The 144,179-nt window shown below is 37.2% G+C and overlaps 3 long non-coding RNA genes across 7 annotated transcripts; all 3 read right to left on the bottom strand.

Annotated features, from left to right (window-relative positions):
- Positions 1-5,789: 5,789 nt before the first annotated feature.
- On the bottom strand, positions 5,790-11,974 carry LOC118162361. Of its 2 annotated transcripts, none has more exons than XR_004748417.1 (2): positions 11,835-11,974; positions 5,790-7,525 (listed from the first exon to the last, which is right to left on the bottom strand). It is a non-coding gene; the product is annotated as an uncharacterized LOC118162361 (long non-coding RNA). The 2 variants fall into 2 exon arrangements; XR_004748418.1 differs by having other exon boundaries at positions 5,790-7,538.
- Positions 11,975-12,005: 31 nt separating this feature from the next.
- LOC118162363 lies at positions 12,006-34,241 on the bottom strand. The gene is made up of 2 exons (XR_004748420.1): positions 34,177-34,241; positions 12,006-12,161 (listed from the first exon to the last, which is right to left on the bottom strand). It is a non-coding gene; the product is annotated as an uncharacterized LOC118162363 (long non-coding RNA).
- A 5,445-nt stretch (positions 34,242-39,686) lies between these two features.
- On the bottom strand, positions 39,687-93,868 carry LOC118162359. 4 transcript variants are annotated; one of them, XR_004748414.1, is made up of 6 exons: positions 93,763-93,868; positions 89,037-89,155; positions 84,187-84,401; positions 80,926-81,037; positions 47,507-47,624; positions 42,232-42,270 (listed from the first exon to the last, which is right to left on the bottom strand). It is a non-coding gene; the product is annotated as an uncharacterized LOC118162359 (long non-coding RNA). The 4 variants fall into 4 exon arrangements; XR_004748416.1 differs by lacking the exons at positions 42,232-42,270; positions 47,507-47,624 and adding an exon at positions 39,687-39,724 and having other exon boundaries at positions 93,763-93,867; XR_004748413.1 differs by lacking the exons at positions 42,232-42,270; positions 47,507-47,624 and having other exon boundaries at positions 79,058-81,037.
- Positions 93,869-144,179: the final 50,311 nt, after the last annotated feature.

Below are 144,179 nucleotides of genomic sequence, written 5' to 3' on the forward strand. Positions count from 1 at the left end.
GTAAACAATTTGTTTACAGTCAGATTGTGAAAGCCAGAATAACCTTATGACATGAGTTAGAAAAGCTGATACAATTCCCATCTGTACTAAACATTATACTCCAAACTAAGTTTCATTTTGTTTTGCTAGGTAGCTGCACAGACTGTATATTTGGTGGAAAATAAAATACAAATTCTTTCGACAGAATATTGTTAATCATAACCTTATGATAAATAGAATTTTATTGAAATGGGTATCTAGAATAATACATATTCAGTTTTCATCATTTGTACAGGGACAGTTACATCAATGCAGTTCCCCACAGCATTCTCCTCAGGAAACTGGCTGTTCATGGCTTGGACTGGCACACACTTCACTTGGTTAAGAGCTGGATGGATGGCTGGGCCCAGAGAGTTGTGGTGAATGGAGTCTCTTTAAGAGTCTCTTTAAGTCCTCTTTAACATCTTCATCGATGATCTGGATGAGGGGATCGAGCGCACCCTCAGCAAGTTTGCAGACAACACCAAGCTAGGTGCGTGTGTCGATCTGCTCAAGGGTAGGAAGGCTCTGCAGGAGGATCTGGATAGGCTGGACCAATGGGCCGAGGCCAACGGTATGAAGTTCAACGAGGCCAAGTGCCGGGTCCTGCACCTGGGGCACAACAACCCCAAACAGCGCTACAGGCTGGGAGATGTGTGGTTAGAAAGCTGCCTGGCAGAGAAGGACCTGGGAGTAGTGGTTGACAGTCAGCTGAATATGAGCCAGTAGTGTGCTCAGATGGCCAAGAAGGCCAGCAGCATCCTGGCTTGCATAAGAAACAACGTGGCCAGCAGGTCCAGGGAAGTGATTGTCCCCCTGTACTCGGCTCTGGTGAGGCCGCACCTTGAGTACTGTGTTCAGTTTTAGGCCCCACGCTACAGGAAGGACATGGAGGTGCTTGAGCAAGTCCAGAGAAGGGCTACGAAGCTGGTGAAGGGTCTGGAGAACAAGGCTTACGAGGAGCGGCTGAGGGAGCTGGGACTATTTAGCCTGGAGAAGAGGAGGCTCAGGGGCGACCTTATTGCACTCTACAGGTACCCGAAGGGAGGCTGTAGCAAGCTGGGGGTTGGTCTATTCTCCCACGTGCCTGGTGACAGGATGAGGGGGAATGGGCTAAAATTGCACCAGGGGAGGTTTGGGTTGGATATTAGGAAGAACTTCTTTACTGAAAGGGTTGTTAATCACTGGAATAGGCTGCCCAGGGAAGTGGTTGAGTCACCATCCCTGGAGGTCTTTAAAAGATGTTTAGATGTAGAGCTTAGGGATATGGTTTAGTGGAAGATTTGTTAGCGTTAGGTCAGAGGTTGGTCTCGGTGATCTTGGAGGTCTCTTCCAACCTAGACTATTCTGTGATTCTGTGATCAATGTAATGATCTAGTTCAAATGTAGAATAACATTGGCCTACTATGATTATGGTTATAACCTGTTTTTCAATAAATAAGTAAATAAATTTACACTTTTTTATTGTTAAGTAAAATATAGTGAAAAGTATGTGATCGTAATAAAATCATTACCCTGAGAAAAACATTTATGTGAAGTATTATTTTATTTCTTAATACAATTATCATGAATAAAGTTCCTGAAATCATCTTGGTGTAAAACATCATTTAAAACTTTGTTATAACTTATAGCTGATAACTGCATTATCAGCTGCCTCTACAATAATTTCCATGATGAAAAAATTCCAGTAAGCTTTCTCTGAGATACACATTAGAATACTTTAAAATTAGCCCAGCTTGTCAGCTGCTATCCACAGGAAGAGCATTCTCATTAAACAAAGTAGAATATTAGTTTTAGGGAAATAAATTGACTTCTGACATAGACATATAGATAAATCTCAATTTATGTCAATATGGACTTTCATTAAAACATAATAAATAGCTCATGTTATTCAAAAAAAAATCTATCCAATAAATGTTTCATGTTAAGAGATGAAAGTTTTTTCTTTCTTTTCTCCTTTAATATATTTATTTTTCCAATATCTCATCTGGGACAGAAAAGCAGAGATATTCACATGGTTTTCACACCCTAAGAAAGAAAAGAGTTTTAAATATTTCAGTAAGAGATATGTCTTGTAATGTCCCTGATTTCTGGCACTGCTCTACTGCAATATTTTTGTGTAATTTATATATGAATGAAGTCAGATAGAGACTTTTATTTATATTTATTCTGGGATCCAGAGATTAAAGCTAGACATAAAGGAGAAAAACAAACAAACAAACAAACAAACAAAACTATGATTTTCACGAATTCTTGTTATATGACATTGTAAGAAACTTTATAAAGGAGCACATTAAAAAAAAAAAAAAAGTGATTTTTTTTTAAAAAAAAATATTGTGTGTGTGTGTGTGTTAAGAAGAATGTATGGTGTGCATTTACAGCACATTGATGCCTTCCACTGTGGCTTCTACATCATGAAAAAAATAAAACCATTTCTTAAACCAAAATAACTAAAACTATAAAATTCATCTGAAAAAAGGCCTCCTTTTACTGTTTATTATTTTAGCCCAGTTCTTATGGAAACAGATATTTTAGGATTGTTTTAACTTTTAATGATAATAGATGCAAAATGGAGATAAATTACATAATTTACCTGCTAAAAACAGAAATGCCAACTGTGTGATGAAGGATTAAGAAGAATGTAGCCATTCCAAAGTGTGTTACTTCAAGCACAGCCAAAGCTTGGTAATCTGTTCTCACCACTTTCAACCCAGTGAGCGATGTTATTGTAGAAAGTAACACATTCAACCCACAGTTCTCCAGTTCATCAGCAATATTTCTACTGCCCTGTAATAGCTGAAAAGACTAAAAAAGGCCACAGAAACAAGTAAGGCCACACTAGTAATAAAACAGGCATCATAAATTGCCTGAAACTTCTGTTTATTTTAATGTGATAAACCCACCAGGAAATTAAACATAGTCTGGGGAAATGTTTTAACTAATATTAGTGTCCTACAATTAAAAAAAAAAAAAAAAAAAATCAATAAAGATGTTGACTGGGTGGTTTCAAGAATCTAAATGTTCTTTATTTGAGACTCAAATAAAGTCTCAAAGGTATGACTACCTGATATGATGTTATTGACTCACAACAGAATCCTAAAGAATGTGAATGAGAGTTTGGGCATGCAGATTTAAACTCATTTATTTAATCTTTGAAAGTTGGGTTACTTTCTTTTGCCAAAGGTCAGTCATAGAAATCCTTGACAGTTTTCTTAAATCCCTCTTATATGGTCAGTATCTTGGTGAAGTAAGCATCTGCAGACCATTTTAGTCTATCTGTGTGGTGACACATAATCAAGATGAGCATCACAAAAAAAAGGTGAGACCTGCTTCTGCCCAAAGAGCTGACAATATAATTAAGATAGATCAGACAATGTGTTCTTGACGTCATAGCTTTTTTTACTTATTGGCTTGATATCCCATGGTGTAAATTTGATTCATGCTCCCAACTTTGAAAATACAATTTTGTATGTCAATACTAGCAGGACAGTAAGGTGGATAAAAGAGACAGAAATATGAGAGTTTCATTACCAATGGATCTACAGTGCAGAGAAGCCAACACAGAAAAATTGGGGAAGTTTTACTAGAGGGAATGCTACAGAACAATACATTTAGCTGCAGATTTTTATCAAGCCTAACAGATACAGCTTAGCTTGAAGAAGACTGATATTTTCATCTGCAGCTGCAAGCAACTATTTGCAGCATGAACAAAGTTTTCTTATGAAGCTATTCTTACTAAGAGAATTTTACTCAGCCTCTCATAACACTGACTCTTTCAGCAGAAAAGCTATACTTAAGGGTCATTGCACTAGCTTCTGGGCATCTGACAAACTTCACCATCACAATGAAAAGAAGAAATGAAAACTCAGATCACCAAGTGTCAGGTTCTGAAGTACAAGTCCTTGGGAAAATCAACTTTTAGAGTCAAAATTAACTGCTGTAACCCATCTTTTATTAGAGTTCTCTATAGTTCCAACACCACTGTAGCATTCTTTGCATTAATCACCACAGCTATCCTAAGGGGTTAAGCAACAGTTTCTGGGAGAGGGCTTTTGACCCTATTAAATTGGGCATAGTACTACACAGGATACTAAAATGATGTATTGCAGTAAAGTCTCTATATATTTTCATCTCTTTTTGAAAGGAATAGCTCACCAAGTGAAACTGTCCTTTGAACCTCTACTAGCTTTTTTAATATGAGTGTAGCAGGAGTATGCTCTTCAGCTGAATGGAACCCTATGCGATTCAACTCTACTTGCACAAATGGTCATATACAAAATTATGAGTCTTGTTTGCATTTTCACAAACACTTACAGAGATGTTTACACTTCTTATTTCTTCTTTTTTTTTTTTTTAAATATATACATCTTAGCTATGCTACCAACAAATAGCTTACTAAAACTATAGCTAAGATGAAACTAACTGACAATATTTTGAACTCTCTATTTTTACATATTCCTGTTTCCTAACAAGATGTTTTGGAAAATTTTGTGCAAATAAGATGGAAATGAGCAATAAAAGTCTTCTTGTTCTTGTGAAGAAATATCTCCTATGAAACATGCATCTTCTAAATTGTGAAAACATTTGCTTACTGAGAACAGTTCACATTTGCCAGCTTCTGTAAGATTATAGGCTACCCACAGCAAGCCAAACACACTGTCTTTCATTCACTGGACCATATTTGTTATTTGCAACAATGAAAATCTAGACAAATTCCTTTAAAGAAATTTACTCCAGTGACAGCTTTATTCTGGTTTACTGTGAAAAAGATTTTTAAACCTTTCAAGTCTGTCTTCTAATCCCATTGCCAAAGCATTGACAAGATACTGTTGCCCTTGGAGAGGAAGGAGTATAAAATTATGACAAATTGTAAGCATTCTGCATAAAGATACTAAACACATTTATCCCAAAAGGTTATGGGGAACAAACAGTTATAATGACTTTCCTTCAAGATCCATTTATTGACTAATTTACTTTACTATTATTTTCAATAATATGAAATGCTTCATTTTATTGATTTGTCTTTCTTTTCTTTTCTTTTCTTTTCTTTTCTTTTCTTTTCTTTTCTTTTCTTTTCTTTTCTTTTCTTTTCTTTTCTTTCTTTTCTTTTTTCTTTTCTTTTCTTTTCTTTTCTTTTTTCTTTTCTTTACAGAAGGCAAGCTAGCAGTTTTGACCAGTAGCTCTTCTTAAGTGCAACTTCAAGTGATTTTCCTAAGTAAACACATTAAAATACTTGTATCTTACAGGGAGGAATTAGAAAGATGTTGAGCTGCTGGGATGAGGTGCTTCTCCTCTACACTCACATACTTACATAATTTGAGCAAGACATTATTGGATTTTACTGCATAGTATAATATGTTACTGGAAAGAGAATTGCTAGGGCTACAATTTTGGGGATAGAGGCCGTTGAATCTCTTCAAATGTTCCTTTCAGGCAATCGTAAAATAGAACATAAACTGTAGGACATACATATTACATACATATTACTGAGCACCTAAGACCACTGGTTGAGGATCATGGGATTATTTTAGCTTGTTTCCATGTTGTTGAGCTTTTGAAGCAAGAACTAGGAGGAGTTAGGTGAAAAAAACTCTTCCCAAGTACAATGATTTATATTTACACTTTCTAGATTGAGGTATAAAATTTGTAGATGTAAGCTTTTGAGAAATTCAGACAGGGAGTAAAATGATTAAATATGAGGTGGTAGAGACAGAAAGCAACTCCATAATAAGGAGTACTCTTTTACTAGTTACAGAAGTTAATTATTAGCAGATATACTCAGAGGGTAAATTATGTTATCTTACAGGCATGAGTCTTGGGTTTTGCCCCACAGGATATAATTTTCAGTGCAATACTCTCATATATTAGTTTGATCTTCCATATAGAACACATCTAAATGAGTAACATTTTCCTCCATTCATTCTGCTAATATTAAGCAGAGGATTGAAACTTCCATTCTAAAATTCTCACTGTTCAATCATCAAGAGCCAGGCTATGGAACACTGGACCCCCAAGATTTTCCTAGTATGACAACAAAGTGAGTTTAAGCCAAGATTCAGTCCCAAGATTCACATAAAATTTAAGTATGAGTTTAGAAGGTTCCATTTCTCCAAGGTGAAAGAAAACAAAGGCAAGATTGTAATCTCACTAGATCTAGGTCTGATTTTTTTGGTTAGATCTGCTAACATACTTGGAAAAAATTGAGTAGTTTTTAGACCCACAAGGCGTTCATCAGGTCTGAAATAGAAGCTGCTGCTGTCAAAGTTAACAAGTTTTTTTTTGAAAACAGATTATCATAATTACATCTACATTGGTTAGACCATCTCAAAAAGAATGACTTTTGAGAGCTGTGGAGTCATCACTGCCAGGTATGAAAGGTGCAATGATACTTCAATGATAATCAAGAAATAGCTGAAGCAGGCTTTTTACATCCTCTTGTGAATTTGCTTTAATGAAAAATGGCGTCTCGGAAGAGAATCAAAAAGAACTCTTATGGATGATCACAAGGCTGGGAGCTCGTGAAGATAATAAAAATGTGGATAAATCAGGAATAAAAGATAAGTTGTTCTTCACAAGGGTGGTCTTCTAGTCCAGGGTTGTGTCTGAACATCACTTGCATTATGTGGGAGGAACTAGCATTTCTCCTAGATATCAAGAGCAAAGTTTGAAGGATGTCTCAGAAGTAATTAAACAACAGGCCTAAATAAAAGGGCGAGTTTTAAGCAGAGATTGGGCCCATTGTCTACATCAACTGTATTTGCAATTATAGTTACTATGAAAAATAGGCTGAATCATCTCTCTTTCCAATCATCTATAGCCATTTATACATTTTGATAACTGCAAAAGCATTATCATGGAATGGAAATTAGAATTTTTACTTACAGGGAAGCCAATTGTTTGGATTAGTTGGAATAAGCCAGATCACTCCATCCTGATTATAAGTGGCATTGTTGTCCCTCCTTACATTCCCTATGATCCTGAAGCTGCTCTTCCATTCGCAACTGCTGAAAAGAGTTCATTAGGACTGGGGCAGTATCTGAATACACCATGGTCCATTCATTATACAAGTAACAAACAGCATGAGAGAGACCGTCATGGCTAAACTCTCCATTTTGAGGAATAACTGTAGTCAACAGATTCTGAAGACAACTTGAATATTTCCTTACTTGTCTCTAAGGTTATGACTGTAGTTTTAAGGCTCAGGTCTGTGGCTGCATTGAAGGTAGCAGTGTTAGGATTGTTTATATCTTCTGGAGATCTAGATTGCAGAGGATGCCAGCCCACAGGTGTCAAAGACATTCCTCTGCTGCCAAAGAAGCAAAGCAAAAGAACAGTGTGATGGAGAACTCCAGGTGTTTATTGTCACTGTGAGTTTCCAGGAAAGCTCAGAGGAGTTGAAATGTCAGCACACATCCGTACTCCATATTCTCCTTCTTTCTAAATTCTTAGAGTTCTTAAATACCAAGTTCTTGCAACAGAAGGGAAGGTCAGTGATGCAATTTGAACACTGAAGGCATTTGCTGTTTAAAGGGAAAAATACAAATCAGAACATGATAGAAGCAGAGACAGAGAAAAAGTCAGACAATCACAAACAAAGGGCAATAACATCAAAAGGATAACAGCTGTAGACAGAAACTGTCACCCATGTAAATATGAGCAAAGAAAAGGCGGAAAAGATTGGCAGGGTAGTGAGAAATTAAAGGAAATTTGAGGCAGAACCAGAATTTTTTTTTAAAAAAAAAAAAAGGAAAGAAAGAAAGAAAACTGACAGATTCTTACTACCGTCCTTTAGTTCAGTCAAAAAAGGTGCTGTGAAAGAGGATGTTATAACATTTATATGTATGTTTTTGTTTGTTTTTAAACAAACAAGTATAGCAGAGACCCTGCAGTCAGGAAACTCTGCACAGTCAAGTCCTGATCTGTACTACCACAAATGGCCACAATTTTATCATGAATTTAGTACTCTTCTCTACGCAATTCCTAATAACAGGCACACTTTTTCCTGTGACAGTGAATTGCTATTATCATAATTATAGCCATTATTACTACAGATCCATGAATCCTGCACTAACTTTGTCCTTCAGTATTAATAGCTTTCTTTCTTTCATTATTTCTTTCACTCCTTCCTTCATCTATTTCTGTATATCCATGTATATGTACACAGGTAAAGCTCCTGCATTGTCTTTCTTTTAGCTAGCTAAACAGGGCTATCTCTTTTTAGTCTTTTCTCATAAGATTGACCTTATTCACCCAGATCATCTCCTTCTATTCCCATTTGCACTCATCTTTTCTGAACATAAATGGCCTTCAGATAAAGGGCTTTGTTAGAGCACTGTTACAGAACAGAGTGTTTCTTTGACATTACTCCTATGTGATTAGCTCAAGGTGAGAGGGAAAACTTTATATTAAACTGAGGCTATAACATTTACCTCTTTGGTCTCAGTCCAGTGCTTTAACCAGGTAGTTTTCGCCCAAATGCACTGCTGTGATCTTACTGTGCCCAGGAAGTACCCAGAGGTACTTATGGTAAGCCACGAGCACAAAAAAAAAAAAAAAAAAAAAAAAAAAGTGAGAATGGTGAGAATGTAATCAGACAAGCAGTAAGTGTTTTAACAGTGAGGAACAGTCTCATACTGTCTATAATCTACCCTTTCTGAGTGAGATCAACATTTGTCTGTAAGCAATTTAGTGGAAGCTTGGCATGTAACACAAGACCTCTTTTAGGTTACATTTTGAGATATTTTATTGTGAGTCATCAGCTGAGAAGTTGACACTGAGCAAGTATATTTTATTATCATTTCCACATATTTCCAGTCTCTTGAAGGTTTAAAATTATGTCCTTTTCCCAAAAGAAAAAAGAGAGTTTATTAGCCAATGAATGAGGTGTGTGAATCAGGGGTCAAATCCATACATTACAACTAGTAGTTGTCTAATGAGGTGTGAATGATTCTCATTGGAAGAGGTGACTCAGAGCAGGTTTCTGGTTTACTTGACACTAAAACTAGTGAAGTTTCTTAACAAATTTTCCTTTGTTCTACAGAGCTAGAAAAGAGAAAATTATCAGTTCAAACATAGCTTGTGAAAAGAATGTCTGGGCTTGATTTTAACTTTACAGAAGTGTATATGGATTAATGTAAATTGAGTTATATGAGTAGAGACCTGTTATAAACTAGTTCACAAAGATTACAGAATATAGGAATTATGAACAATTCCAAGAAATTTAAAGAGAGAGAAAAAGATGTTTCAGGCAATGACTTTGTTGGAGCCTGTGTTCATGGTTGAGTGGACAGTGTAGAGTGGGCAAGATACAGATTTTCCTTCTTACTCTCTTTTGTTTTGTCTCATTTTTCTAAATGTTTTAATTTCCTTATGTTACATTAATCCTGACTTGCAGCTAGATGAAATAAAACAAGGCCCAGAAAAAGCTTCCTAAATTTTTGAAGTTATTCTGTTAGAAAGATTCAAGCAAATGTTATGCATATTTGAGCTGAAAGAAAGATGATAGGAATTAGGGAGATGCAGGGTGACTTTTGTTATTTATTGCTGTTATTTTGAAACTAGAAATGTATTTAAGGTAATGCATAAAATTATAAATGATTTTTCTTACTATTAGAAAACAGGAGACAAGCCAAAAGAGAATTTTATGCCTTTACTTGCCTGGACTTTGGTGACTTTCAGAGAGGGACAGGTAGAAAACACTTGGTGTATTCCAATGAAAACTATCCAGTTTCATTGCACAGATTTCCCTGAGTATTTAAAAGTTTTAAATTTTAATAATTTAATTTTAAATATTTTATGACTTGGAGGGCTGCTCCCACGGCACTGCTAATGTTACATCACTGAAAGGCTGTCCTCATAGGGAAATTGGACAGAAGAACTCTGCTGGGAAAAGTATACCATGCAGCTATGGTGATGTAAATCCCTGTGCAGGCACTCTGCAAGAGAACAAGTGTCTTTTTCAGTATAGTTTGTCACTTTACCAAGTTATATAGAAACTCTGACGGCCGTGTGGTTGCAATACGTTGATACTTCAAATTGTCACTGCCAATTTCTCTTAAAAAAAATAAGATGAGAATAATTATACATGTTTTTGATGCATTTAAACCTGTGAACCCTGATTGTAGTATCAATTACCTTAATCTACCACAAGAGTCAGTGTAATAATACTAATGTGGCTAATCCAGCTACATGATCCCAACAACTCTTCTGATTTTTTATTTATTTTTTTATACAAGTCATTTTTGCTATTTATCTTTAAATATAGGTGCTTGGAAAGCTAAAATATACTCAAAGGAATTAGCATTTTCATGGACAAAAATAACTCAGCAACAGAATAGACCATAATTCAATCAAATGAATTGCTTCAACATGTGTCATTAAGCAACAAAGCAAGATGAGAGATAAAAAACTATACATTAACCAGGCAATCATCAAAAATATACGATTTTTCAAACAAAAAATGGATTTTGTGAAGGTACTGTGGAGGCTAGTAACAGGAAATAATGAAATGCCTAAAAGAAAAGAAAAGAAAAGAAAACAGTTGAGAGCAGAGTTTGAGAATGTCTGAAAGAAGAAATAGAGGTTCATAAGATGAATGGCATGAGAAAAAAAAAAAACATCTGATCTAGTGAGCAAAGCAGAAGGAGAAATGATAGTTCCAGGATAAAAGAAACAGAGCTGCACCTTTCTGCTCTAAAAAGCATGAGTAGGAACTTAATGCAAAAATAAATGGAATGTATGAAATGCCTTTATGCAGAAAGAAATGAGTTTGTGGTTTGAAAGCATAAAACTGGATAAATTTGAAGAAATTTGAAGAAAAAATACAACTGTTAGAACAAACAGGAAAAAAAAAAAAAAAAAAAAATGTTCATTCCTTATTCCTGACTAACTCCAGAAAACCAATGAAGTTAAACTTGCTTCTTCATTAAAATTGATAGAATTGTGATATTACTTCCCAGAACTGAAGAGACAAAAGGAAAAACAAGTTGTCCCTCACTGACAGATTCTGATTGTCCTGAAGAGCTTAGCTGCCATGTAAATTAGCAAAAAGTTGGGCAGTCATAGTAACATTCTTTGTCTGCTAATTATTTGTGCTGTTTATGGCAAGTGTGCTCCATTGGGTGCAATTATGATTGTTTATTGAATAATTGCTGTCCTTGTCAAATGTTTGCTTGAATATTTGCCTGCACTGTATAATATTTTTACTGAGTAATTGTCTGCTGTGGATAATATCTTCACTCGGTAATTGCCTACTCTGAATAATGTTTTCACTGAATCATTTCCCATTCAATGTAATGTTTTGCCGCATGATTTTCTCTTCTGAGTCATGTTATTGTAAGTTAGTTGCTGAATTACATATAAAGTTACTGTAAGATCAAATCTAAGTTTGTCTAAGTGCACTGCATTTCAATAATTTCTCTTTAAAGCCTGTGGTGGTGGTAGTGTTATTTCCCTTTTAAATAAAGTAGAAAGGGATAGCAGTTGGAATTCAGTATTAGAGAGGCTGGATAGTGAGTTAATGTACTATTAGAAGAACGATGTTTTCAAAGTGAAGGATACTGAGGAGTGAAAAAAAAATGAGCAAAAGTGTGCAGAAGTAGTAAGAACTATATGTGAAAAAACTGAAATCTGAAAGAAGAATATTCCAAAAGGGAAGGAGCAGACAAAAGGAAGAAGAAAATTGGGAAAATAAAAAAAAAAAAAAAAGAAGAAGAAGAAGAAGAAAGAAAGAAAAGAAAAAGAAACTGTAAATGAGTAGGCAAAGAATCAACCCCAGGGAACAGTAAAAAGGAGAATTAAAGGAAAGTAATACATACCAATGATGTAGATGTAATAGTCAGCCTGATGTCCTCTCACTTTGTCTCTACATGAGAGCAACTTTATAAAAATAATTGTTAATATGTTGCAGTGATGAAAGAAGTTGTTAAACACATCATCAGGTAAAAATGCTGAAATCTCCACTGCAGGTTTCATTTCTTTTCCTTTTTCTTTATTCATCTTTGGGCTCCTCTTTTGCAGCATATGGAGACTGGACTGGAAAGTGGTTGGACTGTTGAGGAAATGGCTATCCAGCAGAACAAATTTCCTCTTGGCTTAGGATTACCATGGACTCTGTCTTGCCTCTGATTATGTTTGTGGCCAGGCTGGAGTTGGACAAGAACAGAAGTTATCATCCAAAGATACTGCAATTCTGAGCTAATGCATATATGCGAGAAACTTTAGTAAATTCTACTAGTTTGTTACCATTCCCACATATGAGCATTAATTTTATTCTTTCCCCCAAAAAAATCCAGGAGATCACAAAAATCTGATTCAACTTCCATAAAATATTTAATTCTTCCTTTCTCTTTTTACAGAGTGGAAGAATATTTCATTCTTGTATGTAAATATGTATTATTAAAGTTCTTCATAGTTGAGATTTATTCCTATAGGTCAATTGAGCTTATGTGACTTTCACAGTTGAAGATGAATTTGATCATTTCTTATTCTGAATTTCTCTTTCAGATATGTTTCTGTAAATGAAGGCTGCTTGTTTCCTTGCATCCTGTCAGGGATGATATTGCTCAATTTAGTTTTCTGATGTCTCAGAGCTGTACTGGAAGACCACATGAAGAAACAGCTAATATCTAAATGTCACTTTGAGAAACAGTCTAATAATTATTTTCTTTAGTTTCCATGTCTACACACCTTTATTATGGATATTCTGTAAACACATTTGCACAAGAGAGTACTTGAATTGGATTGCAGAATTTAGAGATGATGACTATATAAAACAATAAGGATTGGAAGTATCCAAGATGTACAGTTCTTCTTCCATAGTTATTTTATTGCTTTATAAATCATTTCTATATCCCATATGAGAAGCAAACATTGGCAGTGTGTCTGATGACAAAGGAAATGCATTGGTATTTGAACTTATGCCTGCTTCTATTTTATTCACATTTTATAATATAAATTCAATCTGCTCATTATTTTTGAATGACATTAATGAGTTGTGAAAGCAAGTCTAACAAGACTGGTTGTGAGAGCTTTGAAACAGTAAAATTTAAAACAGAATATTCTGTATGTATTACAATATTTCCCACTTAATTATGTGAGAACACCTGGGGCTGGATTCAATAAAAAAGTGACGTTGGGCTTCTATACACTGGACATTTATGCCAAGACGCACAAGAAACCTTCCAAAATATACATTATGAGGTTTATTACAATTTCAGTCTTGCTCTATAGCTCTTGTGTAGGCATCAGTAAATATAAGAAAAAAAAATGTTGTACTTTTGTTTGGCTTTTCATCTCTTCTATCTCTTTGGGATAATTCACTGGAAGTCAACCAGGTTTATATTCAGAGGTTTCAGCTGAATGTATTTTCTATTATTTGGCTTTCTGAAGAAACCGTGATAGCCTTACATTACTTCATAAGCCATGACTTAAGACAATAGACAATAACTAAAATGATATTTAAAAAACTCATCACTTCAAATCATGACAGAACTTTCCCTTTCTCATGAACTTTAAAAGAGAGCCTATGAAGAATCTGATCTAACAGAGGCTCAACATACATAGAAATCCAATTTAACTTCAGATTAAAAGCTCTATTGAAAAGTCTCTTGTATGATTTAAACTACAAGTTTGAATTGGTATCCAAGGTCAGTGAAATAGGGAAAAGAGAGAAAAAGAAAAGCTAAATAAGAGTGAACCAGTTATTGACAAAAAAAGTAGTTGTGATTAGTAGCTGTGTCAAGCAATGTGTCCATGGTTTGGTCAGACAAGATAATTATACTTGAAAGGTCCATCAATACTAAAATTAAGAGAACTTGTGTTCTTGTAGAGCAAAAGAAGCAGCACAAGGTTCCTTCTGCTGTCATAGGTTCAATAGAATGTTGAAAACTTATGAATAACACTCCCCTAAGAAGGCTTGCTCGTATCCTCTACAGAGAAGTAATATTAAAAGAAAATTTTGCAATGCTGAAAGGCATTAGATGTAAAAAAATCCAGAATTCTCCTTCATATCTTTAGAATCATTAGAATCTGCTACAGATCTCCATCCCTCATCCCATTCCTGAGTAATGCAGCATAATGGAGTCTTTCAGTGTCTTTCAGTGCATTATTTATGTTTTTTTCTCCCAGAAAAAAATTGCTTTACTCAGATTACAAAACAGGCCCTTTAGTGGATAGCTGCCACCTCAGCCTTCAATTAGGAAAAGCAAGGACATTTTCTAAATTTGTGTGTGTTTTGTTTGTTTGTTTGTTTGTTTGTTTTTCAGAACACCAAACAGCCTCAAATCTTATGTTTTGGAGGACATGGACTCAAAATAATACATTAAGGTGAAGACCACTTACCAAACATGTAGGACAGAAGAGGCATTACCTTTACCTGGGACACAAAGATTTTGCCTCGCTCATTAAGTCTTTAATACACAAGACACTGAAGATTAGGAAAGTAAGCCCATGTGAAAGAAAAAAAAAAAAGAAAGAAAAGAAAGAAAAAAAAGAGAGAAAAAAAAAAGAAAAAAGAAGGAAAAAAAGAAAAAAAAGAAGAAAAAAAAAACTCGTTTGGGCTGCACAGAGTCTGTGTTCTGTAATCCTCTTTAGGAGTACACATCAGCCAATTATGGACAGAGGAAGGCAACCTAAATGGAGTTTGGTATGGCAAAATCATTCTGTCTGAATAAGTTTCCTACCTTCTTGTAGAATCAGAAAAGGATCACAAACCTTGGCCAGTTCACAAAATCACAGAATCATCTAGGCTGGAAGAGACCTCCAAGATCACCTAGTCCAACCTCTGACCTAACAGTAACAGATCCTCCACTAAACCATAATTCTTGCCACAGGAACTGATTTCTACATATATTTATTTCCCAATACAAGTAATTAGGGCCAGGACAAGAAGCCTGAATCTCCAGGATAACTCTATGTATATGCAAAACAACTATTCTATTAGTAGGCCTCTTTCTCTGATTTTTTATTATTATTTTTTTTAACCTAGATTAATACTCTTTGGATACCTGGGACATCTCTTGGACAAGAAACTGTCATTTAAAATAACCCACATAACACTGCTAAATATTTTCCTTTCTTCTTTGGTAGTACATCTTTCAGCACCTGCTTAGCAATTAAGACCTTCCCAAAAGTGTTGATACCAAAGACTCTCGAATCACTCAAGTCTCTGGAGTCTACAGACTTGGAGCCAAAGTCCTGCACATAGACTTTTCTTTTTTTCCTCTCTATAGAGCCTTCTCTGTTTCCCTGGATGTGCAGACATGGTGCAATCAGCCTTTCTCACAAAAGATTTCAACATGCTAATGGTTCTAGTCAGAATCTGGATGTCAGCAAACAACATAATAAACCTTGGGAAATAACTTTGGAACTTTGTTCTTTGAACCTGTTGATTCCGCTACATAGTTAAGTTAAAAGATTCAGTTTAAGATCTAGCATATGTCCTGTGATACAGGTGATTGTATGGATCATTAATGCACGATATGACGATGACACTTTTAGCGAATTGCTTGCAAAATACATGCTTGTTGACAGACAGTGTTAACTGAAGTGTTCAATGCGCTTATTTAAAATCATTCTATAGTGGACCCTCTAGGATAGGTAAAGAATTAGCATGAGTGCAAGGAGATCACACAGCTATAACACTGGAAAGCATGGCATCACTTCCAGTCTTACAGCCACTTGTCCAGACCACAGCTGGATTAAACTTTACATAGTCCTATGATAAGGAAAGAATATTTTGGTGTCCTTGACCTCCATTTCTTCTCTGATACCTTGATGACAGGAGTTACATTCACAGGTCATTGGAAACACCTTTCTAAAATTTTCTGGTCTTCACATGTTTCTTTCTGACAAAAATAAATGACATTTGTCAAGGAGCAAAGACTGACTTTCAGCATTATCTGCTAAAACAATTTTCTGGAGAGAAAAAATCCCTGCTTTTTCACTTGGAAATTCAAGGCCAGTTTCTCACCAGTCTTAGAGGCCTGCTGTGCCACTGTAATAGTACAAGAAGGCCACAGACCTGGTGAATCCAGCTGGCACGGGATTTTTCTACCTAAGGAAATCTCTTGTTGGCTGACAGCCAGGGTACGTAGAACTGAAAGCAGTATTGGACTGCTTCGATGGTAGAGTCACTGAGCCTTTCAATATATTGTGGCATTTCCTTTCCAATTTGTAAAAGAAAACAGTTTGAAATTCTCTGCCAAAAGGAAGAGTGTCCAGGTCCTACAGCAGCCCATCAGGACTGCTGAAAAGGATCTGGGCCAGGTGCTTGCCCAGGTTTGATTGGAACAGCATCAAGATTGCACCATTTGATTTCAAGTCTGATAAATACAGAAATTCTGAGAGCAATTTGCATCCTAATCTGGCCAATTACATCAAACTTGGAGCTTCCATTTCCTTCAGCAGAGGTGTAGTGGGGATCATAGAATCATAGAATCACAGAATCATATAATATCCTGAGTTGGAAGGGACCCATAAGGATCAAGTCCAACTCCTGGCACCGCACAGGTCTACCCAAAAGTTTAGACCATGTGACTAAATGCACAGTTCAATCACTTCTTAATGAGAGAGTAATTTGGTCTCTGAAGCAACCTTTACACACAGTTATCTGGAATCTTCCTGTGAAACCTTACCTGAAATGCTCACTGTCCAGTCATATTATCTTATTTAAAAGTCTATTTAAGCTTAAGTCTTTTCATGAGCTTTTATCTTTGTTTCAGTCAAGACCTTCTCCTTTTATCATCATCTTGGACTCACACATAGCATCTGTTAGTTTTATATCCCCCTCTACTATTTGTCCTCAAGGGACATGTTTCTACTTCAGAAGAGCCCAGATTCAGCAGCAGGTTAAATGTTACTGTCATGGAGCAAAGGCACAGCCATGCCACCACCCTGAGAACTGACTGCTAAATCCAGGTTACTTCCCTGGATAAAAATGACCTCTGTATCCATATGTCTCTGTGACACTAAAAATCTTTCCCATGTGCTCATATAATCCCTAGCATGATGAGCTCCCAGTGTTGACTGGAACATCTGTGCAGTACCATTAGTAATATATAATGGGAATCATTTGAAAAAAATACAAATTAAAAGAGGGAAAACGTATAGATGTCTCAGTCCACTCATCTACCTAATTTTCAAGTTACAAACTTAATATTAGTTTCTCCCACAAAACTTTAGTCTCAATCAAATTAAAATTTCTTGTACAGCTCTTTGTTGCTCATTGGTAAGAAAATTGTGCTGTTACTGATACTTGTGCTGATGCTTGAGGATAAAACACGTTGGAAATGGCTATCAATGCTTTATTATAAGTGACAACAATGATGTTTCCTTGGCAAAGAAGACCTGCATCTAAATGTGCAAAAGCTTGTGGCTCCTGAGGACATATTTAAATCTGAGCAGGCTTCAACAACTGGAATAGTTATCAAACTGACAATATGTCAATTTTTCTTAGAGATTAAAATGGCATATTGATGGTGATTACTTTAATCTAATTTTAAGTACCTCATAAAATGCATGAGAGGTTTGAAACAATCTTGAGCTCAGAAGTTTTCTTCTAATTACAAGCCCTGTATACAGTCTGCCAAAGATGATCTACTGTCATTTCACTCTTCCTGGAGAAGGACGGTGTAGAGTAGAAAGTTTATAAGGGGAGCCTTCACAGACTGACCTAGTTTCAGAAACAGAGTACCCACATTCATCTTCCACAGAGGTTGAATCTAAAAAAGGATAATATACTTCACTTTTCTAAGATGTGTACACCTGCTTTAAGACCTAAAGTCTCTGTCTCATTTCTAAATATATCTGGGGTTCAGTGGAAGGATTATGGGGTAGAATTCACTGGCCAGTTATGCAGGTCACACATGGTGATCGCCATTCTCCTTCCTTAAACTGAGTTAGCAACTGCTAACTGGCATGCCATTATATTGCAAGTGCTTTTCTCATATCCTGTAATTTCTATATGTTTCCCATGATGAAAGGGGACTCTTTCAGCTTTCCTTGATGGGTACAAATTCTGTGAATGGGCATGGTCTGAAGAATGTAACCTGGCAAATACTGAGCAGCACAGCTAAGGATTCACCGTGGTCTTTGTACAATGACACTGTATGAGTAAACAGGTTATACCAGGGAATTGTTCTTAAGTGATTCAGCCCAGAGAAGTAGGGCCAAATTGCCCATTCTCTCATATCTTCTTCACCACCAAACTCCCCACAATTTTTATCTCTTTTGGATTCAGTGAAGTAGAGTATATGATAAGGCATCAGATGTCATTCCCTAGGCAAGAAAATAACGTTGACTTAGGATGGTATAGCTGTTAAATTCCTTTAAATCAATGAGTCTGAGTTCATTTTGCCAACTCTCATTTCCAATGCTTTTTAGAAAAGCAATATCCAGTTTTTGCTGTCAGTATCCAAATCAATTTTTCTACATCTGCTAAACCATCTTTTTTTTTTTTTTTCATGGTTTTGTTGGTTTTTTTCTTTTTTTGGTTGGTTGGTGTGTTTTTTTTTTTGTTTTGTTTTGTTTTGTTTTTGGCGGGGTGGGTGGGAAGGAGGTAGAATCTTATCTCATCATTTAATCTTTTAAGGCCCGGGTTATGCCTTATTTCTGTTTTGGAAATATTTGGAAACTTCATATACTGCAGAGTGTTACAAATAAATGATAACAGGGCTACTGCTCTGATAAAAATATTAAATCTGGGCATGTTAGACCTTACCTTTTATTGTTCTCAACTTAATCCTTTTCTTTTTCATTCAGCTGTTAAACTGAACCCTTTTAAAATTAAAGCTTACCTTCAAATTCAAGAGTAAAGTTTTTTGGTTTATTTTCAGTGGTCACAGTGTGTATGATTTATTTGTGCTTTTTCTGAAACAGACGTTTTTAGACAGACAGCAGATTTACAGTCAGCAGGTCAGATGAACAGAGTCCAGATCTGGATAGCATAGTTTCCAAACCCACAAGATTTATGATGAAAATCTAGCACAATTTTTTCCTCAGATTTTCAGACTGCCATGTGCCAAGATGAACTATAACTATATCACATCACGGATACCTCGATTCAGCTAATTAAAATATTGCAATTTTGATTATCTTGACTTTATTCATATTGATGACAACTGGCCTTCCTAAAAGACTTGACCAAATTTAATTAAGTATAAAGAGAACCAAACAGAATTATGACAGTCATTAAAAATGGCATCAAGAGTATCCCTATCAAACAATGGCAGCAGCAGATGTTTAGTCTTCAAAATAGCATAGTTCCTCCAAGGATATTGAAACTGAAAATTTCAGAAATTCAACTTGAAAAATAGAATAGGAACAATTTTAATGAAGCTGAAATCCTTAGGGTTTGATGAAGACAAAGAAGTCAAGATTTTCTTTTTTATGCCTCCTAATGGAAGAATTAGTGACCAATTGAAAGCAAAATTATTTCAGTATACATGGAGGGTTTATTAAGCTATCTGATAGCCTGACCATTATTAATTCAAGTCTGAAAAACTTACAGGTTCAAATTTATATTCTGCATGTTCATAGGTACCTTGCTGAATTGGAGCCTAAATCAAGGAAAACTTTCCATTGGTTTTATTGATAATGGCATCAAACCAGTAGATGCTAATCAAAAAAATACAGAAAGGAATTGAATGCAGACAGGTTCAAATGGAATCATATGATTACAGAATGACTGAGGCTGAAATGAACCTCAGAAGTTCTTTAATCTGATCTCCTGCTCCAAGCAGACTGTGCTGTGAGACCAGACGAAGTTGCTCAGGGCTTTGTCCCATGTGGTCTTGAGAAGCTCCACAGAAAAAGATAGTATAGCCTTCTTGGGCAATAAGATCCAGGGCTTGGCTGCCCTCAAGGTGTAAAAGCTTTTCCTTTTATAGAGTTGGTCACCTAGTGTGTTCATCTAGATGAAACCTCTCTTGTTTCAACTCATGCCTGTTGTCTTTCATCATCCCACCATGCACTATTGTGAAAATAAATCCCTGCTCTGACTTCTTCACAGCTCCCCTGCAGGTACCAAGGACTGCCATTGGGTGCCCCCAAAACCATTTCATCTCCACGCTGAGCCAGTCCTGATCCCACAGGTTCACCTCACAAAACAAGTGCTCAAGCCATGACTGAACTGGAGTCCCTGTGCTGAACTCTTTGTAGTTTATTGTTGGAGTAACTTTACTCCTGTACTTGAGAGCCCAAAGCTGGGTGCAGTTGTCCAGCTATGGTTTAACAAGTGTCAAGTAAAGGGAAAAATCACTCCATTTTATATGGCCATGGCTGTGTCCATGTTAATGCAGCCCAGGAAATTGTAATCACCTGTCATGCTTCCAGGGCACACTGTTGGCTCTTATTCAGCTCCCTGTCCTCCTCTTTCTGCAGAGCAGCTCCCTGGTCAGCTAGTCCCCAGCCTGTCCCATCACCAGGGTTTTTTCTTTCCCATATGCAGGACTTTGCATATGGGAAAACTAATTTAATTTATTTCATAAGGTTTCTGTTAGTCCATTCCTCTTTCCTGGTTAAGTCCCCCAGGATAGTAGCCCTGCCTTTGACTGTAGCAACAGACCTGCCCCCAGTATATTGTCATATGGAAGTCTGACAGAACACTCTGTCACCTCTTTCGGGACACTGATAAAGATGTTAAGTACGACAAGTCCCTTGTGGTACTCCTCTTGTTACCTACTGCCTGACTGAATATGACCCATTAAGCACTACCCTCTACAGCTGATAATCCAACCAGTATTTTCCACCCACAATAGTGACCATAATGTCACAACTTTGGTACAAGTATATTGTGAGGGACAGCGTCCAAGACCTCGATAATGTCAAAGTAAATGACATCCACTATTCTTCCATTGTCCACAAGTCACAGAAGGCAATTGTGTTGGTCAAGCATGACTTACCATTAGCAAATCCATTCTGACTGTTCCCAGTAGCTTCCTTCTTGTGACCAAAATTATGTTTCAAGAGGACTCATTCCATGCTGTTCTCAGGAACCAAACTCAGACTGACCAGCCTGTAGTTCTCTGCATCATCGTATTGGACATTTTTGAAGGTGAGGGTAATATTTGCATTTGTCACGGAATTCCACTGATTTATAAAATACAGTGTCTTTGCTACATCAGCTGATTTTATCAGTGGCTTGAATGTAGCCTAAGTTTCATGGGCTCTATTAAGTTAAGTTCTTTGAAGTAATCCCTCACTTGACCATCACCCACTGCTGGAAGCTCTCTCCTTGAACTCAGACTGTAAGCACAGATTCTTGGGAGACTTTTCTGGTGAAGACTTAGAAAAAAACTACATTGAGTACCTCATCCTTATCTTGTCTCCAGTCACAAAATCATCCACACCATTCAGCAGTGGGTTCACATATACATTATTCAGCTTTTTGCTACTAATATATCAGTAGAAGCTCTGTTTCTTGTCTTTCAGGCACCTGTCAAGTCTTAACTGCAAATGAGCTTTGGTTATCTTGACATCATCCCTTTGTGGTCAGGCAGCATTTTTAAATTCCTAATTTGTAGCCTGTCTTTTACCTCCACCTCCAATATACTGCCTTGCTGCATTGGAGCTCCACTAGGAATTCTCTGTTTAGTCATTCTGGCTTCCTGATACCTCTGTTGCTTTTCCTAAACATTGGGATAACTGTTCTTGCATCTGGGGAAAGCTGTCCTTAAATTTCTTGTAGCTTTCCTGAGTAAACCACAACCCTGCCTTTCAGAGCTGCCTTCCAGGGACATACTTACCACTTTCCTGAATAACCATAATCTGCTCTTTTGTAATTCAGGTTCAGATCTCTTGAAGTTGGCAGGACCTAATTGTAGTTGACAACTGCATGTAAATACATAGAGGATTATCTTTGTTTGTTACATTCCAAGCTAAGCTATGACTGATTTCCCAGCAGAAGCAAAGATCTTCCTTGGCATCACATTGCTCCTGTTTCCTACTGCTTCTTATGTATTTGTCAAAAACATCCTTCAGGAAATGGAACAAGAGAGCTCATCTGGAGTAAAGGTATATCTCAGAGATGAGGCAGTAGGTGTCAAAGGCAATGAAGAGATTACAAACATGGCCTCCAGGGGGAGGAAAGGAGCCAGGGGGAAAAAAGGACAGCTCAAAGAGAGCCAGTGCCAACAGGAAGACAAGATTAACCTGCCAAGTCATATCAAAGACCCTTAACTTGTTTCTGACACTGGTCACAAATGGATGTCTAGGGAACAGGAACTTCCTAGGCTCAAACAATATATAACTCACAAAATTTAAGACAGATGTATTGTTTTTATATCAAATAACCCTTAATGTTTTGGGGTGTTTCGTTGTTGTTGTTGTTGTTGTTGTTGTTGTTTTCCTACTTGTTTGTTGAATCCATGCAAACTTTGATATCTGCAACATGTTGTAGAAAGCAATCCCATAACCTAATTACATGCAGGGATATATAGACAACTTCCTTTGGTTATTTTGAGCAACATTTCTCACCATATTCATTAAAAACTCAGAGAAGTGTATAAATCTCTGGTATCTTCCCTCAGTCTTCTCTCATCTGCATTGAAGAGTCCCATTCCATGTAAAAGTTCCCTGTAATTATATCCTTACATATCTGTGATCATCTTTTGGATCATTATCCTTTAGCAAAGCAAAGTTTTTTTAGAGTAGGGGGGAAAGGTCGAGATAAGGGAGGTCCTGAAGAAGACTTGGGAGAGCAAACATTTAGAAAAATATGTGAATCTTCAAGTTTCAAGAACAAAAAAAGCAGAAGTGAATGAAGAAGGCTTGGGCTCTTTCCTTATTTGACTACAATACCATTTTGTAGAATTATTTCCCAAAGCAGCTCCTACTACAATTACAATCAATTACTACATTTATCTTAGAATACTGCTTTGATCATGAAGCTACTGGAGGAGGATCAAAGACAAAGTAGAAAGTTGAGAAAGCATATAAAGGAAAAAAAAAAAAAAAAAAAAAAAACCTTCAAAAGATTGCCCAAGAGTTAACAAAAGTTCCAGAAGTGTTATGATTTGAAATTTTGACCTTTTTTGTCTCTATCTTTTTTCATATTTTTCCCAGATGACTTTTTAGAGGTCATCTCTGCAATAAATAGCAGTCTTTGCAGTTAGTTGGGTTGTTTTGATCTCTCTCTAGAGCATCGCATGCTATCCAGATGATGTCAAATCTCTGGACTTTTTGAACTGTTACTTTAATGAAAATGACTATTATTTTGCTTATTAGTTGGAACTCCAGATTCAGGTTATTTATTTAAACTCTGAATAAAATGACTTCTTTTCTGACATTGCTGCATTGGAATAAATTGAGTTTGCTGTACATTTTCTTTGACTGATGATTTGTGTAAACCTTTTTGGCATCTTAAGTTCTTTGCTCTTTTATACATATAGTTCTATCACTCAACACAACAACAAGAACAAGGAACATTACTCTCTTCCTAAGATCAATAAGACCAAAAATAATGAATAATTCTGGATCTTCATTCATGCTAACTTGATTCAATTTACTAAAGAAAAAAAGTTTATTTTTCTTTTATTAGAATCCTGGCATAAAAGCTGCAACATCATGGGTAATATCAATAGCACAGAAAATCTAAGCTGTAAACTGCATGATACTTTTTCAGTATTTGGAATTATTGTTCACTCAGAACCCAGTTTAAGAGTATTAACACCTGATGGGAAACCCTTCTGAATGCAAGCAGTACCCTTGACTTTGCTAATATCCTGCTTACAAAGCTAACTTTTTAATGTCCTTGAATGGAGGTTCCTCCATTACTTCAACTCTTCAAATATAGATAGATAGATAGATAGATAGATAGATAGATAGATAGATAGATAGATAGATAGAAGCAACATCTCAGGAACATTATATCATGAAAAACAAAACTAATTTATTACATTTAGCACATAAACAGTCAACCCCATTGCTATATTAAAAACCATGTAATGAATCGATGACATAGTTCACATGGATTTCATTCCAAGCTGCTGGACTCTTGGGCAGACATATAGAGTGATGACTTTTGTCTTCTTAAGTAGACATTGCATATGGTGGAGCCCTGCTTTCCTGGAAATGGCTGAACATCTGCTTTCCCATAGGAAGTAGTGAATTAATTCCTTATTTTGCTTTCCTTGTGTGAAGTTTTTCCTTTACCTAGAATATTAAACTGTTTTTATCTCAGCCCATGAGTTTTCTCACTTTTACCTCTCCAGTTCTCCCATCCCATTGAGGGGCAGTGAGAGAGCAGCTGTGTGGGCCTTAGCTGCCTGCCAGGTTAACCCACAACGTAGTTCTACAAAAAAAAACAGGGAGTTAAAAATTTCTGCACCAGTGCTAAGCAAAGCTAAGATTATTCACATTACACAAATATGTTATCAAAAGCCTAACTGGATAAGGTTCACTGCTATCTAGCTTGAATTATCTTAAAGAGATGCATTAGCATAGAGCTAAAATATACTGAAGTGCAAATCTTCTCACCACTCTAAGTCTTGAGAATGGAATTGAGTACAATAGAGAATGTAAAGTCACTTGCAGAATTAATATTCTAAACCCATGTCTCTGAGAAGACATCAAGACGCGGTATATTATTCTTCTCTCAACTACTTAACTTTCATATTTATCTCTATTTCTAACATCAGCAAAGGGGATTTACCAGTCCTCACTGTTGGAAGAGGTTTCTGTAAACCAAATGTTACACTGGTAACTACTGAAAATGCCCACAAGAAAGAAAACAATAGCCTTATTCTCAAATCACTATTTTTTTGTTCATCTGTGTGCATCTTTCCAAATTCAGCATAAATTTCAAAGTCAGTAGAGGTTGTCCTGTATAAATATGAACATTTTTGAATGGGGAAGCATTCGTGTTTTTCTGAGGACAAGATCTTACAGTCTGAAGAAAGACCACATAAAAGATAAGGACTTTCAAGGACAGACAAGGACAGACAAGAAAACTGAAGGTAAAGTTAGACTGACTTCAAATTTGATCAGTGAAAAGCAAGGTGGATTTAACAATAATAATTGTTTTCATGAGGAAAAAGGACTGAATGATGTATAAATGTATAACCCAAGCTTCTGTGAGTATAAAATTTAAGAAAACATTTCTGTGACAAAGTTCATCATCAGTCCGTTAGTCTGATATACTAGATAGCCTCCTCATAAATCCATCTCAATAAGCTAATCCAATTGCACCTTGAAAATTAATTGGGTTTTTAATTCCTACTAATCATACTAGAGAGGCAGTGGAGAGTATAGTTTTGAAGGTGATAAGAGAGAGAAAACAGCTCAAATCACCTTCCAGTATTCAAAACTCACAGAGAAGCCAATATCCCAGATTTCTGGGGTCATGGGAGGGTTCAGTGTTGCATCAGTGAAGTGAGAGGGGAAAAGAAGTAGAAGAAGGAGAAATGGCTTTTTTTTTCTTTTTTTTTTTCTTTTTTTTTTTTCCCAGTAAATCTGCACCTGAAGAGTTATTTTGGAAATGTAGCCATAATTAATTGCTTGTGTGGGTGGGGCAACTTGAATGGAGAGAGAAAAAATATTAGTCAATAAGACTGGAGGAGCTGTGAGGAAGGTTTCTAAGAGAGGCTGGATACACAGAGCACTTCCTTAATAGCAGGAGATGATATAATGAAGTGTCCTAAGAAGACAAGAAGGACGGCAAATCTGTGAAATGCTAGGGGTTTTGCCCGTAGCATTTCATCTTTCAAATGTGGAATGGTTTTTGACATGCTATATGATATCCATAGTCTCTGAATCATTCAGGATATACTGGGAGAGGAAGTGAGAAAGAACTTGATGGGACAGAGAAATTGTAAACAAAAAAGTCATTTTTTATATTATTTGCATTATGTTGGTACCCACTGCTGGCATTTTATATCTTTGCTAAAATATATAGATTAGTTCTTGTGAGGAATGCCAATAGATTGATCAATTATATGATGAATGACAGACTGATTTATATCTGTACTGTCTCCAGTCATGAGTTAGGAAGGCACTGTTGCTAGGAAGCCAAGAGCAGTGAGAATTTCAGCTGCAGTAGGAAAAAACTGAATTCATTGTGCTGCACTCTCTAAATCCCTTTAAACTCCTTAGAGAAAGCACATTTGTTTTCCCAGTCTGTATATATGTCTTCTTCTTCTGACAGATATGCAGAAAACTGCCTAGGTGAATGCATGACCTTACAATATAATCACTCACATTAAATCTTTTAAAAAATATTTAAACTCCCCCTGACAATAGCACTTTTCCTCTTAGTCTAAAAGTGTAATATGCCTTTTCAGGCATATGCCTTTTCATTGCCCAACAATTAATACAACCACAGAGATAATCTGATAACAGAAAGAGAAGAATAATTTGAAGTCTTAAACCTATCTTTAGGATAGGTTTTTTTAAAATAAAATAAAATAAAAAAAAAGGATGAGAAATAAGCAGTGTCATTGTGTCATTGTGAGTCAAAGAAAGAGCTCTGAAAATCAGACCATTAACTCTAGTACATAAATATGGATCTGAAAGTCAATGAAATGTTAGCAAGAATATTTTAAGTTCATTTAGCTTTAATAATCTAACCTTAACCTCCAGTCTATGCAAAAGTTTTGCTACAGGTCATATCTGGAAGAACTTGTTTTTTCAGAACTTCTCAACACCTGGTGGTCCAGCTGGAGATAGCATAATTCATGGGCACTCAGTTTTCCTCAGAAGAAGGCCAAAGGTGTCTCAAATTATTTTTGCAGAAGGACATTCTGATTCTGAGTTTTAAGAGTCATTTATTTTGAATGGATTTTTTTTTTTTTTCTTTTGACCATAACTCCAGTGCAGCATTGCTGTGGTGATGGATGGGACCTGGTGATACCTGAAGAAGATTTGAAGTCTGGCAGAGGAGTCTGGTTGAGGCTGGAAAGCCACAGCGCATAACCCACAAGGCAAATTCAGAATTTCCCAACGTAAGCACAAATTCAGGTAATTTCCAAACCCCATTTTCCTCTGCAAAGCAATTTTGCCATAAAAACATTGACCAGGCATTGTTACACATATTTTTGCAAAAAGATCTTCAAAAACATTTTGATTATAAGTACTGTAAGGTCAAAAATTCCTGCATATCATTATTCTATTAACTGGAAAGCCTCTGTAAGCAATAGGGTTCGGCAGACAATTTTGGAAAGGACTAGTCTATAACTTTATAAGAGTTTCTTAATTTGGTCACAGGCTTTAAATATCACCATTGAAAGAAAAAAGGAGAGAATGGTAGAGAAAAATCATTTTTTTTTCTTATTGTGTATGTTGTAAGACACTGGAAGGAGTAAGGGAAAGAAAGAAGGAAGGGTTTGGATTAAAATGCACTTTCAAGGATATATTGAATATTGGAGAAATTTTTTAAATATATAAAATACATGCCCAAACATTCAAGCCATCCCCCCAAATTAACACAATGTGTCTAGATAGCTGTTTAAAAAGTTTGTGAAAGCTTGAATGTTGTTGTTACACTATTTTTAGAGTAAAATTATGAGAAAATAAAGCTAAGTCAAAACAAATTACATGTGACCTCCACAGAAGCTAAATTGGAATTTGTACCTTTATTTTTAAATGATTTTTGTTGGCTCCTATGATCTAGATGGGCGGTAGGCCAAGCTAAATCCCTCAACCTTAACTGAAACCCAATTAAGTAAGATAAATTGTCAAATCACTCTGGAGAGGTGATCAGCATTATTTAATCTTCAAAGTTGAGTCTGCTGGCCAAAATACATATTCAAATACATATTCCACTAAGTATCACAGAGCATTTGCTTTCAGATCCACCATTTCTGTAGATAAAACATTTCAGGTTATAGACACATTCCTTCTAGACACATTCCTTCAATGTGGGAAACTGAAAATCTAGTTCCAGTGTTTGTACAGTTTCAGACCAAGGCAGACAGACAGTGATTGCTCCTAAACAACATGACCATTTTTTTTTCTCTTTGAAGGAGCTACTCCTTCCAGCCACCTTTTCAGTCTTCCTCAAATGCAATTAACAAAAGCCCTGGTCCTTCAGCCTTTCTATTCCACTCACCACTTCAACTGCATCAGTGGAACCACACAGAGTCTGGGAAGTAGGGTTTATTTACCTTTCCATGCAAAGATTTTGATATTACCAGATTAAAGTGTTAAACACAGGTTTTCACTATCTTACCAACATGAACCTCTATCCCCTCTGACTGCCCCTCCAGACTACTTCTGAACCCAGTTTTCTTGCTCATCCTGGAGGCTCGATTCTGTGATGAGCTAAAGGGAGCTGTGGGGCTCCCTTAAGATTTTCCATTCAAGCCTGGGAGTACTCAATGGGAATTTGGGCACAGGCATTACCTAACTCTTATCATATGTTAGGATATTGCTAACGAAGGGGAATGCAAGTTTTTGTTTCAGTATCCCCATCTCTTGCATCCCAGCTTCTAAGTATTAAATCCTCCTAGCCAGGATGAATGGAAGTACAACATTCTCTGTGTAATTTCTAGTAATCAAAGAGTTAAATGCCAGTATAACTCCTCAAAATACTGAGGGTCTTTAAAGGTTGTTTATATTTTGTATCTTTAAAAATTGTTAAATTGCAAAATTTAAATATTTTGCCTTGTGTCTATATTACCTCCTTTTTTATTTTAGTTCTAATATTGTATTTCCATGATAAACCCACAATGTTATGAGCAAAATCCAACAGGTATTGTCATTGTTGTTTGATTTTTTTGTTTGTTTGTTTCTTTGTTTGTTTATTTTAGATAAAAAGAAGTTTCTGTGATCCAAAACTACCATGTTAGCTTCTTATTCGGTTTATCTATTTTATCTGCTAGGGAGAGGAACCTGTTTATTAGGACTAGCTATAGTACAGGAGCTATTACAGCTGTCTCTTGTGCATTTCAAATGCAGCCTTCTCAGCAGGAAAGCCATAATCTTAGAAGGGTCACATGTGGAAAACAATATAAGATAATCTTGAATTTAACCCTTGAAATTCAGTTTCACTAACATTTCCTCACCCTCAAATTACTGGCAGTATAGTGACTCTCATTTAAATTCCCTTCAGTCATGTATAACAGAACAGCCAATGAGTGCTTTTCTCTTTGTAAATTTGAGGGGAAAAAAAATAAATTACTCTTCTATCTACATGAAATAAACTGGGCCCACTTCCATGTACACATGTTGTTTTGCAAAGTCTCTCATGGATTTGTATTGCAGAAGATATGGTTGTGATTATTCAGGATCACTCAGGCAAAAGAGATACTACAGAACATGAGGTAGAGGGGAACTTATATACTTATATACTGACTGTATATAAGATTCATGGAGCATAAGAAAAAAAAAATAAAGATATGTGTTTTAAAATAGTTCTATTCATTTAGCAAAAATATTGGCTTTGATGTGATTTATGCTACCTGAAGTATTGACATTAATATTGATTTAGATTAATTTCCTTCAGAGAAATGTTTCATTTTTTTCTACTTCTGCAATCAAATTTTTTTAATGTAGTTTTGTGAATGAGTAAATAGCTTATTTCAAGGAAATGCCCTTGTCTTCTGATTGGTCTCACCAGACAAAAGAAGGTGGCAAAAAACAGCAGATCATCCTCAATTTCTATCTGTCAACACTTATTTTAAGATGAAGTTATTATCTTCTCTCTTTAGATGATGGAGTTTTGATGACTGTCTTAATCTGGACTCATGACTTTTAGCTGAATGTTGTTGAGATGAACCTTGTCTTTGGTATAAGAACACCAAAGCCCAATATCTGAATGGAGTACTGTCAGTAAGACTAGAGTAAGTTTCACATGACAGCATTTTTGAATATGAGACTCTGTACTTAGGTACATAGTCTTCTGATGAGTAGGCATTTAGGCACCAATTTGTAGAGTTTATTTCATCATATATAATATAATCATCATATATACATTCATCATATGTAAATATAATGGCCAAACACAACAATAAAATTGTACAAAATTAAAAAAAATAATAAAAAATAAATAAAAAATAAAAAATGAACATTGAGAAGAAAGCTAAAACTTAAATTACAGAATGGGAAAGAGAAATGCTGTCTTTAAAGAGTAGGATTTGACAGACTGCAGGGTCATAAAGTCAATGTGAAACAGAAGGATGCTCAAGGCCACAGGATACAAAAAAAAAAAAAAAAAAAAAAAAAAAGATTAGGGTTTGAAAGGCTTTAGAAGAATAAGTCCACATGGAAATGAGAATGTCGTATGTAACACAAAGAAAATGCAGTAAAGTATTATAGATGTCGTTATTCAATTTTGGATAATGCTAAAACTCAGGGTTTCTTTTTAATTACTGTTTTATTAATAAGTAAAAACACATCTTAAGCTGATATATGATGTGGTAAGGGAAGGGGCAGCTTCATTTAGCACGACTTGTTCTCTGCAGAGAACAAAAGTCTTTTGCTTTTATGATTAAGTATTCTTCTTTTGACAAAAGTAACTAATTAATTGCACATATGTTGTATTCTGCCCACAAAACCCAAATGGTAAATGCTCTCTGGGCAGATACTTGATGTAATAGGAAGGAAGGGACTTCTATATTTGTAAAGACAGATGACTTCAGTGTCAACTTCAATTCAAAAAATTTTTTCCAGAGATTGAAGGCAATCATGACTCAGGGAATGAAAAGATCTAAATCATCTAAAAGAATGTTACTTCTCAAATGGGATACATTATGCAAGTATCTTGAAACAAAAGAATTCTCTTGTCTTTTAAAATGTGTCTTTTTAAAAGTCGGTATCATTAAAAGCATGAAAATAACATGTATTATATTTTTATTTTGTCCAGACTTAAGGTTAACAATGTATGCTAATTCCCTGTCAGAAATATGAATGTCCACCCTTTTCTTTTAATAAAAAGATATGACTTTATTGAAAACTACTTTTTACTCCCTGAGCAAACAATTAAATCGTTATTATATTTATTAGCTTCCCAATTTTCCTCTAAGATGTTAATTAATCATATTTATAAGATTTGCCTGTTACCATTAAAAGAGGCACAGTTAAGACTTAAGTATTAAGTCTAAGTATTAAGACTTAGTAGATCTGATGATGCATTGTGCAAATGAGAGATGCCCCGAATAATTTCAAAAATTTTAGGGCTAAAAGCCAGGTTTGTTACCACACATAAGTGTGGAAGGTAAGCTTCCACCTATAGGTGGAACTTCCTAAGTGTGGGTGGTGAGCAATTGCATTGTACAATACTTGCTTTGTGAATGTATTTATTTATATTATTATTATTATTGTTGTTATTATTATCCCTTTCTTTTCTGTTCTATTAAACTCTTTATCTCAACCCATGAGTTTTATCTTTTTTTTCCAATTCTCTCCCCCCTCCCACTGCAGGGGGAGTGAGCAAACAGCTACGTGGTGCTTAGCTGCCTGCTGGGTTAAACCACAACATCAGCTCAGTTACTTTCTTCTGAACCTTACATGGGTAAGCACTGACTTGTCTACTAAGAACAGCAAAAAGACTGTATTAATTACCTATTATGTTCACCTGTTCAGGACAAAAATCTTATTAAATATATGCACACTCTCTATTATCTATTGAAGAAAAAAAAAGTCCAAAACCAGACTGAAATGTGAAGGAAAAGAAGGGTATTTTTCTGCACCAGGTTTGAATGATATGTAAGGCAATGCTATTCAAAGTGCCAGCAGCATATGCCAGCTTCATTTAGAACACAAAAGGAAAATCTGTTGCTAAATTATAACAGCACACTTTGAGGATCTTATATGTGTTTATTCTGAATGTAGAGGGATGAACATCCTTACAAAATTCTAAGTTTTGACATTTCATTGAAGCTGTTGTTAAGTATTGATCTTATTGTAGGATTCTCTAATGAAATACTGTGGTCCATGCTTTACAGAAGTTCAGAATAGATTATCATAATGATCATTTCTGGCCTAAGAACCTTTCTGTCTAAGAAAGTATTCATTAAAGTTATTACATCTTGTCCTTCTGTGTCACCTTTCACAGCTAACTGCCTACAGCAAGAATGAGATGGCTGCATTTTAAGTGAATATCCAAGTGGGCTACAGCGCTCCCTGCCACCCTGCCATGCTGGAAAGACAGTGAAGTGCAAAGATCTTTGCTCCAGAGAGTCTGAGGTTGGTCCATATGACATAGCCTGAACCACACCAGGAAAATAAGGTTTCTGCTGCTCTTTCCAGTGTTGTTAATCAGCTCCCATACTCCTCCTAAAGCACTCACACAACACTGTGTGATCTACAGGATAAACTGATGTATGACAGTCTCATGTGAAACCTTTGAGCTGCTTTTTCAGCCAAGGACAGCTCAGAAGCCTTTATTCCATGAGTCCATCATTTTCTTTGTTATTTTTTTTTTTTCCTTTTTGCTGCAATTGGTCATGAACCACAACGCACACCTTTGAAGATTTAACCTTTCACAGCCCCGATGTACTGAGCAGAGTAGGCTTGGAATAAGCTCAAAGTTCTTATTTAGGATCAGTACCTACTACTCATGATACTTTCTAGGAAAAAGTTTGGCTGGTCTCCATAGCCTCTGTGAAGTTACAGTGACTGACAGCTGTCATGGACTGCAGCTATATTTGAACAGCTCAATCCATTATGGAGTCTATAATACAAGTCCATCTTAAACATAGATCTCTTATTTTCCAAGCACATGGAGGATAAAGTCATCAGGAATACTCTGCATCGGTTCACCAAGGGGAAGTCATGCTTGACCAACCTGATAGCTTTCTATGATGGAATGACTAGCCGAATCATTCGATGGGAGAATAGTGGATGTTGTCTACCGTGACTTCATTAAGGCTATTGACACTCTCTCCCATAACATATGCATAAGCAAGCTCAGGAAGTGTGAGGTGGATGAGTGGACACTGAGGTGGTTTGCAAAATGGCTAGATGGTATTGCTCAGAGGGTTGTAACAGCAGCAGGAAGTGTGTAGCTAGTAGTGTCCCCCAGAGGTCAGTACTGGATCTGGTCCTGTTCATTTTATTCATCAATGACCCGGATGATGGAACAGAGTGCACCCTCAGCATGTTAGTTGATGATACAAAATGGGGAGGAGTGGCTGATACTGCAGAGGACTGTGCTGCTGTTCAGAGAGACCTGGACAGGCTGGAGAGTTGGGCGGTGAGGAATCCCATGAATTTCAACAAGGGCAAGTGAAAGATCCTGCACCTAGGGAGGAATAATCCCAGTACAGGCTGGGGGCTGACCTGCTGGAGAGCAACTCTGCAGAGAGGGACCTGGGGTCCCCATGGGTCAGCAATGTGCTCTTGTGTCCAAGAAGGCCACTGGTGTCCCAGAGTGCATTAGGCAGAGTGTTGCCATCAGGTTGAGAGAGGTGACCTTCCCCCTCTACTCAGCCTGGTGAGGCCACACCTGGAGTACTGGGTCCAGTTCTGGCTCCCCAGTACAAGAGGGATGTGGAGCTCCTAGAGCAAGTCCAGTGAAGGGGCAAAGGGCTACAAAGATGATTAGGGGACTGGAGCACCTGCCATACAAGGAGAGGCTGAGTGAGCTGGGCCTGTTTAGCCTAGAGAAGACAAAGTATATGTATATCAACATATACAAATATCTGAGGGGAGGGTGTCAAGAGGATGGGGCTGGACTCTTCAGTGGTGTCCAATGACAGGACAAGAGGCAACAGGCACAAACTAAAACACAGGAAGTACACACTGAATAAGAGAAAACATTTATTTACTGTAAGGGAGACAGAGAACTGGAACAGATTGCCCAGAGATGTTATGGAGTCTCCTTCTTTGGAGATATTCAAAACCCAACTGGATGCCATCCTATGCAACATACTCTAGGTGACCCTGCTTGTCAATGGTGTTGGACCAGATGATCTCCAGAAGTCCCTTCTAATCTCAACCCTTCTGTGATGCTGTGATTCTGTGATTCTGTCATTTCATGTAAAATACACACTAGCCAATTAAAGCTTTCTCTAAGGTACAGTTAAATTATGTGTTGGCTTTATGGTTATTCAAAGGTTATGATTCTGTTCCAGAATTTCAGCATCTTTTTCACTTAACTCTGGTCAGCCACAGTCAGAAGTAGCTACAAATGCACAGAAGAACCAGATCCTGGTTCTAACATCACTGTCAACTTCTGAGACCAAATTTCTACTTCACTAACTACTCAGGTTTTCACCTTCTCACCTTTATCTTGCCGTCCATACTGCTGCTTTCCTGACAGATCTCATGTCAGAAATAGACCAAAGTGTCCTCTTTGCTCTCTACAACTTCCTGAGGTGGTGAAATAGAGAGGGATGTACTGGTCTCTTCTCCCTGGTAACTAATAAGATGTGTGGGAAAGGCAAAAATACTAGTTATTAGGAAAAAATTATTTACCATGAGAGAGGTCAAACACTGGAACAGGCTTCTTAGCAAGGTCGTTGATGTCCCATGCCTGTCAGTGTTCAAGGTGTTTGAATAATACCCTCACTAATATACTTTAAATTCTGGTTAGCCCTGAAGAGGTAAGGCAGTTGAACTCAATGATCTTCGTAGGTCCCTTCCAACTGATTTATTCTAGTCTAGTTTAGTCTAATCTTGTCCCTTCTGACTTCTCCACCCAAACTATTCACTCCACGCTGTAGTATTTCCTGATCTTCATCATACTGTCCCAGACATTCTATTCTTTTCTTCCTCTTTTTATCCTCTTCTCCTCAGCATCATTCCTCTCTTTTCCCACTCAAAATAATCATATTTTAGTCATTCACATCTCTATAAACAGCATTTTCCCATAACAATCTTCAGTTGTTGATCCTTTCCATCACTAACTCATTAATTTCCTTACTGTCCTACCTTAGGTCATCTTCAATATGCCTTCTCTCTCTTGAGCTCTACAGAAACGTGAGCTCTTACTAACCCCTCCTGGTCAAATCCCAGGACTCCATCTTTCCATTCTGACATAGGTGATCATATTCTGACCCTTGTCCTTCCTTGTCTTCTGTTGCTTTCACCTCTCCAGTTTCTCCTTTTACCTCTCCAAAAGTTTCTGGACAGTTAGCCTTTGCTGACTCTTATTTTCCCACCATCTTTCCATGGATTCATAAAGTAATAAAATTCAAAAAAATATTTTTCTTATATTAAGCATTTATTTGTCAATTTGACCAGAATAATACCACATCTTTTTTCTTGAGCTAAAACCATTAAGTTCTTGTCAAAATGCATGAAATCCCCCCTCCTTTTTTTTTTTTTTTTCAGTTCTGTGATATACTTTTTCTATCTTTACACTTTTCTGTGTACATTTAGAATGCTTCTGTTAACAACTGGTAAATCTTAATAACACTTCTCTGTGTCTTGGTTAATACAAAAGTATTTTTTTTAACAGTTGAATTGTTCCAGTGCAGTCTGCTGTCATGAGACAGTGCAACTTAGAAACTATGGTCATTAAGACGAAGCAAAAACAACTTCTTCATCTTTGACATGATTCAAAATACACCCTCCCTCTTACAGCAGGAATGCTCCCTTGATAGCCAGCTCTGTCCTTTTATAACGAAAGAATACAGAAAAACAAGGCAAAATGCCTTTTTTTTTTTTTTTTTTTTAAAAAAAAAAAAAGGTCCCAGAGTAATAAAAGTTGTCTTTGTTATCACCTTCCTGTAGATTCTAGGGAAATTTTCAGAAAGTTACCACCATTTATTTTTAATAATCTAAACATTTACAAGATAAAAGTCAGTTTTTTTAGTAATTTGTTATATTTTTTCTCCTGAAAAAGCTTTAAATATTTCAAGTGGCTGAACTTTTGTTTCTAAGACTTTGTTTTAGCATGAAATTGCTGTTACCATTCTGATCCTGATAAGCAGAGCCTCATACTTACCTGCTAACCTTCCAAGCACAGTCTAATGATCTACTGAGCATTATGTATGAGGAAAATGTTAGTGGGACTGAAAACAGAACCTAGATATTCCTGACTGAATATACACCTGAATATCTTTAGCTAGAATTCACTTAAAATGCTCAGTAAAATATGATTTATAGTCAAAAATGAGATATGAAGCAATTCACTCCCAGATCTATGACAGAAATAGCAGACAAAGCTTTTAGGATTATTTGCTTTTCCACACACAGCCATAACATCTATTGAGCAGAAGCTGCATTACCTGGTCTATGGAAAAATAGTTGTGGTCTTTGTTTATCTTCTTTCTCTCTGTGACAGTAGTTATAGTACTTTTCCACCTTTCACCCATGCAGAAGTTAGACAGTAAACAAAGGCACAAAAATAAAAAGACAGAGAGGATAAGGGAAAATAATTTAAATATAACCAAGTCTAATTAACATCCATTATAAAACTATTCAGCACATCCACAATCTTTGGGCTCAGCCCAGGTTGCAGAAGGAAAGAGAGGATCATGAAACGGCAACATGAGAAGGGTGTCTCCTTCACCAGCCACAGATCCCTCACCAAGGGAGTGCCCCTCCAGCCCTTCAGTATCTTCTCTCCAGCTGCAGGGCTTTTGCCCTAGGAAGGCAGAATAGAGGTTGCAACAGAGGGAGGAATTGCCCAGGTAGCACTATACCAAACCACACATTAAAATATCAGTCATCAGTCATCTGAAAGGTATAAAATTTTGAATTTTGAATAATTAAGAAAACCTATCTGTTTTGGACCAGGATAAGTTGGTCCATTTGTAAGTTAGGAAAGCACTTAACTCTATGATTTAAAGCATTTTTTAAATATATATATATTTTTATTAGAGCTAACTTTTTAAGAAGTGCACAGATAATTTTATGTACCTTTAGATGCTGGGTGCCCCAAGCAGTGTAGCATCAAAGAGGACTCCCACCCACATGCAGAATGCTGTGCAGATCCCACCCATAACAGAGATTCTCTTTTTACATGGCACTGAATTAGACTTTTAGAATATTACTCTAGAAAGATTACAGAATTCTACAAAATCAAACAAGTGTCACAGGAAATCATGCTGTGGCACCAGGGTGATTCTTGGGGTTTGGGATGATTATTTTTATTCACATTCTGATAGGCTGCTCTGCAGCAAAGAGACAGTATGTTAGAAAATGATGAAGATGGACATAAATAAGCCAACAGATTGCACATGTGTGTCACGCTATGTCCTAATACCACAAAAAAATTATGCCTGTATTAGACACAATTAGAACAGAAATTCTGTTAGGACAAAAGACAGCACAGTGAAGCAGTGTTGTTAAAGTTAGCAGATATCCTTCTAGTATTTATTTCATGTGAAGTAAAGCTGTTAATCCTTCCCTTTCAGGAACATCCAATTTTCCCAGAAAAAAAAAAAAAAAACCAACAACGGGGGGGGGGGGGGTGCGGGGGGAACAACATGGACGAGAAACAGACAGTCAGTTGTCTAAGTCCTTTAATAAAGGGTACTGAGCTACATTGTCAAAAGACTCTAATGACTTACTCTCTTCCAGAAGAAAATATGTAGGATGAATTAAGATACTGCCTTGCTGAAGTGACTTCAAGGACAGAACATTTTTTGTGCCATTCATACTGAATACTCAGTGGAATAGTTAATTTATTCCTTTTTTCTTTAAATTTGTAAGCAAATTTTCATCATGTTTCTGGGTACAAGAAATAAAAGAAGCAATTTGGAGATGCTCAGTGAAGTTTACCCCAGAATATCAGAATTCTCTGCACATTTGCTCTACATTGCTATGAGAAGGGAGTGAAACAGTTATGAGAGAGGAGTGGGCAGTTTGTTTTAAAAACAAATGAAATTAACATGATTCAGCCATAAACTGTTTTTTTTTGTTTGTTTGTTTGTTTGTTTGTTTTTATCAGATTGAAATGCATTCTATATCGTGAAGATGAGGTCCAGAAAGATTCCAGTGGAATATTTTTGTATAAATAAAATTATTTCAATAGATGACACACTGAAATAGAAATAGAAAAAGATCCTTTGAAAAGGCCAGAGGGCTCTGAAGGCTATTAGATCTTCTCTGAAGATGACTTTCAGTAAAACAAGAAGAACTATGTCAAAAGCTGCAGGAGAGACCCTGCCATTTGGCATAATTTTGCTATAGTCCATTTCCAATGACAACTCTGTAGTATAAAATTTATTATAAACCTACCATAATGTACAAGCTGAATCACAGAAATACTTAAACACCACATAAAAGAACCACCTGTATTAATTAAAAGAGGAAAATGAAAAAGGACAGAATACGTATACAGCACAATGGTCATTGATTTTAGTGATCAAAGGAAAAATCGATGAATTAATGCTTTTCAGCCTCAAAGAAAAAAACATTTTGTGAGTCTTTCATTTAATAATAGTGCTCTAAAATCCAAGGGCCACCAATCTAAATGACCCTTTCTTTCCATAGGAATTGTTAAAAATGTGTTTGTGGACTGTAAAGAGCATCCATCTGAACTTCAGTTCATCTGCTATCATGCTGTCATATCATATCCTACACAGGAAGTATGGTATGAAAAAAAAATATGAAAAAATAAAAACCATTTAGTTCTGTCTGTGTTCTGCCTTGCATGTACAGAGTTAGGATGACATATTCCTGAGGACTGTGGACTATTTTACATGAGCTAAGTGAAGAAGTCTTCTAGATATAGCATAGTATTCCCATCATTTGTCTGAATCATGAAAGTGATACTTTCATACATATATCCTGTTTTTCTAACCCTATTTCCTTTTATAAGCCTGTAATTCATATAAATAAGGAGATGAAAAAGAAAATGTTATTTTTGAGCGATGCTAAATATATTCATCAACAACTCTCATTTCTCTTTTTCTGTACATCCCTGGTAGATCACAAGTAGCACACAGAGAAAGTGATATGGAAGCTTGCTTAAAAAAAAAAAAAAAAAAAAAAAAAAAAAAAAAAAAAGTGTCATTTTAGCTCTTATAACTGTTAAAATATTATCACATTGCTAATGTATACATCTAACTTCACACTTTTTAGAGTGCTTTAGGATATACATGAAGGCAACATTTGGAGTAGGAAATGAAATGCAAGCATAAATATTAGGATATCCAAAATGAATATAGATTTTGGAGGTAAATATTTTCCTTCCTCTTCCAATCAAATGATGAATCTTTCCAACTAACATCCGGTGAGATTAATTATATTTCTGGTGAAACAATAACATATGGGTCCCTCACTACAAGAAGGACATGGAGGTGCTTGTAGCAAGTCCAGAGAAGGGCTACGAAGCTTGTGAAGGGTCTGGATAACAAGTCTTACGAGGAGCGGCTGAGGGAGCTGGGACTATTTAGCCTGGAGAAGAGGAGGCTCAGGGGCGACCTTATTGCACTCTACAGGTACCTGAAAGGAGGCTGTAGCGAGGTGGCGGTTGGTCTGTTCTCCCACGTGCCTGGTGACAGGATGAGTGGGAATGGGCTAAAGTTGCGCCAGGGGAGGTTTAGGTTGGATATTAGGAAGAACTTCTTTACTGAAAGGGTTGTTAGTCTCTGGAATAGGCTGCCCAGGGAAGTGGTTGAGTCACCATCCCTGGAGGTCTTTAAAAGACGTTTAGATGTAGAGCTTAGGGATATGGTTTAGTGGAGGACTTGTTAGCGTTAGGTCAGAGGTTGGTCTCGGTGATCTTGGAGGTCTCTTCCAACCTAGACTATTCTGTGATTCTGTGATATATATTACAGGTAAATTCACAAAATAACAGAAGACTCTCATGTACTGACCTGGGTTCTCTGTGAAGTGCTCTGTGAGCTAGCTGATCCATTCTACATTATCTTCTCAACTAAACATTGGAAGAAAAAAAAATGAGCTTACTAGAACCTTGAGTCAATACTGCCTGACTAGGAAAGAAATGGAAACTGTAAAAAAGAATGTAGAAGGACTGAACCAATAATATTTAAAGAGTACAATGGATACATCTGCTTAGAGTAGAAGCTTTTAAGTGAAAATTATGATGTCATCCCAGACTAGAATCAAATAAATATTTTTTGATGTGTAATATTTCAGAGGTAGGGAGATTTTAAAAAACATTAGTACTGAAAAACGGGGGTCAGGTGTAACAATGCACAGAAGGATTTGTGAAAGAGCATGCAATGAAAACCAATTTAATTCTGGGCTGCTACCACCATGATTCCTGCATGAAGGTAGTTCATACTGACTACAGAGCACCACAAAAGCACTAGGAAACCCATACCAGTACAGACAGCAGGCACAATAGAACTGTGAGTAAAAAATGAGAGAAAACATTAAGTCCATGTATCATACTGAATTGAATAGTGCAACAGAGGCTTGGAAGAGGATATATGTGAGGAAAAAAAAAAAAAAGGAATCCCTTGTAGCAGGTACTCCAGCTACTTCTTAACATCCCTGGACAGGGTTGTCCTTTCGGTGTGTAGCTTTGTAATTATATTTTCTCCTGATTTTGATTCTTAAAGTCAGCCTCCCTAACAGTAAAATGGTTTGTTCAATGAAGAAAAAATATCCCTCATTCCACTATTATTTCCATATTTATCACCTTTTTTAAAAATGTTCATACTGTTATTTTCAAATTTTTCCTCTTACACATAATATTACTTTAAAATCTACTTGAAAGGATGTATGCTATGTGTGCTTTCACTCCGATGACGGATGAAAGTAAAAGAGAACTACATTGGCTTTAGTCACTAAGCTGTATTAGGATCTGAAAAAACTGTCTGACCAAGTGATCCATAGTTTCAACCACTGAAAACAAGGGTGAACAAATCAATAGAAGCTGGAGTTCTCAAAAATAAATAAATAAATAATAAATCACAGAGGGAGACTGTTGCAATCATAATCTTTTTTTTATTTCTTTCTTTGATTTCACTGGTGTTTTTCATAAGCCATTGCATTCAGATTCAGAAAGCAAATATTCAGTATCGATGAGAAAATAATCTCTTTTCTTTTGACCAGTTCTCATTGGATGACTTCACAAATTTTATCACAAGTGGAGCTGTGTGAAAGATAAAGGACTTCAATTTGCCAATAATTTATAGATTTGGAAATATGGCTTAATTCCATATGGAAAGGAAACTAAACTTTTCAAAATTTGATCTGAAAAAAAGTCTGGAAGAGGCAGGACAGAAAAAGATATGTTTTTCTAGTCATTACAATAATTTCATTTCAGTGTTCAACTTTCATATTTAAAATTGCTATAAAATGAAACAGAATATTAAAATGAAAACAGTCTCGTAAAACAATAGCTGTAAATGTTTCATGAAAAAAAAAAAATCAAAAATGATCTATTCTGACGCTGTTGAAACTTTGTCCCTTCTCTTTTTAAAGTGTAAGCCCAACCAAAAATACCTTATTTCATTATGTAACTGGATTTCAACAGAATGACATAAGATGAAGGAATAAAGTTCTGTTGAAGTCTCTCCCAGCTTGTATAATAAGTCTTGACTAATAGGATTCTCAAAGCAAACATAGATAAACCTCCTACAAATGCCCTATATAATTATCTGATGGCCACTTTGAAATTTACCTTCCCCTTCCCTGCATATTAATTTTTTTATTTTTTTATTTTTTAATTTGGGGTTTACAAAGTGCAGAGTTGGAAATTTGATATCTCTATCAGTCGGTGATTTGAAATGAATATATTGAAGTCTATCTGATTGCACTGTAGCAAGCTCTAGTGGTAATAATGTGAAAAATCTATAAAGGAAAAACATAAATGCAAGATCTAAACAGTAATCTGTGCTGTAGCATAATCCAGCATTCATTTAACCCTCCTTATCACTATAATATAGAAATGTAGTATTTTTCAAGAGTAGCATTCAAACCCTAAAATTTGTGGTAGCTCATTTAAAACCAGTATATGACACTGAACCTAAGTCTATGGTAACATCTGCAATTAAAAAACACCTGTTATATATTTAAAGTATTAAATATAGCCCTAAATTTGGCCCAGCATATCAAGAAAAATTCTGTTCATAAATATGCGTAACATCTCTAAAATACTAGTTTACAATTACCTGTGCAGTGAAGTCTTTCCAAATTTCTGGGTTTATTGTGTTTTGCTTTATGAATTTCATTTACCTTGTTCCAGCTAAATGAGCAGTCACCCTCCTATAAAAAGCGTGCTGTGTTTTCTTACCCATACTCCTTCTGTATGTGCCCATAACAAACAATTCCCCGTCACTGTGGCAATTTTAAAAAGTATATTGCATTTCAACATAGAAGCCCAAAGTAAGCCGTTTTCCTCCAGCTATGACTTTTATTCCCTTTCCACACAGACCCTGCTCCACAGGCAGTCATCAACAAAGAGGTTCTCTTCATAACAAAATTCCTCCTGGTGTGTTGTATCCATTGCTGCAATAAAACAAGCTTTTTCTATGACTTCATGGATTTAGGGAAAATGTGCTGGTAGTGTGGATGCACTGCAGATAAATTTGTGACTGGACATAGCTGTCCTCTCAACATATGCCATGGCAGTCCCATAACTAAGCTGCAGGGAACTTCAGTACATCTCTGGACTGCTAACATTCAGGGTTTTTGTTACATTACACATGGAAGGAACTAACAGAGGAAAACAGGCACAGTACTGACATGGGCTTGATGCAGAGTGTGAATGTAGTTCCTTGTGGTACCTTATACCCCAGTGAAGTGTGATAAAGGGAATGTTCCACCTCTGTATTGCAGTGCTCCATGGGAGGGGACTCGCAAGCCTGAGTATTAGCAGGGCACCCAACAACAGTTTCTAAGAATTTAATTCTTATGCTGGGGGGGGGGGGGGGGGGGGGTGCTATGTGACCCTGGCTAGGCTAGGTTGGGATTCAGAAGGAAGTTCAAGAATCAGCATTTTGAACTTAGGTGCCCCTTACAAAAACCTAGCCTATGCATAAGTCTGTATATCTGGGTTTGTATCCTGATATAAAGTGGGCATTTTCCTCAGTAAATCTGCTGCCATCCTACTGAGGACAACATGAAGGTGACAGGCCTTAATACATATCAAGAGTACCTAGCTTCTGAAAGCAAGTAGGTCTGAGAAGGCTGAAGTAGGGATGAACATACAGAAGAAAGGACATGGTAGACTTAGCAGATAGAAGACATGGAGATTTCACACAGCAGGGATGTTTAGGAAGACTTTATCTACAATTTAGCTCTATTCAGTGTTCCTTTGTGTCTATTTATTGTCTGTGGCTGTCTATATAATATGTTAAGATCCCACTTTTGGTATCAGTAAACCTTATGAAAAGCTTTTCAGTAGAAAACAGTAGCGTTTTAGGGAGTTGACTTGTGTTCCACTCTCTACCTCCATGTCTGTAAAATATTTAATGAAATTGTTTTGTGGTGTGTCTTAAAATTAAAATTTCATAAGAGCTCCATCAATACCACCTCCTGGAAATTATGGTTCAAATACTTTTGTGCTCACCAGTGTTCACCAAAGGCTCACCAAAGCCTTCAACTGCACTTTACTTCCCTAGACAGCTTGCACTGGTTCCCATCATAATTTTTCACACATACACACAAACACACACAACACAAACACAAAGCAGAAGTCATGCTAGAAATTTCAAACAATATATTTCTGATAGCTTTTTAGGATGTTGATCCCCTATTTCTTTTTCTTTTCTTTGCACAGATATGCTGTGGACAAAAATATTGGCATCAAAAGAGAATCTACAACAGAATTTGTTGTAGGTATTGGTTTATAATGGAGAACAGAATAAGATAAGTTAAATTATTCTACTGAGATGCATATTACATTAACTGTTGAATTACTCAAGTTTAAATGTTTATTTTGAGAAGAAATATGAATGGATGGTGGTCTTTTCAAATTTAAAGTTCAAAAAGACCAACTGTAAGTTTTAGTGAAAAAACATATCAAAGATAACATACATTAATTTTCAAAAGGGTTAGGAAAAGTTAGCAAGGAACATCTTAAATTGAAGAATAGGCACAACAGAACTGTGAAAAAACATTTACTGTGCCTTAGTGCAAGAAATGTTTTTTAACACTTCATACAGTTTCTGACTGCCTTTTGTAAAATACTTCTGAGAAAACAATTAACTAGTATAATTTCACCTTCTGTATGTCTTATCATAAAATATCTTAAATGTATTGAAAATGATTCATGGTGATGAGTTGGACTTCATTATAAGTAAATGATCAACATCTTCATCTTGCTTGCATGAAAAATCTTGTTTCACTGGCATGAAGGCAATTGTGTTCTGTACTTGCTATTGTTGCAAGCAATTTATTTTATTAAACTAGACTATAATACTCACAAATAAGGAAAAAATAAATAAAGTCATCAGTAGGTCTTATGAAACATGAAATTAGGACTAGACCCTTGAAGTAACATTTGGCCATGTAATTCATATTCAGTTAGCTCCCTTCAGTTGGCTAGCTTCAGTTGGCCTCCTTAGTTCAAAAAGAGTGAATTCATACTATAGTGAGGAGAAAAGACATTTTGTAAATGTTTAGGATATCTTTTTGCTTTATAGTCCACTTGGGTTAACAGACTTAATAGTCAGATTGCCCCTTTTCCTGATACAGCTACTCTTTTGGGAATCCAGTTAAGCAAATAGTAGGGCTAAGATATGGGAATAGTCTTTCCTTCTCTCTAGCAGATTTCAAGATTATTATTTTTTTTCATTTAAAAACCATGAATATTTAAAGAAAATGCAGTACCAGAAGTCGCTGAACTGATCAACAATGTTTTTTTTTTTACTCTTTCTGTTCATCAGTAGCTGCGCTTTGTGAATGTATTGTTTTCGAAAAAAAAAAAAATAGTACAGAATTTGGTTTTTTTTTTTTTGATAAACAAACCTGTCAAAGACTTCTGTCATGTTTTCTTTTTCTTTCAATAAATTGTCAGCTGTAACAGACCCCCAACAAAACACTGCAGAGCAAAAGATATCAGACTGGTATCTTGCTATGAAAAATAATGTCTTCTAGTTATCAGTGATTTTCCTCGCTCTCTGTAATAACCTATTTTAAGCCAATTCAAATTAATTTTTTTTCAATTACTGTCTCTATACAATGTTTATTATTATTACTTACATGTAGAAAATGTGTGTTATTTTCAATGTTTAGAAAAGTTAATTTCCTCCCATCTATGGGAGGAATTCTTTGGTGGAATTTTGGTATCTTTGACAGTCTCAAATGATTTCAAATTCACAAGTTTTATTATACCTGTAGACAATAGAGCTTCACCAGTTCCATCAAGGGAACAATCCTTGCAGCAAGTCCACTTTCTGAAGAGAGCATCCTGGGGAGCAGGAGCCACCAAGCATGAGGGATCTGTCAGGTTTTTGTCCAGAGAATGATGCCCTCATTACTGAGGAACAGACTCAACCTTTCTGCTGACCTTGGTCACCATGAAGAAAATGTTCTCTGGACTAATGACAATGAAGTACAAAAAAGACAAATGAAGTTAAGTATGTTTGCATCAATATTGTCTCATATTTAGGGAAACTGAGCAATGAGTTATGTGAGGTATGTAGGGAATAGGAGACACCAGATTTACCTTTCCAAAGTCCCTCAGGGTGTTTGCTTATGATCATGCAAGAGAGGATCCTAGATGAGCACTGCTCCTCACAAATCTGAGATAAGCTGATACAATGACATATAATTCCACGTTTTATCTCTGTCATTATTACCTGGAAAATCTTCACTGCCTTAAGTTAAATTCTTTAAACACACTAAGAAGAAAAGAAAAAATATATTGTTCCATAAACTATATCTCCATCTGTTATTGTCTACTGGAAATACCTTTGTGTATTGCCAGATTATGTTGCCAGAAAAGAAAATCTTTTAAGCCTTTTTTACCTGGCTTAATTTTCTCCTCAGTTATTGTCTTATAAATCAGGATTTATTATTAGACATCTCATATACAGAAATGATAAAAATATGAGCCAGGCTTTAAAAAAGATGGTCTGTGACAAAAGGATTTCTTACAGAGTCTTAAGAAGACAGACTGGAACAGATATTCAAGTCAGAGGCTATTTGTTCATCCCTTCTTCTCCTTTGCCACAGCAGAGGTATGGGGTACAGCACACCTACACCCACATCAGCCACCTTGACTGTTCTCAACAGAAGATTTCCAGTGTTTTCCAGACAGGTTTACTCCTCCTGTGACCATGCAGATGTTTTCCTCTCTTCCATGACTCATTCTCCTGCTTGTTTGCTTTTTTCTCTTTGCTATCTTTGCTCTTTTTTTACCTGAGTTAGCTATAAGGTTTTTCGTTTATGCTTTAAATACCAGCACACATATATACATACTCCTTCATTGCATGTACACTGTGTGTGAATAGGTATAGCTGAAAGACAGAAATGGCATGGAGAGGAGAGCAGAGTGCCAGTGCCATCTGTAAATGCAAATATCCCTGCCTGGCCTATGCAGTCAATATATAATACTTAGATGAGCAAATACAATTTATAAGTTAAACCCCAGTTTTGTTGTAGGAATCTAAAATATGCATAAATCTGGTAGTAAAAAACATCTATAAAAACAGGAAAGAAGGTTTCAATATTATTATTTGTTTGATATAATTTATTTTATTTGAATATTGTAATCTCATAGAAACCTACTGAAATTAGTAAATCTACTGCTGTGACCTATCTTTCTCCACCATGGACCCTGGGAATTAATAGACATAGACCATATCAGCTCACTTATTCACATTATTCAGTATAAGGTCTACATAAATAAATTAAAGAATGGTTAATTCATTGTCAATGATTAATGAAATTCTAATTATAATTACTATTTAGTTCTGGCCTGATTTATTGTGATGTTTTCAAGATTTCTAACCATGCAAAACCTATTCTAACTTTAGGTTCCTTTCAAATGCAATCAAATAAAATTAAAGAAAGGAAAAAGGAAAAAAAATCCCACCCAAGCCATTCTATGATTCTATGAAAATAGAAATCCAGCAGCTGCTCTACACTGAACAGTAATAAGCACATTAAAAATTAAGTTAAGCAATACTCCAATCCTGATATAAATATTGGTCATCTTCATTTCACTTCCTCTCCCCAAATCCCACTAAACAAGAATGCCTTGCTGTAAACAGTGAAACAAAATCCCATCAGATTGAAATGCAGAGAAAAATTCAAACTTGTAATTTCTAATTAACAAAAAGGCAACGTGAAAACATGCTTTTCTTTTCAAATGACAACAAGACAATGAAGCTGTGAGGGACAATGGCACTGAACACTGTCCCTTGTCTTAATCAATCTACCTAAAAGACAAGCCATTTTTTGCCTTCCCCAAAGACTGGGTGATAGGAGAGGGAGGGGGAGAGAACCCTAACTGTCCCTGTCCAAGCACGGATGACTGAGGGACCTGTCTGTGCCAAACCTCCTCCTCCATGCTCCACGTTCACTATCCCCTCTGAACTCATGTATGGCACCATGTCACAGTCCTGTCATCATTTCTCTCTCCTGGTGCCCCAGTCAGCGTGAAAAGTCCCACCTGGAGTTGTTGTACATTATTTCTATTGAGATATTAATTATTTTTCCTGAAACCTTGTGAAATATTTCCTTCAGTTTAGCTATTTCATTATTGTGGCTGTAACACTCTGGCCTTTATACTTACAGCCTGTCATTCTTCAAAATAGGGAAAAGACCTTATGTTCTTCATTTGACATTTGATTTTCTTGACAGTACATATTCCTTCTTTTTCACAGCTGCCTCCAGTGTCCTGTCCTAGATGTCTGTTATACACTATTTATCTCAATTAATCACTTTATATAGACCAAACATGTTCAAATGCCATCTTTAAAGATTCTGTTGATGCTAATTGTATGCAAATTGCACTCAGGTATCTGCCAGGAGATAATTACTTTTGGGGGACTTGCTTATCACAGAATCACAGAATAGTCTAGGTTGGAAGAGATCTCCAAGATCATTGAGTCCAACCTCCGACCTAACGCTAACAAATCTTCCACTAAACCATATCCCTAAGCTCTACATCTAAACGTCTTTAAAACTGAACACAGATCTACATCTAAACGTCTCTAAACTGAACACATTACTCAAGGTGCGGCCTCACCAGAGCCGAGTACAGGGGGACAATCACTTCCCTGGACCTGCTGGCCACGCTGTTTCTTATGCAAGCCAGGATGCTGCTGGCCTTCTTGGCCATCTGAGCACACTACTGGCTCATATTCAGCTGACTGTCAACCACTACTCCCAGGTCCTTCTCTGCCAGGCAGCTTTCTAACCACACATCTCCCAGCCTGTAGCGCTGTTTGGGGTTGTTGTGTCCCAGGTGCAGGACCCGGCACTTGGCCTTGTTGAACTTCATACCGTTGGCCTCGGCCCATTGGTCCAGCCTATCCAGATCCTCCTGCAGAGCCTTCCTACCCTCGAGCAGATCGACACACGTACCTACCTTGGTGTCATCTGCAAACTTACTGAGGGTGCACTCAATGAAGATCATCAATGAAGATATTGAAGAGGACCGGCCCCAGCACCGAGCCCTGGGGAACGCCACTAGTGACCGGCATCCAACTGGATTTGACTCCATTCACCACAACTCTTTGGGCCCGGCCATCCAGCCAGCTCTTAACCCAACGAAGCGTACGCCAGTCCAAGCCATGAGCAGCCAGTTTCCTGAGGAGAATGCTGTGGGGGACAGTGTCAAATGCCTTACTGAAGTCAAGGTAGACCACGTCCACAGCCTTTCCCTCATCCACTAAGCGTGTCACCTTGTCATAGAAGGAGATCAGGTTTGTCAAGCAGGACCTGCCCTTCATAAACCCATGCTGACTAGGCCTGATCACCTGCTTGCCCTGCAACTGCCTCATGATGACACCCAAGATAATCTGCTCCATGAGCTTCCCTGGCACTGATGTTAAACTAACAGGCCTATAGTTCCCCGGGTCTACCCTCCGGCCCTTCTTGTAGATGGGTGTCACATTTGCTAGCCGCCAGTCAGCTGGGACCTCCCCCGATAGCCAGGACTGCCAATAAATGATGGAAAGCGGCTTGGCCAGCTCCTCCGCCAGTTCTCTCAGTACCCTCGGGTGGATCCCATCCAGCCCCATCGACTTGCGTACATCCAAATGCTGTAGCAGGTCGCTAACCATTTCCTCATGGATTGTGGGGGCCAGGTTCTGCTCCCCATCCCCTTCCACCAGCTCAGGGTACTGGGCGTCCAGAGAACAACTGGTTTTGCTGTTAAAGACTGAGGCAAAGAAGGCATTAAGCACCTCAGCTTTTTCCTCATCTCTGATTACTAAGTTTCCCCCCACATCCAGTAAAGGGTGGAGATTCTCCTTAGTCTTCCTTTTTGTGTTGATGTATTTATAAAAACATTTTTTGTTGTCTTTAACAGCAGTGGCCAGATTGAGCTCCAGATGAGCTTTGGCCTTTCTGATTTTGTCCCTGCACCGCCTCGCAGCATCCTTGTAGTCCCCCTGAGTGGCCCACCCTCCAAAGATTATAATTATAATTTATAATCTTTTCCAAAGATTATAAACCCTCTTTTTTCTCCTAAGCTCGAGCCACAGCTCTCTGCTCAGCCAGGCCAGTCTTCTTCCACGCTGGCTCGTCTTTGGGCATGTGGGGACAGACCGCTCCTGAGCCAATTGTTGTTCTTCCTGGGATAGGAGGGTTTATGGTAAGCACAAGGAGATTTTATTGATATCCTAAAAAACACTCTGTCAAAAAGAGGATGTAACAGGCATATAGCATTTTTTTTTTTTGCTATATTCAATAGCAAAAAAATATATATAAAAAAAAAAATGTGTCAATGAAATCAAATTTTCTTGTGTAATTTTCCTTACAAGTCATTTCATCCAGTATTATTCTTTCTAAAATTTACAGCATCATTACTAATAATGTTTTTAGGAGTTGCATCATGTCTATTTCAAATACAGAGCCAAGGTTCTGCCACACTCAAAACAAATTAATTATAAAAGCTTTCTTTCAATTTACTTCTTAAATCTTCATGGATCATATCATAAAGATGATGTATAACGTATCTTGTTCTGTAGTGGTTTTTGTGGAGTATTTAGAAGATTAGGAACCTTCTGAAATTTATATCTTTAGAGGTCCTAATTTCTGGATTTGTTGGGGAAGAATTAGCAGGCAGAGCTACACATGCTCATTTTTTGTTTATCAATATGAATCTGAGTAAGATTCCCAAATGGAGCTAAGGATTTGTCTTCATTATGCAAGTCTAGTCTTCCCAGCAATTGCCCCTTGTGAAAGTTTCCTGCTATAATACAAGCAAGGAAAGCAAACAGTTATTTCAAATATTTCTTCTATTACATATGTGTACTAACCATATCTTCCCTTGACTGTGCATGTAATATGCAGATGCAATTCTGACCACTCAAAAGTCAGTATATGATTGTTCCAGTAATGTATTTTCTATAAAATAATCAGCAGGTAAAGTACAGAATTTTTCTTGTCAGCAGGTTTTCATATTCTTTTTTTTTTCTGGCTGAGTGCCAATCTGGAGTCATATTCCCTCTTTTTTTAGCCTCAGAGTAAGTTACATATAAGCACGAATAGTACAGAGAACGGCCACAAGAATGGTGAAAGAAATGCAGATTAGTTTAGGTACAAGATTAAACAGACAGTGGTTCTTCAGGCATGATATGAAGGCTATGATAAACACCTTTGCAATTACAAGTTACATAGTGGAAGTGAGGACAGAATGGATGTTTATCATGTCCCATAACATCTTAAAACCACAGAAATTGATAGATCTGGAGAGGGCTGAAGGAAATACTCAGGAGTTAGCTTCAAGACAAAATGAGATGTTTATCAACATATCATGCTGTAATGTTATTGAACTAACTGTTGCCAGGCATTCTGGAGGTCCATGCAAATCAAATAGCAACTGTACAAAATCACGGAAGAAAAATCTTTGAAGGACCAATAAACTGAAATGTGTAACTTCTTTTTCAGAAAGTCCTCCAAACAGTTTTCTTGGCACTGAACCAATATCCTGGGGGATGAACAGCTGGATTGCATACAAGTCCTTTGGGTTAATCCACATAGCTATTCTAAATGAGCAACACCACTGTTGTCCCCAAGGCAGTCAGAATTTGAGAACATACATGAAGCGAGAACCAGCTTTCATGTTCATAGGCTTGATCTATTCCTTGTGACACTTGTGACACTGCCTCAGACGCAATCAGACCACAATCAGATGCAAAACATCAAAGTCCCAGAACAAATTCCAGTCACAACAAAGAATGAAATTAACTCTTCTTCCCATTGTAGTACTGATGCCTAATCAGGAAGGATTTGGGGCTAGCCTGTCACGTCAGTTGTAAGACTCATAAACTGGAGTTGAGCAATGGGCTTTCTGTGACCAGCTGTACACAGCCTTTGAGAAAAGGTTCCAGGATAATGGTTTTCTTCGACCAGAAAAGGTTGATGATATTTCAGGATGTAAGAAAAAAGTTGCTGGATAAAGGTGGATGAGCTCTATCTCCCCATGCACAATGGAGTTAAAACGTGATGAAATTGGCTTTTCTTTTCAACAGAATGGGTGTATGTCATGCATCAGGAAAAGCTGCCATCCAGAAGGGTTATAGGACACAGAAATGAGCTCCACCAGGTAACAGAAATTTCTTTACCCAGAAATTCATAAACTGGGCAAGATTAATTTCTGGTATGACATATAAATCTATTATTCAATCCAGAAATAAGATGGAGAGATGGTCATTTTATTTATTTATTTTATTTTGTTAAGATCCCATTTATGTTTTCAATAGGTATTTTGTAGGAATTCCCTGTTCTTCTGCATTTCAGTATCTGTGTCTGTGTTTGGTGGGACTGAAGACTCTACTGCTCATAAAATTCTCCATTGTCATTTTACACTTGAAAAATTAAAGGATTTGTAATTTATTGTGTTTTACTGATGTGTTTCACCACGTTCTTATCTCCTTACTAGATGAAATAGTTGTGTTTGGTTTGTCATTATCCTCCTTATTTAGAAAAGAAAGAATAACGGGCTGGATAGATAATCATTCTTATCTGTTATAGAGGTTTTATTATGCTCTTTTCAAGACAGTCATATGAGTTCCTTGGCTAGTTAATGGAATAAGAGCAGCACTGTTACAGCATCCCGGAATAGATTGTCTACTTTATGCCTTTAACTTGATATTCATCAAGTTAACATCATAAGCTGTTTTTTTAAGGTGCTCATTTCCAAAAGTAACAGAGAGCTGAGGACAAGTTTGATTACAGACTTTTGTGTTACAAAAAGGTTAGGTGAGCGAAAATTGTCCAGAGTCACAATGTGCCATCTGTTTTCTAAACTATCATTAACCTCTCCTCTTTTACCAGTGCAGTGCTAACACTCTCTGTGTTACAGTCAGTATTGATGAATTCGGGCTCTGTAGGGAGGACCACTGCATAACTAAAGTGGAACTTAATCTGTATTTCACTGAATCGCACAGTATTGGAAGGGCTGGTTGCAGGAGAGTAATTTCTGTTACTTTGAGAAGGATTTCTGTAACTAGGAGGGAAATAGGAAGTATTTAATACTCTTCCAGTTTCTTTCTGTTCTACTTCATGTAAGAAAGTACCCTTGGAAGTCTGTGGATACAAGGCAGCTGCAATCACTTGTGCAAAACAGTCCATACGATGGAATGATCTTTGCAAACTCAGCACAATTGCATATACATTCAGTCTGTATTCCCTGGTGTAGTCCTCCATGTGTATTTGAGCCAGGAGCATTCCAATGAAGACAGTAAATTAGCTGGCACTCTAGGTCTGTATATTGAGATTACATCTGATTGTAATCTGCAGAAGGCAGACAAATAATTCCTTTACAGGCAAAGCCAGGGAAAGCCATACTGTCTATATTTGGTCCTTATATACATAATCATAGCAATTCTTGTTTATCTTAAAGACCTATGAGAAAACAGGTTTCTGTAATCTGCGTGGACAAGATCCATTCTTCTGTTGACAGCTATTTTGTCTGATTAACAGAATAGAATCCTCTGGTTTTGCTTGATAATCTATGAAATAATTATGATTTTTTTTTGAATCAGTAGACATTGAGTGCCACATAAAATCATAATATTCACTACAATAATATGGGTTTTTTTGTTTGTTTGTTTTGGTTTGTTTTTTTTTTGTTTGTTTGTTTGTTTTTTGTTTTTTATTTTAGGAAAATATTCCAGATTTTGTGTGACTAATATCTGATTTTCCAGAGGGAAGTCAATATTCTTCTCAAGAAAGATGAACTCAGAATGGAAGATGTGAATGAAGGGTTACAACCATGGACAAAGAGAAGAGAATCTGCCTTCAGATATAGAAACTTTGCTTATAAAATTAAAGACTAAAAGGCAACATGACTGCATACCACAGTGTATTAGTATGATGAATAGGAAGGATAGGAACTCTTTGCATAAGTAATACAAATTACGTAAGTCTGACAGTGAGGTTTCTCAAAATCAGACTGAGATTTTAGAACAGCCTTATAAACTAATTAGTGCAAAACCAGCAAGACTGAGAAGCCTTAAACCATGTCAAATGAAGCTTGACATAATAATGCAATAAAATAATCTAGCATGATTTTATTTTAGAGCCATGTAGAGAAGACTGAACTATGTGACACTGGAGTGTTCAGTGTAAATCCCAACCCACAAAACAAATGAGGCACCTCTTCACACAGAGGAACTGTGCTCTGTGTTGACTACTTCAGTTACAAGTTATTAACATTTCAGTTGTTTTACTATTAACTTTGGCATTTTTATGATACTTTAAAAAAAAATATGCAAGTAACACTAATGAAATACCAAAAAAGTGTTGTCCATAAAGGGAGGAGAAAAAAAAAATAATAATAACAGTTTTTTCTATTGAAGGGACTTAAGCTTATCTGTAGAAACAATTATAAAGGAGATATATCTATTATGGTTTTTTTTTTGGAAATGAAATAAATGCTTTATGGGGTTCTGTTCTTAAGGGACCTAACAGGTGGGAAAGGACCTTATACACAGGAAAAAATGTATTCTGAGAGAGTATGTTTGATAGCTGTGAGGTATTTGCATCAGCAGTGCCAAGGACTACATCTGAACTTGTTTCCCAGGGAGACAGGATGTTTTCCAAGAAGAATATCATCACACCTTGAAATAGCAATAGGCTCCCCTTGCAGAGTAAGAGAGAACAGCCAAGAACAGCTTGACCTTTATGGGGGCTGTTAGGTGTTAGGGCATTATCTGTTTGCTTACTTACTTGCTCTTAGTTGTGTAACTGAAAATGTGGCCCCTCGTTTGCAGAAGTTTGCATAGCCCCCATATCACGGATATATAATATCTGTTTGTTTTCAGACTTCAGCTATAAAATCCAACAAACAATTCTCTTCTGGTAACAAAAGTGATTAGGCATTTGCAGTGCTTCTTTAAGGGGACCAAACCTCCCTGTCTGAAAGCAGACAGAAATTACCAAGTGCTGGTTTGTGAGATTGCTGAGGGCAGAACTCTCTCCTACTGGGGTACGTATGATGCAAGGGACCCCCCAAAAGCAGGTAGCTTTCATGATAAGATGAAAGGAGCAGAGTGTAATGTGATGCTTCTTTACTTACCCTTGGCAAAAAAACATTTCTGGAATTCCAAGGAGTTATATCTAAATCTAACTGAATTGATTGTCTTCTATTAAGTAATTGTTTATCAAATAAGAGGACAATAATGTGTTGAAATGTAACAACAGGATACAGTGAACTGTATTCCCCTTAAACTGCTTAAGTATAAAATGGGGCAGGATAGAAGCTATGAATTACAGTGTCTTCAGCCTCATTCAGCCTTACCAATAGCACTGAGTACAAAAAATGAGGGGGCAGGGATATCCTAAAAAAATGTGAACTTAAAAAGAAACAGGGACTCTGGGACAAAGCAAACAGTGAAATGGAGGATGCTACTCAGTGCCTCTGTTCCAGGACAAAATGTGCTCAGTTCCTCCCTGAAAGAATTTTTTCTGACCTGGTTTAAAAATTCCCAGGGCAGGAGGTTTGGCATCTTCTGCAGGGAACCTGTTTCAAGGTTTCACCTCCTTAACAGATAAAAAGCTTTTTCTAGTCTATAACTCACTTCACAGCTGAAACAGTGACCCAGAGGCAACAAAAGAGGATGGATTCAGTGATACAATCTGAGCTTCTGTATGGACAGGATTAGAGATATGAGACCTCTGAAAAGGGTATATTTTTCAGAGCGAGAGCAAAGTGAACTGATTTCTTCTTGTTCTGTCCCTCTTGTATGTACCCCAAACTCTATATTTACTTCATGAAGTACACACAGTCCTTTTAAGAATATGAAAGCCACCACATGGGGTCATACCAATGCTCCTTCCAGAATCTATCCTCTCCCAAACTCTAGTAGCACATGACTTATAAATACTATAAGACCACAACAAGCACATACTGATGTTTTCCCCACGGTATTATTTCATTTTCCTCTAATCTGTGTTTTAGCAAACAAGGATTTGAATTTGTGTTTTTATATTCACTGATGCATTTTTCTTCCATTAATTTGTCTAACATCTTTCAGATTTTGGACTATTTTGGTCTGCAAAGCATCCTTGTGACAGCAAGTTTCATGGTTTCACTGCCCAGTGAGTATCTCCTTTTTTTTGGTTCTGATCATGCTACCTGCTTCTTTCTTTCCTCTTCCTCTTTCCTACAGAGAAGCAGCAGCCACAGAAGGGTGGCAGAAGAGAACTGAAATTTGAAGAGATTTGAAATTAGATGATTCTTGACTGTTTTCTTATCCTGAGTTATCCTACATAGAAAAAGTTGTGGGTTTTTTTGGTGGTGGTGGTGGTGGTGGTTTTTTTTTGGGGGGGTTGTGCCTCGCTCTTATCAAAATATCCTTCTTTCCAAATAGTATTTCTAGCATGGTAAGATATGGGTTTTGGAAATATAGCTCAGGAATTTGCATTCTATGTCTCAAAAAAAAATGAAAGAAAAACATCAATGATACAGCGCTGATGGCTGTGTAAGTCATGATATGAAAAGGGAAAAGTGTGTCTGAGAGTCTCAAGGCCTTGGACCAAGGTTTTTAAGCCTATTTAGTTATGACATTGCTGCAATCCATACTCATACTTTGAGGGAGCTGGACTTTGAAGCTGGACTTCCAAACCTGAAAAAGGAGATCTAAGACCTCTGCTGCTCTAATTAATGAAACGACAATGTTGTGACTGTTCCCTCACAGCTTGGCTCTGGTCTCCAGAAGCTATGGTTTTACATGGCATCAGGGCACATTGCCTAGGAGGTCAATAAGTACTTTACCTACAAGTACTTTATCTAATATTTTATCTACGACAAAGTATTAAGTTTTTCCTATAAAAGTGTCAGATCATGGTGGAAAACTGGCTGCACATCTGACTTCACCACTGACTCCATCACTGAAAATGTTCAGTGAGACATCCAGATATCTTGCTTTTGGCTATGACTGTAGCTGAATGGTATCATCCTTAAGAGATCAACATATTTTTTTTCTCAAAAGACAGAACTTGGGTGTGCAGCTAAAACAGTGAGAAATTTGTTTTTTTCTATTTACAGAAAAAATTAAGATTTTTGCATTCTTTTTCTTTTGCTTTGTTTTGGTTTTGGCTGCAAACTCATTGTAAGCCTGAACTCATAAGTAATTTAAAAATTAAAACTCCATCTCCTTTACTACAAGTATTTCTCTTATTGTACTTATAACCCCACCCAGGATTAAGCTTGCTATGTGTACAGAATAAAGTTCTTAGCCTTACTTTGTGGAGACATTGTGCTATACTATACAAGCTACACTATACAAAATATTTAAGTTAAATTACAGCTTTATCAGATTAAAGCTATACAATACAATATGTTTAAGTGTATCAGTCTTCTGTAACATCGGGGGAAAAAAAAAAAAAAAAAAGGAAAAAAAAGTTTCTGGACTATAAAAGAGTTTCTTAAAATGCATCACACAAATCCCATTAATTTTGAAGGGAATTAAGCACCTATTTTTTTGGAAATCCAGCTATGAGTCAGTGCTTTGTGAAAGTCATTGCTGAATACTTTCTGCAAATTGAAGTTGTTCTCAGATTGTACACTCAGCCCATTTGCTCCTCATGGCCTCTGAGGGCTCATTTAAATCACAAGAAGCTAAGTGAACAGCACACTCCTAGTACAAATTATAAGAGAAATCATTACAAGATTTTCAAGATTTACAGACAAGAAAGTGGCCTTTTACTACTACAGTCAATGTGACCACAAATTTATCATCAAAACAACTTATTTCAAGAGTGACTTGGTTTTCTCTGTTTTAAATCAATAAGTACAGACACATAAATACATATTTACCAAAGATATATAAATACTAATCTAAATTAATAGTATCATAGAATATCCCAAGCTGGAAGGATCATTGAATCCAACTCCTGGATCCACACAGATCTACACAAAAATTCAGACCATATTACTAAGTCCAAACGCTTCTTAAACTACAACAGGCTTGGTGCTGTGACTACATCTCTGGGGATTAAAAATAACACAAAGTTTACTTTCAATTTGAATTCACATATAGATTAGTGAAGTTCTACTTTTTTGTAAGGAAAAATCCACTGCTGTAAAAATGGTATTGAATATCTGTATTTGCTCTTGGGATACCAATAGAATACAAAGCCAGTGCTTCAGAATAATGGCTGGGGAGTCTTTTCTGAAAATATCTTTCATTTTTTCAATTAAAGATGTCTTTTTTTCCCACTGCCATTGACACAAGCCAATATAAAAGAAAATAATTTTGACCACTGCAGACACAAAACATTTCAGGAGAGTCTTGGCTGAGTAAGAAGGGCAAGAAAGACTGAAAATATATATGATAGATAAACCCTGTTCAGAGAATTTTTATTCTGATGGACTGTATATCCATGGCATGCACATTTCCATCACAAATGAGGTATGTTTTTTTGCTGTGTTTGAAGTATCAATGGACTTCTGTTTCTCCGGATGCCCTGGTCATTTAATAGACTGAACATTTTAGGACATCATTAAGCTTAGCACTCCTGAGAGAATGTCTTCTTGACAATTCAAAGTTATTAAAAAAATGCAAATGTTGGCTCTCTTAATGTCATGTTCTGAGAAACTAGAGAAAGTTAGTTCTGAGAAACTGCCAAATCCAGTGGCATCCTTCACTTTAATTGCAGAAGATACGACAGACTAGAGCATTCTCAAAGGGAAGATTTTAAAGAATAACCACTGTGCAGTGGAGGAGGTGGAAATACACATTCTGTAACACTTTCTTATTGTAAATATTAAGAATATTTAATGTAACCACAATGGGCATTCCCATTTTCAGAAGCTGTCACCCACACACATTGTACATTACTTGCAAAGCCTGGCAGATCATTTGCTTTCATGTGGGAAGCAGGAAGGGATTGTTCTACAGGAGAAGCACAGGAATTAAAGTTGTGTTCATACAAAGTCATATTAGGGTGACTGCTGATTCTTGTTTGAGGCGTCCTGGGCACAGGAGAAAGCTGTAGATACTTCTGTAAGTACACTCAGCCCATTTGCTCCTCATGGCCTCTGAATGCTCATTTAAATATATGTATATTACTGTTACCATCAACATCCAGGGGAAGAGGGTAGAGAATAATGAAAATGATTTAAAACAACAGACTTTTCTCTCTCTTTCTCTCTCTCTCTCTCCCTCTCTCTCTCTCTCTCAAAAAAAAAAAAAAAAAAAAAGGGGGGGGAGTTGTAGGGAAGGAGATTTGAATGAAATGAGCATCAGCCCTCTTTGCCCCTTCCTCTGTTACAAGTAAACCCTCAGATCCTGGGACCCTGACATTTCTGAAGTCACAGCTGGCCTCAGATCTGTGAAGGGTGAAAATGCATTCTGTCCCCAGGAATTCACTGTCATACAGAGCAATTTCTCCATGCACGATAACACCAGTGCTTTTTAACACAGGTTGTAATTCTGCATTCTCGATGTGATATATTTTGAGCCTCTAAAGTAGTAAGAACAAATTTCATGTAAGGAATATACCACTACGGGTGAGGAGGCTGGTTATCTGTACTGAGATGTTCTGCATTCTCCTGATGACTGCTATTCCCTGAACACTCATAAATCAGGGGTCTTCCCCTCCCTGTTGGGTTCAGAGTTACAAAGGGAGGATTCACAAAATAGTCTGGTGCCCCCAGTGTGTGTGTGCGTGCATGCGTGTGGAGGGGGTGGTTTCCTCTGCTGTCCCTTGAGAGGGCACAATTCTGCCAGCAGTGTGTTATGACATCTGTTTTTACAAACTCAATAATGTTCAGCATGCTGAGAAGCTGGGGCAGTTTTGATGGATGAACCCACTACAACAGCACGATAACATTCTGTGAGCATGCACAAGGGATTAAGCAAGACACCAGCCCACTTCGGCGAGGTCAGGCTGTGCTCAGAATCTGAAAGGATGTAATATTAATGTCTATCTAATTGGTGAATTTGTCAATGCAGTGTTGCCATTAAACAGCCAGCCATCTGGACCCTGAGGTTTATGTGATCACAGCTGATTGTCAAAACAATGGCATTTCACTGACCTTAAGAAATTTAATTAAAATGTTGTATTGCTCTCCATGCAGTATAGGTACACAAACTGTTAGCTAAGAATGAGGTTGCTGCAAGGGCTGCTTCTTCTCTTTTCCAAATCTACAGTGTAAAATCTTTTTTGCATAGAGATATATTCCTGGTAAATCTAAAATAACATGTGTAACTGCACTGACACTTTCAGTAGGTCACATTTCCTTGGAATGTGTTGTAATGATTTGGCAATAGCAGCAACAATCAGAAAAGACTTTTCCAGAAAACATTGCTTTGTAATTCCATCCATATCTTTTTAATTTAGTAGCTTTTTTAGTATATTCATTGTTCAATTTACAACTCAGGAGCTGTTGTAGTAGTCCTCTGTTTTGGAAGTAACCATTTCTAAAGGAAAAAGTCATTCTGAATACTAATATTGATTTGATTTATCCTCAGTTAATTAGGAAGAACACTGACTAGTTGGTGGCACAGTCTCAGAAGAACCCCTTTACCCACAAGATGCACTGGTAGTAGGGTGGGGGTTTAGCATTTGCTATGCTAATATTTCTTTCTATGTTTCTGGCACAACTTTACGCCAGTCCCTAAATGGAGGAAGAATTAAAAAATAAAAATTTGCTCAGGACCTGCCATAATTTCAGTCATTGAGCTCAGAAAAGCCCCACTCTTTTGTACAAAACCGTACTCATAATATGGAAAAAAGAAGCAATAGGAGATGCAGCAATGGTCTGCTCCTCTCCTGGGTGCAAAGGGAAGGCTGTACCAGCAACATTTCTGTTCACACCTAAAACCACTGATATCTGCTTCTTGTCAGCCCTGGTGATGTGCATCTTGAGCTTTTCAGCTCCATGCCATGCTCTGTCTGCTCTGCTGTTATTTAACCAGTGTTATAGAGACCATGGTAAGAGATGGGAGAAAAAGAGCTCTCCTTTTGCAGTTGCAGGACCATAGGAACATAGAAATTTGGGACATAAGGGATTTCTTGGGTGACAGTGGTTCCCTCTCCATACTGTATTGCTTTTTATATGAATGTGTCAAACATCACCTTAAAATGAGTTTGTGTTTCTCCTAGCCAGATTGGGAGTTTGTTCCAGAACTTCAGTTTTCTCATGCTTATGAACCTTTTTCTAATTTCCATCTTAAATTTATTCATGGACGGCTCATACCCATTTGTTCTTGTGCCAACATTGCCTTTCAGTTTAAACAGCTCTTCCCTAGTGTTTGCCCTCCCCATGAATTTACAGAAAGCAATCCCTTTCTCACTCAGTTTTCTTTTTGCTAGAATGAAATCCAGTTTTTCTAATCTCTTATAAAATGCACTCACTGTTCCCCTGAACACGATTTCTTGTCTGCTGCTTTTACACAGTGAATTCTCTGTTCTTGAATGAGGGTAACCAGGGACTTGAGCAGTATTCCAGATGATGTCTAGCAGATCCCCTAAATAATGACAATGACACTGCCTTTCTTTGCTAGACATCTTACACATAAGATGTTGTTTTCCTTTCTCTCAGTGGTTTCACACAGTCATTTCCTCATCATGCTGTGGCCAGCTAGATCACAAACACATCTTTTTTGGTCCAGTTTGCTCCTACGGAGGAGTGTGCAGCTCTTAGCAGATCTCCCGTGCTTCACATTGCTCTTCTTATAGTCACATTTCCTTTATTGCAATCTTCAAAGCCACCTGGTTCTTTTATATATATATATATATATATATATATATATACTGGTTTTACTGTTTTTCCTTTTTTTATTATTATTTTTGTTGTTGTTGTTAATGAGTGTGGTGCCCACAAATTATATCAGCACATTTTGTGTCAAGGCCAGTAATGGATATGAGATGCTCCTGCATTTCTGTTATATTTTATCTCCATGCTACCTGTTGCCTCTTCCACTTGAGACCTCTTGTTACACAATTTATGTCTTCACTAATGATTTTTCACACAACACCACAGCAGCTGATTTACTGAATTTCAGATAAATAAGATGTACTACATACACTACATCTAGAAGGACCTTTTTTTAGTAGAAGATGATTTTGGATTAATTTAGAATTACAATTTACTTCTGTTAAACTTTTTTATGCCATTTTATCTCAATTTCCACTCAATTTCTTCCATAATTATGTATTTCAAAATATGTTTAAAGGGTTATATGATGTTGAAGTCAAAGAGGCAGATTCACAATATCTCAGGTCTTGCTTTATTTTGGCGTGTTTTTTTTGTTTTGTTTTGTTTTGTTTTTTTGTTTGTTTTTGAATAAAAATGATGCAGTTACTCTTCTGTGCCCATGTGTTTCTACTTCAGACCTTGTATATATATATATGTATATTAATATTGCATTAGTTGGAATTCACTTCCTTCACATTGCTCTCCAATCTTTCAGAATGCTTGCCAAATATTTGTTTTGGACTTAAGATATGCAGTGTGTGCATATCAACAGGAAATGTTTTTCTTATACAAGAAAAAATGTTGTATTATTTCATTTTCTATTGGGCCAAAATGAGCTTTAAAATAGGTATAAGCAAGAATTTTCTAAATTAACACCACTGTAGACTGCATCAAGATTAAATACAATGACACTTCAGAATATGGATGTGATTTGAGATATCTGTAAAATGTCATAAATGTAACTTGCTCTAATGTGTCTCTTTCACCATACTGTGTAAGAAGAGAGATGCTCTCAAACACTTGTTGGGCATAAACTGCATAACATACTTATTGTTCTCTCCCTTGTGAATAAATCACCAGCTTCAACTTCCGGTGGCATGTTTGTTTCGCCAAGAGCTCATCTTTTAGCAGTAAAAGTTGTTTCTGAAACATGAAAATCTCTTCCAGCTACTAATACTACTGTATTAACAAAATATAAGTACATGAATCTACTGCAAGTACATGAAAGTATTTTTCTTTAAACTACTTAAACTATATTTCCACATTAACAAGTTGTTAACCATATCTACCTTGTTTGATGTTATTAGATACTCTGCTAATTGCAGAGGACTGGCACTGTTCCAGTCCAGTAGATCAGTCCTGCATATTTGTAATGCGTCATTGGTAGAGTGTGACAAAGCAATTTGAAATCAGACACTGATTAAAATGCCTGATCTCATACTGGGAATATTGTTAGTTAGAACAAAGTTTGTTCTACTATGAACCCTTTCACAAAACTGACTACCTTGAAGGTTAGTGGTAGCACTTTTTTTTTTTTTTTTTTTTAATCCCAGCCCACCAAAAATGAACTGCAGACACATTTTTCATATGTGAATTAATTAGCTTGTGGAGCCCAGTCTGCTAGAACATCCTATTTAACAACCTTTGGGGAATTTGATCCTTTTTCAAATTCACATCAGCTCTTTATTAACATGGAGTTTGGGGGCGGGGAGGGGGGTCGATAAAGGTCAGAGCTGCTCATTAGAAACCTAAATGAAATGTGGTAACACAGTTGATTCTTATGGGATTACAGCTTATGAAAGTGGAAACAAATATAAACATATATCTACATGGTAGATATCTACATGGTAGTGAAAAAGGAAGGCAGTTTCAGAGTGTCGTGACTTTGTGTTTCTCTCTTAAGAGAGCATTTATCAAAACACTTGGGAACCAAAGTGCTAGTAATACCTGATTAATTCATACCAAAGGTGAGATCTGGCCCATAGACTGGTTTAACTAACCAAAAGAAAGTTTTCATTTCCCACCCAGCCCCCCAAGAAAGAGGGTTCAGATGAGGTGCTTGAGGTAGCATAAATAGATAGGAAGATATATTTTCTGCTCTCAGTATCAGAAGCAGGAAGCCATTTGCTCCACAACTTAAGAACAGGGCAAGAACAGGGTTGCAGAGTGCTGATAGAGAGCTAAGTCATATAAACACCGAATTTCTTAGACTTGGGACTGTTGCAGCCCTGCAGGAAAGGCAGCTGACAGCTGCCAATATCTTTAGTGTTCACAGAAATGAATATTCCTCAGTACTAAGTCAGTAGTCCATGAGGACCCATGGCTAAGCTGCTCTGTTTGCTTTCTGTCTGCCGATCAAGTTATGAGTATCATGTCTCTAATAAGGGCTTGACATGCAAAGTGGAGCCTGGACCACTGACACAACAGGGGCTCAGATGCTGCTCAGAAAAAAAAAAAAAAAAAAAAAAAAAAGGGCATAGTTTTTGACACTAAATCTAGTCTTCTGCTGCTTACATCAGTTTATCTGTTGTGAAGAACACTTTTCAAAACAGGAGCCTTTATGGAGCACGGTTCAAATGCTGCTGGGGAGTAGCCACCACCGTGTTATCTTCCTAGCCACACCTGTGTCAGAAGCACAAATATTCTCAGTAAAAATGTGAACAAATAAATAGTAAAACATTACAGATGTAGAAGATGGGCACAGAAAATTAAGGGATTTTCAAATTCATACTAGGCCAAATGCCTAGTCGTGTGAATAGATCGTACCTGGAGGACTGACATGAGTGACTGCAGCAGAATTACTCCCCGAGGAAGAAATATTCATATGCATGTGAGCTTTGAGAAAGAGTCCATTTTGCAGTGCTGATTCTAGTTCTATATACCAACCCTTCAATGTCTACCCCCTCTAATTTGTATCAGCATTTGACAGCTTGTTGACAGCTCATTAAGAAAAAGACCCACATGTGACCACAGCACTCAGTGCAAGCAGAGATCTGCTCTCTAATTGTGAACTATATTGAAATCTGATTCAGATGTGGAACTGCAGGTCAGAAACCAACCCAATTAGCATGTTTATTAAAATATTTTAAAACATTTAAATTATTAACTAGTATAAAACATAATAGATATAACAGCTATTGTGGGAGACTACTCTATCTTAAGCAGCAAAGAGGAGGAAACAGCATGCTTTTGGATGTACTGTTTCCTGAAATAAGATATAGTGCAATATGAATGGCTTTAAAACATGTCAGCTCAGTCATTGAGCAGGAGCCATTTGGGGGCAGGGGTCTCTGTTCAGGGTCTTCTCATTCCGTTTCTGTCAGCGCTGAATGTGAACATAAATGACTCATTACACCTTCGTGATGACATAGGTGCTTTGGAAAGCACTGTAACGTTCAGCCCCAATTGGTTCTTTGGATATATATTTTTTTTTACATTGGTTAAATTTAAATTAACAGTTTGAATTTATATTTCTGAGTTAGGATTGGCAATTCTGTTCATTAATCCCCGTTTTTGAAAGGCTTCTTAAATTAAGGGTATAATAGGTCTTCCTGATATAATGCAGAGACTACAAATCAAATATGTAGATTTGACACTTCCCTGAGGCATTTCTGCATCCTTAGTCTGAAGGCTTGCTGTGTGTGTTTTTTTTTTTTTTTTTTCTTAATTTCTTTGCAATATCTGATAACTGGGAATCCAAGCAACTCTTTATGCAGAGAAAATTTCTTTCTTGTTACTTCACATTCTTTTTGAACTCTCAACACACTTAATGAACTATAAAAGCAATCATTCAGGCTTGGAGAAATTCAATATAGCCATGAAAATAAAGGTACATAGTTAGACCCATTTTGAAACATTTGTCACTTGTGTGTAAAGATGAGCTGACTGAATGTTTTATGGACCCTTCTAGATGGTGTGTCTATGTCATGGATATCTGTTACAGGGGTTAAGCTCTATGTCGTCTTCTCCAGTCCTGTACTCAACAGAGAAAAGTATGCATGGGTCTGAACTAAATCATAACCTGTGCAGACCATGGGATAGATGCAACTGTGTTTTTCCCTGACAAGCTTTCTGCAGAGTCCCAGTAATTGGTTGACCATGTATTTTTTAAAGTCTTTAATTACCAATTCAAACCCTTGGTAGAAGCCACCAAGGAACCAGAATTTTCTCTTTGAATAAATTTAGAAGAAAATACCTCCGAGCATAAAAGTTAACGCTTCACCTGAGGATACAGAGTAAGGCCTTTAGGGCAGTTAACTGTGGAAATCACACTATGTAGAACATGTAGAGAATAAAAGAACAGATTTCACTCTTAAGTTCACAAGAGTGATAACATGAATAAGGTCACTCAGAGCATGTTACCTCCATTTAAGTAAGACGCCATCAGAAGAAACTCCTCACACTAAATTATGATATTTTAACAAAGCAGTTAACAGCTCTGTGCATATCCTATCAGTTTACTGAATCCAGTATATTAAGTTTGAAACTGCTATTCATGTCCTCTGCATCACATTCCTTTAATCATTTTACTAGCTCCTGAGCATTATTTTCTTCTGGTTTATAGAATGACTGAACATAGTCTTATTCTGGGTTATAGATATATATGTGCATATATATATATATATATTCCAAAGCCAATAATTTAGGTACAACTCAGTTTTCTGTAGTCAACAGGGTTTTTTAGTCTCTTGGTAAGCTTTGCAGATATCAAGTTAAAAGTTTAACAGCTCACTATCACTTTATTTCAGGATTGTCTGAGGTTCTGCTAGGTGTTAGTAGTTTCTTTTTATTATTATTATTTTATTTTCTGTCAGGTATGAGCTGCTTCCATTTCTTTACATTCTCAGCACTACCATGTTGTACATAAGATGATGCTCCAGTATCATTGACTTGCATTTGCATGATGTAAATGCAAATATAGAGATATGCTTAGTGCCCACACACAATGTGTGGTATCTGTAAGTAGAGGAGGCCACATCAGAAAAGTGATGCATTGATAAAATATTATCTAACTCAATTTAAAAAAATCTGGTAAAATACAGTTTTGTACTCTGTAAGGAGGAAGGCTGAGGGAGGAATGTGGTTGTTTTTCTTGTTCTCGAGTGTTCTTGGTTGCAAACAAGCTGTGGTTATTACCAGTCAGCCTTTTAAGAAGAGATCTTCATAATTTTATTTCATCCATTGTAATAGCAGCCTCGCTGTTGCTACAATATTACATACTGTCACTCTGACACTATAATATAATATAATATAATAATATAATATAATATGATATGATATGATATGATATGATATGATATGATATGATATGATATGATAAATATAATGGCACCCTTCAGATGTGCTAAAATCATACTTTTATGCAGATAGGTCTTCTAGGTATCAGGCATTTTCAGGAAGTTGACATAATCTCCAAAGTGAGTTGAGTGCTTATGAAAATGTGTTAAATGAAGTTCACACAATTTCATTAATTCCCACCATTGAAACTGTTTTTGCTTTTTAACTGGTTTCTGTTCATTTCACTATATCTTAAATGTCTTTTCACTCTCTTTTGAATCTAAGACTTCTAGAGTTTGTTTTAGTATTTCTTACACACACTGAGACCTCAAAATCAATGAGACAACAAAATCTTCTAAGCAGTTTACTCTCCTATACAGATATATGAAGATGAGAAGCACTAGTATGTAGTGGAATTCTTCTTGGCACCATAACATGACCGTCCTTTTAGACTGTGAGTAACACTCATGAGGTGATGTCATAGCCCTGTGTAGTTGTTATTTCTTTTTTACATCCATAGAATTTTATAAATGCACAAGTACACAGAAGCAATATCACAACAATATTACAAAATACTGATGTTTTCATTCACATGTACTGCATTCTGTATGCATTGTTTTTAATGAGGAATAGATGTAAGAATGACCTAAATCAACATGCCAAAAGCCACTTAATATCCCCAAACACATTGAATTAGAGGCTTGAATTCTTCCCTGTACAAAATCTCTGCAACGCTTGGGAGAAAAGGCAAGTTCCCAAAGGCTTTGTCTGTGTACCCTCAGCACAAGGTAGAGCTGCCAAGAAGGTGCTTAAATTTGCATCACATGTATTGCATAGCATCCTCAAAATGTGCCATCCTTCCTGAAAGGTGCCTGCCTCCCAGTCAGACTGATCAGCTTTGCCCCTTTGAAGGTCCCTACTCCAACAGTTTTTCAGGATTGTTTTCATTTTGGTTTTGTTTGTTTGCTTTTTAGTGTTCAATAGATTTTACCTAAACTGTTGATGGTTGTTTTTGTTCTTTTTTCATATCAGCAATGTTAAGCCAAAGCTCTACATTTGAATTTTACCTAGGTGAAAAAAATAAATAAATAAAATTAAAAGGCAGGGGCCCTCCCAAAACCTCTAATGTTGGACCAGAGGGAGGAGGTGGAGCCACTTGCAACCAGCATCTTCTCTTTGAAATTTTCATGCCCATGAACTACATTCCAGACCATTTTAGTGACAGTGGGGGTGCTTCATGTTTCAGTATGTTCAAAAGTTCAATCAAGAACAGCTTTGACATTTTAATTGAAACTGAAAATAGAAAGGAGACCAACTGCCCTCTGTTGATCACAGCAACAGGGAGGATAAAAGGGAAGAACTGATGCTATGAAACAAAAACAAGTGCTGAAGAGATTTTGATTAAGCATCTTGCTGTAGCTGCTGCTAAGTAATTCTTCTCTGATCTGCTGATAGGGGAGTTTTAAACTGAAATTTCCCACTATTTCTTGTGTTTCCCCATCACCTTCAGATTGTAGGTGCAGATTTTTATTTAGTAAATAATTCTGAAGTAAATTAATTCTGGAGCTGATCTTGCCCTTGTCACCAGTATAAACACAGTATTGGTGGAGCCAGGGGGCTTGAAAACTTCAAAGCTATATCCCTTGGAGTCATAAAGTGGTATAGTACTGCCAAGCTTCAGGGGCCTAGGGGAAGGTGAATGCCACTTTATGAATGCAACCAGCCTTTGAGCTCAAAAAGGACATTCTCAGCCCTCATTACTCTTTACATGTTTTAGCTTTTCCTTTTCAAAGTGACCTTGAAGCTGGTGTTACCCAGTCACCAAGATTAAAAGACCTCTTTACTGGATTCCACGTTTGCACCAGGACACCCTTGCATCAAACCAGACCTGCTACAAGCATACATTTTTACATAAAGAGTCCATTAAGTGGTATTTGCACAATAAAATCTGCTTCACTACCCCTGAAATCTTCAAGACATCTCTGTGCTAGATGTGATATTTTTCTCTCCTGTAAACATATTACTAAGATATGCCAATAATAAATCATTCACAATGAAGAGTCTTGATTATATCAGAATTTGTTAATTGAATGTTGTGATTAAGAACATATTAAGGTTAATAAGAAATGTGTCAGAATATCATGTATCATAGATAAGACAAAATGAGTGCTGATTGACAACAGTAAGTTATATATTTGGTATAAGCACATTCACTAACAGAAATAAGCACCTTATTTGAGACTGAGGCTAATTTTAAATACAACACAGTCATCTCAATGCTCTCATCCCATCTGTTGCCAAAAGCAAAATATAAATTATGAATGGCATTTTTTCCCTCTTAATCACTGCTTTAAAAACCCAGCAGAAGTTTCATTGAAGACTTTTGTGCATTTGGTGGGTGAAGATCCTTCCACAGGACAAATTATTTCACTTCTTTTTCTTCCATGTTGGTGAAGTAAAGCAAACTAAAGGCAAAACCCCATCCATTCTTATTTAAAAATAATAAATAAATAAAAGTTAAAAAGGATGTGGCATTTTACTTTTAAATATAATGCTTCATTTTTTTTTTTATGTGAAGTAAGAGAAGATCTTTTATTTCCATTATGAAGTGCCACAGTTCAAAGTAGTCTACACTCCATGGTTTTGAAGTTCCCTAGATTTTCCAGTGTTCATAAGGCACTGTGCCTGCAGCCCCCTAAGGGATGGGACAGTAGCAGCTCATCTAAGCCACACTCAAGCAGAAAACAGGGCACTTGCCTGTGGGCAGCACGAGCTGTATGAATCATTGTTTCTTCTCCTCTCTAAGGAAAAATTAAAAAATAAAAATAAAAATACATATGCACGACAGAATTCAGAATTTGACATTCATCAAATAGCAAATGGTCAGTCAACATTTCTTTCATGATGTCATTGGGCATTATGCAGTATTATTAAAGATATCACAGTTCTTTTGAGACATAGACCAGAATTGTAGCTGGATATAAACCAAGGTATCATGATCTCCTGCACTCCCATTAGAACTACCTGCTTTAGGTCTGCATAAAGGAGTCTGAACTGAGCTTCCTGAAATGAGCTGGCTAGGAGGTAAATCTGCTTCTGTCCAGCTCCCAAACCCTGTGAGCTACAACTAGACAGGAACCTGGCTGTTTTCACCATATAAATACTGGCTCTATTGGACACAATGGCAACTTTGTTTTGGATTTGTTTATTTGTTTGGTTGGTTTTGTTTTTGTTTTTGCTTTTCTTTGAGCTTAATTCCAAACTGTTTAGCAGGGAAAAAAAAAAAAATATGTTGGACCTGTTATGAGATTACAATTGCTTAGTGATCATACAAGTGATCTGGTACATACAAGGCTTTTGTCAATTACCAGGTTATATTCATTTTCACTAAGGCTAACAGCCAATATGAAGCAATTTGCATACAACCTAACACAGATCAATAAACCAAGAGGATTGCAGTACACCAGTTATGCTTGTTAGAGTACTTTGTTGGTTGCCACATGGTGGGGAAAAAAAAAAAAAAAAAGTAATACTTTCTTCCTTCTGGCACTTCATTTTACCAGGTCAAACTGTTGCCTTTACCAGATAAGCAGCCAGAAACTTTCTCATTCCATAATTTTAAATTACTGTGACTTTTCTATCTCTTTGATTATTTTCACTGTGTGGGATCAATCTCTGACTCTGCCTTCTGTGCTGATGTGAGGTGTGCAGAAACAGTTTTCTATCCCTTTCATCAAATCTGTTTGAGAAGAATGACAGCTGTAAACTGGCAGACTAATTTTGTGGCAATTGAAAAACATGTCATTCAATATGTTTCTACAGTCAACTCAATACCACAAGATTTTCTGTCATATTTCCCGTTTAATTAACATGTCTATAGTGTAATCAAAGAGAGGTGAATATTTGTCTGTCAGTGCAGTATCCATCTCTTGTGTGCTGCATGGTTGCCTTATTGCTTTTCCTTGGGGGGGGGCGCGGGGGGGGGGGGGGGCCGGGGAAGATTTATTCTATATGAGAGATTTATTTGATCGGGTTTTCTGATTCCTGGCCAAAACTAGAGGTGAACACATTTCTGAATAGCCCCTGAAGTATCAGAGAGCCCTTCCAAACTGCCCATCAGAAACATGGAGCCCATCCCAAACCCCTTTAGGATTATCAGAGGCTTTCTAACACCTTTGCTTCACTGCAAATCAAGCCCATGAACTGCAAGCTGCACTCCAAGTGCAGCAAGCTAAGGTGATGCCGTGTAAATTCATTGAAAACTTTTGAATGTTTCCTGAAAACATACAATTTTAGAACAGTGTTTCCTCATCTGCAGCCAAAGGCGAGTACTGAACTCTTTCTGCATATGCTTTCTTTAAAGAGCTACAGATTCCTTTCCTGGCAATAAGATTAAATACATCAGCTCAAAATATTTATAAACATTTCAACGTCTTTATGCTTTATGAAGATAAAAAAGCAATGCTGAATTACTTGGTGAAAGATATTCTATGCTGTTTTTATAATGGACTTATTTTACTTGTCTGTATTGTGTTAATGCTATGAAATGTCACTGATGGTGAATTTCTGAAACTAGGCAACACTGGAAGTAGCAGGATGCAGGACATGTTCCACTACGCTCATTACATACACTCAGCAGACTAACATATACAAGACATATAGTTCAAACAAAGAAAACAAATTCAAGTTCAAAGAGTTCAAGAAAAAAAGAAATTTCAAGTCTGATTTGGACATTTAATTAGATAACTGTCACCATTTTAATTTCTGTTATCATGTTAAATTAAGGCAATTAAAATAAAATGGATCAGAAATGCTACATCCATAGGATATATTTTCACTATTCTATATTGAATTAGTCCAAGGCAAAATTTAAATCACAAGGATGTCTTTTCATGTTTAAATCTGTATTTCTCTTTGACAAATGCTGATGATAAAGCTCAGGAATATAAGGCCAAGTCACCATTTTAATTCAGTCTGAGGATAGCAAAGGAGTCTCGTTTTAGTCGTGACAATTTCTGATACAATGATTCATGAGAGACACCAGATCAGAGCAATTTAATTTGGGAGAGCATTACGCACAAGCATTATTATTAGCTTTTTCATTTCTTTTGTTTTCTTATTCTCTGTGTGTATATGTATGTATCACATTTATCTGCTGAATGTATGTCTCCTTTTCTGTATTAGCCCCTCATCCCAAATGATTATTACATTGTTTTGTGTTTCTGAAAGTGTTACTCATGTGGAATGGCACTAAAATAATTTTGCCTTTCCTGTCAAAGGAAATGAAACCAAAAAGAAAATTACTTTTCCAAGTTGTAAAATTGTATTATTATTATTGACATGAAGCAAGCTAAAGCAATAACTCCTGATGATATGTTAATAAATAATATATATGTTTATATATATTGGGCCTCTCCTCCTTTTACACCACTTTAAACCAAAGTAACTTCATTACTGTGAGCATTTACAAATAACTGAAGAATCTGAGCCGGTGTAATGCCAATGAATTATGGATTATTGGCAAACTCTTTTTTTTGTTTGTTTGTTTTTGTTTGTTTGTTTATACATGCCTGAACTGCTGTGTTGCAGCATAGGTATGAATAAATAAAAGTAAAATGTCAGGAATGAGTAAATCTTCCTCTTATTATAATGGTATTGTATTTTCTTTACCATTCTTAACTCTAATACATTTAGATTCTTCATTGTCCTGAATGGTGTTGAAGCCATTGAAGGTTTAGTTGGCATGCCAGCCAAGGCTTATCACTCATTTAAAAGATATGTGCAACCTGGATAAAAATCTGAATATTCTCTTCTTCCAGTCATTTCTCAAGCTAGGGAATTTATGATACTAGCATACTTATGGAAAGTCAGTATTATGATCAGCGCTAGATTCAGATACTGTTGATTCACTAGCCTGATGAAAATGTACATTCATCCACAGATGTGTTGCTTAGAGGACTGTTGAATTCATGTCCAGAGTCAGGCTCAAACTTGCACTTCTGGATTCATGGTAAAACACCTCAACTGTTCCACTATAACCTTAAGGAGATACAAGAATCTGAATTCTCAGATCACATTGTTTTTAAATGTTCCTCATGGGGCTCTCGGGAGACATGGACCTGCTCCTAACCTCCTAGCAGGTCCTATGTCCTGCCAACTGTTCATGCAACCTAGAGAGAAGAGATGCAAGTCCATCACCCCAGGCTGAGTTAGGGGTGTTGGCTGCTATAGGAAACAAAGAATGCCAGGCCTGAGTGCTGACTTTTTTTGAGAATCAGAAGAGGATATGATAAACTTGGAAGAAGCCTTGGAACTTGTAGTGTTGGCAGTGAATCTGTGCTGAATAGTGGAAATGAGCTACTTTCTGAAAATGAGCTACTATCTGAATAGTGGAAATGAGCTACTTTTTCTTTAGATCAAATGTATTTGTGACCTGAGGCACAAGGCAATGAATATAGTAATATCATGTAGTTGTGTTTCTGTACATAAGGTTTGTTTACATGCAAAAAGTAATTTCTATTAAGGTAAGGTATGAACTGAAAATGCAGCTGCTATTGCTAAATCTCTCCTAAGAATATCCATACATCAGCTTATGGAAGAACAGTTGTACATGGATAACTCCAGAGATACAAGTCAGAGTAGAGGGAAATCAAATGGAAGGAAAATCACTTTTTGTTTATTGTCTTTTTAATTTTGATCTTAAATAAATTAAATGTTATGTAATTACTTGAAAGTCAGACCTCTGATTAACTTTCTTGCTAGTAGAGCATGGCAAAGGAATGTACCCAGTGGCACCTTATAAAATATGAACTTTTCATGATACTTTAAACTCTTAACTTTGCTGATTGCCCTAAGAGAGCTGATATGTAGCCTGATATTGCTCAAAATGTACCTATGACCCGTGCATGTTTATCAGTTGAATTAGCATATTTTTACAAGAATTTTACAACAGTTTTGCCATGTTCTGAGGTGAGTTATATGAGCATGAACTTGAGTCTACTCTCATTTCAGAGGTCCTCTAGACACGCATACATTTGGTTTGCTGCCACCCATGTTACAGATACGTGCAGCACTGGAATGAGTGCAGCCCCCCCAGGAGTCTGCAGCTGTACATGGTGGCCTCTGTTTAGAGGTTGTGTTCATTTTGTCCTTGCCGCAGGCTACTTTTAACACTTGGATTTCTGCACGTTCTTTCTTTAGCCCTTTCTTCCCATGTACATATTCATACCCTCTCTCCAGCCTCCTCAACAATGCTGAACATTTCTGTGGTGGCTGTTATAAGAGAAAATATGTCCTGACAGTCAGGCTGTTCAACTGCTCATTGATTTATTTCTATATAATAAGTAATTTTCCATAAGTTCCAACACATCTAATCTGTACTTTGCAAATTGGTCTATTCAGAGCTGGTTTGATTGCTATAAACTAGAGTAGTTTAAAACTTTCCAAAGATCATAGAGAGAATTTTATCAAATCAGCACCTCCACTTCCTCACAACTTTTGTGCAAGGCTCTACTTCTTGAATCCAATGAGCTAAACAAATATCGGGGGTGTGGGGAGCCACCATTGTTTTTAACACGAAGCAGAAAACTAAATCGGCATCAAGGGATGCAGCATTTCCTACTCCCACATCTTGCTGACTGTGAACTTGCAAAAATCAATGTGGAAAAATATATTTGGTGTGCATATAAATTTCACTTTATTGATGTAAAAAGAGTTAGAAAAAAATATGTAACTAAATTTTGGAGGCTTTTTAAGGGCAAGGCTGGAAAATTACTATCTAGAGGTTAATACGACATAAGTCTTTATTTAGTGGAGGTAGGATTTTATGTGCCTGCTTGGCACTGTGTGAGCATTTGGTAAATAAAAAGGAAAAGATGTGCTTAGAATTTGGATCAATTTTTGAATCATGACATAAGCAATGTTGCAAGCACTGCTAAGTAGCTCATATAGACTGTTTTCAACATGTTAATCTCATATGCCTTGGACTATTCGGCATACCTAGCTGTTGAGAAATATAGGATTACAGAGCTACAAGAGGAAGAGCTTGCAACAGACAGTCCAAATACCTGTAAAATGGGGGATGGGAGGGGGGGAAGGGTCTCTTGTCAAAACCTACATTCATTACTGAAATTAGAAGGAAGGGAAACAGAGAGAGAGGGTGAAGAGGAGAGAGAATATAGAAGCACCAGTAAACAGCATGAACTGGAAGGAAAGTGGGGGAAGAGGTATTTTATTATACTTTTAATGATCATGGCCATAAGCCATGCCAAAGTTCAGGATGAGTGACCACCTTCTATTCAATGGTTAGTTTTCCAAATGCTATTTAATCTGTCATTTTCAAAAGGTATGTGTGAGATAACAACTGCAGAGTAAATAGCACTGCCCAAACATATAAAACAGGTGAGATCCTGTGGTATGTGGATCCCTGTGAGATCCATAGGTTCATATGACCTTTCAGGTATGTGCTTTGAGAGGTCAAAAGAGACTACCACATGTCATGACTGGCTCTTGTGATACTATTTTTGCTCACACTATTTGGTGTTTTTCCCTTAAAGCTCAGGCTGCCTGAATTATTTGATTATATGAGAACTTCAGCTCATAACTCAGAAAAAAAACAGCTCTGTGTGGATGTTTAGATCCTCTGTTGCGATGATAAATTTGCAGACATGCTGGAACCAAACGTGTTTGTCACTACTGGAAGCCAGAAGACAAAGACTGCGTGGTGTAGCATCAGGAGAGGAGACAAAATTTTGAACTAAGAAATGAGAGGCAAGTTCACAGCAATTTCTGATCTTTAAACGAATCTCATCCATTTCGCTGGCTCAACTTCTGAAAACCAGGTGCTGAAAGCTGCTGTGAGCTGACCTTTTTTTGTAATTTTTAAAGGTGATCCCAAGCTGGCAGGGGCTGAGGGCAATGTGATGCCCATGGGTGCTGCCCCTGGGTGGGTGGGGAAATACTGAGAACTTTCTGGTTCCCCCTCGGGCCCTCACAGTGAGGGAAGGAAACAATTGCTGGGGTTTTTACCAGCCCCCTGCCCTTCAGGGTTGCCCACCCTGGCCCAGCATCCTCTGGGACAAGCGACTTCTGTGGAAACACCTGTGACAGAAATTTCCCATGAACAGCATTATCCCGAGGTCCCCCCTCCTTCCAGGCCCTTAGCCAGTGTTAGGGAAGCTAGCCAGCCCCATTAGCTCTCCTGAGGAGATTTTCTCAGGCTGGGGCCATTGCCCGGGCTTCCCTCATTTAAAGAAACCAGGCTGCTGGCAGAGAGCTGGCAGGGCAGGCAAAGAGGATCAGCAAGGGGGATAAAACTGCCGCCCCACTGCCAAAAGTGGGACTCTGCCTGCACTTCCCTCTGCCGTCCTGGTGGCCACTGGCTTTGCCAGCAGCCTTGTGCTGGGGGCTAGCAGGAATTATTCCCAATGGACAGACGGTTCTCCCCGTGTAATTCACAATATTCCTCACCCTCTTCCTCTCAGCCACAGGCGAATACTGCCACCACCAGATCAAACAGATCCTTATGCTAAATCATGGTGTTGTTTTGCTTTGTTTTGTTTTGTTTTTCTTTAAGGCAGGGCAGAACTGTCGGGTTCACTCAATTTTTGATAAAAAATGATAGCTTCTAGGCTGCTGTACTGTGGTGCTTTCAAAGCCTTGGTTAGAGCTGACATGGACTTCTCTGTCAAATGATTTTCTGAGCAAAAGCGCAGATATTTATAGAAAATTCTGATCTTACAGCTCCCTGATCTGTTGGGAAATGGCTTAGAATGATTTTTGTTTGGCTGTAATTCTTGTTAAGAATCAGAATATACCATCCTCTTGTATTTAATTCAAGCTACTTGAAATTCAGCTGAATAATATATTAAAAACCTTTCCTTTGTCAGGATGCAGCCTTGTGGGAATTCAAAGCCACCTCTGTCTGTGGCCAATCTGTGCAGAGGGGGGATCTCTCCTAACACATCCTTGCTTTTCATCTGGTCAGGCCATAAGGGTGCGGCACAAAACATGCAGCGCTGCCAGCGGGCCTGGCTGCTGGGCAGAATATAAGCTTCACATCTCTGAGACCTGTGCTGATGCTTTTGATCAGGCTGTTACACTTGCCATGAGAAAAGGTGTCATTTGTGGAAAAGCAAAACTTTAAATACCACAAAATACTGAAATCTTTTTTCATGATTCCTAAATGTTGATATGTATTTTAAAAAACATTAGCGAGTTTTGTTTTCTTTTTTTTCTTTTTTTTTCTGCCTTTGGAAATTAAAAATCAACCTGAGGTAAAATGCATTTCCAGAAAAAACTCTACCCTGAATAGAGGTCTGGCACTCTCTTAAATAATCAAATTCTGGATATCAGAAAACTATATATTTCATATACTAATCTAAATTAATTGCTGGCCCTATAAGTTAGTTGGAGACAGACAGTTCACAAACACATGTGAAGATTAGCGCTTTTTAGTTGTCTGAGTTTGGTTTCTGTTGGAATCATGGCTACAGATGTGCTAAAAAACATTCCATTAAGATACAACTTCCTCTGAAACAAAAAGGGTTCTTGCACTTGCCAGGTTGCATAAAGAAGCAGTTAGCATGGATCAGTAAAGAAAGCAATAACTGTCTAAGTTATCTCTAAGTTACTCGTGGTTGGATGTCAGATGTATGGCAGAAGGAAAGCAGGGCAGTTCATTACAAGAATTCTACTCCAGCTTCTAAAAACAAAACACAACCTTTTGTTGATATGGAACCCTGAAAGTATGGAAGAAAATTAGAAGTAGATGCCTCTGAAGCAGCAAAATTATACCACGGTGTTAACAGTAGACATACATATAAAGGCCTGTTTATGACAGAAAAATAAATGCTATTGTTTCTCAGCATTTCCCCATAGATAAAATGATATGTCTTGATAGGATAAAAGAATCATGTATTGCCAAAAGCATACTAGAACTTCTTTCAGATAAGAAAACAATTAAAGATTTGTTTGAAATGAAGATTTATTCAAGCCATACAGCAAAATATTTCTCACAGTTGTTAGCTGCAGTGCAGCAACTAACTTCTTTCCTGAAGAGGGAAATAACCTGTCACATCTTTGATTGCTTTCAAGAAAGCAGTGAAGTTGCTTTAGGGACATTCAAAAGTATGTTACAGTGAAATTGTCTGAACTTTGGAAATATATCACCATTCTCTGATGACAGCAATAATGTTAAGACTAGTAAGCTGTATGTAGATACTTGCTTTATTAGTTGACAAGTTCAGATTCTTCAAAATGTAGCAATACATGATAAAAGATATAATTTTATTTTGAAGACCTCAGTGTGAATGTTTTCAATCTTTTTTTTCATCCACTTCAGAAGTAATGGGATATTTCACTTTGCCAGCTTCAAACAGCTGGGAATGGCAAGGAATATCCTACACACTGTCCAGATTTACCTGGAAAGAATCCCTGAGCATTTTTCAACTGTTAACACATCCTTTTATGTTAGGAATGAACTCCCTAGCTAAAAGGTTTAAATTATTTAAGACTGGGAATGATGGAGATAACCCTTTTTCAGTGACTTAGATATAAATAGATACTGTATCTGTTTCACAGTATGCTAAAAGATATTTATGACTAAGTTTTAAAATAGCAATTCATTTTGTATAGAGTGAAGTGTTTGACATAAAATGTTCATTGATGGATTAACTACTGCAAAGAATTGATGACATGCCATTTAGTTAAGAATACGACTCTTATCTGAAAGCACACCTTGACAAAGCAGAACAGAGATGTCATTCAGACTGGCATGCTCTTGGATGCCTAAATTCACATTTCACTTCAACAAACAAAACTATTTTAGCCAAATTTAGACATATTCAGCCTGGTTGATAGAAAGACAGTTAAACCATTTCAAGAGGTCTTGGGCCTTTCTAAAGGCAAAACTTTCAGGAAAAAATCTGAATATGAGATGCATAATACTGCATGTGGGGAATGAGAGATTGAGCAGTGACTAAACATATATTTAATATATTTAAGAAGCTTGGTAATGGAAATGATTTAACATTTCACTTTAAAGTTCTAGTTTTCTGCCTTTAATTTTTGAAAATCAGCATCCTATCTTACTTCCAAAATAACACTGAAAATAATGCTTTCTGTCTTCATACAGGACACCTGAACAGTTTGAAAAGTATGTGCTAATTGTTAGTTCTCTTAAGGCTGAAACTCAAACTTAATTTCAATTTTCTGTGTTAGTAGTTCTATGCACTGAGTTAAAAATATAAAGATGTTGAAATGTATGGAACCTGACCATAAGAACAATTTTGGAGAATAAATATAAATTAATGTTTTTAAGTACTATATGTCAGGGCAGAAGAAAATAAATACATAAATAAGTGATTAAAAAGTTGCATTTTTTTTATGTGTTTTTCCTTCTTCACAGACCAAACCTAGGCCCATGTAGGTGGTTATCAGAGACAGACATCTGCTGAGGCTAACCAAAAAAACAGTATCCCACTATGTGTCTATATCAAAGACATGTTAGCCAGGTGTATGATATTTCTGAATGAGGACTGGATTGGGCAGAAAGTCTTCCAGAAGCGTAACACCTACCTCTATCTCTCTGTCCTTCTCCCCTCCCCTTTTCCTTCTTCCAGTAGGCGTGGAGTTGCAATTCAATATTACACAACCCATACAGAACCCAACCTGAGACGGCTCTCCTTATTTTCATCCTTTGACTTTTTTATTCAAAAACATGATGAGCAGCAGGATATCATGGGTTATAACCTCAAACCTTCCAAAGACTTGTCTGGATCATGGGATGAACCACACAGCTTCTACTGAAGAGTTTGTCCTGATGGCCTTATGCAAGGAAGTGGAGAAGAGAGTCCATTTCTTTTGCAAACATAGTAATTGGGAGTGACAAATTCACTTAGGTGGTACCATTAATACAACTAGCTGTCTTTGAAGTTACCAGACTAAGTGCCATATGCAGAGCCACCAACATTCAGATTGCATACGCCACATGAGCTTAATGACGTAGTGTATTCATGTCTTCTCTCCTCCAGAACCAGTGGAGCCTGGGAATGCATATTTCTTACCTTCTGCAGCTAGAAAGGCTGTAAACTGGCAAAAGTGTTTCACATTCCTCTTCAGCAGATGATTCACAGAGATGGTGGCTAACATACTGGATGTTTGAGTGCCCTCAGTCTCCTGTGTTTGGCAGCATCTTGAGTCCATGTTACGGAAAGACTAAGATCTGGACATGTACTTTCCCTCATTCTATGACATATTTTTGCAGAAAGGCAGGGAGCATGTCCCCAGGCCATCTGAAGACTTGATCTGGATAGCCTCCAGGGAGCATTGCAGTTCTAACCTTCATGTACTGACACGGGACAGTTTCTGCTCTCTACTGCTAATATTTACAACCTTAATTGTAGAAAAATTGTAGAAAACCTCTGCTCTGACCCTAGATATTATCATTAGTTTTGAATGCTAAGATCTTTTTTTTCCCACTTAGATTTTCACAGTTAAATCTCCGGCTCAATCAATGTGAGAAGAACACTAGGGTTTCAAAGACAAGCACTCCCAGTGTTAGAAAATGTCAGACTTAATGCTGTCTGTACAGCATTAATTTACGGCCTTGTGCATGTGCATTCTGATACAGTCTTTAATTATATAATCATTTGCCTCATACAGTGCACTAAATGAACAGTGAAAAGAAAGGAAGGACTGCAGGTAGGCTTGTTAAGTTGGAACCCAAGAGATTTCAGGTTAAGAATCATTACATGCTATTGTACAAACTCTGTATTAATTCATTCACCTAGAAGACCAAGTTTGGTTCACAGGGGGCATCTTCATATGACATTTCCTAATATTTATCTTGCCCAAGATTTTTTTCTGGGGGGTGGATACAATCCTTATTGTATCTGTTATGGTAAAGTGCAATATACAAAGTAAGTTTGTAGCAGCTACCTTTATCTAATATACATAGTGAGACAGGACTATAAAGTTAGCATTCTTCTTTTAATTTGTCCTTTCCCTTTTTGCCTCTGTGTCTTCTCATAAGCTTTGTTATCTTTTGTACTTTTTTTTTTTTTCAACGAGATGTTTGGTTTTGATAACAGACGACAGAGATTCTTTGTAGCTGGAATTACATTTGTCATTGTTGCATCATCACTACTACATCTCTTAAGACTTGTGTACACTTGTTTTTAAGTAAAACTACCTGTCCTATGTTCCCCCCTGAGTAAAATTTATGATGGCAAATATTGAATTGCTTGCCTGTTTATTTTAATCACTAGTCTGACTCCAAAAGATCGTGCAGCTGTTGGTTTGGTGTGTGGTGTGTTTTTTTTTTCTTTTCCTTTTTTTTTTTTTTTTGTTGTCATTGTTGGGTTTTGTTTTTGTCTACACATCTCAGATCTTTACTTCTGCTTATGCTTTCTCTATTCTACTCTTCTTCAGTTATCTCAAAATGATTTTTTTGGAATTTAGGATTAGATACAGGTTTTTCAAATATATGCCAATACTTCTACCACATCCTTTACTTGCAAGCCCACAACATGGTGTAGAACTCATTGCCCTACCATTTTCCTTCGGAAAATATTTGGTCAATAGCACTTTTCTGGCACGGTCTCTGACTCGTGAAGTTAAAGTAGTCTCAGGGTTCCAGGCACAGGCAGGCATTGATTTTATTTCCTGGGGACAGAAAAGAGATACAGAAATCACTGAATCTGTAAAGGATTGATTCTAGTGTCCAGGTTAATTGGCGTCAAAGGGATAGCTTGGCAGGGGGTAGGTGTCCTGTGGCATTTTTCATTCATGCCTACTCAAGTTTCTGTGTCTGTTCCCAGGTCTTCTGGCATTTGAAAGTGAGGGATGAGTTGCCTACATTAAATTGTTGCTTTTTGGTTAATTGACACTTACAAACCTGAACTACCTCCTTTCTATAGGGCAATGCATAAAAGGAGGATGTCTATCTCTGTGTTCAAGCAGAACTGGTCCTATTTAACCTTTGATGAACTTTGAATTTTCAGAATGGAAATTTACAGCATTTGATTATACACCGTCCTCATACTGTGGGATTACCAGTTATTTACAGACTGGAAAGAATATACTGGGTAGTATTTAGTGTGAACCACTGCACATGGTATATGGTACAGTAAATCCTTTACACACAGTCATCAAAATAGCTGTCGTATTACCTCAGCCTCCTTGGTACATAAGTCACAGCACTGTGCAAGGCTCTCTCATGCCTGCTCTGCAGGGAGAGCAGTGGGAATGAGACATCACATGTGAAGGAGGCAGCAAACACATTCAAAAGACTGTGAACTCAGGACATCCAGTGCTTGTGTCAGTGAACCAAGAGTATCAGACAAATCCATGGCCTGCCCACATGGGTCCAAGCCCCTAAAGCACATTCACTGGCTTCCTCTGGTATAACAAGATTTATAACAGCAGTAACTTGGTTCCTTTTTTTTCCTTTTTTTTTTGACTCTCGGTGTATTGGTCAGATTGACACTGGGAAGGGAGCAATCATTTGACTCTAAATGGTAGACTTAAGATCACTCATCCTGTGCTTTTTCTCCTTTCTAGGCAGGAGGTATTCAGGTATGAGTAGATTCATTATTTTGCAGTAGGAGCCATTTCTCTGAAGGTTTTCAGTGTCAGGCTTTAATCCCCTGTTGGCACTCTATGAGATAATAGAAGCCTCTTACATGCCTGTGTGATATACTTGAAAACCACTGAGAATGGCATATTCTCCAATCAACAGGGTTTTAGCTTCACTGTTCTTGTCAATTATAATGGTGTCTGTGCAGTTAAAAGTCCCATACAATGAATGAGAATACTTCCCTCCACATTATCCCATTCATGATAGTCTCCAAGCTTAAGAAATAAGATGATACTGGTCACTGAGAATAACACAAAGGAAAAAGCAGCGATGGAAAACCTTTCTATACAATTAAATTTATCTAGCTCAGATTCCATGTGAAAAATGTTGTTAAATTAATCTACACAAATAACATTTCATCTCCGGTATAATCTTAATATCAGCAAAAAAAATACTACACATGTTCAATGAGGTGTTTTGTTTTGTTTTTAATATTTTGAAGTGTTTTTAATAGTTCTAAAGTTCTGAGACATCCTTTAAGCTTTATTCTGTGCAATTTTCTTTGCAAATGTCTTTTTTTTTTTTTTTGATGTGCCACACTTAAAACTGAGATGTGGTAGAACATCGTGGTGAGCATTTCAATATCACTGACAGCAGGGAATTTGAGAGGTCAGTGTGGAATGGTCTGTTCTTCTGAGGTGGAAGGTGAGAAGCTCTGAAGCACCAGAATGCACAGTTTCCACTGTGACAGTCATGGAAAAAGATATTTTTAAAAAATCTCTTATGAGATTTTTGCCATCGCTTCACTGGCCTTGGTTACCATTTCTGGATTGGTTGTTCATAACAAAATCTCTTGGAGAAACAAAGGTATCGGACATTATGTTCTGTGCTAATGGCTGATGTTAGGCAGTAGCAAACATTTCTTTCCCATAAATCACCCCAATATACCAGCTCTTAAACTACCCTACACAGCTCTTCATATTTTGGGCTTGTGGGCACTGCTGGAATGATTCAATTCTCAAATTTTTAGGATATGTCACTTCAGTAGAGATAAAATGTCTTACTGTTTGAAGGTGATCTCTAACACCAGGTTAAGGTAGAAATAGACAAAAACACATAAGCATCAGCCGTAAGCCCACAATATAAATGTTTTCTTGGGGAAGTATATGTATATATTTACTTATTTCTCATAGCCTTCCCTTGTCATTTGTTTTTGATCCCTGTTCCTGTCTGGTTCTTTAGAAAGAATGAAGAGGCATATTATAGAGAAGAAAAAAAAAATGCAAACTTCTTACAGGATAGGGTGTAATGTGTAATGTTACAGAAACTTCTTCCAAAAACTGATTATCAAGATGACCAAATGCTTAAAAACTTATTAATTTAAAAACTGGAGAAAAGACAAACCAGAAAATTTTCTGAGCTGTGTCTTTCAAGGTATCCAAAGAGCCAGTAAACCCTGTTCAGTGGTACTTTGCTCTCAGATGTGAATGTATAAAGGGCTGGAAGATGCCATCTTGGACAAATCCCTCTTCAAAGCTTTCTTTTGCTGCTCCTGCTTCAGTGCACAACTCTAGCTTCAGTAGGGCCAAGAAGACAAGAAGCAGGAGGTGATTTCAAAACTTATCTACAGCCTTGCGTATCAGTTAAAGAGGATGAAAAGAAGTGCAGCCAGCATGGCTACATCTGGTTCTAGAAAAGCTTCATGATCTGGAGCCCTCAGTGTGCTCATGCTGCAGAAAACGTAAGCATCAGGGGAACATACGAACTATACCATGATACTCCATATATACATCTTCCTGAGAGCTATATGTATCAATAGCCTTATTGGCCCATACAGTATAGGGTCTGGCCCATCAGGGTACCCTGTCCCAGTGCAGTGGAAACAGGAACCTGGAAACAGGTTCCAGAACTATTAGTTCCAGGACTATTTTGACCAGACAAGAAAAGAGAAGTGCTGTTCATGACAACCAGAAAACAGTGTGGAGAAGGAACACCATAAAATCAGGAAGGGGGTGGTACTGCCTTCCCACAGGCACTGCCTACAGGTCACTGTCAGAGCCAGGACAATGGGATACTAAGCAGGATACTTCATCTGACCCAGGACAGCCATTCTCGCATTCTTATCTGAGGGAAAAGGTTATACTCACATGCACTTTCTAAAAATAGAGTTACAATGGCTTCAGAGACAATTTTGTGCAGAAATAAATGAAAATAAATGATAACGACCCATGCTTACATCAGCTCCAAGGGAATTCTTCATCTCTGAATCAGTTGGTCATCAAGCAGTCAGTGCTACTCCCCAGGCTGGGGACAAGTTGCTAGTTCAGAGTCCTCAGGTTTGCCGTCATGGAGAAGAATCTGGATCTGGGAATTTATGTTCCCTTTCCCAGCCCACATTCCCCAGGCATCTGTTCATGTTCACACTTCCCCATGTTCCTCTCTCCAAGGACTCTGACGATTAAAACAATCAAAAGATTAGCTTTTAACTCCACTCAGACTACTGAATGTCTGTTTTTCCTAGGGAACGCCAACATTTTAAGAGCTGACAGAATAATTTCCTACTCAAACTGAAAATCAATCCTGTTACTGACTGTGACACAAGATGTATAACTACAAGTAAATTAGTCTAATAATCATATATGTTGCAAGGGACTTCCAGAGGTTTTCTGGCTCAGCCCCCCATGGAGCAAATTTTAGAGTAAGATCCAGCTGCAGAGTTAAATTAGAGCTGTGTCTAATCAAACTTTGAATACCTTGAGTTGGACTTTACAAAGTCCTCTGAGCAACTTTTTTCAGTGTTTGACCACCTGTGCTGTGACTTTTTTCCTAACAACCAGTTGACATTTCCCTTCTGGTGTCTGCTGCCTCTTGTCCTTTTGCTCCATTTTCTTTAAATCCTGCCATTAGGTAGATGAAGACAGTTCAAGACTGTTGAAGACTCTTAGACATATCTACTTCAGATTGCATAAATCCATTTCTCTCAGCCTTTCCTCATACATCATCCCCTTATCATATCAGTTGCCCTCATTTGGACTTGTTTCAATATAACAATATCTTTCCTGCCAGGGTACCCAAAAATGAATACAGTATTCCAGATGAGGTTGCCCACTTCCCTTGGGACCAATGGGACATAGCTGATTTCCCCATGAATGACTAACTATATTTTGTATTAACTCCTTTTTAAATGGTAGGTTACCATAATTTATTTGCATGAAAATAAATATAACCACATGAGCATCATCTCTGGCACTTAGGCAACTGTTAATTTTTAGGTGAGTGATTAATTCTTTTCCCAGGAGAATATCTGCCAATTTGTATCTATTATTTGGTTACCTCATACAGCCTACAGAACATTCTGTATTAGAAAATTACTATTTAAGGGTGTTTTGTAATCAGCAGATGCCCTGTAGGTTGAAGTCCATGAAAAAATAAGATTTTTTCCTGCACGTTACATATGGTCATTTATCCCTCTTGAGAGGTTAGAAAGTCAGTAACAGATGACCCTTATGCCTGTCCTGTTTTATTGGTTAAAATGCTAATTCTTAAAAATATGTAGAATTTTTAATCTTGAACTCTGAAACAGAAAATAGCATCTTTGTTGAAAAAATAAATAATTAAATAAAAATCCATGCAAATTTCAATCTCTCTATTCTTTGGAACAAGTTGTAGGCATTAAACTTTGAATTCCCATTGTATAACCTCCCAGCAAGCCTTAGTCAACAGCATTTTTTCTTGTATTCCTCATTTCTCATTCTGAACTTCCAAATCTTCTTTTTAATCACTTGGCTCCTTACTTTGGTATAAACAAGCAATTAAACACAGTTTACATTTATGCCCATTTGTGCTTGTAAAGCATGTTCTTAGTGAGGATTATCACTGAGTCTAGCTTTTCTTTTTCTTGTGTTTGCTAAAAGTTCTTGGCAAGCTTTAAATTCATCTTTTTAGCTGTCAATACTACTTTGAAACATAGCTAAGAAATAAAAGACGAAGTAATAAAAGTTATTATTATTATTGCTGTGTGTCTTGAAAGAAATTGATTCTTTTGGTGGCAATGAAGAATAATGAAATATTCTGCCCTAATATTCAGTGCTCTTCTTTGTCATGTAAGCAGCTTCCTTTGATTGCTTTTATATTAGTACATAATATCCATGACCAGGTATTTCTACCTGAGCATTTGATTTGATTTAGATACTATCCTCATAAAAAAAATAGTAATAATAAAGAAAAATAAATAAATAAGTTGATTTCTTTGGTAACACTTATAATATTAGTTAAGAGGCAGTGCCCAGATCTGCATACAAACTGTTATGGGCTCAAACATGTGGTCTGCAGTCTCTCTCCCCTATCTTAGGTCAGTTAGGTCAGTTCTAATACCGTAAAGTAGGTATAACAGAAAACAGAAATAGAAAATTGTGTTGCAAGCCTGTGACCCATGCAAAAGCCATTAGGAACAGTTTTTGAAAGGAACAATTTTTATGCAACATTTTCTGAAAGAATTAGTACATAGTGTGTTTTCACAAAAGCCAGGCATAGCTTGTATACAGACCTAGATAACAGTACCTGGGAGAGCCTGTCAGGGGCTGCAGAACAAATCGTGTCTGAGCATCACAGGAAGATGTGGCGTCTGTTTTACACAGGCTGTTATGGGATGAACCCACACCTTTCCTCCAAATGAGTAAATTAGCCTTTAGCTGTTCATCTGAAGGTGGAAGTCACTTTCATAGCTAAGAGATGCAGTTGCTATCAGTATCATTTACCCAAGCAATATGATACTAACAGAATGTTAAAGGCCAGAGACTGTCTAGTTTAACTGTTCAATTATTCCATATAACTGAAAGTTCAGACCTAGCCGATTTCTGTCTTCAAATACAGAAATTTCTCAGATGTTATCAGTGTTGCTTATGGAAATGAATTGCATTGATTATTTTACCTGTACCATATACACTGATTTAGCTTTGCCATTTTCACTCTCTCTTATATGTTTCTTCTCAAACTTCTTATTTTTAAAGTCCACTAGTTCCTTCCTTCCTTTCTTCCTTCCTTCCTTCCTTCTTTCCTTCCTTCCTTCCTTCCTTCCTTCCTTCCTTCCTTCCTGTTTCCTTCCCTCCCTCCCTCCATTTCTTCATATTTCCTTTCCTTTCCTTTCCTTTCCTTTTTCTCTTTTTCCTTAGCTGTAACAATGATGAAGATATTTAACCATAAATAAAGAAATGTTCCTTCCATGCTCCGATGCACCTCAAACACTCAGTTAGCATTTGTTCTGCATTAGATGTAGCCAAGAAGATAAACCTGTATTGAAATCCTGATATTCCAATGACTGTGTTACAGTTAAGTAAATATATTCAAAGCGATGTTGCATGCAGACTAACAGTCAAAATTATGGTTGTAGCTATGGCAAGTAATTCTGAGTACTCTCATTTTTAACTTGCTGCCATGTGAGATTGCTTTCAAATGCTCTTTATTCTATGAAAGTCACCAGACTGCATTTTATCTACAGAACTGCTTCAACTGAGAAAGCATGCGTTAAAGTGTCTCTAAAATCTAAAATTTGGAAATCCAAATAAAAACCTCACAACTAAGAATGTTTTAAAATCACATGCAAAGCTGAAAAAAAAAAAAAAAAAAAAAAAAAAAAAGATACCTCTGTATTCATTGCTTGTCTTCTCATATTCTCATATTTACTGAAAAACACTAAAACACTTAAGATAGAAAGAAAAACTATTTTTCTTTTCATCTCAAACCAATCAATCACTGGGGCCCTTTCAAACTGCTATTTTAGTTATTTTCAGAGTTAATCTGGAGCATATGCAAAAATGTTTCCTCTGGAAACTGGACTCTGTTGTGTTTATTGTCTTCTCCTCTTCAAAGACAAGATGTATATACATCAACACCCAATTTCCCATTTCCACAGCTCTTGGCCCAATCTTTTCTTCACTCACATTTCCTTGCTAATGATTTAATTATAAACAGAATTTAACAGTAAATATCTACAGCCAAACCTATCCATAATGTAACTTCAGTGAAACCCTTAACTTGGGAATTAGTTTTTTTCAGTTATACCAGCAGAATCATACTAAGAATGAATCTATACCATTACAGCCAAACATTTTTTTTTCCCGTGATAGCGAGGAGTAAATTTCAGATAATGAATTTGGAGATCATCATGCCATTTATTATAGACATTTAAATACTTCAACATAGCTTCTCTGTCCTACCAGTGCTTCTTAACACAGATCAGGCAATTTAAGGTGGTCATGAGAGTGCCTAAGGTAGCCAGCAAAGTCCCTTTGATAGGAGAAAGATCTTTATTATCTGACACTTCTGTACCTTGTCATAATAGTCTGTTTTGATAGCCCCTAAACTTCAGTTTCTAAACATGCCTGTGGCAAGGAGAAGCATATTAATATACTTCTCCTTAAATAAGGGATGTGAAAGTCACTCAAGAATCAGAGTAACCTAAATTTGAAGTTATTTTGTTGGCAAAATGTTTCTGCTAAGTGGATTTTCTTGAACTCTTGTGCCATCATCCCCAATGCCAAACGTGCTCTTGTGGGACATACTATTATGCAATCTAATGATGTTTTTCTGGAATGGAATTATTTATAATTGCCACAGATTATATATCTCTTGACATTAAGAATGTACTACCTACACTACAAGGATCAAATAGTTTGGCATGAAAAAAGATTGGACATCAAATTTGAGGTGCTCTGAGGACAAAAAAACACCTCCTAGTAGCCTGTTTTCCCTAAAGCTTCCTATGTACATTGGAAGACACATGTGTATATCACTTCACTAGTTAAACCACTGTGGAAAAGAAAGCTATTATTTTCCCCATTGAGTTTCCCGAATGGAAAAGGTCAGTATCGACTGCATGCAAAACTATGATTGCTCTAAGTCGATATTTGAATCATCTCAGGATTTCCCCCTCTTCTTTTTCTTTGAATAGATGTCAGACAGGGCTTAAATTACAGAGATTTGGGGAATACAGTAGAACTAAACAATTAGTTGAATAAATACAACCAGTAACCCTTGAAACTTTCATGTTTAGCAACAATATAGGAAGTGCACAGTAAGAAGCAATACCTTTTTGTGACACAGCTGGTAGGGGAACACAATAGAAATAGTAAATGGTTTCAAATTTTCTTCAGAGTCTTCAGAGTACCAGCATCTATCTACACTGTTTCAAAAGAGAAAACCCAGTCCTGTGAGAAGAAAAAAAAAAAAAAAAAAAAAAAAAAATCCAAGTTGTTCCTTTTCCTTTCCTTGTCCCTTTCCTTTTCCTCTTCGTCTTCCTTTTCCTTTTTTCCTTCTCCTTCTCCTTCTCCTTATTATTTCTTTTCTTTTTCCTTTCTTTACAGAAAATCAAAAAATATCAAAGCATTCTAGAGAATAAACACCTTGCAGCTGCAATCCATGAATGACCTTAATACTTTTTACTCCAAAGTCTTAATACTTTCCTTAATACTTTACTGAAAGGGTTGTGAGGCATTGGAACAGGCTGCCCAGGGAGGTGGTGGAGTCACCATCCCTGGAAGTCTTCAAAAGACGTTTAGATGTAGAGCTTAGGGATATGGTTTAGTGGGGACTGTTAGTGTTAGGTTAGAGGTTGGACTCGATGATCTTGAGGTCTCTTCCAACCTAGAAATTCTGTGATTCTGTGAAATACCTTCACGTGGCCAATGCACACAAGCCACTGCTTTTTAGTGACATCTGAAATTAACTACAACCATAGATGTTGATAAGCATAGCAAATGAAAGAATAAGGTCAATGTCTGAGTATGACAGAGGCCCTTGAGGCAAAGATGAAAGGTGTATATTTGTTCGCTGCTATGGTATAGCTTTCCCAGAATAATACCTGTGTCCAAGCATCTCTTTGAAACTCGACAGGCAAACACCTTCCACTGACAGCCAATCATGGCTAGTCAAATTCTCCCTCCTTGCAGTTTGTCTCAGCATTTCTGTCAGCATGTGGTAAGAAGGGCTGTTTGTATTTTTATATTAAATATGAGTTCTGGTTTTGTGGCTTTTCTCACTCTGAAATGCACCCTGCTTGAGTTTTCTTCATAAATGTTCTCAAAATTCTCAGCCACTAATTCATACAGTTTAACAGCCACCCCATCCATCCCATCGTGATTTACAAATACATTCATGTGCAGTTCTGTTCATCAAAAAATAATAAAAAATATATATATTATATATATTATATATATTATATATTATATTATATTTATATTATATATATAAATTATATATATTATATATTATATATATTATATATTATATTTATATTATATATTATATTTATATTATATATTATATTATTATTATATATTATATATTATTATATATATTATATATTATATAAAAAAAGGGAAAGAAAAAAAAAAAGGTCATGTCACAAGTTTCCAGAAGATGCAAATGATTTTTAGCTTTCACAAAGCAAAGACAGCTTTCAAAGGTAGAAATGTATCATCTTCACATTCAGATAGTCTCAGAAAAGACCTTAAATTCTGGCATATTCCTGTTTCATGTAACAGATAGCACTTTGCTACAACTCCTTCAGTATCCATGGATCTAGCATTCACACAATCCACCTACTGCTGAGTGAGTTTCAAAAAGGTCTGAGTGTCTCCCGTGGTCTTTCCAACATTATTGTTGCTGATGTTGTGGCACCTGTTGCAGCACCCTCTAGCATTTTTCATGGGCTGTGGACCAACCGTGCATAGTGGTATATTGTCACCCACAGAGCCAACCAGATGCATTGTAGCAAAGTTGGAATAGTGACTTCCCATCACTAAAAGAGTGCAAAGCAAGAGCTGAGTATTTTGACCCAGAGCTGTTTGAGACATCCCTTTTTTTCAGCTGACACCCTTGGATATACCTCCTGAGTTTCTCTCTCTCTGTTCTCTCTGCTCTCTCATTCATTCGCACATGAGATTGCTACTTGTGTGAGGAGTGAACTTTCTTCTTGAGAAGTAATTATAAATAGGTAGGACACAGACACAGTAGTGTCTGTGTCTGTGTAGTATTGTCTATGTAGTATTAGGTTTGCTGCAGAAGTTCCATAGCACTGTACTTTGGCTACGAGAAAAGGAAGAGTCCAAGGCACATGGGCCTTGGTGTCAACCACAACATAAATGTTAACAACACAGCACATCACCCTTCTCTGCTCCAACCTCCGTGACTGGCTTACAAGCAGGAAAGGAGCATAAGTCTCTGCATGAGCAAGTTTCTGCATCAGAAAGTGGTGCAAAGACTCTGGCCATAGGTAAGGAAGGGGTTAGTTGGGGTGCATGATTTCGCAAAGCATATCACCACCGGAATTCTTCTGATAACCCAAGGAGCAGTAGGCAGTCTCAACATCCCTGTCATACCCAAGCTTTTCTTCAAGGCTGGCTAACAAAGGACTAACTGTAGTGAAAAATCCAAGTTAGAAAATTCCTATGTAATGGAATCAAAGACTAAGAACTGTATATTAAAAAAAAAAAAAAAAAAAAAAAAAAAAAAAAATCCCAGATTTTCACTCTTGCACCAGTATTGTAGGAAGAAGAAATAAAAATAAAACAAACAAACAAAAAAATCATTAGGATTTGCTAAAGAGATATTGATTAATTGATTATGTGAATTATCAAAGAGAGTAAGACATAAGCATTTTCTTAGGAAAAAAGACACAAGCAACATCTCTTTTGGCAATGTTTGCCACCCACAACCACCACTATGTGTAATTCCATAAAGGGGAAAAGAATAGAAAATAAACACAAGCCGTATAGAATGTATTGCAAATACATGATTTGTTTTGTCAGGTGTAGTTTCATCTTTCCATCACATCTCAGTGCTCTGAAGGGGCTTGTTTTGTAAAAGTAACATTGCCTTGCCAGCCTGTTGCTCTACTGTTGCTCTCAGCTGGTGTTGCTTTGCAGAATGTCTTTGAATGAAAATATGGCCTTCCTCTGTGCTAAGGAAAGTATAAAGTTCATAGCTGATCGTGTGTACTATGAAACAAGTTCAGCAGATTTCGTCTGAGCTTGATCCTATTGTGCAGATTCCTGACAAAGACCAGAAGGGTTGTTGTTAGTCTCTGTCATGGTTCTTAAAGAACAGCTGAGGTGAGTAAGGCTGAAAGAACAAAACTTCAAAGGAAAGACTTTCTAAGTCATCCCAAGGAGGCATCCCTTTTCTCTGTTGGGATCTTTATACTACCTACTGTCTCCATATGGAATATAACATTGCTGAATGACAGTGCATGCAAGAAATTTGTTCTACCCAACAGTAATTTGGATTTATGCACCACTGTGAGAAGATTCTACAGATGAAGTTTTATTATTTCCAACAGGAAGAAGATTGTTTGTCTTGGTAATAACCTTCAAGAAGAGAAAGAATTTACCTTTTGGACTCTGTGGGTTCATTTGTAATCTTCACACATGAACTTATGGTGTCTCTTTCTTCAGAAGAAGAGAGAAGATAGAGAACATTGGTCATTTTATTTATGGGTACAGCTGAGAACTAATGAATTGGTCTGGAGGAGTAGTGAGATTTTTTCCTTTTTTTTTTTTCTGGAGCTTTGCAACTAAATCAACTTTTTGGACATCTTTATCTCTGAAAATTATTGTTGAGCTTACATTCATACAAATTTGTGGGTTTGGATTTAATTTCCAGTAATTGTTTGGAATTTTTGCTATTTGTTATGTGCTAGTTACTGATTCAGTGATATTTCTTATGTATCCCAGTCAAGTAAATGACAAATATTCCAGCCGAATCTTTTCTTTTGCATATATTAACAATTTATTTTAAGATCCTGCTCAATTTTGGGAATGAATGAATGCAAAAGATTTGTGAAAATATTTTTTTAGAGGATATTAACATTATTTCATTAATTCTGTACTTGGGATCTTTATTACTGCTTAGAAAAGATAGATAAAGGTCTTTGATGAAATGGAAATGTGTCTATTACATGACTTTTTTTAAATAAAATAAAAAATGAAGTAAAATTTCTCCTCATGCATAACAATAACCCTTTCAGCTTCTGCAGGTGCAGATGTATCCTCATTGTACCTCACCTTTCTTCAGAGATATGCTTGTGAAATTCTTGCTGGATAGATATTTCCTAAGAGCACTGTAATAGACAGCTTACTCTGACCTGTGCTAATCCCCTGAGTAAAATTTTGCTTAAGCACTTCTCAATACATGGTAGAATGAAAATCACCGTGTTCTTTTGGACAATTTCCATTTCACATACACTGAGGGTTTCACATTCTCAGCATTAAAACATTGCCCAGATTTCTAAAGATTCTGGATGAAAATTTTCAGATTTAGGAGAAGTTGTATTCAAATTTGCAGACTATGTTATGACAGAGTAAAAGGAATTCATAAGAGATTTGATTAAATCAGTGGTTACATTTATTATATCACAAACAGACTAAAGTGTCAACTAGCAACATATATGTTTAGTTTATAAAGAATTATGTTTGCAAAGCTGAAAATACTTATGAACCTGATCAGCTGGCATACATAAGTAAATACCAAACCAAACAAACAAAAGAAATGTGTCAGAAAAGCTGAAGAACGTCTTATTTATTGTTCAAAAATGTCTATATAACTATTATCTAATTCAAGAATCCAGAGGTAATGTAATCTGGTTAAAAATAAACACACAAGCAAACAAAATCCACTTATTTTAGAGGAAACGTGAAAGAAACTATGAAAATAAATTTATATGGGATGTGGGACCAAATAGGATTTTTTTTATTAATAATATAATTTAGAAGCTAGAAAAGTGATAGGAGAAGCCAAGGAATGCATGGAGACATACCTGACCCTCAGAATTAAGACCAGTTAGAGGAGATCTTGGACACCTGCATCGGTCTTTTGTTGTTTTTCTTGGTCTTTCAAATATATTTGAGAAAAAAAAAAAAAAAAAAAAAAAGAAAAAAAAAAAAAGAAAAAAAAAAGCATGTAGGATTGCAGTTCTTTCGGCAGCTGAGCTCATTGCCCCTGGGAGACAATACAGGTCCATTAGTAGAAGAAAATGATGAAAGCAATCAATAATCATGCAGAAGATACAGGAGTGTTCAGCAAATATTGCTCTCCTGTACATATGAAGGGAAAAGATGATGGCTTTAATGTCCCAGATCATGGCGATGAAATATGTCCCTTCTCAACAGTTAAACACATAGTACAGCTATGGTGGTCTCATGAGCTTTTTATTAAGTGGGCATACTGAACTTGAAACCCTCTTTTCAAAATGCTGATCAAGCTCTCTGGCTTCGTAATGTCATTTTTCAAGGAGTCTTATAACTCAGTGAATGTTTCAGAAAACTGTAAGAAAGAAAATGTGACATTTTTAAAAGGATAAATGAGGTGGTTTGTCTTGATGTTGATCAACAACTAAATAATACAACAGCCAGCTCAGGAGAATTAATGGATAGTAATATAATTAATATGTATCAACACAGGCTCATGGTACATAGATCTTGTCAAATGAAATTTGATTTTTTTTTAATGAAATTAGGCAGTTGACCTAGTGTTACCTGGCATTTGATCAGGAAATTCAACTATACTTGAATAGCCATATTGGTACTGAAGTCCAACAGGTATTTATATCACCTAAATATGATTTACACATCGACATAGAAATTTTATTCCTCCACTACCTGGGTAGCATGAGCAAAATTCTACAGTCTGTCCTCACAGTACCCCAGAGACACTCACAGCAATTTGTTACTGCCCTGCAAGCTAAGCCATGTGCCAAGCATGATGTACTAGACCATACAATACTAGCATGGTAGCACTAGTGTGCACCTGACCTTCTCATGGTGGTTAGAAAGGAGAGCATGGATAAAAACATAAATAGACTAGATAAGAAGTAATGAATAATCATCTGCTTGTTGCTTATGTATATATGATTCATTTTAGGAGATTCAGCCATACAAGCAGAGTACTATGCAGACATCTAAATATATGAAACAGGTGATATATGCAGCAGTTCAAGGCCATTTAACAAAGGCTACATTATTCCCATTGAAATGTGTGATTTTAGAGTATGATATAGGACCTACAGTTCAACCTTTCCCTTGAGAACAGAGTTTTCAGTCCTAAGAAGCAGGTTAGCCAATAAACACAGCATTTAGGCTGTAGTGAAATGTGTATGTATATATATATGTGTATATATACAAACCAAAGGACTTGTCTGGTAATTTTAAACCATTAAAGCATTAGTATAAAACTCTTCTGAAAAAGTATTTTCTAAATGAATGTTAAACTCCAAGGGGATATCCAGGGAGCTATATATTACACTGACATTAACACCAAATGGGTTCATCTTGGTTAATATTCTTACAGTGAATGCCAGAACAATTCATCATGAGTGGCTACATATGGTAAAGTATTAACACATTTCATCAGGAAAACATCTTTCAAATGTCATGGTTCTAGCACTTGGGACTGAGAGAAGCTCAAGATGTGTGACACAAACCACTATCACATTTACAAATGCTATATTACAAGTAAGAGATTAATCTGGTATCTGTTAAGTAGGTTTTCCAAATATTTGATTACTTGACAGAATTTTGCAGTATATTAAGAGTGATCAGTGATATGAAAATTAAAAGAGAGAAAAATTTAATAAATTAATTTTGTTAAACTGAAAAGACCACTTTTCCCATAGAAATAACAGTTGGGAAGAAGTTTTACCCGCAACCAGATATTCTCAGATTGCCCAGATTTTAGCACTATTGTCTCAGGTGAGGAGTAAACTCAGTGCCAGAAGAAATATATACAAAACTGAAATGGGCAGCTATTGCTGTCTAACTCAGAAGCAAAGACAAGTTCATTCCAATGTTTTTGAGAAGTCATCCCCATACCTGACCCCCAAAGGATGCAGGAGATGAGCTTGAGAGAGAGACTGCAAGACTTCTTGTAAATGCAGCAGATTGACCTCATGTGGGTCCCCTGGCCCAAAGTATGATTTTATTTTGAACAGAACCATATATATCAATATATATGTCAAGACTGACTGATGGAGACTGCATAAAGAAGCAACATTTGAGGTGAATGGGAAAAAGGAACTAATGATGCCCAACCTGTTTGCTCAGATTTTTCACTTTTCTACACCATCAATGTAGATACACCTTCTGTGACCTACCTTCCCTCAGTCACAAATGTGCAGGTTAGTGGACAGAAAGGAGGCATGGCAACTGGGTAGACCCTGAACCACAGGAAGGAAAGCAATCTTTTCAGCTCAGATCCCTGACAGTGACTGTCAACATTGCTCAAGTGCTCGGGGAGGCAGAAGAGGTTTTTCAGTGTTGCAGATGCACCTTTGTTTGATTCTCTTTGCTTATCATACCTGAACTGTTACTTCACAACACTTAGCCCAAACCAATAAACACTTGTTCCAAGTTCCCTTTTCCCTGAAAGGGATCGAGTCAAGGGAGACGCGTCATGACCAAAAATTATTGGAATTTCTTTAATTAACTAAGCTGTTAATAACATAGTATTTGATACTTAATTGCAGTAGGCTATTATTAACAGCAGAAAATTATTCACATGGTGCATATTCCCCCACATATTTCACATGCAGACTCCCACCCTCACTCACTGCAGCCTAGCTGGAACAGCAGCTTGGGAGCCAGCCCTAGCTGCTTACTCAGAAGCAGAGGGACAGAAAATCCCACAAGGGATCCCTTGTTTCATCAGGTGCATATATAATAATATAGTCTTTCCCTGAACAAAACAGATAAAATCCTTCTTAGATATAATCAGCTTAATATGAGCTATTGTTGGTGTTGTGTGCTGGTGGCCTTCTGCAGATCTGGACAGCTTGTTGTGTCCTGAGTTTATCGGCTCTGACAAATCCAGTAGGACTACAAGTCTCCAAAGTTTATGAGCTCTTGGGAGACTTTTGCACACTATTCTCAGCACATTTTCTTCTCTATTTGACCTTCTACTTTCCAGTAATTCTTTCTCCATCCATACTCTATGCCTATAGAGTTCAGTTACATGAATTCACAAATGTCATAAAATGACAGAGCTCTTATTTCCTACACTTTAAAAACTTATAATCATCAAAGTGCATAGAAATTCATATCAAGAATTCTCAACATTTTTAAAAATATTTTTTAAATGATAAATTACAATTTCCACTAACTTTAAAGCACAGAAGCCAAAGAGTGTATTCAACAAGCAAATAAGATGCAGCCTGGCAGACTGCATACATGCTGAAGGCAAAACCATTTGTTTTTTTTATTCTTTTATCTGCATTGCAAAGGTCACCTTCCATGTCTAGTTTGGGCCTGTCATGGTGGCATTACTCTTATATAGAGAAGGGAGGGAGAAAAGCCAGAAGGTTGGAAGAAGAGAAGGAAGGAAGAAAAGGTGGGAGAGAGAAAGGGAGGGAGGGAGAGATGTGTCTCATAGAGATTTTTTGCCCCTTCTTGAGCTTCACGATATTATTCTTTGTTTCTAGAACACTTTCATACCCCAAGAAGAAAACTCTAAGTCTCTTAACCCCCAAGCCCTGAATCTACCTAGACAAGAAAAGCTAGCCTCCTTTCAGAACAGTCTTCTTTCTAGGGCAGTGTGCTGACCTTGACAACAGAGCAACACCACGCTTTTGAAGACACAGCCATAACTGAGCCTTGTCTTTCAGCTAATAAGCTCCACAAAATGTAAGTTTAGGTGTGGGACTGAGGCAAAGTTCTGTTATATGTTTCATAAGGGAGTGTTACCAGAAGCCAGTTCCTCTACAATATGTTTTAAACTAACCTCTAGAAATGCATCATGCAACATCTCCTCCCCTCTACAGTATCTCAGATTCTTGTAGTAGTGACACATGGTGCAATTCAAACAGAAGCAGAGTAGAGGTAGCTGTCCATTTTCATCCACACCTCTGAAGATTGAACTGACACTGAAGGGCCCCTCCATATGCCTAACTTTCTTTATGAAAAATGGCTTATTGTTGGCTATCTTTGGATAACAAAACACTACTGAGGAGCTAGATATAAATTTTTCATTTTACATAACAGTCAAACTACTGATGTACAGCTTTTCCTGCCAAGCCAAGTTTAAAGGAATAATGATGGACTCAAAAAAAAAAAAAAAAAAAAAAAAAATCACTCTATCTTTGAGAAAGGTTTGATTTCATGACTTTGTAAATTATACAAGAGTCTAGATGCTCATAAGCCCCCACTGTAGCCCTTGATGAAACTACTGCTTTTTTAAGTCCTCTCACCAGTTTGGCAGCAACTTCTGCAAATAACATTATATGCTCACAAATCTTCATCAGACTGCAGGATGGATTTATTAATACCCACAGTTTTGGCTGCTGTCCTCCATTTTAGCTTAAATCAATTTATAAACAGGTTATAAGGAAATTATTTTTTCATTTTCAGTTCCTAGAGCAGAACTAACTAGCCAGTTGAGGGGAACAATTGTTCTGCTCCATTCTGCATTGGTGTGGCCTAACTTTGAGTACAGTGTACAGTTTTGGGTGCCACAACATAAGGAAGATATTAAACTATTAGATAGTGTCCAAAGGAGAGCTACAGAGATGGTGAAGGCTCTAGAGGGCAAGAAATAAGAGGAGCGGCTGAGATCCCTTGGTTTGCTCAGCCCCGAGCAGAGCAGGCTGAGGGGAGACCTCATGGCGGCCTGCAGCTCCCTCACGAGGGGAGCGGAGGGGCAGGCGCTGAGCTCTGCTCTCTGGGGACAGCAACAGGACCCGAGGGAACGGCATGGAGCTGGGACGGGGAGGGTCAGGCTGGGTGTTAGGGAAAGGTTCTGCACCCAGAGGGAGGTCGGGCACTGGGACAGGCTCCCCAGGGAACGGATCATGGCACCAGGCCTGCCAGAGTCTGAGAAGCATTTGGACAACGCTCTCAGACATGTGGTTTGATTTTGGGGTGGTCCTGTGTGGAGCCAGGAGTTAGATTTGATGATTCTTGCAGATCTTTTCCAACTCGGGATATTCTGTGATACTATGATATTATGACTCTATAACAAAGTGCCCACAGCCTTGTTGGAAGCAGTTTTCCCAGGGGTCTCCTTGGTACCTAGCAGCTTCATAACAGAAGCAGAACAGCAATGAAAGGAATACATTACACAACCTGCACAAATTCAGTATTTAGAAAGTGTGTCAGCTAGTGGACAAATGATCCCAGTGATTCTTCTGGTCTAGAAACTCAGTTAGACATAATTTTCTTTGTTTTTAGTTTAAACGGCAGCAGCCAGAAATTGAAGGTCTCCTAATGCTCTTTCCCAGACTCGACCTTTCATCCTGAGGCCTTGTAGCTAAACCAGGTAAAAACAGCCACAAGGAAACATCAGTCATCACAGCTACACTGTGAAAGGATGCACATCTCTGGGAAGAGCTAACACAGCAGTCTCAGATCTTTACCTTGTGGCCAGCGTACCGTGTTGAAAGTGCCCTGTATTTTGGTTAATAGGGACTGAGTGTTTACATCATGTGGGGGTACCAGAATTAGATGTGCCCAGGCTGGTGTGTCTAGACAGCTCTGTGTGTCACACTGGCAAATTAGCTCAGGACACTGAACTGCTACAACTGCTTCAGTCTGGCACCATGCCTTCAGCAATTAATCTTGCTTTGTAGCAGGACTAATTAGTCCAGGGGAAGTACGAGACTGACCATGAGCATCAAGAGCAGAGCTAGCTTATTGGAGACTTTTGTAGGTGTCTCTGCATGGAGCTAGGCAACATAAGCACCCCTACACTAAAGTGGATAGCAAGCTTTTAAGGCATGAGGTTTTGGGTCTGAGTTTCATCTGTATTTAGGTCTTGGAATAAAGTGCCTTTAGGGTACACACAAATGTAATTTGTCTTTGGGGAAGAAAGAGGTTAACAGCCAGAATTGTAAGAAGGAGCCTTAGAGCTGTGCCTAAGGCCCTGGGATTTTTGCATGTAACATTTACAGAGCTGAACTCAGCTGAAGTTCTTTGGCAATATGGAGATAATGAGCAGCAAAAGAGAAAATTGGCTCTGTATTTCTGATATCGGGCAATTTACAAAAGCTCATCTGGCTGAAAATTCACCTCACACTATTAAAAAAAAAAAAAAAAAAAAAAAGTGTAAAACCACAATATTAGTTTGTCAGCCAAATGACCAGACTGACCCAGCTGGCTGTGCAGCCACAGGATTGCTTATTCTGTCTTAGGGGAGCAAGCTGGGCAAGGAGCAGCCAGGAAAGCAGAACTGCCCTTTGGAGGCAGCCTCCAGTGAGACTGAGCAGCATGATCTACAGTCATGGTAATCTGCAAGGGATGGAAACAAACAAAAGTGGACATACCGTGGGTGAACAGCTTAATTTATAAGCCTCCTACAAGCTGAAAATCAAGCAATTCCTTCTGATAGAAATTTCCATCTCAACATTTAACAGTGACACTTAGGACTTCCCTGCTTTCTCATCTGACTTTTATTTCCCTGTAAGTAAATATTTATGTGTTTATTTCAAATAGTGACCCAAAATCTTTTTCACCAAGATTTCCATGCCTTTTTTTTTTGTTTGTGAAATGGAGATATGCAAGAGAGTTCTTTTTTATTTAAAAAATAAAGAGAGAGAGAGAGAGAGAGAGAGAGAGAGGGAGTTGTACAAAGCATCAAGGAGGGCCACTGCGTGTCAGCTGAAAATAATGGATTCAGTGAAATTGCAGTTAATCCTGCTGAGGTAAATGAAAGCTGACTGCTAAAGAAAGCTGCTAAAGAAAGTTGAATGAACCTGCGTTTAAAGTCCTGTAGACATTTTGAGGCAAAACTGTGAAAGACAAGAGGGTTTTATTACGAATATAAGAGCTGCAAAGTGGGTCTACATAGAATTAAATGGTATCTCTCCTCTTTTATGAATAGTTTTTTGTAAAAATAATAGCTTAGAGGTGGCAGAGCCACTTGAAATTTCTCAAATGCTAAAAGTGAGTGGATAAAAACTTTTAAAGAGTTGGTGTCACATCCTTATATTATTTGCATGCAGGTAAGCTTAAACAATGGTCAAAATTAAAATTGGTGTTCTAAGAAATACAGAAAAATAAATAAATATAGTGTAAGCTCTCTAGATAGTATCTTCCAGTGAATCTTTATTAATGTTTCTGGGTTCCTCAGAAAGATCGTATGAATCCCTATTCACAATGGTGAGCTTAATTTCTCTTTTTCTTACCCTTTATGAAAATTTTAGATTTCTCAATTTGTTTTCTTAATTTTCCTTAAAAATACTGGAGAGGAGAAAAATAATAATAATATTTAAAAAAAAAAAATAGCCAAAAAAAAACAGTAAGCTATAGATGTAAAATGCATTCTTCTAATGACTAACTTTTGGCAGGTACATAGGTAGTTAATATAGTAAGGGCTAAACCTGTTACCAGATTTGGGAGCAGCAATATCAGAATAACAGGAACAGCTGGTGTTTTCTTGCCTTCCGTGGTAGTTAAGGGCAATATTCATTTTCTTGCACCCCCTGAGAATTATACTTCATAAATCTCTTTCAGTTACAGGGACCTAACAAATTGGTAGTGATTGACACTCTTCCACCTTTTTGTGGTGTATCATAGTTAAGGTCTTCTGGGCCTTTCTCATAGTTGTAGTTAGATATAGTATATTTTCTCCTCGTGTGAGTGCTGATTTGGTATTTTGATGGCAATTCTAGATAAAATATCTACTACTTGATAGGCTGAGTTGAAGGAAAACCAGGTCCTTTGTTTAAATGAAATGAAAGCAAAAATGACAAAAATTTCATCTCATCTCTTTGCTTTCTCTACACACCAATCTCCTTTATCATGCTGTAGTTTCACAGGCTCTTGAAGAAGAATGGCAAGCAAAAAGTTTAATAATTCTGGTATTAAAATTCATACCACATGTGTGTCTGTTCTGCAAATATTTATGAAAATCATCACCACGACACCACCACTATTGTGGGCTCCTAGGACTGGCACTGTAGACAAAACACAACTTTTTTGTTGTTGTTTTGGTTTGCTGTTTTTTTTTTTTGCCAGGAAAGGCTTTATTCCAGCAAATGGAATTTGTTGCATGCCACCCTGCTACAAGGTTTCAGAGGGAACTCCAAGCTCACCCATACCTCAGGCTCTCAGAGTACGTTCAAAATGCCTGGTCTCTCTGCCTGAGAGCAGAGTGCCTTGCCTGTCCTCAAACACCGTGCTGCTGCCTCCTCCAGGAATGGGGGTTAAGATGTGTTTTTTTTGTTTGTTTGTTTGTTCTGTTGTTGTTGTTGTTGTTTGTTTGTTTTTCTGTGAGAAGGCAAGGCAGTAACACCAATACTTTTCATGAAAATACAGCAGTAATATTCTTACAACCTCTATTTTTGGCAATTCCAAGATCATGCACATTGCTGGCACCTTCAGTATTACAAATCTTCCAAAAAGTAACAGAAAGAGATTTAAAAAAGAGTAAGTTGCAGTGGCAAGTGTGACACATGAGGACATTTGCTTCTATGTACATGAATTCTCAGAGAGCACAAGGAAAGATTTATCTGTCATCTGAGGTAGTTGCAGGGTGACTACTGGAAGATTTAGAAGATTCACAGGAATAGGCTGAGTGTCAGTAGACCAGTATTAATTGTGTTGTCACTTGCTATGCTTTGATTTGTGAAATGAAATGTATTATAGCCAAGGAGAACAGGCAAGAATGATGCTGGTTTTGTAACAGCAGACTTAGTGGTAATTACAGAGAAACACTTTGGTGCTGTATGACTAAGGCAAGTCATTAGGAGCACACTGTGACTGCACTATTGCAGAGAGTGTGTTGCTTTGTGTCAGCTTATGAGTAAACTCTACTTGGCTTCAGCATGAGTTTTAAATGAGTTGCTAATGCCATTTTTGAATCTTGGGAAAGTAGTTTGATTTGGAAGGTACATGCCTGTTTTGCAAGATAAAGTAAACAATAAATCTTGATTTTTCATAAAACAGAATGTCACTGAGTGGTAATAAAGAACAATGAGAAACTGGGTTTGCAGTCCCATCAGCTCTTTGCTCCTGAAGAGATATTCACAGAATGACATGATGGTTTAGATTGAAAAGGACCTCTGGAAGTCATCCGGTCCAACCTCCCTGCTCAAGCAAGACCACCCAGAGCAGGTTGCCTAGGACTGTGTCCAGGCAGCTTTTGAAGATCACCAAGGAGGAGACTCCTCCAGCTCTCTTGGAAGCTGTACAAGTGCTCCATCACCCGCACAGTACAGAAGTACTTCTTGATGTTCAAAGGAAACCTACAGGGCTTCAGCTAGCGCCTCTTGTCCTGGCACTGGGCACCACTGAAAAGAGCCTGGCTCCATCCTCTTTGTGCCCTCCCTTCAGCTGTTCATGGACATTGATAAGATCTCCCTGAGCCTTCTCTTCTCCAGGTTGAACAGTCTCAGCTCTCTCAGTCTCTCCTTATAGGAGAGGTGCTCCAGTCCCTTCACAATTTTCTTGGCCCTTCACTGGACTCTCTCCAGTGCGTCCATGTGTCTCTTGTGCTGGGGATCCTGAACTGTCCCCATTACTCAAGTTGCAGGCTCACCAGTGCAGCATAGAGGAGAAGGATCACCTCCCTCAGCCTGCTGGCATTACTTTGCTTAATTCATCCCTGCATACCATGAGTCTTCTTTGTGGCAAGGGCACATTATGTACTATATTGTGCATTAATATCTTGCCGTAGAGCCCAGAAAATAGCCCATAAATATCTACACAGCAAGACAGTTAGCTCATGAACTACTGGCAAGTTTACTTGTGTTCTTGGCAATGCAGTTATTATCTGGTGTTCTTTCTAATGCAGCTGCTAATAGCTCTGCTTCTTTCAAGCACTTGTTCCTTGCCCTCACCAGTTTCGCAGCTTTGGGGAGCTGGGAAGATCTGAACATGTTTTCTCCCTTCTCCACTTATCCTCTTCATCAGCTCCTAAAGAGTAATGAAGAAAGTGCCTCTCAAATGCTCAAGACACAATCAAAATTACTCAAGAAACATTATTGGACTTAAAAGATTAACAAATATCTCTATATATCATATTCATTAATATATTTCAGGATTTCTCATAACCCAAGCATGGGTTCAGAAGGCAAGTTTTGCCTTCCAAATGATCCTCAGGGAAATTCATCAGCTCCCAGCATGCTGAAGAGATGAGGACATTCATCTGAAGATTGTTTCCATGGTGACTATGCCAATGGAGGGAAAGAGAAATAGAATTTCAGGTGGTACCAAAGTAAACAGTTCAGCAACATCTGCTAAACTAGAAACAGGAACACATTATTTTGGCTAACATAACAGTTCAGAAAGGGCTGGATACTTAAGGAAGGCAGTTGCTATCTGGAGGATCCTAGCTGCCTGTGAGCTCCTGTCTGATTGCCTTCTCCAAAACAGATGCTAGAGAAAGGTCTGTTCCTGTGCTAGGGGAAAGAAAGAATGAATGGATATCTCCTAGAATTGGCAAGCAAGTATTATACATGAAGATCATGTCTGGCATAAGAAGGGTCCTTTATGCTAGTGTCAATCTCATGCTCTACACAAAGCCCTGGCAACACTCCAGACTTCTGCAAAACCTGTTAAGGGCAAAGATTTCTCCATCTTCTTAAGGATTTTGTTTAAGACTAGTAAAATATTTATTTTGTTTATTTTTTCTTTTGGAAAGGAAGACCTCCTAGCACTTGTTTGCAAAGTTCATTTTGACTTTTCTGTGGATTTCATTCAAAAGTTGTGAGATCTGTTTTATTGCAGGTCTCTTTCTACTTGGAATGTATGGATTCATTCCTTTTAGAAAATGTACTTACTTACTTGTCAAGAGCATGCTGTAGTTATGTTTGCATTGTTAAAACTCACTCTTCACCTATTTCATCTGCTGTTTTATGTAGTAATATCCTTTTTCCCACACATAAAATTAACTACCATCCCAGAAACAAGGGAGAGTACCACCAGGGAAGAAACAGCTGGGGAGGGAACAGATGGATAAGGAATTTTAGAATCCATGAAGGAATTACGTTTTTTGTTGGTGGTGTGTTTTCGTTTGTGTTTTTTTTTTAAACACAGGTTAGGCTTAAAAACAAGTGCAACAGCTTCTCTTTCCTTCCTGATTAGGTTCTGTGTTGGATATCAACAGTAGAACCAGAATCCAAAAAGCAACTGGTGAGTGCTGTTCCTGCTTTCACATTTACTCACCACCTCTTCTTGTGTGTGCTTGCTGCCAAGCTGCAAACCTGGGCTCTTGCCTTCCTTCAGCATGGGTTCAGCATCCAGCTTAACAAGAAGCTGTAATGGGGATGACTGCAGCACCAGTTTGTATGACAGCTTGCCTCACTGATCAGTAGGACTTGATACATTTCCTTCTACCTCACCACGGAGTTTGCGTTAACATAAAAAAAAGCAATGCCCACATAAGAGTTGTACCTATGCAAAATGGGCAGCTGACTTAAAAAAAAAAAAATGTTCAAATGCATCCAAGGTTGGATGAATCTAGGTCAGACTTACCTGTACAAATGTGTAGCCTAGTCCAGAGATTTTAGTAAGTTGAAAAACCTCTTATGCATTTCCTGGGGCAAGTAAAACATGACTACAAATACACATCTGTCTTAAAGATAAAATCTATGAAAAGGAAAACCTCTGTTCTGCAAATGTTATGTTCCTTACCATCTCTACGCTCTAATAAATTGGGTGGTTCTTAGGTTTTCTGCAAGGAACCAGCTTGCAACCAGTTTGAGAAATTAAGCAAATCAGAAACAAATAATAGAGGAACTTTTCAGTGATTGAAATTGTTAGCATGGAATGAAGACATTAGCAGGATCCAACAGCAATGATTTTTTAAGCATATTATCTACACTGTACAGATTATTTCCCATAATAAAGGTGACTTTATCTAATATTTCCATCTCTTACTTATGTGGAGGATCTTCTCGAAAAACTATTCTTAAATTGGTATTATTCTTGTATCGTATTTTAAATCCCCTAATCAATATTCACTGTCTTTTTATTTTTTTTTTGCCTTTTTTTTTTCTTTTCCCCTTTAGGACAAGACTGTTTTAGCCCATTATAAATTTAACATTGTAACAGAGTTGCAAATCCAATTCAAATCAATGGCTTGTAAGTTACAAACCCTAATGATCTAATCTGTTGTTAAATATTCATGAAGGAAGCTTGGAGAACATGTACTCCCCTCCTTTCTAATGGACGTAAAAGAACCAACTGCATTTCACTGATTAATCGTGTGCATTTTCTTATTGCAGAAGAGTATTACAAACGCCTCTACATTTTGAAGGTCTTATTCCAGTCTACAGCATTTATTCACCATTAATGGAAAATAATGACAGCTTCTCCTTTATATTATATGGAAGTACATTAATACTAAACATACCTATTCTTTATAGCAGTTTTTCAGCTGGAATCCTCTGTGGGATACAAGCCATAGCAGACACAGGGATCCACAGATATAAACCTCTGCCAGCCATGAACTCCAAAGCTCATGATGATTTCTGGGGAAAGGATCAAGGACAGCATATACGTACAGAAATCATGTAGGTCCCTTCTATGACAAAATGCTGCAGGAAGTATACTGACCAATGAGAACCTTTAAGTATTTGTTGAGCTGACTTAGGATTTTGTAAGGAAAGGGTATATACTAAGATATGTACTTTTGCCCACATAATTTCCCTTTCTCAGACAAGTACACGTCCTTTTAGATTTTAAACTGACAGAAAATATTTACCAATGCAAAGAAGCACACGCCGCTAATCCCAGCAAGTGACCTTTGTCAGGAAACACTGTTTGGAATGTTGGCACCCCGGTAATGCTAGGAGGCTTCTGATTCTCTGCAAACACAGAAATGGAATTAAATAGCATTCATCTTCTTCTGCCTCAATTTCCTGTACAAATTTTTTATCCATTTTAAGTTATCACTTTAAGCATCCATCTGGGGGAAAAATTACATCAAAAGCCACGAAAATTTCAAGCAATAAAAATATCTTCCTACACTTTCCAAACTCACTGCTTGATAAAATAACTAAATCTGGGAGGCTTAGGCTGACTCAGCACTCAAAATGGGCCTGATCCGGAAGTTGTTATGCAAGTGATGATCTCTGCTGAGATCAATGAAAGTATTGCCTGTGCACATCCTCTGAGATCAGGACTCATCTATGACTCAGAGTCATTCTCACTCCCCACTTTCCTCCCTTACCTCAAAAGATCCTAAATTTGTTACAGCCGTAATGTCATTATATTTAATCTATTTTGAAACATGCAACCAAAATTTAACAGCTCTCCATGTATACTGCTGTGCTCTACTGATTAAAAACATTTCACTACAGTAGCTACCCTTATTTTTGCTCTTTCTTACTTATTTCATTAGCCAGAACAAAACAAAAAGCTCACTTCTGAATTCCAGACAAAGTAGAATTTCTAGCAAGGTGATAAAAGAGTGTGTGTATCCTTTGTTTGCCTACAAACCACCAGGCAGCCGAATTGTGACTCCTGCAGAAAACTGAGAAGGCATCTGGAGGGTTTTGCAGAGTACACTCTGACCTTCTAGCCCCTTTTGATTTGCAAAGGTCAGGCAGTTTAGGATGATAAAGCACCGCCAGTGAGAATTCACAGGAAGGAATCTGTCTCAATCTACACAGGTAGACTCTTTTCTCTGGATGTGTTTGTGGTGAACAAGAAGCTGCTGTTTTATAATCTAATCACAATGATTTGTGATGATTTTATGAATAGTGAATGCAATCTAGTCAGGGAAGTGACATTACTGTATACAAAGTTATTAGTCTTCCCTGTGAAAGTAAGAACTAGCTAAATAGAGGATAACCAGAAAAAATAAGTGGGAATAAGGCCTTTCACCTTGACTGTTGCATAAATGCCATCAAAATAACCAGGCAGGGAGGGAGCACTTGCATAAGAGCAGACTACTTCCAAGCTGTGGCACATGTTGGCCACTGCAGAGAACAGTGCTGGTGTCACTAAACAGCTCGGAAGTGACTCATGTTCCTGAAGGGGGAAAGGAATGAGGGAGAGGTTATAAAAGGGTCCTGCACAATGGAAAGTCCTTTTCCTTGACATCAGGCAAGACAGACATAGCTGGTGATTATGAGGCTGCCACCTGCATCCCAGCTGCTGTGCAAGTGCTTTAGGACACAGCGAACCTGCAGGGTCACCATATGGAAGACAGACATATGCTATACAGACTACACATAATTATAGACAATTTATCAAACTCTTCTTTTTTGAAAGGGTTTTTCTCTAAATAAATACTGTTTAGCTTGCAGCAGGCTGTTCATTTGCATAGGTCTGTATACACGCCTGTTAACTCAGATATTCTGCTCATTTAGAAATGTCTAGAAATGCTTGTTTCAAAATAATTTGGTGTGAGGACAGTTACATGTCACTAAGCAAAGGATAGGAAGCCTACCTGGAAAAAAAAAAAAAAAAAAAAAAAAAAAAAAAAAAGTAGGTATTCTCAATGCCCTTGCTTAGCTAACTCTGCTGAGGAAACGGTTAATTTGATAAAGGAGATCATTGGAAGTGTTACAGACCCTCTTCTGGGTCAGTTTGTAACAGTATGTTAGCCAAGCACAAGTTTTGCCAGGTTATATACATTCTAGAAGTATAAAACAATTATTATTTTTGCTAGATTACACAAGAGATAGCCAGGTTCCATCAAACCATTGTGCAAAGCTTAGTGTGGTAACCATCCCTGACAAGGCACACAGAATATTTGCCAGGTGGGCAGGAGGTGAAGGGGCAGCCTCCACAGCTGCATGGGACAGATCCTGAGTGTTGCTGAGTTGTCATCTTCACTGGCTCCATCGATGCAGATGGCAGTCTTTACGATATAACTGATGATTCCTTCTTTTACTTCTGTATAGGATTCCTTGCCTTTCCATATCACTGCTTTCCCTTTTGAATCCTTGACTTACTAATGGTCCATCCCCAAATCCTAATTTTTACCTTCCTTTTCTCTATGCAGACTTTCTCACAGCTCTTCCTGGGTGCTCTTTCTCAGCAGTATGAGTGAAGGTTACACACTTGTGCCCTGGCCACTTGGCCGCCAGGCAGCTAAAGTGTCTGGGGCAGGGTGAAGCTTACAGCAGGACTTACAGGCACATTTCAGAGACTAAAGACCTGAAAGCAGATGCACACCTCTGAAACCAGCAAAGGGTTATCCCAGAGACAGTGGCAGCATCCCCTGTGGTTTTGGCAAGAGCATTTACCTATGCACATGGCTCTGCATTCTGCACTGTCTGGGCAGGGATCTCTGTTTCTGCCTCACCATCAATCTATTAATACATTAACCCTCCCTTGCAATGGATTACACAGCTGGTGAGTGGGAGTGCGCATACAAGTTAGCATTCTTGCTAAGGTGTTATTTCCAAGGTGTTCTTGCCTTCAGGCTTCCAGTCTGCAGCTGAATCTCAAGAATAATAAGGAAGTGAGGAAAACAGAGAAGAAAGTCAGTGGCCACAGTGCCTGTGATAACATGCATTCCTGAACATCCTGAGTTTTTTTTTTTTAATGTTATGACCATTTTACTAAAAAGGGTCATTTGATTTGATTACACCTGCCATGGCTTGTATAACAGAAGTTTCTGATGTCATGCCATTATCATTTCAAGAATATCCACGTCAGCCTTCAATGTTGTCAAACAGGTAAAAATAGCATAAAGGCTTGTATGAGCCTTTACCACAGCCGATCGCTTTGGACAGTCTTCTCTAAACTTCCCAAGAACCAAAGAATATCTAAGAATTTATATATCAGCATTCATTAATTCCCTTCCTTCAACTTGCCAAAGTCATCATTAAGATGAGTAGAATGGACCAAAAAATACATAAAAAATAATAATGCATATATATTCATCTGACTGTTTCATAATTTCTGCTGCTCCAATCTTAGCTAAAAAATAAAATTCAGTAAAATAAACAGTCAAGACCATGATAGCAAGTCACAAATAGTCCGGATAATTTAATGAGGAGTTGTCAAAAACTCTCTACTTCAAAAAAGACACATTTCCTGCTACTTTAATTATGTGAAATGTTCAAGGGTTTCATATGTAAATAAAAAATCCTAAACAGCAACACTGGGTTGCATAAACACGGATCTTGTCTATACTTGTGCACAGATGAGTATGCCATTATTTACTTTATAGCATATTGCTAAATCATACAGATTTAACCATGCCAGTGTAGATGAAGTGGTAAAATCTCTCCAGTTGCCTTCCATATGGACACAGTTGTTTCAGTCTAAATCTGCCTGCATCAGTGAAAGCTGTTCCCATAATGGACATAAGTAACAAGCAATTTCAGAATACATAGTCCTGCTTTCCAACTTAAAAAATAAATAAATAAATAAATAAATAAATAAAAACTTTAATAAATAGGCAAAAAAAGTTATGTGTGGACTGGACTCAAATTCACCAATTTTCTTAATTTCTTCCTTCATACAGAACCAAGGAAATATCCTTTGTCCAGCTTAAAAATGAAATGTTTCAGGTTATCATCTTACAGTAAACAAACAGCCCAAGTCAAAGAGTATTTAATAAGTCACATTCTTATATTAGAGCACTGAAAAGACAGTGTAGAAGAATATAAATTAAATTACACTGATCTATTTACATTTAAAGTATGACTGTACATTACAAGTTCTTTCATGTGCTAAGGAGTTTTGTGGGTTTTTGTTTTGTTTTGTTTTGTTTTTAAAAAAGGGCCAGAATAGGTACTATAACTCTAGCAATTGACATTATTGTGCAAAGATACACTCAAATTTAACAAAAATCTGTTTTCAAAAGCTGTAGTTAAACAATGCTTGCAGAAATTTGTTGTATTGACAGCTATTTTAAGAATCCTAAAATAAAAGATCATACAGAAGTGTGGTCAGAACCATAATAAATCCAAAATGTTTAGCTAACCATCCTTAGCCTGCAAGACTGGAATTGTTGAAGAGCCCCATTTCTGTAGACACAGGTGAGTACAAGGAGTCTCCAGCATCACATCTGGCCGTGGATTATCCCAAGCCCCAAGAACTCCATCTCCATTCAAAGCTAGGTTGGTAGGTCTTGACTTGATTTTGATCGGAGGTTTTCTTTGGACCTGGTGTTTTTTAGCTATCCCACATGCACTTAAGAGGGAGAGTGCACATTTCAAATCAAAAGAACATTTTTGGAAAACATTTTCAACTAAGTATACACCCCTATGGCTCTACTGAAGACTGCAAGATATACACTGGTTTATGTGAGCTAATAAAATGCCTTCAGTATGAGAAATGTGCTCTTAATAAGTAAAGGGATGTAAGCTTATTAGTATGGCTATAACATATTAAGATATATCGCTCTCCTTAAATCTGATGGAAGCTATGATGACTAGAAAAAGCTATAAGCTGTAAGTTAAAATGCAAATACAGACTTGACTCAGTGCTGGTGATGCCATAGTCCAACTAGTTTCTGTAAGATATTGTTGGACAAGAGGCATGAGTAAAACAGATGATTTCACCTGTGTCATTTTTTTCTCATAAATAGATTAAGAAAAATTTTTGTCATGAAAACATTACTGGCTGAGAAATGAACAACAACAAAAAAAAATCTGCTAATATTGTTTAACTGCCTATTTTAAAGCATATCCCCATGCACTCAGGTGAAGCAAACAATGGGAAGCACGTCAGTGAACTGTCCAGTGAAAGCAGCAAATGAGGAATAGTGAATAGTCAAAGTAGTAATCCATCTCAAACCTTTGTGAACAATTTAAAAGCTGAAAATAATTCAGATAAATCATTTTTTGTAATAATCTAAAATGAGAAACTGATTTATACAGTACTGAAATGTATCCATATACAGCTAATATAATTCTGCACATAAGCTCTTCATTGCAAAATCTGGGGCTTAGTCAACTTATTAACATTAACATCATTTTTGTTGACTACATCATCGTTAAAAGAATTGCTGCAAAACTCATGGAGAGTTACACATTGAAATAGTTGCCTGTAAGACAGCCTAATGGGAAAGAAAGTATCCAAATGGCTGAAGTATCTATAGTGGAGTTAAAGCAGCCAGTAGACAGACTCAACAGATTTTGATTAACAGCCTGAAGTGGGTGAAACCATTAACAACTAACTGACATGTTTTCTTCTCTTCATTCAATTGCCTTGGCTTGACACAGGTACAAGTCATGTAATTAGAGGCCTCCTGCCACTAAGAATCCAGTGACACTGGACTCATTTATCATGTCAGACTCAATAGGCCACGCAGGATTTTTTAATCATCTTCATCCTCATAAGAGTTAAGGCACAGCACATTAGCTGATGTTAGACATCCAGAATGCCTGGAGGCTTTCAAAGTCACTTCTAAATAAAGTCCACATGGGAATATACAATTTAAAAAACACCTCCAAACACTAAAAAGATGAGGTTTTTGTATCAGAGTTACCACTGCTAAAACTTTCAATTTTACTTACATTCAGGTTCCTATACATACCTGCCATAGGTAATAAGTATGTGGGAACTCAAATGACCTCTTCTTTCTAAAAAGAGACATAATTTACTTTTCTTCATTATTTTTAAGTGTTTTGGGTTAGTAGTTCAACTAATTAAGTTAATTTTTTTTCAGACACCATTTAAGAATGACTCTAGGAGAGAAAAAGGAACCTTTTTGGATAGCATGACATTGAAATTTCATCTGCACAGTTTTCTGGTGGACTTCTAAATGAATAATCCATCTTCCATCTTTCAGTGATATGAAGGATGTAACCCATTTTTGGATATTAGAAAGTAGCTGTGGGAAGGTCTCATGCCATTCTACCCTGTTCACATAGGGCTTGACCCTGTCATCTTGAAGCCAATGTCAAAGCTTCTGTTGACCTGTAATAGTGCAGGATCAGAGCTTAGAAATATGAATCTTTGGGAAATTATGGATTTATCACACTTGTGATTAAATCCATCAGCTAGCCAGTAGGCTTTGTTTTTATAAACAAATAAACATAGCAAATATTTTGTTGTATTGAATATATAGAAAATATGAATATGTGTACTATATGCTGAAAATAATATACAGGATAAAAGACAACTTGCCTTTCATATAAAGTTATAGCAATTATTTGCTCTTTTATCTCATTACGTTTCCAAATTGTTATCATGAGTAAAGCATAAGAGAAAAATTAAGAGTTCATTTGGTCACAAGACATTTTTTCAGTAAAACCTAGATTATTTTACCTATTTTTCTTTTCTTTTTTTAATATAATTTTACATTACTACATTGCTAAAGACTCTCCTAGTTCTTCACGTATTAGCCAGAAAGAATGCCTAACAGCATGTTACACTATTCTTAGGGACAATAACCAATATCTCAGTGTAGATGAAGGAATATATAAAATATAAAATATAATTTCTGTCCTGATTGCCATAGGAATCTCTTTCAAATACAATGCTCATGTCATTGAGTTTACAGTTCCAACACTCCCTGTTTTTCCCAGGCATAAAGAAAAGATAGACAGATGTGAATTGCATAACTCAGCAGCTGTTGATGAAAACACAAACAATCTATCTTGCTAACTTTCATAAAGATTTGGAGATAAAGCCAAGGAAATTTGCAACAAGATAGGCCCAGAAGCAACAAGAACAGATGTTACAGATATGCTAAGTTCCTCTACTTTGCTGTCATTCAGTGTAAGATGAAAGATTGATTTCAAAATATTAAGACTTTGAAAATCAAAGAATTCCCAAAATATATGAAACTACTCAGAAAGGAACATGACTGACAGACTCCGGTAATGTACTCATCTCTGTAATTTTTTCCTTCTCAAGAAAATATATATATATACAAATAAAAATAAAAATAAAAGTTTTATTGTGATGGTAAAATTGTTATGATAGCAGTCAAATAACAACCTCAGCTTTTCATTTTTAAGGTTGGCTATTTTTCTAGAAAAAGGAAAAGTAAAACTGACGTTGGGGTGAAGACCCAAAGAAGCCCCAAAGGACTGTAGAATAAAGTATAAATCTCAAAGGTTATTGAGTCTATCAGGGTGCTTTTCAGAACCTGCGCATAATCGTAGCTCAGTAAAATGAAAGTCCCCCTCAAAAGTGCATGCCTGTTGCCTATTTGCAGGGCAGAAATTATTAGTTTGGGTTCTACCTTTCAGAGCTTTGGAGAACAGAGAAATAAGAAGGAAAAAGAAATAGGTTCAAAAAGAATAGATTGCCATTGCAGACAGAGAAAGAAATAAGGATGAAGGCCCTTAAGTAGAATCTGAGGATAGAAACCATTTCAAAATATGAAAAGAAGAAGAGAGAAAGAGAGAGAGAGAGTCGCAAAGCATCCAGGTGATCGTTAGATCTGAAATATATCACATTAAAAAACATTATGTTTTTTAAAAAATCAGAGGCTTGAAAAGAACCTGCTAATTTAGTTTCACTGTGCAGAAAACTTACTCTAGAGAGAGAAAGTTCTCAGGCTTTGATACCCTTCAGGATGTCAGACTTGCAACTTTTGCTAAAATAGCAATAATTTCAGCTACAGATAGCTCACAGCTCCAACTTCTGTGAGGTGTGTTTATACCCTAGACTCAGTGAAGAGGAGAGCAGTGAGTTAGATGTTCACATATGTACAAGATTCCTGAGCATTTCCAATACACCTGAAAATTTGTTCTGACTTCTGAGCATATCCTTAAGCTGACTTAAGCCCTTTAATTTATAGTTTATTTTATAATATTAAAAATATCCTTTTTTAATGAATCCAGATTTTCTTATCTTTCTCATAAGTTTACATAATTACAAAAATACTTGTCCATGAACTTGTCAAATTTGTCTTCATTTTATATTGTTCTATTTTATTTTAATAAGCAATTTTTGTCTGTTCCTCTAAATTCTGTATTTTAGGAGAACATATGGAGTTTTTAATGCTTAATGTGTTACTGATCTTGCCTTAGCTACACACACTATCTCTTTTTAAGACATTATTTAAGTATACTTGATTTACAATTGACATATTTTATCAGACAGATTTTGAGAGCAGAGGTCATTATTCAAACACAAGGCTATCAATGAACAGACTTTTTTACTATCATATAGTAAATCCTAATAAGCACAAGTGATGATTTAACTGAACAGTCCCGCCAGAAACAAATTAAATCAGATCCATATCACCTCTATGTTGTCAGGTCTTTTTTCTTCCTTGTTTTTCTGAAGCTGCATCACATGTAGAAAATGTTCCAGAGGTAGTATTTTCCCATTCTGTACTATTAATGTGACAGGCAACTTTTCTTGCTTGGGTCATCTGTCTCTAACTGTCTCAGGCTGGTGGTAGGATCTCAAACGTATATACACAGTATTCCCATACAGAGATATCTCAGCAAATTATAAAAAATACGAAAACAGAAATGTTTCAGAAAGAGTCTTAGTCTCCTCTAATCCATTGATGTTATCTGCTCTGATGATATCCTCATGCTCGTGTGAGTCTATGCCCTTGAGACTAAGATTCCTGGTCCACCAAGAGGAGACTGATCAGCATTTCGCTATTAAATAACAATGAATTTACAACTGGAAGCAGATGAAACTAATAGCTTTTCAAGTTGGAGAGAAGATACAATTAGGCAATGTGACTTGATAGGAGGCCACAAGTAGAACTTCAGAATCCCACAGTTAGAGTCAAAGCTTATTTCTGTGGTCAGAAACAAGTGAGACTGGGAGAATGGAATATTGGAAACAATCATATCCATGAGTAAACTAAAACCACTATAAGTCCACTCAAAGTGTGATATTTATACCAACAATGACTTGGTTTATAGAAAAACAGGTGGGTGGCAACATATTGCAGGATAGGAGGACTCGATGTGTTCCAAGCAGCATTGGAAAACCCATCAGGGAGTCAAAGATGCCAAGGATGGCACTATGGTAATCTCAGCCTCCATTTCAAAACAGAAAGCTAGCAAGGGAGGTCCATAGCCTGATGTTCCTGCCACAAACAAACAGTCAGTCCAACATTCTCTTTCAGTGCTGAAGGGCACCTTTTGAGACTAAAGGTTGTGTTTGGATGATGGCTATTCTTCTTGCTTAAAATCACAGCAATAAAGGTCAGCCTTCTGAAATTTGATTTAGAACTAGTCATAGAGCAGCTTGCACAGAAAGTCCCAAGAAGAAGGAAAATCTAGCTGAATAAGATTATAAAGGTTAGTGTGTGGAAAACATGGGGGAAATAGATAGATAAATAGATAGATAGATAGATAGATAGATAGATAGGTAGATAGATAGATAGATAGATAGATAGATTCACTACAGCACATTTTACAACAATGCTGTTTTTTTGCAGTCACCGTGAAGTGTCATACATTTACCCTACAGACTGCTGTGTTTAGTCATGCACATCACTTTAAACATTTTTGACAATTTTGCATCAGTAGTTCAGCTAATATATACTTTTACTTTTTCTCTCCTGCTTACAGTATGTGAACATGAAAAATGTTATTTTATCACACATACATACAATTGCTTGTAAATTGCTTCAGAGACAATTTCCTGGATAACAGCTTCTTAAGAGGTGCATTGTTTCTCTGACCCTTTAAAACCAAAATGAAATTGCAATGTGTGTGAACTTCCACTCTGACAGGAAATAAGAAAAGTTCCTCCAGTCATCACTCAGTCTTCTACAGCCACACCATTCACTGACCTCACTCAGTATGGATGAGAGGAACCTTGTTCGTAGCAAGCAATAAGGATTTTGATACAAAAGTAGATATTACAGTCCATGACCTGAACTTAGATGAAGGTACTAACTTTCACAAAACAGCTTGCTCAATTATTTAAAGGGTTAACAATCTAATTAAGAAGTCTCCCAGGTCCTGCTGGGACCATACTGTTCTGAGACCATATCTGTTGCAATCTATGATAGAAAGTTTCTTTGCAAGAATTTGAATTTTACCCCTCATGGAATCACAAGCATCAACATGTAAAAGTGAACTAGACCTGAAGAAGGCGACTTCTTCATTGGATAAAAAATATCACTCCCGTGAGTGACACAGAATCACTGACTGACTGATTTTCAGGCTCTTTTTCAGCCTCACTTTCAGCCTCCCTTCCTACCCCAATTTTGCACTGGGCATCCTTCCAGATGCAGCTTCAAATCCCACTGGCCAAGAATTAAAGTCTAAAAGTGTTTTGGGAAATGCTCTTTCCATGTTTTCAAGAAGACATGTTAGCTAAAAAAAAAAAAAAATCCTGAAATACATCCCGCTGTTGTCTATAGCAGAAGATAATTCATATTACTCCTCAGCTGGTGGAATAAGGTTTATATAGAACTCGGTACCATACAGCAGTGGGCTGCAAACCATGTGAGATGATATCCAAAAAAAAAAAAAAAAGAAAGCAATACAGAGAGGAGAGTGAAGAATCTTACATGCACCAAAAAATAGCTAAATCTAGAGACAGCTTATTTTCTAAGCACCTTAGAAAGTAATAGAAGTAATGTAATAAGATAAAATCTTTCCCATCAGCAAAACGTATTGCAGAGCCATTCACTGCAAACACTTTCTAAAAGAATATCATCATACTATACCACTGCATACTGAAGTAAACATTTTGAGGACATAAAATAATCCTTTTAGGTGTGTCTGCACTTGTTCAGGTGGAGATAATAGGAAAGAGAAGGACCAAACAGAAAAAAATCAAGCGTGTCAACACAAACACTGTCTCCAGTTCAGATGACTTACACTCACATGTGCTTACATGCAAGTAGAAAAAGACAAGCTGATTGCACCTCAGGAGTTTTGCTCTTAATTTGTTTTTTCCTGGTAGTCTTTGTATCATTCACTGGCAGTTGTCAAACACAATCACATGGGATGAGGATACTGGTAAGAGTAAATCCTGGAATAAATTTTATCAGTGCTATTTTTTACATATGGTCACACAAAATATCTTATTAACTAATGCCTAAACAAACTTTTTAAGTACCACAGTCAGTTGGGATTAAACACTCTTCCTCTGTGTGTATTCACGTGTGTATGTCAAACACACAACTCAGAGCCAATGTTGGCAAAAGATCCAGTTGCCAAACACATTGTTCAAACAGCCCCTGGCACCAAATTAGATCCAGTCAACTGGACAATTTTTAGTTATACAGATAAGAATTATTGATGAAGGAGTAGGTTCGTTTGCAAATCCATAAATCAAAAGGAAAAAAAAAAAAAAAAAAAAGGAGAAAAAAAAAAGGAAAAAAAAATAAAAGTACATATATTTGTTTTGTAAGTAAAAGGGAAGATTTTCCCCATTGCTACAAATTGTTTGTTTCCTATCTGGAAAAAAATAAATAAATAAATAAGGGAAAACAGAAGGGAAAACAGTACAAATATGCTGGGAAGATGTTTTCCCACAGTTTCAAAATCTCTTGTGGAAAACCTGATCTTTCACATCAGAACACTTGACTTTTTCTCATGAACCTGTCCAGTTTGCTAGTCAGCTCTGTCTTTTAACCTCTGATTTGATTGTGCAGTAAATACTTAATTAAGGGTAGCAAAATATTTTTTTTGTGTAAACAACTGATTATAAGTTTATATATTTTTCATTTTCTTGTTTGCAGTTACCGTGATCTTAGTGGGACAGCCATGTCGTAAGCTCAGACCAGCCCAGATTCATCCAGTCAGAGAGTCCAACAGTTAGGACTGCTGCTCTAGATGCAACCAGGGAAGTCCTAACATATGTACAAAAGTAACCAGACAGAAGATACATAGATATTCTCTGGTGATTTACAAAGAGTACTGGCATCAATTAAATGTAAAGGAAGAAATACAGCTCTGGGAATATGCCACCCTTAGAAAATGATTGCCTGTTTCAGGATGTTGAAAGGCTTCAAAAGATGCTTAGACTGGCATATTATGCTGCTGTTATCCTAATCAACCCTGGAAATATTCAAGGTTCCTTGGGGCTTCATAGTAAACATATGGCCAAATTCTTTTCTTTGCACCCTGTTGAATGGGCTTCCTGGCAATCACAGTTAAGAGGCATGCAGGTATCATTGAAAGTAAAATTGGCCCATATACCATAGCATGATAAGGCATTTCAGGAGTGCAAAAAAAGACAAAAGAGCAACTGGCATGGCAGATATTTTTTCTGCTCTGTTAGCAAAGCATAAGCAGCAGCTGTTCTAACAATATTCACTTCTTTGCTCCCAGCAAGTGTTTTCCAGCAGTGGGGGCAGCACTAGTATTGTGACTCAGGTCTTCACAGCCATCAGCCTTAGGAGAAATCTTGCTTCTTCAGTGCCAATTCTTCCATAGGTTTCATTTGCAGTTCTTGTCACATTGCTTCTCCTTTTTGTAAATATCTCCCAGAGACTTTTTTTTTTTCCACTAAATAAAGAGGGGAGAGAAAGAGCCCACTGTCTTGAACTTTCCAGTTTATCTTTTGCACTGTTAGGTGCACAGGAGCAAATCTTTATCCAGATTGGATGTAATTCAAGGAAATCCCATAGCTGACCAGTAATTAGGGCTGCAAGCAAAGACGGCAGAACATATGCCAGTAGCAGAAGTGAACTGCCCAGAAATTAATTACCCATGTGAGAGGAATCTTCATGAAAGTATTGACATTTTGCACCTCATTGCCAGTACAAGTGAAATCTTAGCTTTTTGCAGACAACCCCTTAGGTTTGTTCCTCTTTAGAGAGCTCCTTTAGGGTCACCTTTATGGCTTCTTTGTTAATTTCCATCCTTGTTGCTGGCATTGTGCCATGGGGGGAAAAAAAATAAAGGAGCAAGAAACCCAACCCTTTTCGCAAGCACCTCAAGCAAACTAGAGCAACCTTTAGGTGGTCATCTCTGGCTGTCACAAAGAGCCAGGACCAATTCTGACTTGGAACTAGAAGAGTAATTTATTAGGCAGATTTGTGTCTTATTTTTAAACATTGCTTTGTATCCTCATTGGCTTAAACTCAAGAATAAGAAATGGAGAACAGTAGTATGGCAATGTAATCCTGGATGTTCTTGATGCTCGCGGTTCATGAACTTAGAGGTTCAAGCCTTCTGTCTTTATGGGTCTCTTGAGGTTGATCGTAGAACATGCCAGCATGGTGTAGGTACTAACAGTTTGGTCACTACTGTCCTCATCATGCTTTACTTCTCTCATTAAAAACATCTAACCTGCCAGAAATATTTGGGTTATTTGTATATAGCAGGTTTAGCTCAAACTGCCACTTGGGCCCTTGGATGACTGTGTCCCGTCCCCCCCCTTCTATTAACACAAGGACAGCTGTGTCCACGAGCTGAATCCTGAATCTTGCCTGCACCCTGTGGGGGACCATGGTTGCCTAGGGCTGCAGGTGGTGGGGGCTTGCCAGCTGGGTCAGGGCATGACCTGACAGCCAAGCCCTGTCTCTTTGTCCCAGACAGGACCAAGGTTCCAGGGGCAACAGGACAGCTCCAATCCCAAGGCTTCAGGCACCTTCTGAGGCCAGGCCAAAGGCCCCACAGGTCTGTGTCAGCTGCACACCTGGGCAGGGGAGCTGCAGCTTTGGCTGAGGCCAAATAGGAGAGGCTTATGTGGGAGCAGTTCTCACAGGCCAGGGGTCAAGCTACTTGTGACACTGCCAGTGGGACAGGGACTGCCATCACCCACAGGATTGCTGAGCTGACTCCCAGCCCCAGGTAGCCAACCACTCAGTCCTACAGCTACAGGGGGGTGTTCTCCTGGACCTTGCAGCGGTTCAGAGGCATCTGGAGCAGAAGCTCTGGCTTCTCAAGAGAGAGGTGGCCAGCATTCTTCTTAAATTAAATTTCATGGGAACTGCCAGTCCTGGACAGAACATGCCATGGATAGAGGTCAGCGAGCATTTGCTGGGAACCACCCCAGGGAGGATGGAAACCACTTCTTCAGCTGTGTGATCCAGCCCAGCTGCCTGGCCAAAACACAGCAGGGAGGGCTTGGGCAACCTCAGCCTTGGACAGCACACTGTGGCTGGGCAGGGATGCACACAAGTTATGTGCATTCAGACCACCACTCATTTTTTGTGCCGGGTCATCAATTTGCTGAGTAGAAAACATGTAGCAGACTGAAGAATATGTAGGGGTTTCTTGACTCTTTGCATATTGGAAAAGATCACTGCATCAAATCCTCCTAGAAAATATATCAGCAAGCAGTCATACAGACATCTCAATTGATTTAATTTTCTGAAGATCTGCTCCCTTTTATTTCACTTATGAAATAAAAAGTATCAGGAGGCCACAGGTGTCTTGCAAATTTGCCAAGTGCTTGTGAAGATCACAGAACTTTAAACTCCTCTGGATTTCCTAACTTATTAATGTTTGTTTCGTATGTGAACAAAAAAACATTGATGTTTTGTTTGGCTTACGCAAGCCTACTTTTGTTCATTATTACAAAAATAATAATAATTGGAAAATATCCAGAGAGTGAATTGTTGTTTAAGATTTTAATATAAACTGGATTAGTTGTGAGACTAATAAATTAAAGTATTTGGTAGTTGTTCTGAATATTAAGTAGGTGAACCTATGTCCTTTGAGAATTATCCTGAAAATACAGAATTGTTTCTTAAGATTTATGTTGAGGTTGGAGAGGCTTGGGGTTAAAATGAATTTAGAGATTGATTATGCCAGCTGTTGCTGCTAAAAACTTTAATCGTCCTGGCAGTGCCAGCAAGTCTCATTAAACTGTCTTCCAACATTTCTAATGCCTTGTGCTTTTGTTGAATCTTGCTTTCATCCAGTATCACAGAACTTCAACAGGAGCTGACACAGTACTAAGGAAAGGGTAAGTTTTAGAATCCCAAAGGTATTCAGAAATTCACCAGCAATGTGTGAGCTAAAGAGAAATGAGTCTTCATCTGTGAAGAATCAGAATCAAGAGTTAAACACAGAATATAATGAGTTATAAATCTTGGTAGTGTGTGAATATGTTGAAAATTGTTAATGCTTTAAGGGAAGTCTTCACCCTGCACTTGGTGTGGAGAAATAGCCTGGTATTTGGGAGAGAAGCAGGTTGAAAAAAAAAAAAAAAAAAAAAAAAAAAAAAAAAAAAATTTTTATTTCAGCAATGAACTTCCTTCACAGAAGACACATGGTTAAAGTACCCTTTCAGCCTTGTGGCTTTGTATTTTCCAAGCTGTGCTGCTGTGAACAACCCATGTGAGTTTTCAAGTCAATACTTATACCCTGCAATATCCTCAGCCTTCCTCTGGAGATCCAGTACCTTGCTTTGCCTAACAAAACACCATAGTTCTGTTTCATTTTAAACTTCTGCTGCCATGTAGATAGAGTTTGAAAATGTGTCTTGATACATATGTGAAAATTTGCCATATAGTAACTGTTGAAGAACTAGAACATATGAAGAACTAGAATCTCTTTTCTAGATGAAATTTCAATTTGCCATTCAGACAGCTTACAAGTCTTAAAAAAAAAAAAAAAAAAAAAAAAAAAAAAAAAAAAGAGGTGGCCTGGCCTTGAATTAACATAACATCTCTGCCTTCATCTGAGAACATCTGCTACCGGTTATGGACTGGCCCTGCTCATCATTTCTGTCCCTTGCAGATGGTGTAAAGATGCTGTCTTAGATTCTCTTCTCTTGGCCATGCACACCACTTTCCGCTCAGGCTTGGGAAGAGATGGTTACTTGCACTGCTAAAGAGAGAAAGAGGCAGAAATTTGGCCAATTTCCCTGCTCCTGAATACTCAAACTTGCCATCTGATCAGAGAATAATAATACCCAAAATTTACATATGTTACCTAGTTTTGCAACAGAGCTGACTTTTTCATCTCTGTCTGCCAGTTTCTGGTCTCAAATCATATGCTTAGACAAAAGCAACTGCATTTCAGGGAAGGCTGAATTTCAAGCCAACATTCAAGGGTACACTGCATACATATCCAAAGCCTTGTACAACTCCTGAATGTATAGCAGCCTTTAAACTTTTTTTTGAAGAAAAGGCAGCTTGTCCTTAACTGTCATGTGAAGCTCCCTTCTCAAGGTAAACTGGCAAGTAGTATTGTGTATGTTTTCCTCTGATAAGAATGTGCACATGGAAAAGGTATTTCAAATAAATAGTCCTACCTAGCATGAGCAGGAATTGTGAAATCTGTTATGTCTGGTTGGACCAGATGATCTTGAAGGTCTGTTCCAATCCTAAAGATTCTATGATTCTATGGTAAGTTACAAGAGAACAATATTTTATACACCATATTCCATGATGAGATCTGAATGCATGTTTATTTTTTCCTTGGGGTTTATCATTTTCTTCAGCTTCGTATAGAAGTAGACAGAACATTCAAGTGTTCCACAGTTTACATTCTGCATCCTGCACTATAATGTCATTTAGCTCTTCCACCTGCAGGAGGTCATTTTAAATCAGAAGATCTACAGCCTAAATAGGAAGAAATGGAACAGAGTCATGTCTTCCCTGTTTCAGCAGTAATCTAAGCTAATATTCCCAAAAGCTTTCATTTGGGAATGCACTGGATCGTGTACTTCATTGTATGCATGCATTTGATTCCCTGTGCAAATAATATTCCCGCATGAATAAAGGACCCAAAGAGGGGCCAGGATTGTTTTGGTGGCATTTTACAGTGATTTAAATAATAATCATAATAATAATAATGATAATAATAATTTTAAAAAAAGCACAGTTACACCCATTCTGTTTTCCCATGCATTGTTATGAAATAGTCATGAGTTAGAAGAGAATCAGCATTCAGAGGAGCTCAATAAGAGATACTGTAGGCAGTTTATTTCTTTAAACCTAGCATCATTCTGAAGTGAATTAAAACAACTACATTTAATTATAACAAAAACAATGAAAGTGCTAAGACAAAAACAAAGCTCTGTATGAAGCCTGAGCTGACAATGAAGAATGGCTGAAGCTGATTTAAGTCTGATAAGGACAGCCAAATCTCCTCTGGAACAAAATTTGGTGATGAATTTGAAAGGTAACCAGAAAGGCTTCTACAGATGTAGAAGAAGAGGAAAGGAAAAAGAGGAGACATCAAGAGGAAAAGCTACAGAAAATGTGAGTCTGCTGCTGAATGGAACAGTGACCTAGTAAAAAAGGACATGGAAATAGCCACGATACTCAATGACTTTTCTCCATGGTAAAACCAGCCTTCAGGTGTTTGAGGCCTCTGAGACAAGTGGAAAAGCCTGAAGAAAGGTATACTTTCCCTCTTTGAAGAAGGATCACCTTAGGAAATATGTATCCCATAGTTCAGTACCGGAGCTGGTGCTGTTTAAACACTTCATTAATGACCTTAATGACAGGACAGAGGTGCACCATCTGCAAGCTAGTAAAAAGTATAAAACTGGAGGGAGCGACTGATATAACAGATGGTTCTGCTGCCATTCAGAAGAACCTCAGCAAGCTGGAAAAATGGGAAAACAGGAATCTTGTGAAGATAAACAAAAGGAAATGTGAGGAGAAATATGCCAGGCACCAGTACAATGCGGGGTCAACTGGATTTGTAGAAAACAAGACCTGCTGTTCATGGTGGGACAAGACATTTACCATGAGGCTAAACATGCCTTTATGGCAAGGAAGACCAGTGACATTCTGGGTTGCATTAGGAAGAGAGCCAAGCCATCAGCTGTTGGAGGGAGGTGGTCTTTCCTCTCTCCTTGGTACTGGTGAGGCACATCTAGAGTGTTGGGTCCACTTCTGTGTTCACTGATACAAAGATACTGTTGTGAGTCCAGTGAAGGTCAGCAGAGACAATTAAAAGACTGGAGCATATGAGGAAAGGTTGAGAGAATTGGAACTGTTCAGCCTGAATAAGAAGATGGCTCAGCAAAGGATCTTATCAATGCATGAAGAAGCAAAGACTCAGGAGTACCCACCAATTGCACAAGAGACAATGAACATAAATTGAAATACAGAAATTTCTGTTTAATCACAAGAAAAACTTCCTTTTCTGTGAGGAAAAACCACTGGTACAGGTTGCCCATAGAGGTGGCTGAGATGGAGATAGACCACCATTCCATGATTATCTGGTATCTGAATAGAAAGAAAAATAACACTGCAGGAACTAAGCAGACAAAAAAAAAAAAAAAAAAAAAAAAAAAAAAAAAAAGGAGCAGGGGGGGAGAGAAACAAGTAAGTAGGTGTACAACAGAAAAGAAATCCTCTATCTGACAGACAGGAGCTATAAGATGACAGAGTTCAGTGAAGCCAAAGAAGTTGCACATTTCTCATGTTTACAAGCAAGTGAGAATATGGGCACTGGCACACATGAGTGCAAGGACTCCAAATATCAGATTCAATTTACTAAGTGATCAAATGAAAATGCCATTGAGGGTAAAGGGAGAATAGAATAAGACTCAAGGTGAATGAAAAAATGAAGCACAGGAAGAGTTTAAGACCATATATTTGCATTGCAACTGGCAAATCTTCTTCTGGTGAATACTCATACTCACATATTTCCTGTTAGACATTCCTTTGGTACTTCAGCATAATGCTATGCTTACCATATTTACATTATTGCTGTCTTGGTTATTTTCACATACTCACCTTGTTTTCTGCTTCCTCAACCGAGATTATGTCTATCCACTGCCAGTCGAGATGCCTGAGGGAAGTATGCATACTACAGATTTAATGCTGTGTTTGTGGCAGACTACTTCATGATTTAAGATATTCAATTCTGGTAACACAAGAATTTTCAGTTTCTAAGAGTACTGTACTCCTAAAGAAAGTCAGATACAACAAATCCCATGAACACTAAGCATCTTTGCCATATTAGTTGTATTTATTTCTATATTTAACTTTCCAACACTGAAGTCAACCATAAAAAACTCTGTGCACTTACCAATTGATTAGATGTTCACTGATAAATAACCAGACTCATTATCCCTCCAAGTAACCACATATATATAACCACATACTTACAGCAGTGTTGGAATCCTCATGAGGCTTTACACATTGTACTGGTCAAGTTGCCATGAAAAGGGGTCACCCTGAATACTGACAGACTCCAGCCGAAGAAGGAAAGTAGTCCCAAGAGGATGCTGGAATTAATTTACTGTAGTGCTAAGCCATTGACTGATCATCTAGAATGTAAATGAAGATGAAGTAGAATAATTATTTCTGCTTAAGATGATGAATTATTTAAATTACTTATCAGCATCTTAAGATTGAAATCACTAAGTGCTTAAAAATAAAAAAGGACCTTTCTAAATCCATAACCCAGACTGATGGAAAATAGTGCTTGAATTCTGCCAAGTTTCTGACTCAAGTTCTTATTTAATATGACATTGATTTATTTATTTTTGTGTATCTCTGATATGTACACAATTTCAAAGCTAAGAACATTTCAAAAATGGCTGGAGGGGACAAATCCTACATTTTTTTGTAGGACTGAGTCTTCTCCCACCCTTCTTAACTGTGTAATTTCCTTTACAGTTAATGAAAGCAGCTGCATACACTAAAGAATACAGCCATGAAAACCTACTAAAGCCTCATGGGAAAAAAATAAATAAATAAGAAAAAAAAACTCTTTTGCCAATGTCATAATGTCATAATTGCTGAGCAAAAAAAAAAGCTTTCCTCTTTTTTTTTTAATGAATTATCATCAGAGACACTTCCATATAAACAGGATCTTAATTTCTTAAAAGATTACCTGCAGGTATTTGATATTCTTGGTCCTTTCTCTGTGACCTCTGGCTCATAGCTATAGCCAAATCTCATAGCTACATTTAAGTTTTTTTAATGTCAACACGAAATAGCTACTTCAACGAATGAGGAAGCGGAAGGGAGGCTACCTTAGAAACAAGATGTATTTTCTTGCTTAGGGTACTCAGATTCCTGCTATAATGAAGACACCCTTACTGAAAAGTTCACCTCATGGATTCTTTAAATGTCCATTGACATTTAAGCCTCAGCAGTGCTTCAGACTGCCACATCTGCAAAGCACGTGTTAACATTTCAGCCCCAGTGTCTTGTTGAATCTTGTGGGTCCTTCCTCACCACTGCTGTCCCTCTTGGACCTTCCTGCCTGTCATGTCACAAGGTGGCTCGGGCTCTGACCCAGAGAGGAGAACACAGTGCTGCCCCAGCTGGTACCATGCCAACATCTGAAAAGGGTTTTTTCAGTTTGGAAATAACTGAATTTCCATAATTTGGAAATTATGAGGATAACAATGATGCTGTAAGGCTATTTCAGAGGAGCTCTGCAAGAAGCCTGCATAGTGGTCACAGCTAGTGAAGCAGGCAATTTATTTACTTACATTTTCAGTGTTGTCTGAATATTTTGATTTATTTCTTCTTTGAGAGGTAGATGGTGGCTAATTTTACATTATTTATTATATTTTTTAACTATTAGTGTATTTAGAAAAGTGCTTCTTGTTTTGCACTTTAAGTGACACATCTATTGCAGCTTTATATTACATGTTATAAAAGCACAAATTCTTCAAGAAACTGATCCTAACACCAACAGCCTTTCACCATTATATTTTCCTCTGACTGTCAATATGTTTGTATCCTCTTCTTGCTCCTTATAGTACACTTTCACAAAGTACCGCGCTGGTTTGCTATGCAAACTGCGGCAATAACCTCCATTCTTTGCATCTTAATAGAGAAATAAATCCAAAGCATAAAAAGGCAGTTTTGAGGTCTGGCCTAGTCCAGACAATTTAATCAAAGTCATGAATTAGCATTTTCTAGTTGCTAGGAAATGGCACCTCGGCACATCTGACAAGCGGATGCACTTAGGCTTGCTCTCCACGACAGGAGAGGTTAATTTGATTCCAACCACTTTCCAATAAAAGGTGAATCTATTTGTACTCCTATGGCCAGCAACAGCAACACAGACATTTCTCTTGGCATTTCTTCTCAGACGTAGAGCTTTATTTTCATGAATTATCTATTAAATACATGTATTAGTATCTAAAATGCACAGACACCATCTTTAAAATGAAGAGAGAGGCTTTCTTAAATTGGATCACCATTAATCTGTTTGTCAAAGGGAATAACCATTCTAAACCAACAAGCTCTGATCGGCTTTCCTCAGTATTTATTTAAAATGAAATTTTTAGAATACCTTAAAAATCATCACCAAAGAGATCATGGTGCATTTCTCCTGTTAAATTATATTTAATAATTGTTAGTCTGTTACAAAACTGCTTCAGAATATATCTTTCCTTTTATTAGAGTATTAAAGAAAATAAATTTTGAGCTTTTGAGAAATGAAAGCCTCTCTAGGACCATCTAATGAATTTACCTGAGGCAGTACAACTACCCAAGGAATTATTAGTCTTATTTTTAAAAAATGAGTCTACATGTTATTAAATCAAGAACTGATGTAATAAAGTCACCTGCTATATTTCCTGTAAGGGAAAACTGTATGTAAACTGTGAGAAAAATATTCTAAGAGTTGGGTAGATGTGTGCTGAACATGCTTACCGAAATAAAAAAATAAATAAATAAAATAAAAAAAATAATAATAATAATAATAAAAATCCTATAGAAAATGATCTAGTCATTGGTGACTAGCACTAAAAATATCCCAACTGGAAAAATAAAAAATAAAATAAAATTCCTGAAGGAAACTGTTTGCAACTCAAGCTAACATTCTGGAAAAGCAGTGCATTTCAGACATGTAGGATGAAAGGCAGATTCACAAATGCCTAATGAAAAGCTTTTAAGGCAAAGATTTATTGGTGGAATGATTGGATTTTGTCTCTATACATCTCTGCTTGAAAATAACCTTTTTTTTTTTTTTTTTTTGCAAATGAAAGATGACCTATAAGTAATGTCCTTTGGCTGCATTTGTATGTCCTTTTCATGGTTTAATTATGCCAGCTGTCCTTTACCAAGTACACATCACTACCCAAAAGTGGCTTTTTCATAACCATGAGGTACAAAGTCACAAGTGTGACTTAGCTGCAAAAAGCAACTCAAACTTCAGTTGTCTTTTGTGAATGAATCAATGCATTATTTAAAACTCAGAAGCGGATGTGATTCAGTCCTGCTGTGTAGTGACTGTGCACTTTTTAAAATGCAGATTTTGCCCATTAATTATTTTTTTCTGTGCTCTTCTACTCTTAACCACCCCTAGGGCAAAGCACTCCATGGCAGCACAAAGCAGGTGATCATATACAGGGAATTCTGAGTTTCTCCAGGCTCCCTGTGCAAACCCTTCATGTGTCGGAGCATGCACGAGTGCCCCATGTATTCACAGCAGCTTGTGCCCCATGGGTAGATGCAAATACAACGAAACACCTTGCAAAAAGATTAGAGATAAGATTAGAAATAATAATGAATACAAAGTAGAACAAAGAAACTTACATTTGAAGGAAAAATAGGGGGAAAATTGGAACATATCCAGGGGAAAACAATGTAGCAGGGTTTGTGCCAATATCTGAGAAACAGAGCACAGCTTCATCCAATGTCCACTGATTCACCAGTATGGGAAAAGGGAGATCATCCAGCTGCAACATTCACACCATCAGTACTCCCAGGTACTCTCCTTTTAACATAGAGACTAATTTTAAAGCATCATCTGGACAGGATTAATGACCCAGATATTTAAATCCCATCAAACAACATATGCATGATCTGCAACTAATATAACCTGGCATGATTCCAATGAGACCAGAGAACAGGTAAGGATCCAAAGTCATGGTTAAAAATGACCTGATGGTGATAATCTGAACCCAGGGTAAATGAGTCTGCATATTTCACAGATGCAAAATTACATGAGCTGAAAAGGCTCTGGAAGAAGGCAACACTTTGAACCAGCTGGTCTGCCCCATTTAGACAAACGTATTATATAGGAGACTTGTAAAGGTTTTTATTAGCTTTAAATGTCATCTTTGTCTGACCAGAATAGTTGCTCAATAGGGAAAAAGATTGCCTGTTATGAATTGTTTTTGCCATCCAGGGAAAATTTCATTTTATCTTTTAGTAGGCCAATCCGATTATACCCAAGAGCTTTGGGAGAGAGATACTAATTTTGCATATTTGCCCAAGGAATGGCTGTTTTACAGTCCAGTGAAATAGTTCCCTGCTGTCTATCAGCATCATGAAGGCTTTCTTAGGCTATTAAGGCAGGTGTTGTATGGGCGTCCTGAATGTTTATTACAAATAATTAAAGCAATTTCTAAATACCTGCAGGTTCTTTAGAATTAATCACTTGCAGTGTCAATCCAGTACTCTGAAAAATTGTTCCTAAAGTAACTGTCTGCCATAAATCAACATTCTCTTCAGCAGATGTCACAAAAGCCCAACGTTCACATTATACAAACACAGGAATGTTAACATCAGAGGGAGCAGGCCAAAGAACAGAGAAGTAATGCTCTGCTTTCCTGCAAGTCCCATAGACTCCTGAAAAATCTTAATTTAATGTTAAAAACAGTGGGCGTTTGTCAATCTGCAAAACGTACCTGGGTCAGATTTTAAATATTGATGGGGAGACAGATCTAATTCATCAGCTGATGCTGCAGCAAAGAGTGTTGGTGAAACAAAGACAAAAGGTAAAACAATAGTGATGCTTGCAAAGAGAAGACTACAAATGCAAATTGCATGCCTCTGCCACATACATGCAGCTTGGAAATAAACTGAGAAGTGAGCAGTGATGTATTTTCAGGAAACAGAAAGGTTTTATGAAAACAAAGACTGATAAAAAGTTAATAGACCTGTGAAGGAGCAAAACCTATATACTTTTCTCTAGATAAAAATGCAGCAGCAAGGAGGAGAATTTTAGCAATGCCATGAAAAATATTCAGATTATGTCCAGAGACCCAAATATTAGCCTGATCAACACTGGGGCACTTACTAATTATCAGCTGGACATGGACCAGATAACTGTGATACTCGAGATTACTGTGAGCAAGAGCAAAACGGGAATGAGGAAAACTCAAAGAGGAAAACTGGAATGCAAGGCACTGAACTTTCAATGTGGAAAACATTTCCACATTTTGTGGAAAACATTTCCACATTTCCAAATGTTTTCAACTGGAAAACATTTGTTAGATATATGTGTATGAGAGACAGAGGTCAAACAAAATCTGAAATGATGTACTTCATTGTTGTAAGGGACTGAGTATCTACTATAAGTATGAAAACATCATATAAAAACAAGCAAAAGTAGGCTACAGAAAAAGCAACAAAAAAAAAAATATGAATCTGGAATTCAATCAAAAATTAGTAGCAACGTTTGAATTTACAGAGACAAACCACATCAAAAAGTAAATCTTCCTAAAACAAGAACCAAGATTAGAACCTGATATTGTTGGCGTAAATATTATTGATAAAACTTAAAATAGCTAATAAAAATTCATCAGCTATTATTTATTCTGAGAAAAAGTATACTGGTTCTGGACTATTACAGAAACAACATAGAGAATACAATTGCCTTTATATATTTTATTTCTATGTCAATAGTCTGAAGTTTCAGCACAGAACCAAGAAATAATAATTTAAAAATAATAAAATAATCATTGCGGACATTCTTCATATGTAGAGCAGTACAATGCACTGAGTCTACATAAATACACTTCCTGTTTGATAGAATGGGCAAATTTTCTACTGTTGCCAGGACTTGCAGACTGGACCTCAGTACAGAGTGGCTGAGGCAGAGGACTGGGCTGGCACTGCTTATAACACCTCTTTCTTTATTAATTAAATCAAGTGATTTAGTTATGCAAGAAATCACACCACAATTGAGCTCAGAACAAGAAGAAATCCTTGAAGAAAAAAAAAATTATTCTGACATACAACCCTTGTAGTTATCTTGGTTCGTGTTTTTTGAGCTGCACCCTACTTGGCCACCATCTGTACTAAGCCGTTCCAACACTCAGAGAAGCCAATAGGAGTCTGGCAGTTAGAAGGACTCCAGTAATTTATTGACACCTGGCAAGAAGCACGTTCATGTAGTGGGCTGTCCTGGCTCAGCATACCTTCCCAGATTCAAACACAAAGCACTGACATCCTGAAGGGACTTTTACCACTGTTTTTACTGACTCACTGCAGCTTGTATGGGGCCTCTGCAGGCAGCTGTGTTGGAACATTCTGAAATAAAAGTCAAGAAACATTTTTATTTTTTTTCCATTCACCACTCTGAAACAACGTGAACTGTCAGATCTGTGCTCCTGTCCTGCCCTCTCTGATGAACCCTAAAGCTTTTAATTGCTTCCAAAAGCACCTTTTGCAACTTCCTTTTCTAGCAGGGAAATTGAAGCTTGTCTATTTTGTTCTAACTTCTGCAGCTCATATTCTGTGACCTCATTCAATCTCCCCCATTAGCTTCTGTTATAATTAATGTATCTTGCTATGTATAGATTATTAACTTGATTTTATCTAATAGCTTACTGCATCTATAGGTTACTATATCTATAGATTATAAGCTTAAATTCTACCAAACTAAAACAATGAAGTTAGATCCTGTGACCAGGTGTGTGGTTTTTTGTTTGTTTGTTTGTTTATTTCCTTGCAAACAGGTTATTTTCTGATTTGTCCCTAGTAAAGAGTTGTAATCCAAAATGGTAACTGCTTTTGCAATTGTAACTGTCATGAAAGAAAAATGAAGATTCCTTGACGTTTTTGCCAGTGCCACAAGCCACCTGGCACAGTCACTTCTGGAAGCTAGCATGCTGCCATGCTGCCTTTCCACCAAGGGTGAAGCTGTATGCCCAACTCACCAACTGCAGCCGTGGGACTTCTTCCCATACAAATAACACAGGATTTCTCTCCAAATCCCATGACCATCCCTCTTCAGCCCTTCCTCTCTCTGCCATTCCTTCTGTTATGACAATAACCCCAGTAGGATTTCACAGCAGCTGCCACCCACAGTGGCATTCCTCCCAAACAAAGCCAATAGAGGTCTATCACAGAGCTACACATTTCTCTCAAAAATAATAGAGATTTTAACTACTATATGAATCCAAAACGATGTGCACCCTATAGCCACCTTCCGCAAACGAAGCACAAACTTAGGAGACATATTTCTGTTTTTTTCATGCAGCATCTGATGCTGTTCCCCACTTCCCATGCAGACCCCCACCAAGCTTATCTGTTTGAGATAACATTGAGATATCAATCTGATATCAAAGCTGATTGATATCAGTTTAAGACCAGACTGAGACAGACTGAGGAGCTGTACTGAGACCAATGCAAACCTAATTTCATCAGCTGCCCTAAAACCACCACAAACCTGCTTTGCAGTCTTTGGCCTGAGCTCTGGAAAGCAGGTAAGTGAAGAAAACAGGAAAGGAAGGAACAACATTTATCCTTAAAAACAGAACCCAGAAGTTTTGCCCCTACAAGAGAGCCTTCCTCTGAGCTGTGCTTCTTCTTCTGCCACTTCTCATTAGCACAGTTACCAGGGGACAGAGTCCTGCTGGTAAAAGCAAGGGCTTCTGCTCAGTTGCCTAGAGGAGCCCACCAGGAGGTAAGGTATCAAAATCAATGTTCACTCAGACATGTACGGCAGCGGAAAGTCCTGTCCCGTCAATATGTGCTGGGGGAGGCCAGGCTCCCAGGGTTTAACTCTAGGCTTTTCTTATTTGTGTTTGCTCCTGAACATCTGGGATTTAAAAGATATATGTGGAAGCACAGCACTGACATATAGAAGAAGAAAACAATCAATACAGTGCTTAATCCTATCTAAAGAATATATGGCTCATTTACTTTTAGTTTCTTGGTTTAGCTTACACTGTAATATTTTGTATTAATCTCACACCAGCCTAACTGTGTTGAGAATATGAATAGTTTCAGTCAGAGCTTTTGGAGTTATAGTGGATGGAGTATTACCTGCTCTACAGGTGATAAACATACACTTTCCACTATTGTAATAATAAGCAAAATGCCAGAAAGCTAGTGACTTTTCGTAACATACATCGCCTTGACTGAATACAGAAAAAGAGCTATGGTTTAGAGAGAAATTGAATGAAGTAGATGTCCGCATTTTCATATGGGATCACCAGGGAATTGGGCCCCTTTAAGTGTATCTGTATTCATTAATACTCAAACAATAAGTCTATGGTATTAACAGCGTCTTATTATTATTAACTGAATGTGGAAAGATTGGGATCAATAGCAATTGGGATCAATAGCAAACCTTTTCCCTGTGTATGGAATACTTTTTTCTAGCAGTGAGGAAAAATGAAGGCTTAGAGGAAGCACCCCAAGCCAGTCAAAATCCAACTATATTAAATAACATATTTCTCCCTGCTTTAAGAAAATTCTGAAAGTTTCTACTGCATATGATTGCAAATTGCTAGTGTACCAGCTATGCATTTTGGAGTAAAAAGTGACATGAATTTATTCAACAGAAATATAGGATGTAAATTTGCTCAAAAAAAAAAAAAAAAAAAAAAAAAAAAAAAAGAGAGAGAAACACAGCAAATAGAACAGTCAAAATTTTGGGGCCAAAACTGTTTTTCCTCATAAAATATAATTTATTTTTTTAACTGAAAGGAAAATGTAGTTTGTCCCTTTTTTTTTTCCAATTTTCAAACACAAACAAGTTTAATAAATTTATTCTAAACTTTTAAAAATATAGAAAATTGAGGTGACAACAATATCAAACATTTTTCCTCCCATTTGTCTGAGAGAAAGAATTGTGTTTGGAAAAATTGCCTAAGAATTTTTTTTCATATAATAAAAAATTCCTCTTAACAGAAATACCCAATTTTTTAATAAAACAGTGATGTTAGAAGTAATTTTCACTCAACACCATTTATAACATGGTAAGTGTTGCTTTATTTGTAAGTCAGTAAAGCTAACTTCCAGCATGTTAACCACATGTGTTCTGGTGCATATAATACACTAAACATTTATAGGAACATAATGACTGACTGACTGATGAAAGACTCCCTCTCTTATTAGTAACTCCAGTCCCATGAGTGTGTCCAATCAATTTTCTAAATATTTCAAAGCTAGATATTTTCTGGTTTCTTCATTACTTTTCAAGGTTCCTGACTGCTATTGATCACTCCAGGTATTTCCTAAGATTTCAACTGGACATTTTCCACAAAACCAAAGCAGGGAAAAGTCAGCAGTGACAGAGGTTTTTAAAATTATTTAAATCTTTCTCTACTTCATCATGTCAAAAGGCAAATCTTATTTACATAGCATCCTTTGAAGAAATGCAATTATGTCATTAATCAAAAGCAAACCTTGAAGGCCAAACAGCTCAGTAAAATATCTTTTTTTATCCTTCATATTTATAGCTCTCAAGAGAGAGCGTGTTGCCTAGGAATATAGTGGACTGATTAAAAAAGTCAAGGAGCAAGTTATCATACTGCAATGGTACTGTGGTTCGTTTTACAATGTAGGACATTCCTTTTACAAAACATGCCCCTGCAGTGAATCTATTTTCTAGGATATTCTCTTCTTTTCATTTTCTTTCTGCAGCAACTGCACCTGACACACAATGAGTAATTGGAGGTCTGTTCCACTGTTGGTTTGTAGGGTGCACTTCTGTTATTAATGTAGCAATTAAAGAGGCTATGCAATAATTTAGTGACTATGCGTTATAATTCTGTTCTGTCATTTTTGGGTTTAACAGCTGCTATAAAAAAAAAATCCTGGAGTAACTATTATTCATAATATTTGCATAATACAAGCTTCTCAAATCTTCATATACCTCCTTCTGTTGGTTATATAGAAACAGTTTTATCACAAAGGTTCCAGGTGTATAAACTCCATTCCAGCAGAAAGACAAGAAGCAAAAGATAGCAAATATTTTCTCTTTGGTGCTTTACAGTAAATAAAAGCAGTTGGGTTGTTTTTTAGGAACTGAAGGACTTGAAAGATACACTCACGTTCATTGCTATGGTAACTAATTTTGGTAAAGCTGCTTTACCTTTTGCTTTCTTCATCAAATCAGCAAAAGAAAGCTATTACACTTAGTTAACACAGTTTTCATCAATGTTGTTTTTATTGATTACTGCAGGAGTAAGCAACAGTTTTGGGGAAGCTTGTCTGGAATGGATGTATATCTGTTCTTCCCACAGATGCCCCCTATGGTGTTCCCTTTTCCTGCTTTTTAATGCTTTAATGACAATGAAGACATTTGAAATATAATATGAGAATTATGAATTCAACCTTTTTTTTCCCTTTTTTTTTTTTTTTTTTTTTTTTGTCACTATCATATCCTTCAATCATTTTTGTTCAGTTTTACAGCCAAATGGCAGGCTGGTTGAAAGCAGACACAGGGACGTGGGGAAAAAATATTCTTTGGACAGAAATCTTTTGTCCAGTGCTTATAATAGCAAATACAACATCACACTGCTCTACAAATGAGGCTCATAAACAGGATAATAATAGTAATGTGCCCCCTGTGCAGAGGTCTAGCACAAGGCTGACACAACACTTCCGAAGTCCATTCCCTGGCACTGCTTCCAGAGAAAACGGAATATCAGGGTTGCCCTAGACTTATTTTTTGTGATCCTAATGATTGCTGGATGACATTTCTTGGAGACTTCAGGAAGCAGCTACAAGCAAGGGCAATTCTCTGCTCTGCTTCTTGAGACCCTGAGGGTAGTACATAGGAACTAAGCTGATAAGAGCACATAGCTATTGAAACTTTGCAGGTTTTAGACATTTATGAGATTAAAAGACCAACCTTGCACCATTTCCACAATAATGTCAGTCCCTCTTCACTGGCTACACATTGCAAGTAGACTGTCAAGAAAGCTTGAAAAATTTCTCCTCCTCCTCCATATCTGCTTGTGAAAGTTATTTCGGCTGAGCACACAGCTGCTGCTCCCTCCACATCTGCATGTGTGTGTGATGATAAAGGTCATAGCTCCCCAGCACAGTCTGCCCCCAAGGAACGGCTACTTGGGTTGATGCTTATTTGAGGTCCCTATTGAACACTTGGCAGTAATTTGCAGAGTGCTTCAGGAGCTCTGCGTTATGGGTAATTCAAATTCTCATAATATAACTCTGCCAACTCAGTGCATCCCCTGTAGAGTGATAATGAGACCTGTCAGTGTCCAAGAGGGCACAAGACTTTCAGCTGTATCATCATAACCAAATTCAGGCCTTACTACCAGAACAGCTAGTCCTGGCCTCTTGCACAGCTGCCTCTCCCTGCTGTGCTGGCTTTCAGCAGGGCTCAACAGAAAGAGACAACTGAGGGCTATTAGCCTTCTCAATCTCTTTTTTAATATCAGACTACATTTAGAGATAGCTGCTAGGTCTTGTTGAACAGAGATGTTTTCCACTGACATAGCTAGTATTTGACAGAGTTGTTGAAACTAAAACTTTACCACTGGCATTTTGCTGTTTTTTTAGGTCTTGAGCATGTTTGTAATACATGGTCCACCTCTGTTCAGATAACAGCTCAGAGAGGTAATAAAAATGCATGTTTCAGTGGATTTCTGTCTCTCATGCCTGCAAGTACCATTTCAATAGAGTGTAGTTGACAAGAGCACAGCATCTTTCACAGAATCAAAATGACAAGTGTACAGCTTGAACTCAGCCACTGAGAGACATCTATTGCTAACAAAACACCCCATGCTTAGGCTTGACCACACTATCTTGAGAGCATTTTCACCACACAGTTTCTTCTTGCAGTAACATTTCATTACCCCATTTTCATACCATTCACAGTAGTATGTGTCTGCACAGCACTACCCTATCCTTCAGGATTCCTACACTCCCACCTCACTCTGGATGACAGAAAGTCAAATCACTGCCAGAAATCAAAGGGGATTCAGAAGACCAACGCTGAGATGTGCTGCGACGCCTTTGATTCTGAACGAAGCTCAGATGCTCTTCAAGTAATGCTAATCTAGGTACTAAGCTATGAGTTGGGGTTGAATGGCCACAACTCTGTGGTCTTTTTCCTCTAGTGCCTTCCACAAAGGTATCCAACATTCACATGCTGACATTGGAAGTTCCGACAGCATAACCTTTATCTTGAGGGAATTTTTCAATCTGCCAGACCCTTATCTCCCATAGGAAAACTGATTTTATTTTACCTTCTTCTGGAGCAGCAGAAAACTAAACCTATGTTCTCTGTTACATAGAGCATTCATTTTTCATTTGCACAGTAACTGGTTTGTCCAAGCCTAGCGCAGGCCACCAGGCAGAACAGACCAACATCTCCAGCTTTTTCATTCTTTAGCACAGTGCGGGGAAAGAAAACAAAGTAAAAGAGCTCTGATAAGTATATTCACTGCACCTTCAAAGGACCCTTCCTGAAAAACACTGCTGTATCTAGGAGAAAGGCTTTGGAGTTCAACATGGGAAGACATTTGCAGCCTTCATTAAATTGTAGCAGGAGAAAGTCCTTCTGGTTAGCAAATTGCCAATGTTTGCATGACTGAGCTGCATGGAAGATATTTTACCTACAGCTCTTACACACTAAGAAACAGACATAAATAACATATGTAGTGCAAGACAGCTGTGTTTAGCTTTCGTGCTTTGGAAGCATGTTTATCAGGAATACTTGTCTGTTTGACAAGATAAATGTTCCAGTGGATAAAGCACCAGCCAAGGACTAGCATGTATTTCTTTATCTCTACCACAGGCCTTATCTGAGACCTTTGTGCAGGTCATTTACTCTCTCTTTTCACCACAAATGTGAACAGTGGTAACTCCCTACCTCACAGAGGTGGCATGATGAACACATTAAAAGCCATGAGGTTTTCAATACGTGATTCCCTTTGTTATTACTGTGTGTCATCAGTGTGCTACCAGAGCACCAGAAATGCCTGTGTGATCCATCGGCTGCTTGACAATCACATTTTCAACACATTTTATGCCAAACAGACCAAAGAACACAAGGGAATTTATTTATTTATTTGCCAGTATGGCAGTATTATGTTGTCTGTATGAAAGCAGATGTTGTTTGATATTATGATATTATGGTACAAGGCAGACAGTCAAGGGTCATTTTGCAGATAAAAATTTAACCCATCAGCATTTCCTGAATGAATTTTATTTGAGAGAGAAATATGCAACAGGTAACTGTATCGTGTTATGACACAGCAAAACATTTGATCCTATGGAAGAAGCCTGAACACCAGCATGATAAAAAGCCAAAAGGAGCTATCAGCTACTCTGGACCTAATCTGTATAAATAAGATAAATGCAGAGAACCATATGCAAAATATTACTTATACTGCTAAAAAAAAAAAAAAAAAAAAAAAAAAAAAAAAAAAAAAACTAAGGTAAAAAATATTATTTAGCAATGTCTTTAGGGAGTGAACTATGTTTGAAACTTGCTAATGTCTCTCTGGTCCAAGCAGAAACACACAAATAAATAAGAACATTTTAGTATGAGTTATCATTAATGGATTAGAAAATTTCTTCTAGAAGACAAAGTACTCTGTGAACAAATATATTAGCATACTGCAAAGTTAGGTAAGGACTATTTAGCACCATGTAAAAGGAGAAACAAAGTAGAGCAAAATAAGCACCACTGCACTAACTCATTACTACACATTCCCATGATACCTTCTTACCCTTACTTCTGAAAATAATTTTGAATCATATTACATCCCCTGTAATAATCTGTTATGAAAACACATTTATTCTGAGAACTGAACAGGTAATTTTATCCAAAAAAAATAATGTAAATCTTAAATTTGTTAAGGACTAGCTTCCCACAAAGCACATAGGTCTACTTTCATCAGACTGCTGTTCTTTAAATAGTTGCTGTTGGCTTGGAAACATCTGCAACCCCTCCCTTACGCTTTTGCATGAGATTCAGGTGAATCTACCCTGTATCTTCTACCTACCAGCTTCAGTCAGTATTGCTGGAGAGATACTGTGCCTTTCTGTTAAAAGCTAGCTCATTCTGCAAAATCTGTGGGTCTGAGCAGAGAAAGGCCAAGGAGGCTGCTGTAGGTTCTGACACTAGGCTAAGATTGGGAATCCAGTGGTGGCTCCCAGGACTCTTTCTCCATGCTAGTACAAGGAAGCATAAATGTAAAATGAGTAAATAATAATGCAAAAAGAAATTGGTGAACCAGAAAGGTCATCTTGTCAAGTACATTACAAAGTTACTAGGTGACCAGCACCTCTGTTTGGACTCATGGGTGCTCCTCAATTTTTTTTTTTCCAGTGGGGTGGCTTTTACTGCAGAGGCAAATCCATGAGGCAGGAGGAACAAACTGTCTCATTTATCAGCTAGTCACTGCGTGTATAAGTAGGTGCTGATCACACTATGTAGTTTCAGTTGTGATTTGTGCTGTGAAAGTACTCTATTTCAGAATAAACTGCATTTTGGTAATAAGGTATGAAATGCATAATAGCAGATGGCAGTAAATACTATGGATAAAATTTTGAATTCACTGAAACACAGTGGAAAAATTATATTCTTCACTTTAATGCATCTGGATTTCTGCACTGATTTCAAAATACAGGGGTAAAAATAATAATAAAATGTTCCACTGAACGGCACTGGCCCTCCTTCAAAACATTTCTGTTAAATTAAGATGTCTTACCAAGCACTGTGATGTGTGGAATTCAATCAGCTGCTTTAAGATGGAACAAAATGGAGCATGAAACAACCATGCAGAGTAAGTTGGTGATTTCAGCTTGGAAGAAAATGACAGGGGCGGTAGTTCTCATAAAGGAAACAGTCACTAGAGCTGGAAGTTAGCAATCAGTAACCACATGCTACCCAAGCAGCCTGAGGGCACTGAAATTTAGAGAACGCATTCCTCAGAACTAAAATGATCAGTTTGTAATTATTTTCTGGGGTGCTGCTCTCAAATACTCATGTTTTCAGATATGTAGTAAACAAACAATATTCACTTCCATGCTTGTCTTTGTACCCATTTATAGGTGCATGTGGGCAACAGCAGCTAAAAGAGTTTTTCTGAATATTACATTAGCCTTTTGCCTGAGAATGTAAACTGTCTTGTTTTCCTTAAATTCAACCTGCCTTTCATTGAATTTGTGTATTAAATTTAAAATGGTTTTTATGGTGTTTTGTAATTTATTATGGTACCAAGTACAGTGAAATATCAAAGGTATGTGACTTTGTATTTATTGATCTGTCTACCGTTCAGGTCTCAAATAGGATTAGGCCCCATGGTATTTCTAAATATTAGGCAAACTATCAAATTTAGGATTTCAGAACATTCTTAAAATACTATAATATGTTTACCAGCTCAAAGATCTCAAATCTTTTGGTAAGGCCACTTCAACAAAATAACAAATTCTGAAGGAAAAAAAAAAAAAAAAAAAAAAAAAGGCAAGAACAAGGCAAGAATATATTTTTCATGCTGATAAAATATAAAAGTGACAAATGTAACCTTTTCTAGGCAAAAGATTATCCTGAAAAATTATCAATGAAAGAAAAATGATATATAGATTTTAAGAATCCTCATCTTAGAGAAACATGTTTTCTTACAAAAGTAGTGTTTATACCTTAATAGAAACAGACTGCCATTGATCAACATTTTCATAGGCTATTATGTTAACATCATCACTGAGTAGCAGCATCACTAATTCATCTTCACATTTTTTTGTCTTGTCTCACATTCATTTTTCACTGAATAAAGAATGTGGTGAATAAGAAATGAATGAAATCCTTTAACTTTTCTGAAATCTGGATAAGGTCTGTAACATAGCGATATTTTCATTTTCTTTAGGGTGGGGAAAAGGAAAGAGATGCAAAGAAAATATTCATGAGCTCATTCACCCTGAGACACATCCAGATTAAAAATGGTAGGCTTATCCTGGGAGTTTTAATTAACAAGGCACTGTCATTTTATCTTCAAATCAACAAGCTTAGATTTTCACACTGAAATCTGACAACCCTTTAATATTTTCCTCCTGCTACACTCATTTGAGGGATCTAAACCTTCTTCAAACAGTTCATGTAGGGGGAAAAAGGAATTATAATGCAAAGGGGGAAAAGCACCTCATTAAACTCCCTTCTTCACAAGCTAAACTAATAAATATCCCACGGAACTAGAATTCTGTTCTGGATTTTGGATTAGACAGCTCTTTAGTGTCAGATTTTTTAAACTGAGTCCTCCAACATTAGGGCCACACCAGGTCACTGCACTAGCACATTCATGGTTGGAAGGATGCTTCAATCAAGCACAAGCCCAAATGACTAAAGGGAAAAATCTAAATTGATAGTTCTAAAGGTCATGAGAAATAAATTCAGGTCGGGAAGGAAGGTAATCAGAAAGGCTCAGTACAGAAATGCTGTCATTCCTCAGCTTAATGAGTCCTTTACAAGAGTAAATAAGGGGAGAAGGATGAAAGTAATTGATAGCTATGTGTTGAACTAGCTGTAGTTTTGGTGCCTCCTGTGATAGCTGTTGGTAAAACAGCTAGTTGTGAATTGCAGGAAGTTCTTATTGGTGATTTTCACTTTGAATAACCTTTCCATGGCTTCAACCAAAGAAGATGGCCTGTTTAGGGATGTATAACACAAGTATAAATAATATTGCTGTTTTATTCAAGTGGAAAAGAGAATCAGTGACTTCAGTGTGGGTTTTTGTTGGTGGTGGTTTGGTTTGGTTTTGTTTGTTTTCTTGGAAGTTCATATGGCTTAAAAAGGGTGGAAAAAATACAAAAGGAATTGGAAATATAACCCCATGTGAACCTCATTCAGATAAGTGCCAGTGACTTGTTATATTTCTTTTATTTAGGCCAGGGTTGTTTTATTTATTTTGTGGTGGTGTTGTGTTTTTTTTTTGGGGGGGGGGAAGGGGAGGGGATTAGAAAAAAAAAAAAAAGAGAGAGAGAGAGAGAGAGAGAGAGAGAGACTGCTTGCCCCTATAAATAAATACCCCCTGGCCCTTCTCATTTCATTTGGTATTATGTTGTTCTGACTCTTTCAGACAGTCTCTTCAAGGCTGGGAATAAAATCAGCCAAGAAAACCATGACTTATTTTAGCTTGCTAAGAGGAGATATCAAACACTGAGGTGGTATTTCTTTTTGTCATGCTTCCATTGACAGATCAATTTTTGTTTTGTTTTACCTATTTTATTCAGAGGAATGTTGGATGTGGTAAGAAAGACTGCTGAGAAATGCTTGACAGCACTGAACTGCTTGGTTATAGATAACAGCTTCAGTTGTTATAGGCAGGCAAAATATTAACAAGATAAAGAGATGGACCAGTTTTTGCAAGTAGAAAGGACTTCATTTTTACAAAAAGAAAAGCTTAAAGTCAGTTGGCTGTTTACTTGTTTGACAGTGGTACCATCTCTCTATACTCTACATTACTTTGTATTATAAAATGTGGGTTAATAATTTCAGAGGGCTTCAACTTCATCTGCAGAGCATACAGGAAGGTCGCCCTGTTGAACTGAGTGGATGCTGTATTAACTTTCCAGTCTGAGAGAAAAATGAAAATTTAAATAATGAAAAGTTCCTTACAATAAGGAATGTCTGGTTCTGCTTTAAACCCTCATGGAGAGCAATATAGTATTCTTTCTGCATTAATTACAAGTTGCACCATCTTCTTCCTAAGCAGGTACACTCAGATGAACTCTCTCTGACGACATCATAAATTTTGGCATGTAACAATGACCTTTAAGAGTGAAAAAAAAAAAAAAAAATAGAGAGAGAAACTTGACAAGCCCTGCAAGCTGCACACCATTTACACAAGAGCTCTGTAGAATTTACTCTACCTGTGCCATCTGCTTATGCTAGTATCTAGAGGGCTATGTTCATTGAAGAAAGGGCAGAGTTGACAGAAAATGATTTTCTTCATTTCAGAAGATTCATAGAAAATGGCTGGGATGCTTTCAATCTAGTTTCACACACATTCTCTTCTTGGGTAAGGTTAGAATGAGACTTAGTGGAGGAAAAGATGTGACATTTCATAAGAGTCCAATACCTGAAAAGTCTCTTTCCATGTCAATTTAGAATGAAAATTCAAACACTGCTGTGCAGACTGATTTCTGAAATATTTTGGTACAGGAGCATCAAAAGAAATTGCACTGACAATGTTTTTACTTTTTGTCCTGAATTTCACATGCACAGTGGTGGTTTTACTGTGCTTAGCTGAAAAACACAACCACTCTCTCACTCCCCCTCCTCAGATGAGGAGGGGAAGAAGTAAAGGAAAGAACAACTCACAGGTTGAGATAAGGATAATTTAAGAGAAAAAAAAATATTAAGGAAATATTATTATTAATTAAACAATTCAACTAAAGGGAAAAAAAAGAAAAGGGGAAGAGGGAGGGGGAAAGGGAATAAAACAAAACAAGTAAAGGCTACGTGGAAGTGCAGAGGAAAGAAATTACTCTCTACTTCCCACAAATGAGTGATGCTTGACCACGTCCTTGAAGCAGGGCCTCAACGCACGTAGCCAGTGTTCAGGAGGAGGACAGACATTTTTGCAACGAGAGCCCACCCCTCCCCTCTTCGTCCTTTTTCCACCT

Source organism: Oxyura jamaicensis, chromosome 2, assembly GCF_011077185.1.
Source record: "Oxyura jamaicensis isolate SHBP4307 breed ruddy duck chromosome 2, BPBGC_Ojam_1.0, whole genome shotgun sequence".
Taxonomy (NCBI): domain Eukaryota; kingdom Metazoa; phylum Chordata; class Aves; order Anseriformes; family Anatidae; genus Oxyura; species Oxyura jamaicensis.